Below are 105,604 nucleotides of genomic sequence, written 5' to 3' on the forward strand. Positions count from 1 at the left end.
TTTCATTTTTTAAAATGAAACCCTCTCAATTTCTTGCAAGGAAATATTAATCCATATTAAGTTATTCATGCAAAGGTAGAAAAGTTAAGATAATGGTGCAATGGACCTATTTACTTAGAAAAGTCTTATATAAAACAAAATACTTCTAAATTAATCGAATATCACTTTTTTACGTTTGAGATCGACATAACCTTTTTTATTAATAAAATTTGAAATCAAATAACTTGCAAGGGCAAAGCCATATAAAAAAAATGTAGATTGCCATATTATTTGTAAAAAAAACAAGCTTTGATATTAATGTACTTTAAAAAATGAAAATAGTACTATTATTTTTATTTAGAAAATACAGCATAATCTCTAGTATATAAAAAGTTGCTCTATAATTATTGTTGATATACAATAAAAAAAAAAGTTGAAAATATATTACACTCTCAAAGCAGGCTTAAAATCTTCAATTATATATAATTAATGAAAATATAAAATTGTATAGAAAAGGAGTAGAAAAATAGTATATAAAGCAAATAATGAAGGAAAAAAAAGGTATTAATTAATAAGTGTAACCGAAAGATATATAAAGGGAAAAAATATATAATTTAATTTGTCGGAAAGTAGAGAAATGTGCATCTCCACCCACATGAAACCATGCATTATAAAACTATTTCTAAAATATAAATATATATATATATTTATATATAATGTGTTCACACACGAAAATTAAAAGAAAGAAATAAAAACTTGTGATGATGATCTGTAGAGTTGCATGCAACAGCGCGTGGTTCAACTTAATTCCTTTACCTTCTTCTAATTCAACTTAATTCCTCCTAACACTTTAGCATTGTTATCTAATGTACGTAGGCTATAGTTTTTACAAAGTTCAACTATATTGAATATTGCTCCAAACAATTAAACATTGTAATCTAATTTTTGTTCAAATTTTATTGGTTTTTATTAAATATTTATATTGGATTTCTAACGTTAGAAAGTAGATGTGGTAACTCTTATAAACTTTTCATTTAATTTTGTTTCTAAAGCAAGTATTTGAATTATAAAAATGATGTCTCATTCAGTGAATGTGTTATTAAATGTATTTGTCTCAATCCACGTGTGTTCATACTTCACCATTCATAACATCTTCACCATTTACTCAAATAGCTATCAAGCACCTTTTAAATCTAAAAATTTGACGGAGGAATAAACTTAGTAGTTTTATTCAAATAGAGGAGTTGTTGGAATGCCAATTTTAAACTTTCAAATAAAACACACCATATCACCACTTTCTCTTGCTGTCCTCCTTGCCAAGAGTTGATATAATAAATATTTGAGATTGATATACATTATTTCACAAGAGTTGAATTGAAGAATGATAAGTATGCAATTTCAAAGAATAAAACTATGTTGAAGATGGATATAATACATAATTCTATTTTAATTGTTTTGACCCACGTAACATATATAGTTGAAAGACTCCCATGGAATAAATCCCCTCCCCACTAGGTAGGTGATGAAAATTGGAAAATTGGAAAGTTTGGTATTAAAAAGTGAGGTGTGGTTTTGATAATTAAGATTTAAAAAATGGTTTTCTTGAAGCTACTTCTTTTTAAGTCGTAAAAATCCCTCTTTTGGTATGCCATTGTTATGTGATCACACATGTATGAAAGAGGAAATAAGAAAAAGAAAACAAAGAACTTAAAAGTCAAACCCCAGCTCGATAACGAAGGGCATGCCTTTTTGTTTTCTTTTCGTACTACGTACAATTAATATCACAACTTTCTCTTGCTGTCCTCCTTGCCTTTTTCATATACTATATATATATATATATATATAAAGTTAAGCCTATATTATAATATTATATATATATATACACATTTTCAAACAACAAATAATATTATCAATAATAACACTATCATGACATAAATTACATTATTTGAATTGAATTAAAGTAATTAATGTGAGATGTCAAACAATAAACCAATATTTACTTTATTCCTCTACTATCATATATATATATATTAATAAGATGTTTAAATATATATTAATTAGAAGAATTGAGTTTAATTAATAGGCAGAATATAGAAGAATGAAGAGGTTGATTTTGTGTAGTCGTTGAATCAACCATGCCTTGCATTTTGAAGCTAGAGAAAGGTCAAGACGAGTAGCACAAGAATAAGCTAGCATGTGAAGAGAGAGAGTTGGCGATAGAAGTGTGAACATGATCATGACCTTGGTCAAACATAATCTAATGCAACCATGCTATAATTAGATTTCACTATTTATCAAAGTATTCCTTTTATTGATCAAATATATGGGGTATATGTATCATTCAGTCAAGATTCAAACCACAAATATTTTAGTCACTAACAAATTCTATGGATCTTCGAAATATTTATTTAGTAACACACGATAAATTATATTCATTGGATTAAAACAATTAAACAAAATAAAAGTAACTAGCTAGAGTACTATTAGATTTTTCTTTTACAACAAATACAAGTAGGAAGGTTTGAACTCTAACTTCAAATAAGGCAACTTATGTGAATCACGTAATTAAGTTTTGGACACTTTTACAAACTAGCTTCAACTGAATATTTAAAAAATATCACTTTGTTCACATGCATATAACATTTTCTAATGATACATAGGATGGATAAATTAACCTTATAACTTTCAAGATTAATAATATATAGTTTTATGTTAGTTGAACTATCCTCTCATTTTCTTAATCGATTATACATGTACTTAAGATTACTTTTGTATCACCAACTAACGAGGCATGAACATACCGTAAAATATATTAAATAATTAGCAGGAGATGCAATTTGTTACTTTAATATGAAGTGGGTATACAATAGAATAGGAAGAATTTTAATATTTGACATTTTCATAATTTATTTTTTTAGTTGAATAAGAAGTGGATTGAATAATCACTTTTACCTAGGCAACTACTAATAGGTCATATGAATTTAATGTTATCAAAATATTCAACAAAATATCAGTCTTTCGTATGCATTAAAAATCCAACAACTATTTCTTTCTTGTACCACAATTTTGACAAATCAATATTAAATATTGTACTACATAAACGTAACTTTCCTCTTTAAGAAATAGAAACTTCTACTACAATAATAACAATAATAAATTCTCAAATTATATTTATAAAATCGTAAAATTTTCAAATCCTAACTTCACCTACTTATTTAATTACCAAAAAGATAGTCAAAGATTCATAAAATAAATGATCCCCACACCTAATGGAATCAACACGATTTAATTAGTAAATACATAAAACTTTATTTTTCTTCTAAATGTCAAACTTATATTATTATTATTATTATTAGGGTTCCTTCATAAATGGGTACGTAAAAAAAAAATCTAACATTACTCAATTAAAATGTTCAATATTTACAAAATTTTTAAAATAAATTAATTAGTATTTTTTATATAACTCATCAATTACTACAATGTGATCTTCCAATATTTCTTCTCATATTAAAATTTTTAGATAATAAAAAAAGTTACTGAAACGATAAAAAAAAAAACCTTTTAATTAATATTTTTAATTAATATCCCCTAAAGTTAAGATCATTTCACACCATTTCTTTTATTTCTAAAGGAAATAAATAAATAACTTTAACAATTGTTTATTATTAAGGGAAATAAATAGATAATTTTAACATAAAATTCTTAATGATTTCAATTTTAGGAAACATAATTTTAATTTCATTAAATTGTACATTAGTTAATTAAAAAAGATGTTGCAATTATTTATGACCCTCTAATAAATAGTTGTACCAAATATCTTCAAAATATTCTTCATCTATGCGTTCATTTGATTAGCTTCAATATAAACATAAAGTTAATAATAATAAAAGAGTCAAAGTTAAGTTTTGTATTTATTATTGTTATTATGAAATCCATACATTTTGGTTGAAGTTATTGAAGATTATTATGTGCATTAATGAAGCTTATTTTACATTTGATTTTATCAAAACTATAAAATATTTACTTGGTTATGTGGATGAATTAGTGATTGAGTACTATAGTGAGATGAAGTTGAGCAAAAAATAAAGGTAGGTGAACTAAATACTTAATTCTATCCAACTTCAAAAAACGAATGAATTGAAAAAAGTATAAATAAAATATATACACGTGAGAAATTAAGAATCAAAATAGAACTTTGGTATTAAGAATAAATGAAAAATCAATTTACCACCGAAGTCCAAAAGGAGGGAGGGGGGGGGGGGGATACAACTGTCACCACGTGCTATCCCCATGCAAAAAAAGAAAAAGAAAAGAAAAAAATGAATGTACTTTTGTGTTATGAGACGTACGAAGCGAGTATGTATAGGGAATGGTGAAGCGGAGAGCCAGGTGTCAGGATATGACTGAGCACGTGTTAAGGTGTTGAATTACAAAAATGCGGAGAGAAAGAGAATCTGGTAGCCGCAGTATGGTGGAGCCTGGAGGTGTGATGAATAAAACCACGTAGATGGTGGGTGAGGGTCCAATGAGAGGGGGTTGGTTGAGAAACGTCAACGACGTCGTATGGTTTTTTTAGCATCGGGGGTTTCTTAGACAGAGTAACCGTCAGAGTGGTGCGAGTGACAGCCAGCTAACACTCCCATTGCACTATTCTTGAGGGAACGCGTTTGTTTTCTTCTTTATGCCTCTTTTTCGCAACGTCACCGACGCTTCTTTTTCCTCTCTCTCTTTTTTCGCTTTTTTTTTTCTTCTCTTTCTCCATCGTCGTGTTTATTAGAGTGTTTTGAATTTTCTTTACACCTTCTTACTTTCTCTCAATTTTGGTTCATGTTTTCATATAGATTTGCAAATTATTTAATTCATTTTTTATTATATTATATTCAAGTATTCAGGGGTGTGTATGCATATTTTAAAGAAAATGTTAAACTTCAAACGTTATGTCAACTAATTTATCACAAAAAATAAATGTGATTAGTACCATGCAATTTTAAGGGTCATACTGATTCTAAAGTTGTCCACATTGCACGTACATATTCCAAATAGGATGCAACAGAAGGTCTTATAAATATAGACTCATACACCACTAAATTCAAACTGTAAATAGTTCTTTTTCTATAATTAGTTGAATTAAACATTGTGCATGCTTACTAAAGCATCATATATACAGTGTGTTTAGTTCGATACCAAATTGATGTGAGTTTTCGTAAGTAATTAATTATCGAGTCCAAACTAGAGAAAGGTGTCAAAGAAGCGGTAGGACTTTAGTGAGCCGTCCCAACTTTAGAAAATAACAAAATCTAACTAAAATATTAAAATGTCATTAATGTTCTTTTGTTCAAAGGAAAAACTGTCCCCATTGAACAAATATTAATAATAAAAAAATATTATACCTACTTAAAAGATGAGTTTGTCATTCGTTAATTTCAACAATTTTTTATGAACTTTTGACGTTTGTAGTTTTGTAAAAAATATGGGTGGAAGTTGATATTTTATCTATAATTTCATTCTTAACTTTTTCAATACATTTAATAATATTTAAAACATAAGAGTTTTGAATTCAATTAAGAAAAAAATATTTTTCAAGAAATTCATGCTCGTTTAAATTTATTTTTTTTAAAATTGTTTAAATAAAATAATCGAAAGAAAATGATATAAATAGATTCAATTCATTAGTCCAAAGTTTTAATTGGATAGAATTCTAAAATTTTAATTTAAAGGGTATAAATGGATTGTATTTTTGTAAACTTTTATGGATTGCTGTGGTTGGTAGGTTCACTCTTTCAATAAATTTAAGGTTGAATTTAACAACCCAAAATTTGTTAATTAAAATTTGTTACTCTGCTTCACCTAAAATGATTTGGAGTGTGGTAGTTAAGATTATATTCATATTTGGTGACACATTTCTACCACACACACACATGCACTCCTGTTCTGCACTCCTATTCTATCCAAGGGTCATTATTAAAATTTAAACCTAAACTATTATAATTCAAAGACTCCATCCTAAACATAAACAAACTATTATAACCAACATATTATAGTACCTATCTAGATATTCTTTAAGTTTTAAATTTATGTTTGAAAGAGATATATAGTTATTGTTGTTCTATAAACAAATGTCAAATGAGAAACTAGATAAGCGTTAAATATATTGAAGCTCGATGAGATGTAGGAAAGGGAAGAGGGAGGTGATGGTAATTGATATGTAGATTAACAAAAACATTCGGAATATTTTAAATTTTTGAAAATTTACACCTATTTTTGCAATAATGTATGGATTTGTTTGGTTTATATATATAATATCAATAAGTGTATTTTTTATTTAAAATAGTTTCAGACGATAAAAAAATTTAAAAAAAAAAACAAACCATATGTAGTATCTTTTTTTCTGTATATTACAAATATGACAAGTAATTATATATATCATATGACTCTAAGAAAATTATTAGAGGGTTATCCACTTTTAAATTTGCTATTTTTATAATTTAGAAAATGTTGTCACATAGATTTTATTATTATTTTTTTACTATTTTTGCAAACTCACCTTATTTTCATTTTAAGTTCAAAAGTATATTTTTTGAAATACTTAGAAGTTGAAGGTATTTTAATAATAAAACACTATTATTTTTTTTATATAAAATTAAGTTATTAAATATCAATGATAGATATATTTTAATCTTTTAAAAAAATTTAGTTATTTTTTTTAAAACTTTTAAAAATTCAGACATATTTTTAACACAAAAACATTTTTTCAATAAATAATTTAGCCTAGTGATAAATCTCCCTTAATAGGAACCTAAGAAAAGGCACTTATATCCCAACATGTCTTGGATCGAAGGGACTAATTAATATATCTCATTCAATGTTCGGGTGTTTGAGTCCACAATAGTTGAAAATTTCAATTATTATTACCTAAATAAAACAACGTAAAAATCCTCATGGTATAAATGTTTACTATTTTGTAATAACCCTTTTTTCTTATTTGTAACTCATACCAAAACAACATGGACTCTAAACACAGAATATGAAAACTATGGAGTCTATTGTTTATAGATTGTGTTATATCTATAATTGTTTTACGTAATTAACTATTATGATTGCAATTACTATTCATTATAATTAGAACTAAGTGCGAGATCGTAGAGTCAAATATAGAAAAAGATGATAGTCGGAGTTTGAGAGTAGAGAGTTGATTAGAAAAAATTGTGAAAGAACTTGACTGACTAGAATTCATTTCATTGCCACCGACGGAAACGTTTGTGTTGGTCTTTGTAAAGCATTGGGAATGACTAATGATCAACTAAGAAGAAGAAGAAGATAAGAGGAGGGTAGAAGAATGGGAGAGTAAAAGAGACGAAACCATAGTGGAGAGACATTAGATGCGCTTTTTAATTTCAAATTTCGTATTACCATTTAAATTAATAATAAATTCAATAAAACTCATCAAATTATAAAGACTATAAAGAATATATATATTTTGAAATTAAGGATTAAAAAGATAATTTTTGTGAATTATTTTTGTAATTTGAGAAAAAGAAGAAAAGGAGAGAATTTTGATTTAGAAAAAGGGTAATATGTCCCATCAAGAAATCAGTGTCAAAAGAAAAGAAGGAAGACTTTTGAAGATGATCTGATCACAAAAGTGATTCATTTTTATAGGAATTAAATGTGAGACCAAATATTGTTGGGGTTGGAGTCAAAGGATGAAGAAAACTCAATATCTCCATTTATGTTTGGTGGGGGCAATCTCCACTCCCCAATTATCCATAAAATGACTATAAACCATTGAAATTTTGGGATGCTTTTTTACCTTTATTATTTATGGTTGGTGGGTGAAAAGTGCATATTGAGTTTCATTTATTCTATCAATACTACTGTGTGGGAAGTGGAATATCTTACTCAATCTCCAACTATACTGAAATTGTTAACTTCCCTTTCTTTTGCTTACTCTTCCAGATATGATCATGTAATTTATGGATTACCCATAACTGATATTTGTTACCCTAAATTTCCCTCTCTCATTGACCGTAGTCACCTCGTCATGGCAGTTTTGTTGAAAAATTGAGACTACATCCCATCAAATAAAATTCGGGTATGATCCGTGGACAAATTTTTTTAAAGATATAGACATGGGTTCTTCTATCCCATTGTTTCGTTTTTTCTTTGATTTGTTTAGAAGGAGAGATTCCCTATTTCATCAGGAATAGTTTATTCTATAAAAAAAGAAAAAAACTTTTTTTTTATTCTTTTGTAAACTTTATACTTTTAAAACATCCATATAAAAATGTTTGTTGTGTTCATCAACATTCAAAGTTAATTTTGAAATTTTCAACGCGTTAAATTTTGTCTATTGTTTATCATTGATCAAAAGTATACATTTTAGAATTTAGTGTCTTTCTTGGAAAATAATGCAAATAAAAATTGTTTCAAAATCATCCAACTATCTATTCCTAATCTTATCCTTAATTAAATATTTTATAATTAAGAAGTTCATATGTCAATTCAAATATACTTTAATTGATATAAGTTTTTTATTAAATCATCCAATAATTTTAGAGAATGATTAAAAGTGGCATATTTTTTGTTTTAATTTTAAAAAATATTACTTTTCTAAAATTCGTAAAATTGTATTTTTCCGTGAATCTTAGACGAGGTTGACAACAAATTTTTTTAAAATATTAAAAATTTTCAACTTATCGATTGTTTTGGATTTTGACGGTGCATCTCGCTAGACAATTAGATCGATATTTTATAAATTTTTAAATCTTTCCAAATCTTTTATTTATCTTTATTTATCTTTTCAAACAAATTATTCAAACATTTACAAATCTTTTACCAAATCTTAATTAGTTTTTGCTACTTTCGTCAATTTTTCCAACTATTTCTTGTAAATTAGCATTGTTTTTCCTTTTACTAATTCCTACCCTTTCTTTAATCAATTAACTATCTTATGGAACACCAAAAGAGAAAAAGAAGAAAGAAGTAGGAGAAACAATACTAAGAAAAAGTTGTAATTTACAAAAACGTAGTTCGAAAAATTGGCAAAAAATAAGAAAATTAGTCAAGATTTGGTGAAAGATTGTGAACGTTTGAATAATTTTTTTTGAAAAGATAAAAGAAATTTGGAGAATATATGAAAAATGGTCGAATTTCACTCTAATTATCTAGAGCACTAAGAAAACCCAAGGCAACAAATAAATTGAAATATTTTAATATTTTAGGAAAATCTCAATGGTCGATCTCAGCCGAGATTGACCAAGAAAAACAAAATTACGAGTTTTATCAAAATGTGCTACTTTTGAAATGTAAAAGCAAAAATGTGCTATTTCTAAAAATTTCTCAATAATTTTGGTTAAGTTTCTTCAAAGTGTAAATAATATTTTATAATTTTTTATAAAGCGTAAATATTTTATCAAATGTTATTTTGGACAATTTTTCGATAATTTGAAGCCAAATGACCCAAATTCATTCAGTTTTATGTAAACTAAAACTGTAAATAAATTTTGACTTTTTTTTTTTATTTTACACTGAAATAAGGATCAAACGATTGATCTTTGGATTACTAACACATATTTATATCTAGGTGAGTTATGCTTTAACAAAAAAGAAAAGCTATCCATTATTGAAAATATCAAAATTGCTAAACTATTTACGTTGACAGACACTCATAAATTTATTAAAAAAAATTATAGTTCACTGCTAATGTCTATCATTGGACAAAATTTAAAAATTTGTTATATTTTATAATTATTTTGATGGATTTTTCGATATTTGAAAATGCTCCTTTAATTATACCATAAATCGTGTTTTTTATTTCTAACCGACGTTATATTATATGTAATTTGTTTTGGAACAAATAAAAATACATCTAACAAAAGAGGTGGCTTAGTTAGACGCCATATAGGGCAAAGACCTATTCTAATTAATATAACACTCATAATAACATAAATCACATTCATGATAACATCAATTATTTGTTTCATCAATAAGTTAAAGGAGTGACGGCATGTACCTTTACAATCATATTCATCTTATTGCAAAGTAATGCACAATTATATCCATATCAATAATATCTTTTTAGTACCATAAATAATACTTTTTTTCCCTCTCTTATAGCCTACAATAACTAAGACAAAGTCAAGACTATATATAACATATCTCTCATTAAATGCAAATGAGATAGCTCATTAAATGCAAATGAGATAGATTTAAATTAAATAAACTTGGTCTATATCATTGTCTTTTTTTCGTCACAATCAATCGATTATTGCTAATGGTAACTTTGGGCGTGCTACCCGTTTTTTAGGGAAATATTGTGTGATAAGTAATGTTCAATTCAACTTTTGATCTACTTATATAATGTTTTACATGTAACCTTTTAAACAATAATATAAATGAAATTATAATTTGATATTATGTAGAAAACAAGGTGTAAATATTTTTGTGTTTTGTTCTATTTTTTAGAAAGATCAACTGTATATAATAATTTAAATATTGATGAAACTATTTTAAGTTAAATTTAAATTTTATGTTAATTTTATGTTTTTCATTTATTATTCTTTTGCAAATGAGGAATTTAGTGATTGAAAAAATGTATTATTGCGAAATTAGCCATATCTCAGCCATATATTAGAAGAAAAATATATGAATTTATAGCCGTTGTTGAACTTATGATTGTATCAATTTAAATTCTCAACTTTTGGGTGGTATCGATTTAAACTATAAACAATAATATAATAATTTAAACCCTAAACTTTCACAATTGTATCAATTCAAACCCTAAACTTTCATAAGTACATACATATTTAAATAAATATAATGGAGAGTTTATGTTGATACAATCATATAAGTTCAAATTGTAAATTGGTAGACTTATAAACCACAAAGTTTAAATTGATATAATTATTAGTTTACAACCTAAGTTAAAACAAGCACATAATTCATGGTATAAATTGATATATATTCAAAACTTACCAATTTTGTTTTTAAATTCTAAAAAACATATTTACAAATATATCAAAATATCATAATATATTTATCATAGATCACAATGGATCAAAATAAAATGCTATCTTTGTTGATCAAATGTTTACGAAGACATGACCCATAGTAGATAGACTGATATTTTCTTATATTTTGTAAATTTTTGTTTATTTTGCTATAATTAAAATTAATTCTAAAATATTCTTTTCAAGGGTGTTTTATATGAAATAGTGTTTTTGCACTAAGAAACAAACCACAGCTAATTTCTTTTTTAGTTTTTTGTGGAATATTTGATATATATATATATTAGAAATATTAGAATGGATATACATGGGATTTGTTAAGAACAGACCAATAATTTATGATTAAAAACTTGGTACGATCATATAAGAATAATGACAAGAAGAACATATATTTAACTATTTTTCTTTTTAAAATTATAAATTATTGTTTTTTCTAATACAATCATCAATAAATGATTGAGTGTAATTTACAATGGTTTATTCAAAACTGATCAACATGTTATGATAAAAAATAAATACTTCATACTTGCATTTGATGCTTAGTGATTTCTATGAAAAATAAATATGTTTCATCAAAATAATTAAACTTCTCATCTTCCAATAAATATTTAATTAATCATAATTTCCATAAGATTAACTAATTCTTCACAAATATCTCAAAATAATCCCCAAACTCCAATATAATTAACATAAACTCTAAGATAATTAAGCTTAAAAGTTCCCTTAATTTTTGGGTGTTACATGGTCGTTCTAGTCTTTTGTGTTGTGTTGAGTTGTAACGATATTCTGAGTTTCGAATATGGAACTTCGCGAGGGAGACTAATTTTAGAAGTTTCGCTTACTAGGTGTTCAACTCGTTATCTCACGAAGAGGTACGTGTTGGGTGTCTAGGTGGCACGCCTCCTTCTAGTCGCATGAAGTGGCCAGCGGGACGGGACGTGACATCACTTGATGTAACGATCAAACTTTTCAAACTAAGATAAAGGTAAATTCTTGAAAATAAATGACAAATTTTAAATTTCATGGAAAGAGGAAAAACTGGTTCTCTAATAAATAAAATGTAAAAATAATCGTTTGAAAATCATGGTTTGGGTAAAATGGTAAAGTACTATGAAATCATATTCCTAGTTTAGACCCTAACTAATTTCAAAGAAGCTAAAAATAAATAAATTAAAGAAAAAAATAATCATCAAGTTCAAATAAAATGTTTAAAATCAAAATACTTAAAATGAAAAATGAAAAGCGAAAGCAAAAGCTAAGTCCCCATATGGCATGCCATGGACTCTTCATGTCGCTTCCCGCTTTCCATTTTCTCTACCTCTATCTGAAACATTAGACAAAGAAAAAGGGTGAGTGTAAAAATATACCCAATAAGAAATCCAAAGGAACTCACATGATCTAATGATCCTGTAGGAACACTCATAACTCTGGTGATCTCAAAGAAGCATACAAAAGATTGGGTTATGAAGTGATCCTGTCTGACCACACATGAAACATGACATGACAGACTGGTGGTCCTGTCGAACGCACACAGTCATAAACCTAAAAGGTGGTGATCTCGAGGGACATCGTAGAGTAGGCACAAATCCTAATAATAAACACCAAAGTTCAAAAGCATGTAACAATCATCATAAACATGGCATGAAGCATCAATGATAATAGTCCAAAATCATGTAATCCATAAAACATATACATCATCACATATTGCTAGCCAACAACTAAACGTTATTAGCTACCATCAATGCATAATCAGTAAATACGTGCTTACCCTTAAATTTATGCTCGACGATCCAGTAGAAGAATCTGCTATCTTAAATTAGCTAAAAAATATATTCTTTTGCTGACAGTCAAATTATTCTAATTAAATAGATCCTAAACAATAAGAGGAAATTTCAATAACCTTAATTAATAAAATTACTAATGGCCAGTATCTAAATATTCTCCCAGTTTAGCTTACCAAGAACTAAAGTTGAAACCAATTCAATCTTAATGGAAAAATTCTACATATTAAATTCTCTAAAATCGCCAATTAAACTTGTCCCGACGTGATCACGATGTGGAGCCGCCGACCTCCATCGTTTATTTAATTTTAATAAATAAATAGTTTTGGAGTCATCACCAACCATATTAGGGTGTGATCGGTCACCCAAAGAAAAAAAAATAAAAAAGATGGTGTACGTAAATTCATGAGATTTAAGTTCGAGAGTCAGTTGTTTGTAGGGAAAATGTTAACACCTGCAACACCCATGAAATGGTTATCCAATTTTATCTTTTAAACTAAATTATACACCTTCACAAAACAAAGTTTTTTATTTAGGTTTTATTTAAATGTCTCATGTATATCAATAAGAAAATAAAACTTAAGCATGAATTGATAATTATGGGTGGCTTAAAAGCCATTAGAAAAATAAAGTTTAATTCAAAAGATTTTCTTTTTTTATATTCACCTCAATAATATTAAAATACCAAAACTTTGATATTTTAATCTCCATCATCGGTGACTAATGAGAAATTTGATGTATCTAAAAATTAATAATTTCAAATAGAGAAATTTCATGTATTCATGAAATATAAACTATAAAATCCATAAAAAAATAATATTTTTTCTCCAATTTATATTTTTATATTTAAATTGAAAAATGACTAATAATAATGATAAAACATTGTAAAATTTGAGAAATATTTTAAAGAAATATGTGGAGATAAAATAAATACATAGATAATATAAATAATATGCAAGATGATTAATTAATGCAAATTAATGCAGAAGGATGCAAGAGCAAAATAATTAATGAACTGAAATGGATGGCAAATAATTATATCAAAATGTACATAATGCAAATAATTTGAATGAGTAATTGACACAAGAGGCCAAATGAGTGCCAACAATTAACTCAAGATGCCAAAAATTAAAAACGTCAAATACATAATGTTAATTAATTTATCATGGATAATTATTAACATGGATTAATTATTAACGAAAGATGCTATATGGATACAAGTAAATAACAAAAATAGGTGTCAAAAATTAAAAAGATGGCCAACATGAGCTTAGCTCAACTGGCACTTGTATGTTTTTGTGGACGAGAGGTCCCGAGTTCACATCCTCATTCCAAATGGATGTCAAATAATTACTATTTGATGAGAATATCCAAAACACATAAAATTGAGATAATTAAACTAAAAATTATATAAAATTTGAGGGATTATACTTGAATTTTGGATCTTATTACTCAAAATAACTTTGAGATCTGTCCGTGATGGAGAATTTTTTCGAGGAGCAAAGAAAGAATTCATCATCAAATGACAGCTCGAATGACTCAACAACAAAATGGATTGGTAGAGAGAAAGAATTGAACGATCATGGAAATGGCAAGAAGTATGCTAAAAGAAAGAAAGATGTCAAATGAGTTCTAAGGAGACGTTGCATGCACTGGTTACATTTTGGATCGAGTTCCAATGAAGAATGTTCTAAGTATGACTTCTTATGAAGCATGGTGCGATGAGAAACCATATGTGAGTATCTGACAGTATAAACTTATTCTCACGTACCAAATTAGCTAAGAGGCAAACTTGATGATAAATCTGAAAAATGTATTATGGTAGCCTAATGTGAAAATGTTAAAGCTTATCAGTTATATAATCCTGTGTCAAGAAAGATTATTATTAGCAGAGATGTGATTTTCGATGAATATGAATCCTAAAACTAAAGTGAAGTTGGTGAACTAAAAGTCCATTTCTTGTTAATATGTATGAGAATAAATTTGCTCGACAATTAGAGCAAGCATAAATTTAAGCAGTGGCGACATCTTCATCTTCATCTTCAACGCCATCTTCCACAAGTGATGATGAAATCTCATCAAGGAGAATGAGGAATATTTAAGAAATTTGTAATGCTACAAATAGAATTGATGATGATTATTTTGCTAATTTTGTATTATTTACTGGGGTTGATCCTGTAACTTTTGATAAATGCCATACAAGATAAGAAATGGAAGATTGCAATTGATCAAGAAATTGATGCTACAAAAAGGAATGATACATGAGAGTTATGAAGATTTCTACAAACAAAACAGCTCTTGAGCTAAAATGGGTATACAAAACAAAGTTGAAGTCAAATGGTGAAATTGAAAAATACAAAGCAAGACTACGAGCAGGAATAGGGTGTGGATTATGAAGCAATATATATTTGCTCATGTGACAAGAATTGAGACCATTTTATTGATTTTATCTCTTGCGGTTCAAAATGGGTGGAAAGTTTAGACAAGAGCGTCTAGTGAGTGGAATCTTTTATCAAAGTTTTTGATAAATCAAAGTTGCCTTAACAACTATAAAAATTTCGTCAAGTCATACGGTAAATAATATAACAATTTAATCAGTATAATATTGAATTTAAATCAAATCATCTCACTTTTATCAACAACTTTCACAAATCATAATTTCATATGGAAATCGTCTCTTTTCAATTATTTCATCGTAATTTATGTCGCATGACATGCATCTCACATATATCATAAGCATCTCGCAAATCTAGTCTGTATGTTTAGTTACATATTTGTGTCCCTTTTCTCAGCTCAAGCGTTTACCACTCTTTTGCTCAGTTGCGACTAAACTCAACGCATTTAGCAAGTTTCATCAATTCCACTATGAATTATGCAGTCTTCTAATGCTAGATCACACAACAAGTATAATGCATCATATTCAAGATCACATAGCATGAATAAAGAATTCTATTCCAAATCACGCAACAACAATAAAACATTTTATCCCAAATCACACAACAAGGATAAGGCATCCTATACCATATCACATGACAAGTGTGAGACATTCTCATTGCATAGGGTACAAAAGATTATTTCGTTTTCAACTTTATCACATCTCATATACTCTCCCAAATACATCATTTCAACAATAAGTCCAATTCCTTTATAAGTTATATGCATTTTAAGGATTTGAAAAAATAAGAGAAATCATACAAATCATGGGCTAGGTAGAAATGGATTTAAAATACAATTTCAAAATCTTTTTCATTTTGGAAACATTCTGGAAACATTCTATAAGAGGAATCACTCACTGTTACAATCAATTTGCTCTTCCTCCTAGCTTCCCCGACCAAGAGTCTCCTTGCATCTCTTGAAATCCTGGTAGAAAATAAACTCGTTCTGCATCTTTGAAATCTCAAATACTTCTCTAATTCTTTTTTAACAAGCTCAAGGTACAAGCAACTTCAAACTAACCTAAATTTCCTTCCACGGTGAATTTTTCCATAATAGAATGATTACTCTTACTAGCGGCGAGAAGTTGTCCAATCTCAAAACACCACATGTCTCTACCTAACCCTTATCTTGAACTTTGATTAGGTGGCAGGGTCAAATCAAATACCAGCCTGACTCAGGGTCACATCATTGTTTCTTAGTGAAGTAGCGCAAATTGCTCTATCGTTCGCCATGTAACCCTTTTAGCATAAAGACCTTTCATCACACACTTCTTTCATGAAACCCGTTTTGCCTACACAAGTCTCTTCATGCATTATCCCTACTGCAGGGCCTTCCTCTCATTAGTGGTACGTGGTCAGGGCCTTACAACTCCTGATTTGACATTCTCGAGAGACGCAAAACCTTATTATCTCAGGAACCAAACTCTTCCTCGCCTTATCTTCTTGAGAAGCTAAACTCTTTTTTCCGCCTTCTTCTTTCTCCCGACAGACTACAACCGCCCACTTCTTTTTTTGAATTCTTGAATGCCTAACTGATCTTCTTGCTAGAACTCCTTCGCCGCATCAACTTTTCCTTTATTGTCTACTTTTAACGCGACTTCCTTCTCTTCAAATTTTATCTTTAGAATGATCAATCTTTTCATTTTAGAAGAATCATCCCACCCCTCAGCACCTTTCTTCTGCAACATGACTCATTTTCTCGAACCTGGACCTCACATAATGAATGCGTATTATGAACTTAATTATTATAACTTGTTTTGAGTGCTCTTGATACAAATTATATAAGTTTAAAATATTTTGTAAAAAGTACTTTAACGGAGTATTGCATTGTTGAAGATACTTTTTTTAAGAGTTTTTTTTTTTTTTTTTGTATGAAGAGTTTAAAATATTATTGAAACTTTTGAATGGTATTCATTCCAAACTAATCATAAGAATACTATTTATATTTCTTTTATTTATTGTTTTAAAAATTAGAAATATTATTGAAACTGATTTTAGGCTTTTATTATCATTGTTGTTGCCTCGTTTGTGTTGGTTTCTTTCGTTCTAAATATAACTTTTTGACTTAAAATTGAGATGGCTGAGTAGGAAAATTGGGTTCTACCTTGGAAGTACTAAATAATAATAAAAAAAAGTTGATATGAAAAAAGGAAGAGAAAAATAAAAGGTCATGGCTTGCAATGCCAAGTTGCAAAGAAGTCATACAATTATTTCTGCCGACTGTCCTTTCATAGACTTGGAGCTTATGAAATATATTCAAAGATTCCCATTCAACTCTTAGGATTAAAAAATCCAACCTTTCATAGACTTGTCTGGTAAAGGAAATTAAACGACTGGTAACCCATCTTTCTTCTAAAACTTGTAGGGTAGTCTCTTATCCTCAGGTTGGTTTGTTCTTGAATCAAACATTTGTTATAGGTTGAATGTTCGTTTGGCTTTCATGGGCTTCAATACCACAATGGATAAACGTGAAAATTTATCTTTTAACTCGAGCATTTTACAAAGATTGAAAAATCTCTATTTTTCTGGAGTTTTCTTTCGAATTATTGAAATGTAAGAAAAACTTCACTGTCCATTCAAAGGGGGTGTGGGTGACAAACATCTACAATTGGTACAAAGAAAATTTAGATGTTAGAATTGTCACTCCACATATTGTTGAAGAGAAAAACAAACAAGTGATGGCCTGATGGGTTTTGAACAATGCAAGTGCTACTTCGGATGCATTTTGAACAATGACTAAAATGAGGCATTCCTTTCAGAGACGAAAATGGTTATAGTGGACTGACCATTTTTCTTTTATTGACATCACAGATGACAAAATGATGATTTGGACCTATAGCTATTTCAGAGAAAGTAGAGATGGATTGGCCTAACTCATAAATAAATGAGAGACTAAACCATCGACACATATCGAATTAACAAACAAGCAAAGAGGCTAAGAACATTCTTCAAGTTACCGGAAAAAAGGCACATTCACAATTAAAAACTTCAAATTCCAACAGCTCATCGATCCAAGAACACAAAATGGAGGGCATTTAAACTTGTTTTACGAAAAAGAATCCTCATCAATATAAACTCAAACATAAGCTCACACATCTCAAGCAAAAAATGCCAATATCGTAAGACTAAACTTAATAAAAATACACATTCTAAAAAGGAGGCCATTTTATTTATTTAATTATGTCATGTAGCAAATGACAAACTACGAAGGAAGCTGAAGAGAATCTTGTGAATATAATCCTTTGAATTGGATGAAACATTTCCTGAAGGATAGAGGAAGAGCATATCAATAGTAAAATTGAAAGCTCAAGAGGGAAATTGTGGGAAAATCAGGGGAATGCTTCTCGTAATTGGGTGGGCAGATCAAGATCAGGCTCAGTTTCACTTAGTGGAGAGAAATATTGGTTCACCATATCTTCAGATACTTGGGCTAAGGTTGGAGGATTCCACTGCCACCAATAACAAAAGCAATTACATTTTTAGAATCCCCAAGAATCTAAAGTTTTTATTACTAAGAAAAGTAAGTAGCTCAAATAATAAAATTAGTTTATTGTATTTACTTGATCTCTAAATTTCAACTACATTCCTAAATTTTGAATGATGATATACTTTGTTAACAACTAAACACCATTGTGACACGCTCCTTATTCTATCCAACTGTCAGCCCCATGCCGCACTAATTCAACCCAAACATATCTAATCAGCATGCCAACTTCAATATTTAAACAGTTGTGCCAATGGTGTAAATTAAATAGCCAAATTTGCATAAATCATTGCTAAACTACAACCTTGTTACAACTACGTCTTCAAAGTCTTCAAATTCTTAATTTGATCGATCTCACCTTTAAACTTACAAAATTCTTACAATTAAACCTTTAAGTGTTCCAAAATGCACATACTGTTAATAAATTAAATTTTTTATTTTTAGATCAACCATCTAAATATAAAGAAACAAGAAAATTGTTGAAAAGTATTAGGGTAAATTGTCGACAAGTCTATAGTTTGTAAGTGTGATAGTAGCGAATAAACGCTTCTAGGTTAAGAATGGTTTGTGCATTCTGTAATATTTAAGAGTTTAATTGTAGTAATTTAGAAGTTTAAGGGGGTGATTAATCAACATGGAAGTTCGATTATATTGTAACAACCTATAGATCGAATGTGGTATTTTGGAACTTTTCCCTGGTAAATAAAAACAATTTTTAAAAAATGACTACATAGGATAGGAACATTATTGAAATTTCACAATACAATATACGAACTAAATTTATAATATAACCTATGAGAAAGATGTCGTTAAGCTATATTTACTCATTATTATCTCAAAGGTTGAATTTTATCAATTTCAAATTTAGGTTCTGAAATTTGTTTGACACACAGAAACCCAAGTACCATTTAATTACATACCTTCGGTGATAAATCTTTGTCCACCAATCGAGCCCGAACACCCTGATGAGAAAATTATTTTGTGAGATAAACTGATCAGGAGATTTTACAACTTACATTAAAAGGCCTAGTAGTGATTATTAGATTTATACCTCACAAAAATCACTCGAGATCTGCTTGGATATCCCTTGTAGGGACATTCTATATTCACGAATCAAGCACTGGTCGAGTGTTTGGTATCTTCCTTCTCGTATCTGAACAAATTCAATAATTATGGTAAGTTGAGTTGGAAATAAAAATGAAATAAAGATAAGACTTTCCTCCGCAAAGAAGAGTGGGAAGGAAGACAGAATGAGTTTGGACCTTCAGAAGTTCAAAGGGAAAATAAAACAAGAGTAGAGAAAGAAACAAGAGAGAGATAAACGTCATACAGATTTCAAAGACACCTTCAGGCTCAAAGGTGATGCTTCTTTCAATCGTTTTAGAGTGGAGATGCACCATGGATCTTTTGTTTTGGATGACTCGATTTCCTGAAAGTATGGTGGTTTTGCAAATAAAAGAATGCACAAACTTATTTCTTCTAGGAAATTTATAGCGAAAAGATATATAGACATCCTAATAAAAGTTCAAATATCACCTCGTGAACTCTAACTTTCATCAATCAAATATTAATCAGACATGTAGGAATATGAACTAACCAACGAATCAATGATTTCTTCAACAGTGTCATGGCTGAAACATTTATCAAGTATTTCGATTCTACAAAACAAATAAATAGATAAAGCAAACATATCAGGTAAAAAGTATGTATTTTCTTAGTAAGTAGGCACACTCTATTTTAAGCAGACTTTGATGAAACACACACTAGCCATAAGCATACTTGGACATTCCCTGAATTTGTAGATAACAAATTTAAAGTGTCCAATGCCAATAACTTTTTACTTTAATTTTACCCTTAAACGTCATATTATTAAGGAGAAGGAGAGAGAGAGGGGGAGAGAGAGGGGGAGAGAGGGAGAGGGAGAGGAAGAAAAAATAAAACTGATTGGTGGGGGAGACATAATAAGACAAACAAAAAGATAGGTTCATCCCACTAATGCTTCTAGAAAGAAAAACAATATACGCCTCATAATGCATCAAATCCTTCAAACATGTTGAGCTATTTATAATTTAAATATACATTATTTTTGTTCTACATTACTGCGTACTAGCCGAGCCTAGCAAAATGATGTGTCATTGTCTTATGATCCAGGGGCATATTTAAAAGGATTTACAAATAAAAACCAAGTTGAAAGCGATCAATTATGCATACCTGTGAAGTACACTTGTTTTATCCAGATGAACACGATCACCAAATTTATTTAATGAAGATTCAACAATAGATGCATCATCTGTAACCAAATTCCCTAGATGCTCTTCAATTAATGGAAGCCGCTGAAAATGGAAAGTAAAGTTAAAGGAGGCCAAAATCTAATAGAAACAGAAAAACTTGAATGCCAAAGATTTAAGAACTAACTGAACTATGAGAATAGTGCGTAGCAACCCCACAAGCAACCATTTCTTCTCCTTTAAGCTTTTCCCCTGTTAGACCCAAGTACTCTCCTGCAAAGTACAATTAGATCAAATCAAACTGATAAAGTCGTTGATTTCTCAATTCAACTCCAGAATCTAACTTCAAACTTATTTCACCATTCTGAGAAAATAATAATCTATTCTTTATCAGGTTCCAACCAGCTTACTGCCTCAAATATCTTATACTTCCAGTGGATGAACAAAAAATTTCATCAGCATTCTTGTAAAATTAAATTGAAGAGCATATGAGTAGGCAACTGCAACTTCAGATACAAAGCAGGTCCGTACAGTAACTTATTATTAGAAGTTTGGTATGATATGAATGCGCTTATCCAGATTTTAGCCCGCTTAAGAACACGCTTATTCTTCTTCAAAAAAAGAACACCCTTATTCATTTGTTTATTTCCCTCTTGATGAAGAGAACATTTAGTGAGAACAGACCAAAGACCAAAGATTACAGGAGAGAAATGGAAAAACAAAAACAATATAATAATGATAATGATTATTAAACCACCAATTCACCCAAAAGCTTAAGCTTGTGGTTGAAGGCAAATTTAATTATATATCACCAACACTCCCCCTCACTTGTGGGCTTGAAATATTTGAAAGGCCCAACAAGTGGAAACTAATTTTAATTGGGGAGGAAGCGACAATGCAGGGGCTTGAACGCAGGACCTCCCTGGACCACCTGCTCTGATACCATATTAAACCACCAATTCACCCAAAAGCTTAAGTTTGTGGTTGAAGGCAAATTTAATTATAAATTACCAACAATGATAACATTTATAAAATTTTACAAAATAAATAAAGAAAGCTGAAAATTCTTAGAAAAAACAATTATAGAAAAGAGCTCCAATTCAAAGGAGTGAATAATAAAGAATAATCACCAAAAGCCTTAGTAACGGAAGCCTAAAGGGAACATGGGACCTAGCAAAGGCCCAAACACACCCTTCCAAGAACTTTCCTCATCATTATAGATCCTCTATTTCTCTCTAGCAAAAAATTCCATATAATCATGAAATAAGCATTTTGCCAAAGAAACACCCTTCTATCATGAAAGGTGAATGAATAAGACCTCATCTGTCAAACCTACGAAAACAATTGGTAGCCATATGACTCCCAAGATTCCCAAAATACTATTCTAAATCCCTCAAGTTTGAAACAAACTAGCAGACCCACAGTACACAATCCAGACTTTCTGCGGCCTCTTTACACACCTCACCATTGCCCAACAGAACGAAAGATAGATTTGTAAATATGATTCATGATTGTCCTAGCGTATTAAGAACACCCTTGAAAAACCCAATCCTACATTTTGTAAGCACCTCCATTTTGTATTGTTGAAGTTGAGTTTTTACCATTCACCAGGACTGAGATAAAATCTTTTGGAAAGGTCCAAATACTTTCTAGTCAATAGATACTTACAAATGTAGTCCATTCATCGCATATAGTAGTCCCAACCTCATAGATTTTCCCTCGTTTATCTGTTGATCCCTAATTTGACTGCCAATCATGTGGTTCCCACAGATTTTTCTGTAGGTGTCATTTGCTTGGTGAGCCATCTCTTGACAGTGCTCATAACAAGGGTCCCTTTCGAGACTCCAGTTTTCAGTTCCACTGCAAAATTGAGGTGAATAATTTCCATTGGGATTTTCTACTGTCAGTACCAGAGTTGCGAGTATTTCAAATTTCTTAAACTCATGGAAAATTAAGTAGAATGAAAAGCTTGTACTACTAAGCTTATGATGGATGTAAATATATTCATTAGCTATAAAATCATCAATGATCTTATTTTATTTTTATCATGATTCTTTCCTTTGATGTATTAAGTCTTTCTCCTAATATAAGAAAGCTATTCACCTTACATTTGAAATATAACGTATTTTATTCCATTTAAAACTACAATGGTGGAGATCCTGTGCTCGCCCCTTTATTATCCATTTAATATTAATTTTCGCTTGTTGGGTTTCTACATATTTCAAACTCACAAATGAGGGGAGTGTTAAAATGTTGATATAATATTAAATTTGCCTTCACCCATAAACTCAGACTTTTGGGTTAATAGGTGATTTAATAGTTCATAAATTATATTCCCTATCAAATTTGCCCCATAATATAGTACAAGTTCGAAACCAATGGAGCTTGGTTGGAGATTAAGAAGATTTTAAGAATCAACACTTGAACTGTTAAACTAGAAGTTTTAGGAAATCTTTATAAAAAGTGTGTTTTACAAAAACAACTAAACAAAATAATGAAATGTACTGTAATGCAGATTGGGAGATTGGTTACAGGAACTTATCTCTTAATACGTCTGGTAACCTTTTTTGTATGTTAGTTTGTAGTTTTCCTTCGAGGAGTAATCTTAATGGGGCATATTTCAGCTGGAAGCTCTATAAGACAGCATCCGGTTGATGAGATTTAGATTCCTTCAGTTTAAAGGCTGGAAGGATCCTTCAATTTTTCTTTAATTTCAAATCCAAAACTGGAGCCTTGACCAGAACCATTACATTTCAGTTATTCTTATAAAAAGCTGACCGATTATATTCAGACCTTCTTTAAACATAAAATTAAATTCTTATCCTCTTCTATATGCGCACACTAGTCTCTAACTTGTTATCATCCCACATATGGCACACCAGACGCTTGGAGACCAAGTTATGTAACCAAATATACCCCCATACAATATTGGCATGCATCCTTTGTAATCCGAACAACAATAATCACTATTTTAGCTAAAATGTGAAAGCCAATGGAATCCATTTCCCGCCTCAAAATAACTGTCAATTCCCTCAAATATTCAAGACCAAAATCCAGAAGACATTCAGCATTCTTTACGAAACTGAAAGTAAATTTCACTTATGTCCTGACTCCTTGGTAACCAAGATGCAAAAGAAATTTTAATTTTACTTATGTGCACTTACCAACCTAATAATCCAAAAATAAAGAAACGAACACTTCCAAAAGAAGCAAAAAAGTAACTGTTAGGTACTTTAACACGTAGGAGAACTACACCCCAAAAGCTAGCTATTGAGGTGAAAGAGTCAAGCCACTTAAGTACCACATTGGTCATCCCATTCTAACCAATGTGGGACAAAGGTAGCTCATATTACCTTGGTTCCTAAAAGTAACACTTCTAACATATATATTACTATGTAGCGTACAAATCTGATTTTGCATCAGAGAATTAAAATGTTTACTCTTCCTAGTTCAGCACAACAAAAGAATAATAACTTCACCCCTTGATCAAAAAGCAGTCACATGCACTTGCAAACTCTATAAGCATGTCAGATGATCACTGTTATATAGCCTGAAATGAATAAACGCTATGCAGCACTGGAAAATTAAACAATAATAACTACCACCACCAGCTTCCCTAAAACTAACATTAACTGGATCCATCGTGCAAGATTTTGAAACTTGTCAAACAAGATAGAAAGTATTGAAGTTACCCATGCGACCAGGTAGATGTGAGAGGTGGAAAGATGCACCAGCATCAGGGTGGAAACCAATCAGGGTTTCAGGGGTAGCAAAAACCTGAAATTAGATACACAAATGTACTTGACAATCAATGCGAAAGCTTTTGAAATGAAATCATTAAGTGCTTATTTACACAATGAGAAACTATTGTATCCATTGCCTGTTAACTTCAGTAATCAAATCTCGGTAATGTGGAACAGAAATATTAAGATCATACAGAGACAGACATATTTCTATCCTAATAGGATCAAATAGCTTTAGATTGCATCGGTCACCATTGTATCTTGTATATACATTCCGAATATGATATTCTGATTCTCTCTCAAACCTAAGTGTTTTACAAGACCTAAGTGTTTTACAAGGAGCAACAAACCTTACACTATTCCTTCATCCACCTCATGCAAATCCAGCGGCCAGACTGTTTATAACTACAGCAAGCTTGCCTGACCAAAACTTCAATCTTGTGATCTATTAGAACAACTTCCAACCCCGACAAGGTTGCCACTTATGGATTACCAAAACAATTGTCAAGCTCTGTTTCATACATGGCCTTGATCTGATGTGTAGGGGGAAGAATCTGACTAAGCCAATGATCCAGCCTCCTACCCACCCCTGAAGCATTTGTTTCCAAGATAAACGGACTTGAAAACCCTGCCAGCCAAGCTTACTAAACTTGTCCCATTCCAATTAAAACTATCTTTCTCAGACAACTGACTCACCAATCATCACAAAATACCTATCAACACAATGCAACCATTCATTCAAGGGGAAACTCCAACTTTTGTAACCTCAAATAAAAAATTATAGCCAAGGTGCAATTCTTACGTGTCTCACAGTTGTTGGCACCTATTTCAATAATAATTGTCACCAGTAAGATTTCTTGCACTACCTATCCATGTTCACCTCATCCTTTTCCACAGCTGAAACCATCTTTGTCAATTTCCACATTCCCTCCAACTCCAACTCCTTGCCCAGTGTCCTTTTTAATAGATTTGTTTATCTCTCCCTAATCTGCCCAACCTCTTCCTCAACTTCCTATTCTTGACTTGCATTTAATTTAGTTTTCATGTTTTTTGGACTGATCCCATTTCCTAATTGTAACAGCTTTAATACCAAGATAACAGAATTTGATGTTACTAAGAACAAAAGGGTACAACTCAGAAAGATCAAAGTGCTAACTAAACTTTGCTTAATGAAAAACATGCTCCCTGAGAGTCTATCTTCGATTTATAATCTCTCCATCATGACTTCTCTCACTCACCCCTAAACCCCAGGCTGACTAATAATATACTCCCACTCTATGTCTAAGTTCCCCCACCCATTACATGTTTCCTTTGGCATACATTTATTATTTCTGGCCTATTAAAGATTCAATTTCAAATTTGACATTTTTGAAAAACAAGGATACCAAGAAAGTTTAAATTAATGGGCAAACAGAAAGTGATTCATCACTTCCATAAAACTACCACCTAGCAGAAATGGCCAAGCGTATTTAGTTACATACGAATACTATTACCTCATCTAATAACCGAAAATAAGGAATCTTTGACTTTAAAACAATAATATAATAATAAATAAAAGCTTCAAAGAAGTTAGGATGGTGGGGGAGGGAATTATGTGTGCCAGTGACTTACAGTTTTATCAGTTGCAACTCGAAAAGTCCCAGGAATTGAAATTCCAGTTCCACCACCCATGGTAATGCCATTTAGAATTGCCACCTGCATGAAGATTATCAACACAATGTTGGAGAAGTTAAGTGTTTACATGTAGTAAACTTGGAAGAACGCATAAAATCAGCTGAAACAAATTCAAGTTAATGATTAAGGAGAGGATTGTCACATTTGTTGTGATCTTTTCAAAGCCAAAAACAGTATGTGTGTGTGTATACACTACATATAGATAGAAGTTACATTGATCAAGATACACAATAGCAAACACATGATGATATAGTCACTGCTAGACCTCCCGCAAAAATTGATGCTTAAATTAAAGAAATCAAGAGGATGTTATCAGCCCGAGCATAGTGGTAAACCTTCCCTACACCCACCAAGGAAAATCAATCTATATACATCTTCATAAATTTCCTAAATGTACCTTCAAAAGTCATTTTTACATAATAACTTTACATACACATCTTAAATCAAAAGTAACTTTTATACCATAACTCTTCGTAGACAGCCTAATTTTTTTTACGAAAAGTCCTTGTAGACATTTCCAATGTGCACGTGCACACAAAGGTATATATATCTATTAGATGCCACACAAACAAGGATAATTCAAGAAAATTTTGTTCCTGATAAGTATATTACACAAAACACCATAATTTTATGCTCCCAGTATTAAGAAAGCGCCATATTTTGAAGAGAATGAAACAAACTGTTCAAGATAAAAAGCCAAGAACTAGGAACTCACATGAGGCTTCAGGTATGTACCAACCATATATATAAAAGCATACAATGTACTGAAAAACTTTTTACAATGTTCTATCTCCCCTGCAAAAGTCACCAAACACAAGGATGGCAATTTTAATCAAAACTGATGGATGAGTTAACCATAAGAGAGCTGATTCTAACTTTTAATCTAGTACAAGAAACCGAAGTTAACAAGTAAGCCTTAAGATCATCCAATACCTTTTCTCAATATAAATACACACAAATACAAACATTCACTCAAACACACACACACACACACACGCATGCATACATACATACATATATCATTCGTTGCCTTCTTAAATTATCAAGCAATAAAGAACAAAGACATCCCAAAAAAGTATTGTTTTCAATATAAAAGACGCGAGAATATAAATAGGTACCACAAAATTTAGAAGCTATAATGAAGTCCCATGTTTGAGTCCAAGAAGCTCAAATGGGTATCCGGTTAAAAAAAAGAATGAGATCCAACTCAAGGATGGTGACTCAAAGAGGCACTATCATCATAAGGCATTTTGACAATTCCATTTTGAAAAGATAGAGAGATCTCATAAGCTTTATAAGTTATATGGAATACTACTCTCATTGTCATTTGGTTTTGAGATAGAACCTCATATTTATCCAACAGGTTATAGGTGAAACGGTCTTCTGTAGATTTCAGTTCATAGACCTGCACCTAAAAATGTCTATAAACATTAAAGACCCAAACATCCATCAATAGACTCTTATAGTTGAGTACAAAAAGGTACAAGACAAGAAACCATTTAATGTACTGATCGTCATAGAGGATGATATCAATATTTTGTGCTTCATCATCAGATTTACAGTTCTTTGGTCCTCAGCTTTCTCAGAAACATAAATTATTATAACACTTGGAAACATCTTTTGTACAAAATAGTTCAACTTTTGTTTTCTTACACGAGACCATTGATCTAGCGCAGGACAACAGTTTGGCCCTCCTTAGTGATATATTCAACAAAGTGTTAATATAACAGAGCATATCAGACTCTTACCTTCATTGATCATATGATAAAGCGAAACAATATCTCCACCAGCACAAAAAGCCCTGCCACTGCCCTTCGATAATCCAAAAATTAAAAATTAAATAAAGAAGTGTGAGCTGCAAGTGAAAATGTACGATTACATCCGAATGAAAAATCATCCTAGAAAAAAACTCAACAGATGCAGAACAAGATTACAAGAACAAGAAAAAGAAAATACCTTCAAGACAACAAAACCAACATCAGGGTTTTCTTCCCATGAATTGTACAATTCATGCAGTCTGGCCCCCTAAGCACCAAGTACATTTAAGAGTAAGAAATTACCATGAAATGTAACCATCTGAGTAATTTTTCCAAAATAAACTAACAGACTATTATATAGAGCTAAGAAAAATTCTGGTGAACAATAGCTGAAACACACATGAAGCTGAAAAAAGATAATGCACCATATTAGTATTAAGAGCATTGAGAATTGATGGTCTGTTAAGAATGGCGGTTCTGGACCAAGCCCTGCCTTCAACAAGCACCTGCAAAAGAGACACATTAACAAATTATCTAAACTAAGGTCAAGGAAATAATGTAATTAGAAAACTGACTTCTTGTTCGTGATCATGGTCAGAGGAATGGTCGAGAAGAGAGCATTGGTTTCTGGTTTGAGTGAGGAGACGAATAGTTTGAAGGCTTCGCCTAGTGAATAACGCAACCTTCAAACTCTGAACCATCTTCTTCTGACGATTTACCTACCGGTGTGAAAAATTAAAAGTTTAGAAATGATTGTGCAAGAATAGGTTGGTTTGTGATCTCTTCTGCGACTTGGAATCGGTAATTTGTAGAAGAAAAAGGAGGGAGAAAAAGTTTGTCCAGAAGAATCTTGAGGTGGACATAGACTGGTTGATTGGAAGTTAGAGAAGAATATTGGCTATTCATTACCGGGCACCATTGCAGTTATACCTTCTACAGCTTCGTTGAGAAGAAGAGTGCTTATCAAACAATTGGGGCTATTTTGCACAATTTGAGGGGGGGAAAGCATAATAATTACAAAAAAGGGGAAAAACTATTATTTTATTTGTTTTAATTTAACAAATATTGGCATCCACTTTTGATAAGCTCCACATTTTTCCCCTACTCTTAAACAACACGTGCAACAATTATAGTTTTAATTTTATATTTATATCTTTTTTATATTCACAGATTGTATTTTTGAATTTGATTTGTTTACACAATTCAAATTTCATTTATTAACATCTTAAACATAATCATCTAATCTATATATATCTAAACAAAGTGGAAGATAGAAAGATTGTTAGTTGTGTAATAACATATAACGTTATGTAATATCAATGATGGAATATAGAAAAGTTACTCTAGTGTTTTAATAACACAAAACATTAACTAATATCGGTTATGTAATCAAAACTTTTTATAATAAAGAGATGAAAAAGTTAAGTGTAACTTCTCTCTTTAAATGTGAAAATGGCCACAAATATTAAATTTATGCGAATGATAAAATTGCCACTAAACCAAGACTAAAAAAATTATAATGGAAGGGTAAAACATCCACCAAAATCATATTTATTTTGAAATTATAAATGTAAAAATTATAGTTTTTTTAATGATTTTGTAGGTAAAAAACTAAAGAAAAAACTTCAATATTTCTTTACACATTTTATTACCTTTGTTTATACTTAATAAATTCCAACAATATTTACATTGTTTTAACAAAATCAAAGGATAAGTTACTCAATCATTTCATTAGTAAAATAGCTTTAATAAGAAAATGAATAAAAAAAAACATAAGCAAGATTCTCATGATTACATTAAAAAAGATTATCAATATTATATGATTTAAACATAAATAGCATAGACATACGTACATGTCAACCATGAAATTGGTGATTCAAGTTTTCTCAACTTATGTTGTGTACTAAAAAGAAACCTATAATGAAGGAATAAACACAAGCATATTTCTATATAATTATATATATATATATAAATAGACAACAAAATTTAAAAAAAAAAAAAGAGAGAATAAAAAAGCATGACTTTATTTTTTTTCTTCCATTTTGTTGGGATTTGTGAACCTGAATGAAAAAAATAATAATAAGATATTTATAACTAAGATTTTAAAAGGAAGAATTTGAAAGGTTGAAAGATATAGAGAATGTGAATAGTTGGGAGATAGAAGATTAAGAAAGAGAGAAATGTGAATGGATCTCGATAAATTTAAATGACATAATTAATTGGAGTGAACATTTTTTAATTTTTGAGAAAAGTTATAACAAGGAGATGAAAAGTTCAAAAAATCATTCCACTAAAATAATCATTAAAAGTAATAATGAAAATGACACAAACATTAAATCTACGTGAATGATAAAATTGTCACTAAAGCGAAACTAAAAAATGTTATAATGAAAGGGTAAAATGGGGCTAAAAAATTTCTCCACTTCCATCCGTTTATATATACTATAGATAGATGTATTTTTTTGGGTCTAAAACATAACGTTGTATTTGGAACCTCGAGACTTTTTAAATTCATACCAAATTTCAAATGTATGTTACAAGGAAAGAGAATGATTTTTAAAATTCAAAATAATTTATAATTTTGTATGGCAAGAATGGTTAGATTTCTTAAAATTTGAAAGTACATCATTTACCTCGTAATTTTTTAATTTTCAATTAACATATTCGTAGATAAAAACCTACATTAGTAAATTCTTAACTTTCTTTTATTTTTCAATTACTACAAGAAATAGTAGGCTTGGGTTATGTTGAAAGTCCAAGGGTAATTGTATTTTGTTCTAATTTTTATTCTTTTATTGAGGCTCGTGTTGCCTATAAATATTTCTCTCTTTGTATTTTTTTCTCCTTACACTAGGATTTTCACATAAATATTGTGTTCATTCTTTATTGTTACTTTCAATCTGGTACCAGAACAAGGTGGCGAACCCTAAAAAGAACCTTGATGGAACCCAAATTGAACCTTGATGGAACCCAAATTGAGGAGCAACCAGTTGAGCATTAGACCGTCGACGAGCCTACTACAATTGTCAACGTCGCTATCCAAGTCATCGTGGATAACATCATTGCCACCGTCGTGACAAATTGCTCTAGAAACTTCAGATCAGTTTAACCAGCATGGTTTCCCAATCACACTTGCCACTTGTCCAACCACATCTAACCGCACAGGAACAACACATGCCACCCGTTTCGTTGCACCTACCGTACATACCACCGCTCACCCTACAGCCAAGCATCCACTCAAATCCTCTTGCACGAGTAATTTCCTTGTACGTGCCACCTTCTAGTTTTTCCTGATCAATGCATGTGTTGCTGCTCAATCTTGACCAAGTTTGATATAGTCCACTAATTCAGCAATGAACCCTAATTGTTGTCCTAAGGTTGAGAATCCTCAAGCCCACTTAACTTTTAAGATGGGTTAGTTGTCAACACAATCAAAACCTCATGTGTAGGGTTCACCTCCTAATGTCGCTCAACGACAACTTAATGTACTTCGATTTGCAAATCGCAGCGATTGAGGTGACACTAGGGGCCTCTTCCAACAACCTGGACATGGCCTACATACGACCTCACCAATGTATTTTAAGAATTCGGTAACCTCGTTCCCAACTTTGTTCTCTTCCTTTGTGTCATCTAATACAATGACATAATCTACAATATATTTTTTAGGGGAGAAGCTAAATAGCCAAAACTATTATTTGTGGTCCCAAATATCAAAATGATTCTTGAAAAGCGCCACAAGTTTGGCTTTCTGACAGGTGAGATACCTAGTCCTCCACCAGGAGACCCACAAGAACAGTACTGAAAAGGGGAAGATTCTCTTATTTGGTTCACATTGATCAACATTATGGAACCCAAATTGGCAAGCCCTTATTGTATCTTACAACTGCTAAGGATATTTTATGAGACCCGTGCCTCGAAAAGAAAGGAATTAAGAAGTGTTCTCGGGTCATTTTGAGCCTGTGGCTGACCAAGATGAAGGACAAAAGGGTTTAATTTAAAGTTGAATCTCGAACAGTCAAGTGGAATCTCAGGTAAGATTTAGGACAGAAGGGTAATCCTAAGGTAATCTTGCTTGCTAGACCGGGATTTAAAGGAAAAAGAGAGTTATAGTGAGTTCTTGGGGAAATCTCAGTGCTTATTTGACCAAGATTAGAAGAAGAGAAATGAAATTAAGGAGATCTTAGGCATTCTCGGGCAGGAATCCAACAAAGATTGAAGGATCTTGGGGTAAACTCGAGGTTGTGTTAGTCGTGACTAGTTCAAAAAATGTTTAAATGGTGATCTTGGACTATTCCTAACTGGGATCACTAAGAAATTAATTGTTAGATGAGTTGGATTCCATGTGTCATGACATGAAAATATTTAGAATTTTGGGAAGCATGAGCTGGCGAGTTACTAAGAGTTCAAGAAATGGCTAATCTATTTTGAGATTAGTATTAATATGAGGTAAAGATATAAGAAAAAGGTTGTTATATGAGATATTATTGAAAGAAAGGGTTAAGTGTTGTGCTTCGGAGAAAATATGCAAGTTTTGGAGCTTTCCAACGAGAAGAGTGTTTGGGCAAGCTTTTTTAGCAAAAAGGGAAACCTAATTAAGTACAATAAGTGATTTTTCCAAAATTAAGATTGATTAAGCTTCCTTCCACCGTTTCTAGTGTCATGTGACTTATGTGTTTCATGTTTACATTTATGGAAGCATGTTTTACGTTGTTAAGGATTTACAGAAAGCGTGATGTTGTGTTGAACACATTTACGTTGAACTTTGGTTTCTATAAAGCATGGTTTATAAAAAAGATTTAATGTTATGTTTTAATGAAAGTTCATGTTTATTGATTGTATTGTATGCTATGATTGAGAGTCAACCATTAGTCACATTTTTATCGATGAGCTAGCGCACATAATAAGTAAATGCAACCATGTAGAAAAGTCTTTGCATGTCAGAATGAATCTGGTTAATGCCTAAAAGATGTGTATCGTGCTTAACGGTCTAAGTAACTAAAACGAATCATAAAATTTCTCATATGTTGTTGGTGAACAGGGCATCACAGTAGTCTAAACGCAAGATGTCGAGTCGTAGCGTAGAGAATGGTTCATGTTCCTGGCGAAAGGAATAAGGAAAGACTAATGTGTGTTTTATGTTTTATTGAAATAATGACGTTGAGCCTGTATTTGTGAAACGAAATGACTATTGATATGAATTTTATTCCCAAAATGATTTTTAAAATCTATCACTCACTGAGTCATCGACTTACGTTTTATGTTTTTTCTTTCCCAGGTTGTAAAGAATTGAGGCCGAGGTTGGGTTAAAGAAGGCAAGCAAACTAGGTTGTGAAGGCATTATGATTTCCTGTGTTTAAATTACACGCTTTGATCATAAATTTAAAGGCACAACAATTCATTAGCATTACGAAATGCATGTAAACAACAACAAAAACGTAACTGAGTAAATCCTACTTTTCAAATTATCAATGATTCATCATGATTCCTCTCACATAAATGTGATCAATAGTTTTTTAATTATTCAACTTTAGTTATATTATAAATTTTAAAATAAATAAATTATTAAGTTTGTTTAAAAGATAAAAGGTTGACACATATATTGAGTCTATTTATTTTTAATTCGACTAATAAACTATCAATAATCTTTACCATGCATTATATTTTAAATCATGCAACTTTTTATGTAAAGGTACTATCAATAATTTACTTTTTTTCTTATGTAATTTGATAAGATTAGCAATCACCTTTTATTACAAAATTTATATCTAATGTATTATTATTATATTATTAATTATTAAAATGGAATAAATATGTGAAACTTGAGGATAAATGATTAAGTTAAACAATTATAAATACGAATCTATATAAATAACAAATATAATAAATAACATTTAGAATTTTAAGTACATCTTTGTTATTTGTAACCACACCTTTACTACTTATAACTTTTTTTTTCCCCAAATTTTGTAGGATAGTGCGATGGAAAATTGACTTTATATTTAGTAAATGAATAATAGTTAAGACACGTAGGAGAACTTGAAACTATCTTAAAAACAAAATACTATTTTCTACCTAGGATACCTAAGATATTAAACAATAAAATACGATTATACTTTTATGAAAAAAATCAATAAATATAATTATATACGACAAACAAAGCAAACTTTTTAAAATATAACAAAGCTGACAAAATATTTACACTATACTGAACAATTTAAAAAACGAAAAAAGTTCAAAGGCCCACAATGAAAAATACCAAAAATTGTTGTGATTAATTGACATTCGTAATATATTTGAGAAATGATTGTTTAAATTTGGATATTCTAAATGATTTTTTAAATATTTTTTTGGTACATGTTTGATGATTAATTTGGGTAGCCAAATCTAGACGGATTTATATATATGTATATATATATAATATATATATATATATATATATATAATTTAAAATCTACAACCATCTCAAACTACACTTTAATTATATTCTAGACTGTAGTTTTACTTTAGGGATCTTTTCAAAAATTAATAAAACGTCAAAATATTTATACCATCCTATATAACAATTTCGAAAACGAAAAAAAGTTCACAGGTCCACAATAAAAAATATAAAAACTGTCTTGTGATTAATGGACATCCAACACGTAATATATTTGAAAAACAATCATTTAGATTTGGTTCTTCTTTCTTATAAGATCGTTTAAATTTGACTACTAAAATCTAAATGATTCTTTGTACACGATTATTTAGATTTGACAAATGATCGTTTAAATTTGGTACCCAAATTTGAATGAATTTTTTCAAGATTATTTGTCACACGATCATTTAGATTTGATAGTTTAAATTTGGATAGTCAAATCTCAACGTTTTTTTTTTCAAAATTTTTTGTTTACTATCATTTAGATTTGGTATACGATCGTTTATATTTGGCTATTTTTTTATCGGTGATCGTTTACAATCCAATATCCCAATGATTTTTTCACGATCTTTTATATTTGACACACAATTTTAACAACCAAATAAAAATTTGAAATAGAATAAATAAAAAATTGTAAAGAAAAGAAAATTATAGAAGAAAAAATATGGAAATGAAGGACAACTAGAAATGTTTTTAAAAAAATGCAGAAAAAGAAAAAATGACGATGAAAAAAATTGGAGAAGAAAAGAAAAGCACAACGAAAAAAAGAGAAAAGCAAGATGGAAAGAAAAAAATTGTAGAAAAAAAAAATTATACCAAAGAAGAGAAGAAAGACGATAATAAAGAATGACAAACCTGAAATGTTTAAAAGAATAATAAATTTCATGAACATTTTCAATTTGTCAAGCAACCGGAAGTTTATCAAATTTATGAAAAATTTCCCCTACTTTAGTTATGAACTTCAAAACTTGTTCCAAAACAATTAATTAATTTTTTTTTGCTAAAGTAAATTATGAAAATTAACATGGCATTTGAGGTCTAATAATTAGATGGTATGGTTATCACTTATTTTTATTACAAAGCACATCCTTAAACGCAATTACATAGCCCATATTTACACATTATCTATCCACGTGGGAAACAAAACAATTTAAGTAAATAATGTCATAAATGACATCCCGTACCCTTTTCGATTTCACATATTAGTTTTTGTATTCATCTCCATTTTACTCTCAAATCATATTCTTTAAATACATTTCAGCCCTCAAAATGGTAAAAATGAAACTTTCCAAATGGTTGGATAGTAATTGTAACATATTCTAAATTTCATGAATATTTTGCATAATTTAGCCAAACTTTTATATATACAAATTCATCTTGTTGGCTTTTAATTCAATTTAACTTTAAATTAAAATTTCAACTTTCCAACATTCACCATCGTGGGTCAATTGTCAACCAATTTTTTTTATGCTTTGTTAAAGCTTAGAATTAACACATGTACTCTAATGATATGAAAGAAGAATATTGTGAATTGTCAAAACTTTAAGCTTTATTAAAGGTTAAGAATGCATTTGGGGAGGGAAAAAGTTACGGGAGAAAATGATTATCATAATCCTATATTATGATAATACATTATATTATGATAATATATGTATGTGGGAAGGTTTATTATTGGTAGTGTTATGATAATATGTGTTCGGGAGAAAGATTATGAATGATAGTGTTATGATAGTATGTGTTTAAAAAAAGAAACATAATAGGTAGTGTTATGAAAATTATTATTATTATTAAGGTAGGGTTGGAAAAGGGTTATGATAACCCTTCCTCCAAACAAGAAAAGAGTTATAAAAGTTAACACGTGCATTCTAAGTCCTAATAACATGAAAGGGTGAAAAATCCAACATTCTAACCTTTTAGGATAGTCCACTTATGTGAATTCGAGAATAATTTAATGGGTCAAATATCGACATTCTTCAACCAAAAACACAGTGGAAATCATATATATAAATTTTATACAATACATAAATAATTGGACAATAAACTAAATTATATGGATTCTCCTACTTTACATTAGAGGTTGAAAGCAAATAAGTTAATGAACGAATAATAACAAATAATAAAAAGAATGGAAAAAGGGAAAATCTTGCAACATCTAGATCTACTGTAGTGGACAATATCACAAAAATTATCTTAAATTTATGCTATAAAACTCTATTAAAATCTAACACAAACTATTTGATTCTCGACATTAGAACCATTTTGTAGTAGAAGTAATTTAACAAAATCATTAAACTTAAATTTAATTTAGATTTAAAAAAAAAGTAGTAAATTAAGAAAATTACAAAAATTAAATTACTCTAACCTAAAACCAAAGCATGCTTTCAAAAAATAATTAGATAAAAAAAATAGACATACAGAGAAATTGAGACTTACTCTTGTTTTCAACTTTGTATTTACTAAAAGTAAAAAATGGGATCATCACCGCTTGGAAACCTCCTTATACTCTTACTAATAATAGTTTTGGTACGTGGGAACCAAAAAGAAGATTTTTGGGGAAAGAGAGAATTTTTTTCACTAAGAGTTTACGTACAACACTTTTAGTTTGATAGAGGAGCTGTCATACATACTTACGTACCCTCCTTCCTCTTCTTCAAGGAACATGGAGAGATCTTGAGATACGTGGAAAAACATCGTGTTCTCTCAAATAGCTCCCTTAAGTAAGGGAGTTCTTAATTTAATTTTAATGAATTAATTGATTAAATTAAATTAAATAAGTAATTAAATAAAATTATATTTTGATTAATATTTTATTTAAATCATATTTAAACGAACATCTCTAACATACTTTTAATGTAATTAATTTAATTATATAAAATAAAATAAATTAATTGCTAAACATAAATATGAATGATATTCATATATAAATATCTCTCGTAAACTATAATTTTAATATGAATGTAATCCATATTAAAATAATATTTGAATTCATTCAAATGTTTTATTCTTTTATAAATTAATTTTGAATCATATCCAAAAATTAAATTTATATTATAAAGTTTAATTTAAAATATTGTAATGTGTCTCCAGCGGAGTCGCCATGCTGTCGCCACATGCCCGAGACGACGCGGAGCGGCCGACGTCCTCAAAAGAGCTAGTTTTAAAATAAAATAGGAGTCACCACCAATCTTTTTTACGGTGTAATTGGACACTGAAATAAAATAAACAATTTAAAAAAAATGGTCTGCGAAAAATAGAATTGAGTTCGGGAGTCATTTGTGTGTGGGGAAGGTATTAGCACCCCACAACACCCATTTAGAAAAACGGTGGCCAAATTTAAAATCTTGAATTTGAAAATATTTTTAAGTTTATTTTAAAACTAATGTTTTATTTCATCCCCCGTTGCTCCAACATTTGAAGCAATGATCTCATAAAATAAGTGGAATTATATTCCATTAATTAGACTATATATTGAAGGAAAGTTTCTCACCTTAAGAAAATGAGAAATTATTACAATTTCTCAAAATCTATCATAGGCTACTCTTTGAATAAATATTTTTTAAAAAACATTGATTAAATTCATTTTTTCTTGGGATCAAGTTTCGGACTTCCAAAGATATTGAACCCTCACCTCAAGAATCTAGAAATAACAGACTTCCAAGAAGTTCTAGATTCCATCGTAGGATTTTTTTAAGGAAAACGGTATAAGTTTTTAGAAAAGATTGGTTTAGGAAATCTTATGAAATCATATGTTAAATTTTGAAGGTTTTGAAAAAAAAACATAAAACATTTATAGCATTAGAGACAAATTTGCTAAATGATTTTTTCTTTTTTTAAAAAAAGTCTTTTATTTAAAACATAAAGAATTTTAAATTGGAAGGATTGCAAAACATTAAAAAATTTAAATACAAAGAGTTGCATTTAAGTGCATATAACAATAATTATGATATAGCAATGTGAATGGTAAAAGAAAGAAAACATAATAGCAATAAAAAAATAAGGAAAGAAACGAAAAAAAAAGAATAAACAAAGAAAGAAATAATAATAAGAAGAATAAGTAGAGGAAGAAAAACAAGTAAAAAGAAAAAGAACCCTAATAGTAATATAATATAATAATAAATGGTGACGATAATAATAATAATGATAAAAAAATTTCTACGTTCTTTATCTTTATATTTTAGAGAAAAGAAAATAATGATTCAGAGTTGAGATTAAAAAGGGTAATAAAATACGGATACATAAAAAAAGCACATTTGTTTTATGTCATTTTCTTTCTCCCTATTTTCTTAGAGAGAAGAAAAAGACTAAAGATTTTTTTAAAAAACATGATGATAAAAGAAAACAAAAGTAGTACAAATATACTAAAATGTTCCTACATTTTCTTTCCGTTCTCTTTATCTTGTAACAAGAGAAGAAAAGAAAAATAAGAATTCAAATCCCATAGAAATTACTTGTTGTATGAGGTGCGGATCATTGAGATTAAATCCCTACCAAATGCAATCTCCAACTAAGTTTAGTTAGCAATGAGGTTTAATTTGCTTAAGATAAAATTTTAAAAAAATATAGAGACAATAGGGTAATGAAAAGAATAATAGAAACGCGAGTTTTTTTTTTTTTTTTTTTTTTTTTGCAGAAATTCACTCTAAAACTTTCTCTAAACACTATTTTAAAAAATTTCTCTAAGAAACTTTCTCCAAAGAATTTTTGTAAGAAATTCTCCTCTAAAGAATTCTTTGTTTAAGAAACTCTTCATTCTTTTTTCAAATGACAATGGTCCCTATTTATAGACCTCGAGTGTACCACAAATTAGGAAAAAATAATAAGAATAAAATCAAATTTTAATATTATATTAATAAAACAAATTTTCATTTTCCTAAAATAAATTAAATGAGATATTTTGAAATTTTGTGAAAAATAAATTAATACATCAAATGAATATTAAAATACTTGTAATTAAAATTGATTTTCTTTTTTCCTAAAATGATTTAAGTAAGTCTTGATATTAGAAGATTTTATTTAAAACAAATTCATTTCTTTTTTCCTAAAATAGTACAAATATAATATTAAAAGATTTTTAAAAAACAAATTAATTTATTTTTGTTTCCTAAAATGATAAAAATGAAATATTATAAGATATTATATTATTATTAATTTTTTTACCTTTTTTAAAAGTAAGTAAATAAATAATTTAGCAATTATTATTAATATTAGTATTAAAAAAAAGATATATATGTGTAGGATAAAAATAGGTGGCTACACATACATTATATTAATTCTTAAAGTAAATGTGAACATTTCAAATTACAATCAATATAGATATATAGATTAACCTTATAACCTTTTACGAGCTAAGAAGATGACCTAATAGACCTACAGATCAGAAGCTACAATGTCTCATACTTCATGTGTGATCTGGTATGGGATGCCTTTTGCTTGGTGTGTGACGTGACATTGGAAGACGCATTATGCTTAGTGAAATTGATGAAACTTGTTAAATGCGTTAAGTTTACTCCGCATAGCTGCAACTTGACAAAAGAGTGTGATAATCGCTTGAGTTGAGGAGAGAGGTACAAAGATGTAATTAAACATGCAGACTGGTTCTTTGGACATCTCAATGAAAACAAAATTTGGACTAGTAGAGTTCCTTTGATTTTTTTATTTTTTTTTGTAGCAGAGTGGCACTTGCCCAATCGTGTGATGTGTGTCAGTTTGGTTGGGTTCAACAAATCAGTCAATAACGTGGATTAGCTTGTTGGCTCCTCAAATAGAATTATGGAAAATAGGCCCAATTCTGTTATTCATGGAAACCAAATCGTAGGAGGTGCATATGTCAACTTGGTTTGCTAACATTAGTAGAAAATATATTACACAATTAGGAGCATCATAATGTGCTATGGTAAGAGTTGTTCTTATATTTATGATTACTTGGTATATGAAATCCTTTTTTTTTTTTTTTCTAAAGTGGTATTCCAAAATCTAAGTGAAAGTCACAAAATGAACTTAGAAGCAATGTCACTTCTATACTAACCCAAACATCTAGACAAAGAAATTTCAGCTTAACATAATGATCATCATGTTTAATAAAAAGATGACCATGTTCATGATTCCAACGTCTTAGATGATCATGTCGTTCAACATGAAACTCCACATCCACAATACACACTTAGTTCATGCAATCTTTGATGACGTTTACTCCGTACACAACATTTCCTTCATTTGACAACCCAAGAATAAACATTATAGATAGAGGTCAATTATCCCATAATTTATATGAGCTTGATGATCAATATGTGACCTATAAATCCCATAATGAGGGTATTGATGAAGGTCAAACATCCACTATCTAGGGTCATGGTAATGTTGTTGTTCTAGGCATGATCAAAGTTGTCTACTTCCATTAGTGAATGAAATCCTTTGGCTTGTAACGTTAAGTTGACTGAACTCGTTTTAAAAGAATAGTTTGAGTATGAAAACTTAATTCATACGACATAGAGTCGAAGAGGTTTTATGATTTTTTAGAATAAGTATAATATAGATTTTAAAAAAAAGTAATCTATAGTATATATAAAAGCATGAATGTGTAGAAATTTTTTCCCCATTATACCCTTAAGTTTAATTTTGTGTTTCAATTTCCTTTTTGGTTTGATGGTAATTTCATTTTTTATTTTTTATTTTTGTAATATAATTAATTATGAAATATTAATGGTTTTTAATTACATTTTAGAAATTAATTAAAAATTAAATATCTTTTCATTTTTTGTTTTTTTATAATCTAATTAGTTATGGAAGACTAATGGTTTTTCATTTACATTTCTTCAACTTTCATTACTATATAAAGGGCTTTCTTGATTTCTTTCTACCAACATTATTGAGTATTTTATTCTATTAGTTTGTTTTTCTTTCCTTCTCAATTTTTTCTCCAAAAGTTCAATATTTAGCATATGAAGATGGAAATTCATTTGAAGAAGATCGAGCATATAAAGAGAGGGTAAAGAGGCAAAGATGCAGTAAGATTATGGAGGGTTGAAGATGGATTGAGAAGGAAGACGAGAGGGAAGATGAGTTATGATAAACCTAACACAAGGGTTATGATAACCCTTCCCCAAACAAGGGTTGAGTTACCATAACCCTAACCCAATAGTGATAATCCTTATCCCAAACGGCCCCTTAAATTTAAGAAAAGAAAGGGAAATGGGCCCATTAATAAAGTGAGGAAACGACGTCGCTAAGTTAGGCGCTTTTTTATATTTTGTTGTATTTATTTATGTGAAGCGGAAATCGGATGCCCTGAAACTTACAAATCTGAAGCAACGCCGTCTGTTTCTCCATCGAATATTTCAATTTCATCTTCTGAGCCCTAATTTCTGCTTTCTCTGCCGCCGATTCACTCTCTCTTCAGAGGTCTCTTTCTCCTTCTTCCAAGCATTCACATTCACACAATTTCTTCACTTCTTTTACCGATCTATTCCCGCTTCACCACTTTGAGCTATATTTTTCCCATTTCTTAACCTGTACTTTCGTATGTCATATGGGTTTCATGTTATGCTTCGCTTTATATGTTCGATTTCAGTTTAAAAGAAACGATCTCCAATCAATTCTGCTGCCTTGAGAACTTCTCATTACATGTTGCAATGCTTTTCAATGGTTAACTTTTCTTTTTTGTTTGCACAGCTCCAGCGAGATTCTTAGACAGCGGGCCTTTGTCTTTAGTTGCTGTACTAATGAGGGGCAGGAGTTATACTCCATCGCCGCCAAGGGGTTATGGAAGAAGGGGTCGGAGCCCCAGCCCTAGGGGGCGCTATGTGGGACGTGGAAGAGACCTTCCCACCAGCCTTCTAGTTCGTAATCTTAGCCATGACTGCAGGTTTGTTCTTAATCAGTTTGTTCTATAGTTATGCTTATGTTTCTTTTTGCTCTTAAAGATTTTTCCGTTTGGTGTGACCAATTTTCTTGCCATAGAAAGTCTGTAGGAGAAAAAGGGGTCTTTGTGTAACAAAGGTGCATGAATAGGGGAATAAAGAATCACATAGTCCAAGGCAGTTAGAAAGGGCTCTCCCTCAAACCATTGGGATTTTACAATCATAATGAAATGTCCTATTCCAAGAGCTATTAAAGAAACAAAATGCAATGGGTCGAAGAACTATTGATAGTCCCTTTCATCATGTAGTCTTCTATTTCTTTATAACCTACAAAGTATGTTAAGGCCGCTCCCTTCACTTGGGGCAGGGCACTCACCCCTCACTAGTTCTTTGTTGGGCTCTGTGTCGGGATTATTGCACCTGCTTTCACCGTTTTGTTGTCTCCTTCGGGAAGACATTGTTTTTTCTTTCAAGAATCTTGTGAAACAGCTTCTAAGTTCTTAACTTTTTAATTTAAATTACTTTCCATAATTGTGTTTGATTTTTATTTGAAATTTCTGTTCTGGACATTTGCAATCTTGGATTTTCATAAGCTCATGCTTAAGCCCTGGAGATTTGTTGCAATGATAGTCAGCATGCCCGACAGTGTAAAAATGCTGTAGGACCCTAATATGTAGTCCGTATTCCATCACATTACTCTGCCTTTTATTTTGTAATATCAATTCAGTGGTTTTTCATTCAATTTTCTTATCCATTGCGGTCCATCAGTGATTCAGTTTTGACCTGCATCCAGGAAATGAGAGAAGACCTTTGGTGTCTGAATATGAGAATTTAAACCGGTTGCATTCTTGCAACATCTTGTTCTGAGTTGCAAGTTTCTTTGAGTTTCTGTATAGTTTGTGATTTGTAATAGATCTATGTCACTGACTGTGTTCTGGTACTAATTCTTTTTAACTGCCTACTGTTTTCTTAAAACACATGTACTGACTACTGCACACTTCTGTTCTTCCTAGTTTACTGATGTCAATATATTGAGTGCTGTTTATAATCGATTTAGAGTTAGAATATGATGATTCCTGGTCTTCTACTAATTTGAATTTATTTTTTGTCACAGGCCTGAGGATCTTCGTAGACCATTTGGACAGTTTGGTGCTATTAAGGACATATACCTACCGAAGGATTATTATACTGGGTGAGCATGTCTGAGCTGTATGTAGGACTTGCGGATTCTTTGGTACTGATGTTCATTTTAATTAGCAAAATGGCAAATTTATAATTTGTGGTTATATGGCTTTTGATTAATTCTGTAAAATTTATACCACATTTTAGTTTTAGTATCTGATAAATGTTTAATATATATTATATTTCTTTGCTGTTTTCTCAAATTGGTTTAGAATTAATGGTATTAGTGAAAGCACATTTTCATTAACTTTCTTGCTTCTTTTGATCAAAATGTTTTTGGCACAATCCTTGGTAGAAGTCATTGCTGAAGTTTCTGAAGTAGACCCATAGTGTTTCATCTTTCAAATTATGCATCTGATTATAGGGGCGTTTCTTTCTGTTTCTTCTATTCTTTTTTTGTTTTTCCTTATCACGTATTAGGTCTGTTTTTTGAATGTTGAAGATTTTAACAGTGAAAGTAATGTTTTGAAGAAGACATCAAGTAATTAGAGTTCTATTGAAGATGATGTTAATGGTAGTGAAGATTGGAAGGAAGTTGGGTTTGAATACATAGAAGATGTTCTCAAGTCTTGAAGAATTTCAAGTCATCTTAAATCTGACACATGCAAGGTCAGCAGCCAAGTGCTTGCTTTATTATAACAGACCTTCCATATATTGCAAGGGATATGGTGGACAGTTTTATTAGAGAAGGTTTACGGCAGGCCAAATACCTGACCTGATTCTGTGGCTTTACTTACTTCTATTTTACAACATTTTCCCTTTTGCTTCTTTTGTGCAACAATTTTGCAGAGAACCACGCGGTTTTGGTTTTGTTCAATATGTAGATCCTGCTGATGCTGCAGATGCTAAACACCATATGGACGGCTGTGTTCTTCTCGGTCGGGAGTTGACTGTGGTATTTGCTGAAGAAAACAGGAAGAAACCATCTGATATGAGGGCCAGAGAAAGAGGAAGGTATGAAGCTTCCTTGTATCATTTATGAGATACTTTATAGACATGGATGCTTGTAATTAACTGTCAAATAATCTGGTGCATTTGCATAAGCCAATGTTTTCCGATCGGGTGTGCGTCTTTAGTTATTCTGCTTTCTTATTTTATTATTCATATGCGAGAAAACTAAGATAGAATTAGTAGGGCGCGGGGAAGAGTACGAAGTCTCACCTCTAACTCTTATCCTTTTAGTTCTAGATTGGGAGACCGGTATGTAATGAAAGAGATCAACTTACCGAAACCGTTAAGCATATCTTTTCTTCTCTTAAATCAAGGTGCAAAGATCTATGGCCCACGTAGCGGGATATTGTAGGCGAAACTTAGAGGAGAGGATAGGCGTAATTGAGGAGACTAAGAAAAGACATTTATACCGCCCCGTGGGTTCATTCCCCCCTTCAGTCTACCCTTTTCAACGAAAAAAGATGGCATTGATTCAATGAACAAAGGCGAGGGCCCCTCTCTGATAAGGAAGGAAAGGAAAGAAGAAGAATTTGACGATCAATCTGGTCCGATGGCTGTTCTCCACTAACCACAAGGATATAGGGACTCTCTATTTCATCTTCGGTGCCATTGCTGGAGTGATGGGCACATGCTGAGAATTTTGCCTGTCTTCGCCTCCAACCCAAAGTAGGGTAGAAGGTAAGGGCTTGGCCCGCCTGAATAGAATGAATATCTCCTTCGTCCTGTGGCTGCTGAAGCAGTAGCAGTCAGTCGCTGCGTAACATAAATAAAGAGGAAAAAGCAGTTGAACTGGAAAGGGTAGGAGGAGATAATACGCTTTATGAATATGAGAAGAATATTGCGGAGAAGAATCTTGCGAGAATGTTCACTCTTTTATTAAGGAGAAGGACGACTTCTTAATGGAACTGATTGTAGTAGGCGTCAGACTCTCAAGAAGTAAAGAGTTCTTGATAGTTGATAGGCTTTCTCGTTTTAAGTAGGTTTAGGAGGAAACTTCAGCATTACTAGTAAGCCTCATAATATAGAAGATGAAAGTCGCGGCATAATAATAGAATATGATCTTCTTGTTCTCCAACACTTCTCACGGTAAAAAAAACTCTTACTGCTTGGAAAAGCACTTTTAATATATATATAATATATATTCTTTTTTGGATATTTTGTAATATTTGGAAAGTGCTTTTATTAGGCTGAAAAGCACTATCCAATAGTTGGTTTACAGTTCACAAGTGTTTGTGCTAGCACATTCGCCGACAAAAAGACGGTCGCTTGATTGAAGCAAGGCACAGTTAGTAAAATAATAAATAATAATAATATAAATAAAAAAAAACATAAGATTAGAAAGGAATTAACTCAAATAATCTTGAGCAAAAACATATTTGAAATATAGAAATAAAAATGATTTTGTTTCTCCTTTGAGTCTTTTTCTTCTTCAATTTTCCTTCATTTCTTTGGTTTTCTTTAATTCTACCTTCACAAACTTTGATTTTTCATTTTAGGCCTATTGGATAAGAATGTTTTTTTTTCCTAAAAAAAAGTGACCAATTGAATAAGGAGAGCGCAAAAGGCAAGTGCCTTACTGAAGGTGCTCAACTTGGGTACTTGCAAGGCATTAAGGCCTTGCCTCGCCTCACCTCTCCTCTCGCCTCAGGCAAGTGCCTGGCCGCGCCTTAACAACACTGCAGTTCACATTGAAGTTCAGTATTGTATATGAAATTAATATTTTAGTCATACAAACAGTGGGCGATATCATGATCGAAGAAGATCCCCTCCACGTTCGCCTCGATATTCACGTTCCCCAGCTCAACGACGTGGGAGGTATTCTCGTTCACCAGCACCACGCCATGCAAGGTCTAGGTCCCGTAGCTATGATTATGCATCCCAACCACCAAAACAAAGGGCTTACTCAAGGTATTTTTAAAATCTATTGCTGTTTGATATCTAGTTCTTATTATGTTTCTGAACCCTTGTTTGAGCCTCAAATTTTTTCTGTATCTCAATGCAGATCACTTTCCCCTCGTGACAGACCAGACAGTCGAGAGAGGTCTTTCCCACGACAGGAGAGCCGTGGAAGGTCATACTCCCGATCTCCACGTCTCGATGGTTCAAGGAGTAGGAGTCAAAGTCCAACACAACCTGGAAGTCGAAGTCCAAGCCCTGTAAGAGGACGAAGTCTAAGTAGGAGCAGGAGTAGGAGCAAAAGTGTTGGCCGGAGCCGGAGCCGAAGCCGTAGTCCCCGACGTAGCCCAAGACATGAAGAAGAGTATAGAAGTGAACCGAATGGTGATAGGAGCCCAAGTCAATAGGCAAACAGTTTGAAACTTGGGAAGAACTACAATGTACTATTGCCATTGTTTAGTTTGATGTTTTCGTTATAGACATCATTTCCTTAGTATTGTTGGCTAGCGTTTGTTGTTCTTGGGATTTTGTGCTTGATCAAAAATTGATTGCCGAGTACTTTCATTTTAATGCTGTCTCTGGTGGTGCGATTGACACTTCCCTATATATTTTTTGAGCTCGTTTTTGATATAGTTTGCTTTTGTATGCCACATATGTTACAACATCGGGCCGGAGATTTAAACTTCTGACCTCTAGATAAAACAGACAGTTGTAGTTTCTCAAGTTTCAAGTGATATCTGAGTGGTTGGTCCTACTTCTAATGTCTATTGTGGCTATTATACCTAACTTATATGTCTGTGTTGTTTGGAAAAATGCGTAGTTTCTTTTTTCTTTAAAATTAGAATTAGTACATATTTCTTCATTCAATTGATTCATTTTTCTTCTTCTTCACTATTTTCTTCTCTCTAACATCACGGTTCGCCTTTTGGATGATCTTTCTTGTTTGCTGTTTGTCATATGCCATTGTTTGTTGGAAGATCCAGTTACAGATATCCAAAGAACCCACCGAATTGGGCTACACGGAGATCTGCCTCGAAAGGATTGGAAAGTCCTCGAATACATGGTGAATAGAGGAGGGAGTTGAGAAATTTTAATCTATAATATAAAATAAAAATTCTACTTCCTTTCTACTGTAGTTCCACATTTGTCTCCTCCCACCTCTGTCTATCATCTCTGTACATACAGTAGAAGGAATTTCTTTTCTTTTTTTTTTTTACATTTTCTGAATTAATTTCAATGAAAGAGTAAAACACTTGGAGTTGGAGAACAACTTTGCGTTTATGAAATGAATTGAAAAACATTTTATATGAGGGAAGGAGAAGGCAAAAATGCAAAGGGAGAGGTGTCCAAATGTCTAATCTTTGGGATTCAATATGTTCTCTTATTTATATTTTATTACGCATTCATCGTACTGATTTTATTACAGTCAGTTCTCCATTTTTCTTTAACCACACTTCACTTCCACTTTGAAATCTTTTGAACATTACCACATTACTATTCTCTATTTATTCATACTGAAATTTTATCTTCACTTCAAATTAGCAAATCTCACTTTATTTTCAAAAGCATTTCACACAACCAACCAACAATAATTGAAGAAACAATAGAAATTTTCCAATACTTATATATATATTTATATATTTTAAATAATAAGAATTTATCGTTTTAATATTTTTTCTAAAATTCCTTGTGTATGGTTGTTTTTAGTAGAAAATTGTGATAATATTTTACTGAAATGGAATTGTATTATATTGGAAATAGAAAAATTAAGGAATTGTTTTAAAAAATAATTAAGAGTGGGAAAAATTTCTCCTTTTGAGGGATGGAGGCAAGGACGGGGAGGGAGAAGACTGTAGTCCACTGGTGGACATTTCTAGATCGTAAAAGATTGTTGAATTATTATTTCTAGTTGAGAAATTTTGCATTTTAGATTTAAGGTTTTGCTTCCTTTGTCAAGTGAACACTCTCTTATTTTTCCTTCCCCTTCCCTGCCTTATTTTTAGAATGAAAGTTTAAACTTCCTTCACGAGTTCCTTTTTTAAAAACCTATTCATGTGTTCTCAAAAGCAGGAACATTGAAATAGGGATGAAATTCTAAGATCAAAAGAAATTCAATTTGAAATAGAAGATAATTAAAAATTTTCAAGTGTTGTGAGTGTTTTGTTTGAAAATATATAATATTAAAAGTTTTCCTCAGTAGTTCTTTGATGTTCGAGATAATGATTTCAATTCAAATGATTTCTAAAAGAGATTTATATGAAAAGCTTATGCGTATTTCAAAGTATGTTTATTGAGGTCTTGAAAGTTTATGAATGGTGTTCAAACTTTTAGTTACGTCTTTTAACGAACTAACTGTTATATGCACATAAGGAGTAAAGGTCACCATGGGGTGAAAGGGACTACATGGTGAATTTAGGCAGGACAATGTATAAAAAATGTGCATTGTCTCTCGTCGTGAGCAACAAAAACGAATCTGTATATTCTCGGATGCTATATTAACAATAGTCTAAATGCAAAGTATTGAGAAGTGTAGAGAATGATTGGGGATCCTTGGCAAAATGAATGTTTAGTAACTAATGTGTGTTTATGTGAGATGAAGCATTTATGCGAAATGATATGTTTATATGAATTGATATATTTCTATCTTATGTTGATGAAGCAAAGGTATTACGAAAAAGATTTCTTAAAACTTCACTGAGTCTGTTAGACTTACGTTTTTTTAAAATTCCATCTTCCAAAAATCAGGCGTTAAGGCCAAGTAAGAAGGATTGAAGGGTTTCCCAAGCGAAAAGGCTGTCAAGACATTTTAGCTTAAGTTTTAAAGGTTGTTTTTATATTTATGATTGTAAAGTTTATTGTAAAAAGCTTAGCTAAAAGTTAATAAAGGAATTGTTTGTTAAGTATATCGCCTAATTAAAGAATTGTTTAAGTTTCAAGTTAAAATAAGGAAAAACTACTAGGCGATTAAGTTAAGCTTAAGGATCTCAAGATTGAGTGTCTTTGGTGTTAACACGTCAGAGCTACTTAAGTCACGTCGTGTCTCACATGGCAAGCAAGGAGGTATGCAGGATGGGGTGTGACATTTTTGGTATTTTTCATTGTCGGTTTTTTTCGTATTTAAAATTATTGTATACAATGTAAATATTTTGCCAGTTTGTTATATTTTTAAAAAACCCCATAATATTAAACTAAACTAATAATTAATTGAGGAATTTTGAAAAATAGTAGATTTTACAAAATAATTACAATCTATAGCAAATTCTATCATCAATAGTCATTGATATGCTACAATGGTAGAAGACTATGAGTGATAGAATCCAAAATTTTGCTATAGCTTGTAAATATTTTAATTTATTTTGTTATTTGTAAAATTGACCCTAATTTATTCTCCAATTAATTAATTGCTAAGTTAAATATCTTACATTTAATTTAATCCAAATTTGAATCATATTCAAATATAAATTCCTCTCATAACCTATAACCTATCATTTTTAATGTGTATTATATAGACATTAAGTTTTAACATATAGTTTTAATATGAATCTTATTTACATTGATTAATATTTGAACCAATTCAAACATTTTATTCTCTAATAAATTAATTTAGAATCATATCCAAAATTAAATTTATATAATGAAGTTTATTTAAAATATAGACTTTATTTTGTAATGTATCACTATATATTATATTAATTCCCAAGGTAAATTTGAACATTTCAAATTACAACCAATATAAATAAATTTCATTATCTTTTACGAGATAGGAAGTGGACCTGATGGACTTACAAATCAGAAGCTATAACGATATGAGATTAATTGATTAAACTCATTAATCACGTCAATATTCGTTAACTATGTGTACACTCTACTAAAAACTCATAATTAAACTTTTTTCACTGTAGATATATTTCTGGGTCTACGGATATAAAGCAATAACAATAAGTTAGTCATTCACAAGTGTTCGTAAAACCAACTGGGTCAAATTACCGTTTACCCGCGGGTTACTTCTAATCCTCAAGTATCAGTGCTTCTCTAATGAACAACTTGTTTATAGTCCAACCAATAAATAGAAACCTCTTTCGTGCCATAGAGTGGGTAAAACCCTTTGTTTAAGTCCCAGAGACACCATTTAAGAAAACACTTATCTACTTATCCTAAAAAGTCAAGAATGAGTGAATTTTATCTTGTGTGATTATGTCTCCATCTCCCCACTCGATCTTGTCCCCAAAATGATAACCAAATTGAGTTGATAATCTGACCACTCTCACTTGTAGAAATCAAAGGAAAATTCCTCGTGAACATGAGTTCATAATACACACTCAAAATTAAGACTAAGTTACCTAGGTCATCCTAATTAAATAGGAGCCTAACTAGTAAATGGAGTTATATTTAATGAATACTATTTTGTAGTTCAGTCTTATGCAAACTTATTGCATAGAACACCCTTACTCGCATGTCACCTATATGAATGTGTTGGATCATTGCGTTTTTATCAAATACAAAGTGAGTCGTATCCATAGTGTTACTAGGATAAAGTACACAATCTTATCCCTATATTATAGACATTTTAAACTATCTCTCGAATATTGATCCCTAGGTTATTAAGAAAAAATAAATAATATAATCAATAATACTCATTAAAATTGTAATAATAATACTTTATTAATAACTGATCAACAAATTACATTTACTATCTATGAGTTTTAGAGTTTTAGGACATAAAATCCAATCAGTATATAATCGCTTAGAAAAATATTGCTCGCACGTGCATGTGGTCGATTAATCACGTGTAGACTAGAGTGTTTTTGGCATTTTTTAATTTCCATTATGAGCCTATATTGAGTTTTTTTTTTTTTTTTTCATTTCTGAATTGTTCTATATAATGTAAATACTTTACTAGTTTATTATATTTTTTAAAAAACTCTTCTTTTTATATGATATGTTATATTAAGATATATTTTTGTATATTATTTAGGTTCATAAATATAACAATTTTTGTATGATATGTTATATTAAGATTTGTGTAACAAAATATTAACGATTTGTGTAACAAAATTAAAAAACCAATGAAGTCGACCATTTTCTTTAAATATTTCAGGTTTGTCTTTGCTCCTTTTGAATTTCTGATTTCTTCATTCTTCCACTTTTCTTCTGCAATTTTTCATTTTCTTTCATTTTGCATTAATTTTTTTAAAGTCTTATTTGGTTCATGATCGTGTACCAAATATAGCAAAATCTAAACGATCGTGTACCACGTACGAAAAAAATCTACCAAATATAAATCTTTTTATATTTTGGTACATCATTGTTTAAAAGAAAAATTACGTGCACGTGTGACCAAGGTTGAATGAGAGCATTTTTGGTATTTTTCATTATAGGTCTATAAACTCTTTTTTTCGTTTTCAAAAATTTTCTATATAGTGTAAATATTTTGTCTATTTATTATATTTATGAAAAAACACCTATTATTTAATTAGAATTGAAATTAGTAAGGATAAACTTAATTAATTGTAAATATAATTAAGTATTATATTATAATTAACATTAAGTTGCTTACATATATGAATGAGTTAATTTTAGTTATGAATTCCTTAAAAAATTAATTAGTTAAAGATTATTATTGATTCCAAATTAATTAAAAAAATTATGGTTATATTTTAAATGAATGAATCTACAAATTTATATACTTAGTTTCATAAATAAATTTTTTATCCAGAAAATTGAAATAGTATTTTGAATGTAGAGGGAAACAATGTTAAAGCAAAGAAAGTGTGGATTTATATAAGTATTGAACCCATGAAAAGTAAAATGAATGCATAATAATTGGATGAAGGATTTATATGTATTTTTCCCATATCACTTTGATTTCTCCCAACGAAAGAAAATATAAATAAGGAAGGGGATAGATAGTCGGTTACAGCTAAGCGGGTGGGGGCACGTGAAGCATTTTCTCACATGTGTGAATTGGGGTCCACCTTCTCGTCCACGAATATTTCTTGGATTCTTATGTTTGTAGGGCCCTTTTTCTTTCTTTCTTCCTTCCTTCCTTCTTCTTCCTCTCATTCTTTCAAATAATTCTACAATAACTATGCTACCAATTATCCAATTCAAGAACCCACACTCATCAACTAAACATAATTTTCATCTTTTTCTCCTCTTTTTGGATATTCCCTTTTACATTCCTCTACTTCAATTAACCCTTTTTCCAATTATTGTTTATTATATATATCAAATCCTATCATTCCATTTTAAACTATACTCAACTGTACTTCTATTAATCAAATTCCAATACTAGATTTCATCTTCACATTTTTACTACTTTTTTTTTTTTTTTTTAAATAAGAAAACCATTTTTAGTCCAAATAAGAGGAGATTGTGTATTTCATTCATGGTTTAATTTAATTGAGAATAATAAATATAAACAAAAACTCAATTTTTTTAAAAAACATTCCACCAAAGTTTTGAAAATTGATTGAGGTGACATAAATAAAAAATAAGTAAGATAGTTGGGACAATTTTCCATTATTCAAATTTCCCAAATATTTTCTGACGAAACTTCAAAACCTTGTCCATAAAATTCAATGGTCGAAATCCTCACCTCCACTTTCAACTCAAAAAAAAAAAAAAAAGTTCAAACAATGACGAACCATGTGGAAAAAAGATTCATAGACTATAAACGAAAGGACAAAGGAAATTTCTTTCAAACTGAAAGATCAAAGCTCGAACCAGAAAAAGTCACGTTGGGCATTAATAGCTATTCTTCACAGAAATCAGCTTCCATTTGATAGCATTAGCATTATTATTATTCCCTCACGGCGCTACTATTCCGTAGCTTCTTTTTCCCAATCGAATCTCCTCAAAATGACTTTTGGGTTAAAATTAAAGAAAAACGAACAATTTTCCAGTCCCCACTCGCTCACTCTTGACTCTTCTCTTGCTCAAATTTATTATCTTTTTTCCCTGTTCAAACCCCATCAAACCAAAATGAACGGCGATGATCATCACCCCCTTCTGCACGAGAATCCATGCTCTCTTTGTTGTCTCAAAAAGAGAAAAAAAAAAGGCAAACAAATAAAGTTTCAAACTCTGTGGGGTATGACATTTCTTTGCATTTCCTATCTGTTTTTACACCTTCTTTTCTATGTCACAACCTTTATTTCTGTTTACTATACGTTGGGATATTGTGGGCTTCTTTTGTTTTGGACTTAATTTTTAATTTCTTACTATTTGGGGAGTTTGGTTTTTTGCTTCTTCTGTCTTTTTCTTGAGTTTTCTGAGGCTTTTTTACTGCCCATTTCTGTCTCTTCTTCCCTCTCTCAACTTCCATTAATCTTTGTGCGTTTAGGGTTTTGGTTCTGTTTTGAAGCTGACTGAAGATTCTTGGAATTGCAGTGGGTTACTGTCAGATTGTTCAGATCAGGTACTTGCCCACTTCTTGTTTTTTTGCTTTCCCAGCTGGGTTCTTTGTTGTTTCGTAGTTTATGGCTTAATTTTTGGTGTTCAAGATTTCTCTACTTTGGGTTTCCAGTAGTGTCATAGCAATGTTGAAGTAGAATAAGAAATGGGTTCCTGTTTTTGATATTCTGTTGAAGCTAAGCTACAGTTTGTTTGAAGTTCTCCAATCTTTCTCTTAGATGGGGATTGAAAGATAGTGTCTCATTTGTAAGCTAAGCTACACTGGGTGTGTGTTTTGGTCAATGTTTGATCTGCATGTTTATGATGACTCTATTGCATCTATCTTCTGTTTGAGGATCTGCTGAGAGAGCTATATTTGTAATGTTTTTGGGTTTTGGTTTTCTTTTTTCTTCCCTTGAACTCTCAACATTTCAAAACCAGAGATGGGAGCATTTCCATTTCATTTCTCTTGAAGTTCAACACAAAAATGGGTTTGATGTTTGCTAATTAGGAAGTAATTTGTCATCTTGCAATCTTATCCTTACATTCGTCTTTAATTGAATCATGTTTTCTATCACTCTACTATAATTGCATTTTTCTCTTCACGCATTCAATTACTTTTACGTGTTTCTGTTCAACTGTTCTGTTGTGGGTTCTTACTTATCTTTTCCTTTTCCCATGAATCGTTGCAGATTGTCTGTAATTGCTTCTTTGAGTTTTGGGAGTTTGATTCTTGCAACGTAGAGGAAATAGCTGGAATCTAAAATTTTACCAATCTGAGAAGTTGAAGTTTTGGTTGATTGGAAAATGCGAGAAAGGTGGCGCGGAATTGTGATCTTGCTTCTATTTGGGATGTGTATCAATGCGTTAGGTAACTTAGATATCAAACTTTTTTTTTTTTCGAACATCCTTCATAGTTTTTGTTTTAAATTTGGATTGCTTGGAATATTCTGAAAATGGTCACGAGCTTTGTTTCCATGATCTCAATGGTGGTTGTCAGTATAAGCAGCAGAAGCATTGGCTTTATAAATGTTAATCACACGGCCTCTTCAATCCTTTTTTGAAACCAACCTCCATTAGTTTTTTCCTGATGAAGAATGAATTGTTTAAATATAGCAAACTATCTATTTGTTACTGAGCTTTGTTCTTGACATTAATAGGTGCGTTTGTGGGGGTTAACCTTGGGACCGGTGTCTCCAATCTTCCATCAGCTTCCGATATAGTTGCAATTCTTAAATCCCATCAAATCACTCACCTCCGCCTTTACAATGCTGATTTTCAGCTGCTAAAGGCCCTAACAAACAGTAGCATTGAAGTAATTGTTGGTGTGACCAATGAGGAAGTTCTCAGGATTGGTGAATCTCCGGCAGCTGCTGCAGCTTGGGTTAATAAAAATGTTGCGGCTCACTTGCCAGGAACAAATATTACAGCTATTGCTGTTGGCAGTGAGGTTCTAACAACAATTCCTCACGTTGGTCCAGTCTTAGTTCCAGCCATGTATTCACTACACAAAGCCTTGGTTGCTGCTAATCTAAACTATCTGATCAAGGTTTCCACTCCCCAATCAATGGACATAATACCTCGGGCTTTCCCTCCGTCCACTGCTTCCTTTGACGCTTCATGGAACTCTACGATCTATCAGCTCCTCCAGTTTTTAAAGAACACAAAGTCCTTCTACATGTTGAATGCCTATCCTTATTATGGCTACACTAGTGGGAATGGAAGTTTTCCACTTGATTATGCACTTTTCCGATCACTTCCCACAATTAAGCAGATTGTTGACCCAAACACTCTTTTCCATTATAATAGTATGTTTGATGCTTTGGTTGATGCGACCTACTACTCAATCGAGGCTTTCAACTTTTCTGGGATTCCCGTTGTAGTTACTGAGACTGGCTGGCCATCGTTTGGTGGAGCAAATGAACCTGATGCTACAATTCAAAATGCTGGCACCTACATTAGCAATCTGATCAGGAGAGTTTCAAATGATTCAGGTCCACCTAGTCAGCCAACTATTCCAATCAACACATACATTTATGAGTTGTTTAATGAAGACAAGAGGCCAGGCCCGATCTCGGAAAAAAATTGGGGTATACTTTTCCCCAATGGATCTGCTGTTTATCCTTTGAGTTCAATGTCTGGCCGTGCAACAGCAAATTCTTCTGTAGTTTATTGTGTGGCTAAAGATGGTGCAGATGAAGATAAGTTGCAAGACGGCTTGAACTGGGCTTGTGGACAAGGAGGGGCAAACTGTGCAGCAATTCAGCAAGGGAGGCCATGCTTTCTCCCGAATAACATTACTGACCATGCTTCTTATGCATATAATGATTACTATCAGAAAATGCGTGGTGCTGGTGGAACGTGCGACTTCGATAGCACAGCTATGCTCACGACGGTTGATCCTAGTAAGTTGTTTTAACAATTTTTCTCTTTGTTCCTCATATTTAGTTAGCAGATGTAGTTGTCCTACTTCATAAAATTTAGACGAGTTTTTGAATTCAAACATCTTTTGAATTAAAAATGTATTTTAAATATAGAATTTTACCTATTAATCGTTTAAAATTCTGCAAAAGGATGCTCATGCACATTCCTATTACTAACCCACTTTTTCTTTAACATTAAAGAAATAACTTTTGTTCGTTTTTTCTCAATCAAAGTAGTTGTTTCTATGAAAAAAAAGGAACAAGAACTTAGAATCATTTGTGTGGTAAAGATATAAGACATTTTTCCTTGATAAAACAAAACTTACTGCACTAAAGTATTTTTTGTTCTTACATGGTCATTACTAATTACTTTAGAAATCTTTGTTTAATCATAGTTTGTTTTCCTCCTCCTTTGAAACAGAAACAAAGCTTGCTTTTGACCGTTTTAGAAATTAGACCATAACGAGTGAGACTGACTTTAAATGACCAATCAATATCCGAATAACATTTTCTTTATCCTCACAAATGCCTACTGAATATTAAAAATGGAGACAACTGTCCCTAACGGCTACTTGAAAATCTGCAATAAATGCTGAAGATCTTCCCCATTCTTCATACAAAGAGGACAAATAGGGTGCAGTAAACTATGAGATGGAAGCTTTCTTTGAAGAGTGAATGAACAATTAAAGTTTCCAAATATCATTATCCAAATGAGGATATTAACTTGCCCAGGGGTCTTACATTTTCACAGAGCTTTAAAAACGAATTTATCCAAAGGAATAGAAACCACCAAATGCTTGGAAAGAGATTTTACTGTAAAAAGTCTCAAAGACTCCAATACTTCAAATACCGAATACGATGATGAGGTTGATCAATCTCTTCTTTTAGCTAACAGACTCAGCATAATCTGAAAATTAATAATCTCTTATTCTTTTAACCTTGGCGGAAAGAGAGAGACCAAGATAAAGTACCTCCATCCCAAAGATCAGTTGCAACATAATTCTAATATAATTTTGGGAACCTTATTTTAAAGGCATTTGTTCATTGGGCTCGATTCCAAGGTGCTTTATATTATAAAGATCTATAATTCCATTAAGCACACACCAAGTGGATTTTAGTTTCTCCGCTACATTACCGTAGTTCTCTGAGTCAGGGTCTGCAATGTTTTCAGCAGATCATTTTATCCATAAGCTAAACTCTGTTATATTTCTCCTTATTCCTTTTCTAGCTTTCTGTTTATCCTTTTCTTTTGGTATTAAGAATCTGATATCTTTGCTCGATTTGATTTATTCAACCTGTATTCACGGATATGTCACTTGAATATATCGTACATAAGTTTCATACACCCTTCTGTTTTGCCATTTGAAAAGAAGTGTCTGACACGTGTACGCGCCTGCCATCCTCAACTAGTCAAGTTCGATTCTCCCATACATTATATAAGTAGCAGTTTTTTTCTAATATTCTTAATATCGTTTGTAATGCTGTTTGAACGACACCATTTGTTACTGACTATTTGGGTTTGTATGGGATTCAACTTTAACAAAAACTTTTATCTTTTAATCTCTCATTTTCTTTCCCCTACGTTTTGCAGGTCATGGGTCTTGCATATTCACGGGAAGGTAAGTGGAATCAGTCTGTTTATGCATAACTAAATTACAAAAAAGAAAATACCTACAAACTCTGCCCTTTCACATATGTTCCAAAACGTTGAGAGTAAAAATTTGTCAACATGTTGGATGAAAATTTGGACTTAGAATTTTGTGCATTGGCCTAGAAAGGAGGAAATTAAGACCCCATGCTGTTCCAAGTCATTGCCACCCCTTATACATGTCTCAATTTTCATCCAAAATTTTAATGGATTTCTACTCCAATGAGAGTTTTCATAAGATTTATGAAAAGTCTTAGGCCATTGCCGAAAGAATGAAACAAAGGGCAAAGTCGAGGATTTTTCTTCTTCTTTTTTAATTAACTTATTTATACATCAATAATTGAGTTGTAAACTGATTCAAAATATTGAAAAACAGTTCAAATTCAAGTGGTGGAGGTGGATTTTCTCCTCCAGCATCGGGGCCTTCAGGTCTGCTTCCTGGTGCAAGTTCAAAGTTGCAGATATCTTCATTTCAGCTCTTCATTTTGGTAATTTTTTCTTGGGCTTTGATGTTTATTTTTACATGAAAAGTAGATTGTTCTTCAACTTCAATAGCCAATACCATTCTTCAGATTCCTAATTTATTGAGCACAAATGAAGAGAGCATGATCTCTTCAACACCACCTGGTTTAAAATGTTCATCACATGTAGGTGTTTTGTTTATTATTGTTCATTGTAGTTTGTAACTTACTCTTCTGAGCTGGTAGTAACTGGGTTTAGTTTATGATTAATTTATATTATTTTTGGAATTAATACTTTCCATTTTTGGTTATGGAGGGAAAGTCTATGGAAAAACCAATCCATGATCTTTGTTTACCATCTAGAATTTTGGAATTGATATGTCATATTTGTTAAGACTTTAGTTTATTTAGATCAACTTTATGTTTATTCAAATGATTAAAAAGTTTTTAAGTTTTTGGCTTCTCATGGCTTAACATGGACTCTCTGAGGTCATTGGTCACATGCTCAAGCTCTATGGTATTGAGTTTATCCATTTTTTTACCATGTGGAGTGATAAAATGGAAGTTGTGACATTAAGGTAGATCATAAAAACTTTGTGCTAATCGAGTTGTTCTCATGCAATGTCCGCTCTACAGAATAAGCAAAAACTTGAACTTAAAAGAATTTCCAATCTCAGTGGGTCAAAAATTTGATTTTATTAGCTACTAATAAAGTACCTATTCACCACTGATTAAGATTTTAATGATTCAAAACTAATTAACTAATCTTCATTTAGTAACTTGACATTGATCCCCTAACAATAGGTTGTACTGATCTTATCACTAACGATCATCAAGTTATACGATCCATCATGTCCTAAGATATCCATGGGACCTCCAAGGGACCTTCATGTGTAGTGTAAGAAAATGGTACTTCACCAAATTTATGTCATTATACTTTATGATCATGAACACATAAGCGAAAGGGTGCTGTCAAAGAAAGTTCAATAACATGACAAAATCAACAAGAAATTAAAAAAAAACAATGGCTTTCTGGAGACCTTTTAGCTATTTGATCAATTCAATATTTAGTTGAAAACAAAGAACCTAACACGATGAGTTCTAATGATATTAAACTAATCAATATCCTCAAAACAAGAGGTACCACAATTATGCTCTAAACTCTGTCAAAAATGATTTTCAAACGTTATGGTTCTCTTTAGGTAAATATTAAAATTGTAAATGTTGTACGTTAAGTTCTCTGTAGTCTTGAGGTCAAGACAAAAGTAAAACACATTGAGAAAATCTAAAATCAAGTAAAAAAGAACGACCAAACCCACTGAAGAAATTACAAGACACCATCAGGAATCCTCAAAATCGAAGCCTGGAGCCACCTTGAACAACAAACCAACCACTTGGTGAGATGATAAAATAGACATTAGATGCATAGTTAAATCAAAGAACGTAAAACTTTTGCCATCAAATTAGATAGTTGGATGTTCAAATGTAAGGAAAATGATTGAAACACTACAGATTACAATAGGTTGCGTATAATATAGAACTTTCATAAACCACCCAAAGGGTTTGAATGCTCTAAAAGAGAATAAAATGATCACAAAAGTAGAAGCAAGAAAGAATGAAATAAGATTTGAAATGTATCGAAGTTGTTAATTACCACTTCCTAAATTTCTTCCATGGTGGGGAGTGTTGAATAAGAAAATTTAGTCCCATTACAAGTGATAAAATAACACATTAAATTTATGATCGATTACAAAATTTAAGAAAATAAAATCGAAATATTACAGAAGCAGAATTCTATGATAAAAACACCAAAAGAAAATTGGAGTGTATGGCCAAAAATCCACAACATACTGAAAAATAACAAAACTAAAGAACTTTTGATGTTTAGCCAAAATGAAGTCAATTTCATTCATCTTTCATTATTCATTTTTAATTAATGCAGAACTCTTCAATTTTAAAATTTAAAAACAATTTTAGAGAAAAACAAAGCATTTAGCGAGAGTTTTTAAAACACTTCTAAATTTTATTTTAAATAGTTTATATATATAAAAAAATTAAATAAACAAGTATACCTTATGTGAAAACAAACTCTAAATCATTCTCAATTTTACTGATTGGTTTATCTGATTTACGTTGTTTTCACATATAGAAGGTAAGTTGGATTGTGTTGAACAACAAATTTTAGTCAATTAAATCCCGTCACTTTATCATAACAAAAATAGTGATAAATATATTTTGATTAGGTTTGGTTAATTAAGTTTTCTTATATCGAACCTAGTTTAAGGTACATATAGAAAATTTAGGTCAATGAAGGTAATAGGCACCCGCCCAAACCCAATAAGCAAATGAGTCCAAGCCCAAGTTTATAAAATAAATAGGCCCAAGCCTAAGTCTAAACCCACCTAAAGCCCGTGAAAATTTTCTATAAATAGAAACCCTACCATTTATTTGAGGATCTTTGGTTGAAGGAAAGAATTAAAACTCTAAAGAATGGAAGATTCGAACTTCTAAAAGATCTCAAGGTGAAATTTCTTATCAACCTCGAGATTACCTTCCTCAGAAAGATTGAAGGTTGATTACCTTCCTCATAAAGATTGAAGGCTTGGAAGATTAAACTTTTCTTGAATTTTATAAGATTGAAACTTAAATTAATTTGCAACCACAACTTCCTGAAAATCGAGGAACAAGTAGTTCTAGATTTCTATTTATATTAAAGAGAAAACATCAAATGAATAAATATTTGAGGTTGTATTCACTAATTATAAATCAATATACAAAGTTCAAATTCCATGAATTACATTTATCCGAAAATCTCGTGTGAACAGTTTGGCACGCCCAGTGGAACGAGTCTCTATCTTTCATCTCTTTCTCTTTTTGCAAAGAATATCTTAAGAAATCATGACATCCAAAGCTCTAAACGACATTAACAAGAGGCCAAATATACTCACAGCCGCTCAAAGGAGTATAAATCATTTGAGGACATGTAGTTGCAAAAAACATTTGGGAACAACTGACAAAGCTACTAAAAGGTGGAATCATAATCAAGGAAAATATTGTAATAGACAAAACTCATTTTGTCCTTGAAACACTCAAGTGAGAAGATGCCACATCCAAATATAATGTCAATTATGGTGGCTGACGTGGATACAAGTGAAGATAGAATGGTAGAGCTCGAAAATAATGTTAACATGCTTATGAAGGCAATTGAAGAAATGGATTATGAGATTGCATCTCTAAAAAATCACATAGAGAGTTGTGACGCTGCTGGATCAGGCCATACACATACCATCATGAATAATGATAGAGGGAAAACAGTTTTGGAAGAAAGTCAACCATAAAATTCAAGCTAAATTGCATTATCACTGTTTGTTCAACAATTGTAGAAGATGATTACAGACTCCATCAAAACTCAATATGGCGGACCTACTCAAACTTTTCATTTGTATTCTAAAACCATATACAAAGATGATTGACAATCTAAGAATGTTAAATAGATGCCAGCCACCCAAGTTCTAACAATTTGATTAAAAGGACCACCTAAAACCACATGTTGCTCACTTCATCGAAACATGTGAAACTATTGATAAGCAAGCAGATTTGTTGATCGAACAGTTCGTTCGAACTCTCAAAGGAAACACATTCGACTGGTACATCGACCTTGAACCTGAAATCATTAATAGTCGAGAACAACTTGAGGAGGACTTTCTCACTCGCTTCTACAACACTCAGTGTATTGTTAGCATGATAAAAGTAATTGCCACCAAGCAGCGAAAAGACGAGTCAGTCAATGACTATATTAATCGCTAGAGAGCATTAAGCCTTGATTGCAAAGATTAACACTAAAGTTGATAAAGTTTACTGATGGACAATTCAAAATGGTTAACTCTAAAATTAACACAAAACATATCGTTTTTCTAGCTATTCCTTTTCATGGATTTAAGCTCTTTAGGAAACGAACTACACGTTTTCCAAAAATTTAACGTCAATAAAATGATTACATTTCATAGACTATGCTTGTATTTTATTATTTTTGGAAAAGTAATAGATTTGAGGTATGAGCTTAATTTGTAAAACTTATTTTGCAAAATTTGCATCAACCTATAATTATTAATTATTATTTGTGAAATGTTGTATGAACATGGGTGGTTATCAGATTTTATATTTTAGATTAATGGCAGTGGAATATTGGTTGTGATATAATTAATTATGATTTGATACAAGTCTTGTTTTCCTAAATATTCTTGGCATTTGAAACTGAATATGAACCATATGTTTAGCTTTTGTATTTGGTCAGAATGAGAATGAGAATGAAAAAAAAAAAGAAAAAGAGAGAGAAAATGGTAATGGAATATAAACACATTGGAAAAGTGTGGAATCACAGAATAAAATTTCATTAATAACAACTTTAACGATACGTTAACCTTTCCATATTAAGTTTGATTACTCCAACACCACATATTACCTCTCTCTCTATCTCTCTACCATCATTTTCTATATTATCAATTTATACTTCTAAAATTTTAAGTCGGTATTAATTATTATTATTATTTTGTAAATAAAGTTAATCTTTGTCAACTTTAGGATAGAAAGCATAAAACACATTTCAAGTGTTTTGGAGAGGAGCAGACGTACAATACACAAAAGAGAAAGAAATTCTTTTTTTGAGTGTAGGATTCCGTTCAGCGGTGTATATATGTTGCTCATGTGGGTCTCATGAACAACGAATTTTGTTCCAAATCGACCTTCTTCCATTGTATATATCAAAACTATATCATAATTAAGAATGAGATATTTTTTAAAATAACAAAATAAATTAAAATATTTATAAACTATAGCAAAATTTTGGATTCTACTAATTATAGTCTTCTATCGCTATAGCATATGATAGAATTTGTTATAAGTTGTAAATATTTTATAAAATCTACTATTTTAAAAAAATATATATTTAAGAAACTTGTTAAAAATAAAAGTTTAGGGCACATTTTTATTTTCAAAGATCAAATAAATAAAACGATTAAGTTTAAGGACTAATAAACTTGTAATTTATTAAGTTTAGGGATGAAATGAGTTGTTAAAAGTCTTACAATTTTAAAGAGGAAGGGGATAACTTGCATTGAAAAGTGAAATTTTATATTCTAAAAAAAATAATTTGACAGAAAGTGTTTTAGTTTATAGTTTGAATCCATTTCATGTCATGTACTGTATTAAAAAGAATTGTGAATTCAGTTGAAGAAGAAAAAGAAGAAAGAAAGAGAGTCAAATACAAGTAAAAGATAGCAAAAAACAGATGAGAACTTGCGGTGGCAACAAAATAATGGTCAATTTCTAGGGACAAACAAACTCAAAGTTTCAAATCAAAGTGGGAAGATTCCATGAGTCTTTCCTGTATACATATCCATTGCCTTCCATTCTCTCCCCCTCTCCTTTTTTCTTCTTCAACACCCTCCATAGGTTCTATCAAAACATTGAAATAAAATTATAATCAAATATTTTGGACATATGTTTGTAGATATGATAGTTTTAAATTATGATAAAACATTGACATTGCATTATTGTTGTTTAGAAAAAGGGATTGCTAACAAAAACGTTGATTGTGCATCATACTTTCCTTATCGGTGCTTCCCTTTTCTTTCTTCCATCGACGTCTTCTTTTATTTAGTATGCCGTTTGCTCATTATAATTTCACCATGCATCTTTAAAGGACTCTTACTTCTCTAATTAGGGTTGGTTGTTCAACTTATCTTAAGATCTTAGGAAAACATTTTTATTATCTTGTTCTAGCTATTTCATCCTAGTTAGAAGAAGGAAACTTTACATGTATCGAAGACATACTACATTTTCCTCACCACTACTCATTAATTGTGATTGAAAAGAAGGGGTCCCTAAGCTTAAGAGGAGTCTAAGTCATTCGAACTAATGATGTTTTGTTTAATGGAAAGATATCACTGTGAGAGGGAGTCCCACAAACTTGAGGAGAGCTCAAGTTCTTTAGAAAGGGAGTCTATGTCTTAGACGGAGCCTAAGACCATCTTCACCAAAAAGTAGATAACAAACAAAGAAATTTAGAGGGAAAAGTAGGTAGACCTATAGGCTTAATTAAAAATAATACACAAAAAAAATTGTATGTCGTCACCAAATGAGGCTAATATAATTTATTTTAAAATTTATTCTTTTACTCGAGATAACTTAAAAAAAAATATCACTAACTAGCGACAAAATATTCTTAATTTAGAGTTATTTTTTTAATGAAATATTAACAGTTTCAGTTCATATACTATTTGTGTGCATGATTTTTAATACATTTTTTAAGTTTTTGATTTTTTTTCAATAGTTCAAAAGTATATTTTTAAAACAAAACTTTAACGGTTTTCATCCAAAACGTACCAATAGGGATATTTATGAACTATTTTTGAAAGATTGAGGGTATTTTTGGAACTTTTGAAAATTTAGAGATATTTTTTACACACGATGTAACTTCGATGGCTACTTTTTATGTTTTAGTTTTTTTTTTTTTTTTTTTGTCGACGATAGACATGCTGGTACTTTTAATATAAATCTATGCTTTTAATTAAGTTGTAGAAAAGTCTACCAAATATAAAATATAAGCAACAAAATGTTACTAAAATAATGAATAGACAAGTTAAATTGTTTAAAAATTAAAATAGTTTTTTATTTTTTATTTTAATATTTTTAAGTATTATTAATCGACATCGACGTTTAATCAATATTTTTATTGATATTTATGTGAACGTCAACCTTTCAAACACTACTGGATATATTATAAATTAGAGTTAATATCTTTATTTTAATAATATACATTAAAAAATATATAATCTATTAGTTCCAATATCAATGTTTAATATTCTAAAAAAAGAATTGTATACCGATAATAAGATTTATAACTTAATTTGAAAGTACTAATTATGAAATTATTATATTATCGATGCCAAAATTTGGATGATGAAAATGCACGCAACCTTCGTACGACAACAACGCTAAATTTGTAATCTAGGAAAGAATAAATTATTCATGATCAAAATATTTGTACATCGATATCATGCTTACCACACAGGCTTTAATGCTTTATTAGAAAGTGTATATATGTAGCAAGTTAATTAGAGAGTTTAAGTAATAAAATGAAGCTACTTTTCTTACGGTTATCTTGATATATTTATAGGCGGTAATTTATTTGGAAACCCTCTCCCTTGGGTTTTTTTAGTTGTTTTAGGTTTATTCTTTATTTATTAGGCTAAAGTGGGCAAGAAATAGTTTGCATCGACTTTTAATTACGTTTATTATCTAAACATTTTGAGACAAAAACTCCAATAAGTTTCCATTTGGACTAAACTTTAGTCAAAAATGGTAATTGTATAAGTATATATTACATAAAACGTACAAATATAAATACAATAAACTAGAGCATCCTCATACACATTACACATCTTTGACTTGCTCTAGATTATTTTATATATCTTACCGAACCTAGACTCTCTAGATGACCCTCGAACACTTTAGCCATGAGAGCCTTTGTAAATGAATCAATAATGTTATGCTCTGAAGTGACCTTTGTAACGATCATGTGTCTCCTTGTTGAACAATCTCCCTTATTAGATTATACTTCCTCTCTATGTGATTTTCTCGTTTGTAGCTGTGGGATGTTTTAGAATTGACTACTATCCCACTGTTGTCATAGTATAAAGTACGATAAATAAGTTTATGTTTGGAAAAACTTCCAAAACATGCAGGGATTTGCTGAGCCAAACTGCTTCTTTTGCTATTTTGCAAACAACGACGTACTTAGCCTCCATAATGGAGTCTAAAATGCATCTTTTTCTAAACTCTAATCGATGTCAACAATGATATATAGTAGATCATTTTTTACGTGTTTTCAGCTATTCTTCAACAATTTTAGGCATTAGGAGAGTACCTTTTTCTTCTAGTAATTTGAGAATGATACTTTATCTTATGGAGAGCCTCATATATCATTACTCACAAAGGAGTATACTCAAATGTACATAAGCCTAAGTTCTTATATTGAAGAGTCTTTCACAAGTTGGAGGAAAGATAACATCAAAAGAGAGAGAGTCTCATACACTAAAAAAAGTCAAAGTGTATCGTTATTAACATCCACATAGGAGGAGTTTAAGTTCCATTAAGAAGAAGTGTCACACCTAGAAGGAGCCCATATAATAAATAAGTTAGGCTCTACATGTGTCATAGTTAAACATCACCACTTTAATTATTTCAAATAAGTATTACATTGTAAGCACTTGACTTTTTATATTAGTGAATTCATCGTCCTTTCCAGAGTATAGCATTCCATCGACGTATGATCGCATATCACCAAAATGGGTCACTAAAGGATCTGAGTGTTTTTCTTGCTTCGTTGTTTCTATGCTATATTTTTGTATTTGTGATAGCTTGAACATCTTATTTACCAATGTAATATATAGAAATTAAAAGTAGACCCTTATGCATGATGGCGTGCAAGTTAAGTGAGGTGATAAATGATCATTAAAGGTAAAGACCTTAGAGTTGTTTGGTACAACAAAAGTCAATATGAGAAGGTGTAAAGAGTTTTATATGATGTTAAGATTAGTTCACTACATTTTTATTTTCTTCTCAAGAAGTGATATGTTAGTTTAACAATATTAGATATAACCTTTTTAGAGGTTGAAAAGTTTCATCCCCATGAATTTCAAAACAATTTCTTTTGGGGTATTTTTCTGTTATTTATGAATTTTGTTTTCTATAATCAATTCTTCTTCCAATCAAATCTACAAATATTTATAATATATGGTCAAACTCAGTAAGAGAGTAAATTAAATTTAGTGATTCCATCATCAGGTTTTTCAACATAAAATCTATAAACACTTTCTTAGTTTTTCTTATATTATTGATTCAGACAATTTGATCTCAAAATATTCCAAAACGTTATACTATTTTGTAACTATTTCTCCATCTTTTTTAAAATTTTTTTGCTCTCATATTCACATTTACACTAATATCTAAACTATACTAGAAATAATTAAAAATGAAAATTTCCATAAATTTTCAATAAATTCATAAAATTATAATGAAAAAAGAGGTTAGAAATTACCCTTCATTGGTTCACCTTTGACAGCTAAGATATTTATAAAAAATAGAAAAACAAAACTGATTGAAATAGTTTTCTCAAACCCAACTCTAAGATTCCATTAAACAAAATTGACTTTGAATACAGAATCTTTATCTACTCTTTAATCTTTTCAAATTTCAAAGAATAATCTAATAATAACGTTGTAAATATGACATTTGAACTTACATCTAAAAGGTACTAATTTGACAGTTTTACCAACAATCTAAATATTCATTCTCCTACTTTTTGTTATATATATTATATCAAAAGTATAAAGTTAAAGGAGTTTGAAATTTTTGATAAATAAGTCTTCTCTATATTATTTTATAAATTAAATATTTAAGATAGAATAAAATTTATCAATAAAAAATACCTATAGCCTTGGCCTTGGACTTAGGGCTGAGATTCACAAAATTTCTCTCTTCATTTTGTTCTTAAAGTTTTCATTTTTTTTTTCTCAACCATATAAAATTGTTTAAATTTTTCTATATTAAACGTGTCATTTTTTTTTCTTTCTTGTCTTCAGACAATTAAACATGTCATTTTCAATACATTTTTATTCAAACTAAATCAGTATAAATTTGTCCAAAAAGAAAATGAATATTTTAAAGAACATTTTTAAATATATAAAAATCTCTCGATATTTAATGTGTAAAGATATAATTCAAGTTTTTAATATATATTTTGAGAATATAGTAATTGATATTTATATAAAATGAGAGATTTGTAAGTTTTATTTTGAAGGTGAGATTTGTTTAGGGAACGGGGAGCCCTCACCCATTGGTCCATTCTCCATCTGATCGGACAATCAGTGCCGGAACCGAGATGGGTCTCCACAGGACCCTGCCCCTAGAGAAAATGGAGATGTCTACGTAGAGGTAGATGTGGAATGTGGGCTATTTATGACCACACCTACCTTATGGAACAACGTGAACAAAGAAATTAAAAGAGTTTCATTCATTACCTTCAAAGTATCTACATATTTAAAAGCTGTAAAAATTAAACTACAAAATATCTTAACTAAGAACTGTATCATTAAAAATTTAAAAGCAGAGAAAAACCATAAACATTCTTGTTTCTCTCACAATAATTCAACAATGGCTTCAGGTTCAGGATTAAACTCCAATATCTTCTTCTTCTTACAAATCTTCATCAATCCAAACCACAAAATCCCACCCACCGTCATTCCACCACTCACCAACAACACATTCTTATGGGTAAAAACCATCACAACCACCAGAAACCCAGACGGAATCAAACACATCATAATCAAACCTGGCAGTTTCAATGGAACTTTGAACGGCCTCTTTATCCCTGGATGCCTCCATCTCAACCAAACAAACGATGAAAATTCCAACAACATTCCTAAACTGTATATGAAATTCGCCGACGCTACAATGTCCGTGAAATCCATGTACGAAACCGCCAGAGAAATCGCCGTGCAGATCACAATCCCAATCCATGGCGTCTTGAACCATTTCGCTCTACTCCCGAAGAATTTGGGTAAAACCCCAATCTCCGCCATACCCAGAATTTGATACGCGCTGCTGCTTAATTGGGCTTCGAAAAGCCCAATTGCTGATAACGTTGAACCGATTTCCAGGAGGAATTTCAGCCATTTTCCGGCGATTATTCCTGCGGCTTGTGCGTGGAATCCAGATCCCCAAGCGGATTGTTCAACATCTACGGCGCCGATTACGGCTAAGAGTGGGATTAAGTAAGAAAGACAAGTGAATATTACAGAGACGAACAGAGCCTTGGGGAACGTTTTTTGGGGGTTTTCAACTTCTCCGGCGAGTGTGCTTACATTATCCCAGAAATTGAGGTTCCAAAACAGAGTGTTGAGATACAGATTCCAATCCCTTTCCTTATCGCCCAAAATCAGCCATCGATGGGGCTTGATTTTGGGGATTGCAATGAAGGTCATTAAAATGAAGGGTAAGAGAGATAAGAAGGCTAAAACGACGGCAACGTATCCGACGATGGTGAGACCGATGTAGTTGAGGGCGGCGAGGATGAGGGTGGAAGCGAGGACGGCGATGCGGCGGGGCCAGCCGGATTCAAGCGGCGGAGCAATTTTCTTGATGTAATCGATACAGAGGACAGGGAAGGCGGCGATGTTGATGACGCCGCTGAGGAGTTTCCATGTACCCATGAGAGAACCCCAGAAGGGTCCGAAGGCTCTTTCGGCCCAAATGACGAAGCCGCCGTTGCCGGGGAAAGCGGTGGAGAGCTCTGCCGTGATTAGAGCCTCCGGGACACTCCATATGAAAGGAAAGACGATGAAGCCGATGATGGCGAGGAGAGGTCCGGCGGCTTGGACGGTTGGCTCTTCGCCGTAAGGGCCGCCGGCGACTTCGAAGTAGATGAGGAAGATGAGGGGGATTAGAGTGAGTTTTTTTCTGACTGAGGGAGGGGTGGAGGGAGTGGTTGTGGGGAGGATTTGAGAAGAGGAATCGGTGGTGGCCGGTTGGTTGGAGTTGGACTGTTGTTTGTCATCTGCCATGATTGATTGGGAGAAGCTAACAAACAAACAAAACCAAACAACTAAAAATAGAGCCTTGTAAGATTATAAAAGACAAATAAAAAGAGGAAAATAGAAAAATATATCAACAAGTTTGTTATTAATATTATTAATTCAAAAAAGATATATACCATTTTAGTCTTAAATTTTGAAAAAGAATGGGTTTGGTCTACAATGTTTAGAACACATCTCTTTAGTCTTTAGTCTTTGGGTTTGTAAGAATATATTCATTTGGTGTCAAGCTTTTTAATAAAAATACTTCCATGACCTTTGTTTTGAAGTCCATTTTTAAAAATTAAAAAGTAAAGAAAAGGAACCTTTTGAAAAATAATGATAAAAGGAGTCAATTATCCAATACATTTTGAAAACCCACATTTTTGTTTTATAGGTAATAAATGAGTTGAGGAGGAGAGGGCCATATTGTTGGATGCTAAATGCTAAAACTGCATGATTGATTGATTTATTATTTAAGGGCAATTTCTCCATTCAACTATCCATAAATCCACAAATCCTTTTAAATATTCTATAAACAATCAATTTTCAATCTAAAAATCAAATCTTAACTATTAATTGACAATTTTTCATAAACATAAAACAACCCTCCCTATTTTTTCAAGAAAAGTATTCAACTTTTGCTCTCCCTTTCCATTTCTTTCATATGCAATTTCTTGTTTACTTTTTCTTTTTTTTTTCCATTTCCTAGATTAAGCATTTAGTTTTTAAAAATTTATACTTATTTCTTCTCAATTTGATTTTCATTTTTTCAATTAAAACATTTAAACTCCTGAACAAAAAATTATATTTACCAAATTTGTTATATGAAAAAAAAAAAAAGTGTTGTGAACTGTTTTTTTAATTTTTTTATCTAATGCAATTTTCCTATAACAAAACACCAAAATATCTAATGCAATTTCCCCTCTCCACCGTCTTTCTTCTCTTCTTCTACATTTTTTTTATAATTTTTTGAAATCATCGTCTTTGTTTTCAATCAATCATAAATTTTATACCAAATATATCAAATATAAAATATTTTGAAAAAAAATCGTTAGGATATTGGTACATGATCATGTAGATTTGAAACGTTACAAAAAAATTATTAAATATATTACACCAGTGAGTGACCAATTAATTGTGTGTTAACCGAACATATTTGGTTTTCTATTTGTGGGTAATGTAAACTTTTTTTTTTCTTTTTGAAATGGTTAAATATTCAGTGGATTTGTTATATTTTTTTAAAAGACCTACTTTTAAAAACTATATTAATATATATATATATATATATATATATATAATATATATATATATATAATATATATATATAATATATATATATATTTAGTTTTCAAAACATAACTTAGTTTTATTTAAAACGCTAGCCCGAAATAGATAACATTACAAAGGAACTTAGAAATAGGACTAGTTTTTAAAAACAAAAAATAAACTATTTGATTTTTAGTTTTTTTTTTTTGTTTTTGTAAATTAAGTCTATAAATATTCATTCTACTCCTAATTTTTTGGATTTTTATTATTCAGATACTAAAAAAAAATGTAGTGATTATCAAACATGACCTTAATAATTCAATTTTAGCATGTAACAGTTCATATGTACATTTTCAAATTGGTAAAATTATCTAATTATATTTTTAAAATAATACAAAAATATAATCAAATTTTTATTAATGAAGTTTAGTGGGATGAAGGTGGTGATATAAAAAAGGAAAAGAAATAAAAATTTGGAAAACGTAATTGAAATGAGTGGTTTTGGATGTGAGCTAATAAATGTATATCTAAAATAGCATTATTTGAAAATTCCATTAGTTTCTTTACCTTTTCTTTTCTTTTCTTTTGGGGATTCTCGACTTGTATCTTTACGCTACAATATGAGAAAATTAGAATAGCCTTCAACATTAAAATAGGATTCCATATGATGCCTTCTAATTCATTTATTATTTCCTTTTAAAGCAAACCACAACACAATCTTACCCCATCCAATCAAAACTAATCTTTTTCCACTCCTTTCCTCCTTTTATTTTCACCTCTCTTCCATTACATGCTTCTTATGAAAAATCTTATAAAGTCCCTCATCCCACATAATTGAATCATCGAAAAGGAAGATACACATTGTTGGTATAGGTAGTAGTTTCCACTTCTTATAAATCTTTTCTAATCGTATTAAATAAAACTTCTCTTCGGTGTCCCTAATATAGTATTAATTTAATACATTTTATGTCACATCTTATCATATCATTTTATTGTTAGTTAACTAACGGTCACAATGGTCTTATGAATCATTTAGAATCATTTTCTAAACTTTTTCAAGGCTCAAATGTTCATTTTAAAACTTAACGGACCAAATAGATATCGATTTTAAACATCAACAAATAATTAAATATAAAGAGAATTATAAAAGTAATAACTACTCATTTCTCCAACTCAGCGTTTGTAGTCCAACGGTTAGGATAATTGCCTTCCAAGCAATAGACCCGGGTTCGACTCCCGGCAAACGCATTTTGCTATTCAAAACCAAACCAAGAAAACTTATGAAATCTTTGTCAATTTTATTCTAGTATATATATAAGAAGATTTATATAAATAGATGTCACACTCTTCTCAAAGAAGTGAGGTGTGACGATGTCAATTTTTGTTACGATGTTTCACCTATTTTTTTTATAAGTGTGTGGTCGTGTGATATTGGCGTGGTTGAAGACAAAGTGTGAAAAAACGTGCAACAAAATTATGTGTTGAGAAAAGTCTTTTACGAAGTACTCAGTCTGTGTGATGTGTGGTATTGAACATTTTGTTTATGACATTGTGACTGATTTGTTTGAGAAGATCCGTGCAAGTTAGGGGAGCCTAAACATTGAAGATTGTTTTGAGGAGTCTCTCACAGGGGGAGACTGCATATTAAGACGAAAGGTAGAAGCGGAATTGATTGTTAACCTTTCTGCTAAGTTTAATGATTCTAGTGCCATAGAATTTCAGAAGGTCGTGCATGTGCATGGGGTTTGCTTTACAATCTCTTCATCTCTCCTCAATTAGTTTATGGAATTATCTGTGTATGAAGATCTTGCTGTTACTTATCAATCTTTTGAGTAATTGGTAGTGGAACTCACTAGTGGCATAGTTCACTCTTGGCCTACAAATGGTCAACTACCTTCTGTTCGGTTGAGCATCAAATATGTTATTTTTCATAAAATAGCATCCTATCATTCTATCTACTATTGATGTGGCTGGTCCAGCTTCTAAGACTATGAACTTGAGTTTTCGACTGTTTCAAGAAGCACGAATCACATGTTTATGATCTACGTCTTTAGATTTCTGTCTTGCTCCTGGTGGTTCTCGCTCCTCTTTCTTCATTCTTCCCGCCTCCTTCTGTTGGGTTGTTGCTTTTTGCTCCCATGATGTCTCAAGTTCTTCAAGTACTTTTTGAGGAGTCGAGTAGAGTATTATGCGGGTTTTATTTGCTCATTGCTCTATGGTGGAGTCATTACTGACAAGATCTTCAAAGGATGATGTTTTCAGTTACTGTTCCTGCTTCTTAACTTTATTTTGTCAGCAAGCAAAGGGGAGTGTATATGGGTGTTATGTGATGTGATCTTCTTCAACACTCTATGAATGAATATGAATTTGCTATTTTGTTTTGTTGATGATTAGCTGGTTTAGATCTGCTTTGGTCCTCTACGAACAGATATGGATTTGATGTTTTGCTTTGTTGATGATTAGCTTATTCAGATCTGGGTATGATATTTTTTTTTGTGACTAAAGTGTTGTGTGGCTAGCTATTTTTGGTTTGCTTCTCAATATAACTTCTGGGTTGTTTCTAGTTTCTCTGTGTTTGGTTCTGCTAGTGATTAGGTTGTTGGTTTGTTTTGTGCTTGTCTGCTCAAATAAAGGAAGCTGGTCTCAAGGGGGAGTTTGTTATTGTTGTGGTCTCACTTCCTTTATTGTATTTATTTATTATGTTATTCTGAATTTGGTTATTGAGATTGGTTGGTTGGTTGTGCTATCCCTTCATTCTCGAGTTGTTTGGATCCCTTCCCATAGTTACTTCATATTATTATGTGAATGTTTTGTTATGATTTGTAGAAAAAAAAAATAATTTCTTGAAAAGGTGTGGTTGGTGATATATTTCGATTGATGAGACGTTTCGATGTGTCCCTTCTTGACTTATGAATTACGATATTGCACATAGAAGATAGAAAATTACTGAAAAGTCCAGAATACTTGATGAGAAGATTGCAAGTGGTCTTTGATATATAATCTCTTACCATAGATCTAAAGCCCATCAGATGTAGATAGTGTGTCATTGAACTGGGTAACAAAAGTTTGATGTGTTCTATGTGATTTTACGTGACTCCGTAACTAATTCTTATTTAGTCACATTGGTAAACAAACAAGAAAGAAATACACATAAATTTATGAAATGTTGGTTTAATTCCATGGCTTGTCAGCACAGTTGTAAGGTCGGCAATATTAAGCAGCAATGTCTTTGATTTGAATTTCAGTGTCATAAATCTTTCCATTTCGATCACCAAGCAGTAGGAAGAACATAATGTGCATAAATCCATCTTTTATTATATATCCTGAACTTACCATCATCCATATTTGTAATGCTCCTCTAGTGCTTTTTCATTGGACTCCCTCTTGGAAAACCAAATCTATATATCAAATAATAATTCAATTCACATATGAACAACAATATTTAGTATTTTACAAAAAACAAAAAACAAAAACTAATTAATTAGCTGATCGTTTTGTATTGATTTTGAACTGACCTGAGCTATATTAACTGCTTGAATATCAGTTTGACCACCTTGGTATAGGAATTTGATGGCCAAATACTATGGTTTGCTACTCCATTCTACAACTTGCACCATCAAATTTTTGTTTTTGTAATCACATGGTATCCTTCAAAATAAAAACAATCCCCAAAATTTATATGAGTTCATTTAATTTTGAACTAACTTAAATAAGGGCCTTCATATATCAAATGTTATTTATATATAATATTTATACCTCTTCTATTTTACATCCAACGTATCAATTTTCAAAAGCCTTCTTCACCAGAAGAAATTCTGTTTTATTTTCATAATTTTGATCTGTCAAAACTAATTTTGTTTTCAATAAGTTGCTCAATCTCTTGTTCTTGCATCTTACCTACGTAAAAGGCAAACATACTTGTCATCCTCTAAATTTTAAAGAGTATATAATGACGTGCATAAGAGTGATGTATAGATGATATGATGTACAACCACACAACTTTGAGTCAAACTGATTACAAAAGTAAATGATTTATAATTTCATACATGATAGTGATCTATAAATATAGACGATAGGTACGAATATCATAGTCAAATGTGGAAATGTGTGCTTAAAATAGATAGATGTTGCTACAACTATATATTTGAGTAAAAGTAGCTATACAAGAAAGGAATGGTGTATTTTTGCATGGAAGGGTTTGATCTAGACCATATATTTAAATCACCATGATATGTAGACATATGTTTGGATAGAAAGTCTTTTGTATTATCAGATTGTGGAAGCAAAGAGAGGATAAAAAATAAAAAAAAGAGACAATATAAATATATATATATACCTGATAGCATGCACCACAGGCAATTCCTTGTTTATAAAGGGAAGGCCCAACAGCTACATTAAATCCTTTAGAAATATCAAACTCCAAGCTTTCATATCCACATCATATACCATTCAATATATTTCAATTTAATTTAATAAAGTTTTTTTTTGTTTATGCAAAAAGTTTTTTTTGTTATGAATGACAAAATTATTAAAAATATATCAATTAAGAAATTTAAAACTTTATTATATTTTGTAAATATGACACAGGGACCAAAGTTTTTAAATAAACAAGAGAATAGTATGGAACATTTTAAATAGAATATGATCAATGTTGCAAAACGTTGTTCTCTCCGCATTTTCTTACTTGCTTCCTATATTTCTCTTTGTTATTATTATTCGTAAGAAACAACTTTAGACAATATCAATTTTCATATTTTGCAATTTTGTTTTTGTTTTAAAATATTTTAGGCCCATATTTTGCAAAGAATCCCAAAACCATTATTATTTTGACACGAGTTATATAATCTTTGTAAGTTCCTTTTTTTGTTAGCATTTCGAGACACTTGATGCATAGGTTTAAAATGTTAAGCTTGGAGGTGAGGTCGAGAGATTTAATTTAGATAGTATGAATTTAAGAAAACTAAGTTTGAAGTGCAAATTTGAAGGTTTGAATACGTAGTGACATGCTTAGAATACCGAACAATGTAATGCAAACTTATAAGTGTTGAGTTTGTGAAATATTTTATTATATTTAATTAATGGTTCTATTTATGAATCATTTGAATTAATTTAAGAAGAAAACATATATATATATATATATATATATATATATATATATATATATATATATATATATATATATATATATATATATATATATAAATACTCAATTTTATTTAAATACTTTTAGTAAAAGGGAGAAACTAATTTAGTTTAATTTTTTCTAAAATTTTTCAATAGAGTATAAGAATTTGAACTTGGATAATACATGCCAGTTAGTAAAGTGTTATGCTTACATTAATAAAAAATAATACTACATAAAAATTTCTGCAAGATCATTAAATGGAATAAAAGCTAAATAATTCTTTGGTTAAAAATATCATAGGTTGACATCGATATTAATTCTTTGATTTTTCATCTTTTTAGTCCTATACATTTAATTGTCTAAATTTAACATCAAATCATAAATTTAATTAGTCTTTATGCCAAAGACTTAAAATAAAGCTAATTTATGTTCATTTTTATTAAAAAAAATTGTTACATGTAAGAATAATAAAGATTTTTTTAAAAAACCAGAACAAAGCGTAAAACTATTTACACTGTATAGAACATTTGTTAAAAAGGAAAAAGTCCACAAGCTCACAACATGGAAAAAAAAAAGTTCGAAATTAATCGATCACACACGTGAAAAAACAATTTTGTACCTAGTCTAAACAATCTTGTATTTAGTCTAAATGATTTTGTATCCAGTCTAAACGATATTATACTTGTGTATCCAGTTTAAACGATGTTGGTGAACGAAGAGATGAGAGATGATGAAAAAAGAAGAAGAAGAAGGACACAAGTATCAAGAGAAAAATATTGACTTTGTGAAAAAAGATGACATCCAAGATGAAAGATGATGAAAAAGGAATAAATTATAGACGAAGAGATGAAGAAATTATGGAAGGAAAAATCTAGAATTTATGAAAAAATTAACGTGTAATAATAATAATGGTTTGATTTTAATTTAAGAAATGATATAAGATAGTATGTGAATATATTTTGGAAAAATAGGAAGGGACTACTATTACATTTTAAAGCTTTTTAAAAATTTGATAAATCCATAATTTACGACTAATAGTTCCTTGCATATTCAGCGTTTGTAGTCCAACGGTTAGGATAATTGCCTTCCAAGCAATAGACCCGGGTTCGACTCCCGGCAAACGCATTTTTGACAACTTTGCTTTTTTAGTCCATTTAATGTTGAAATAACTAAATTTGTAAGGTTAATTTTCATAAATACAACCAAACACCAAAATATTTAACTGTTGAATAAAATAAAAAAAATCCAAATTTTGTAATACATATATCTTTCCTTTTTATTTACTTATGAGTGCTATTTAAATGTTATATATATTTAAAAATGTGAAATGAAAAAAATGCGTGCGTTTGCCGGGAGTCGAACCCGGGTCTATTGCTAGGAAGGCAATTATCCTAACCGTTGGACTACAAACGCCGTTGGTTAGAATATTTACAGTGCAATTGTTTTTTAAGTGTATTACCGAAGCAATACAGTGCAATTTATATGTATAAGGATTTTTTAAACCCTAAATAATTGGAAGAGAAAAAAAAAAGAGAAGAGTTTACGTATGGAAATACACGATTGATTTGACCATAAAAAAACAGTTCTTTTCTAACCTTGCTGGTAAGGTGTTTGAATCTCTGCTGACATGATTTTTTAAGCAAACATTTTTTGGGTAATATTGTTAAAACCAATAAACACAAACGAGCAAAGATGATGTGCTTCTACGTCCGGATGGAATATTTTACTTTAATAATGTTGTTTAGAAAAATAAGACGGTTTTCAAACTCAATACAGTCACTCCCAAACAACTTAATCACCCAATCTTTTCTTAGGCTCATCCCAAGGAATGGAGACTCTCTTTCATGTTAACTTAGACTCTCGCTAGGTTGTTGTATTTGGTAAAGGATGTCTTAGACTCCTCTTAAGACAAAGATACTCCCTATCAAGAAAACATGAGTTCCTCTTAAGTGGTGTGACAGCTTCTTCTCACTTCAACTGCATCTTTCCTTCTTAGAACCAAGTCACTTTGTTCAATTTGCATAGGCACCTCCTTCACTTGAAAATCCCTTCTTGGTTAAAATGCAATATAATTTTAGTGTGATGAATATCTTGGAGTATATCTCTTAACAATATTGCAAAATAGCTTTCTTCTTTCCAATGCTTATCTCCAATGGCAACCAAATACACAACACGATGATGGAACATACAATAATCTTCTTCAAACTAAAAGGCGAACCCTAGACAATTATAGGACTACATATCTTTTAAATAAACAAAGTGGATAGACAAAGGAGCAATAACCCTAACTTTCAAAGCAGTCATGCATGCATAGAAAATGAAAGAAATCTGCATAGAATACTACTGATAAGAAAGGAAAGTATTTTTCAAAAGTCAACATTTTTAATTAGAAAGCATCCACTTGTCAGAAAACCACCAATGCAGAGACATCTCACATAGTATCTATAAAACTTAAAACAAATTATATTGTCAAACATAAGTTTTAACAACGCTAATTCTGTAAGACCCATCCTTGGAAAAGTTGGTGCCAAGGATGAGAACGATGCAATACAGGAAGCTAGGTGTCCAAGTGGGGAGTTGTTTAAGTTAGGTGTGAAGGGTTAGACGTTCAAAAGCAATAAATAGTTTTGTAGAATTGGTCGGACGGATTTTGTCTTCCAAATTCGTGCCAAATAATAAACCGAATCACACACCAAAATTTAGTTTTAATGAGAAGTTTGGATTGATCACAGTAAGCACACTGATTCCTCAAACAAATGAATTTTGAACCACGTAACGGGGTTGAGTAGAGATTGATTGCATGAAAGTAAATATCAATTAGGAAAGTAAACTTGTGAAAATTCAACGACAAAAGGATCTAACTTGCATTATAGCGATTTCCCCCTTATTTAAAGAATTTATGCATTGAACTAACTTAATTTTTGTCCCACTTCCTCGTCTCCCAGCCACGCCAAATTATGGATTACATATCACAAAAGGATAATATTATTGAAAGAAACATTAGGTAAACATGTGAGAATATTTATGATATATAGATATAGACGAACATGTAGGAAAAAGATTCAAAATGAACACCGTAGGTTTATGACATAAAAACAAAGATTACATTATTCTTCTTGCAAAGACCAACATGCTTCTCTCTGCACCCGATGAAAAGGATAAACGTTTTGGAAAGCTATTATTTCCACCTGCAAAGGACAAACATATTAATATCAGCTCTAAGACAGTACCAAGTATTTTTAGGATGGTTATTATTTACAGTTAAATCAATACATGACAAGACAACAATATCTTGAAACAAAATTAAAGCTGTCTTGCTAAACAATCAAGGAAACAAAATTAACAACCTTCTAATAATGAAGTACCCAAAAATAGGAGGAGCTTCTTTATATCTTAAAAGGTCACCTTCGTCTCTAACCTTCAAATATAATCTTCCAAATAGCCTATTTTGTTCCTTAAACTTTTAAACATTTTGTTAAGTCCATAATCTTGTATTTCACATTCATTTTTCACCAGTCATCAACAAAATTAGAAATCTTTTAAGAACTCAAAACCTAACCTACTATACGTTGCTTCAAGTACTTGTCTGCTACAAATATTCATAGATTAGACAAATATAGTGATAGCGATTTTCTTAAACAATTTATCCAAAAGTAAGGACAAGGAATCAAATGGCCTTTCAAACCAAGTTTAGGGACTAAAATATAGAGTAAACATAAAAAGTTTGGGGGATAAAAGAAGATTTAAACCATTTTAGAGGTATTGAATCAACATTAAAAAGAGTTCATGTTCCCCAATATCCTCAAATCCGTAGTACTATATCTTCTAACAAAAGAGAAGTTAGAGACAAACACCTCATAAGTAAACTGTATAAGCCATGTCTATGGTACTAACCTTCCAAAGAACTCCCTTTCCTTTTGAACTCAAGGAGTCTTGTTAATGAGGAAGCATTAGAATGAGATGACAGAATTAGAAGAACAGTTTTCTCTAGCAGCAAAACTGAAGGGATGGAAAGGTAGCCGATAAACAGGTACCCAATAATTCTATAAAAGCACCCCTCTTAAAAACAAGCTACTTTGGAGGAGAAAAAAAGAAAGAAAAGAGATAAGAAAACTAATTGTCCATGATTTACAGTTAATCTGTTTTTTTTTTTTTTACATGAAAATGTGTCCTAAAGTGTATTATAATCACTCCACTGATCAGATTGCAACCTCAGCAGAGTCCCATCTACTCTGTAGCTGAATCACTTACTTCATATCCAATTCCATCATTCACTTGATGAATGAGACATTGTGAAATCAGGAGTTTGATTCTAGATAAATATTGTCATAGTCCTATTCTGAGCTTGGTTAAGCCTTAACTTTATTTTCTGGTTTTTAAAGATTAAGTTTGCTTGCCGATAAATTGTTGTTTTAAAAAGCCATCGGAAAGTGAGAAAACAACACAGTGAAGTAATAATAGGCAATAAGCATTAACAAAATTAGAGATCACAAGAAGTTAAATTTTTCTAAAACTGAAAAGTTATCTATTGAAGCAATAAGCATTCACTTAACTTCCTGAATAAAAACTACCTCGTCTGATCTCTGACTAGGAACTGCAATTAACAATGAAATTCAATGTACAAAAGACAATCATTCTCAATCAACTCCTTTACAAATTCCAGCAGATCTGATAGTTCACAATGAAAGAGTTGGCATCCCATTGGATCTAGTGGAGAAATTTCATATTGTCCAACATCTCAGGAACAAAACATCTCTTGGTGAAAAAACAATTCTCCCTTTCAGCCACCATAGCTTTATCTATTGAAATACATTGATATATTGGGTCCGAAAATTGGAGAGTTTGACATACATATTAAAGATTCATTAACCATTAATTCATGGACCTATCTAACATCTTTTATAACTACTTGTCAGAAGAAATACCATTGATTCATCTATTAATTTTAGAAGTAAAAACAAGTTAATTATTAATTTAAATAATCCTAATAATTCTTTTTATTTACTTACAGAAATAAATAATCGTCAACAAATTCATAAAATCAATATCGATAATTTGATTTTGATAATTTTGGATATAGATATCAATACTGATAATTTGGAGAAGCTTTAGGTGACGTCATTAGATGGGACATTCTCATCGATCATAGGACAATTATTTTAGTCAACCAAAACTCAAATCACATCACAGAACCCAAATCTCAGAACAAGCATACTACTAGTACTGACTGTCACTATTTCATATTTCAGATCCATGAATCACAAACAGACTGATAAACAGAAATAAAACTGGAAATTCAAAATCAAGAGTTTGCATCTAAAACAGAACAAGCAAATAATCAGTCTCCAAAACAGTAAATTTCAAGAAGATGAGATCAAAACTACCTCACATTGCCTCTGTTTTCCCTTCTAGGCAAGCTTTCCTTCTGCATGTAGGAATGGACTCAAACATGCTGACCGGCAAAATCTCAGACAAGAACCCAACCGCAAACTCGATGGATTTAGAGTCTGGAGTAACCTTGATTCCAGTAATAGGAAGCCAGGCGAAGAGCTTCTTGACTTCAATCCCAGAAACATCGCTCAATGACCTATTGCTCAATTTCCCCTTGATATTCTTTCCGTAATAGACCAGATCAGAGAAATGGACATAGCAACTGCTTTGGAGTTGGATTTCGAAGGTACCATCGTCTGAGAGAGTGTAGGAGTTGACATTGTCGGGTAAGAGACCGACTGGAAAACCGTAAAGGGGAAGAAGATCGTGGATATCAGATGACCTGAGGGGAAAATCCCTTGCGGAAAAGGAGAGGTGGGTTTGAGTGGAAAAGAGGAGAATCAGAAGAAAGAGAGAGAATGGGGAGAGGATTGTGGAGAAGGAAGCCATTGATGGAGTCTTGAGGAAGAAAATGGGGAGAAAATTGGTTGCCGCTTACTTGGTTGAAACATGTTTAAATAGATGCCAACAGGTGATAAAATATTTCTTCCTATTGTCTCTCAATAATTCATTACATTGAATGAGTTTTTAATTGATGAAGATTATCTCGTAACTAAGTCGTAATAAAATAACAAAAACGATCTTCTTACAAGAGCCCATGTGAGAACCAATCACTCTGTGCCCCCAAATATCAACTCTTCCATTTCCACCCATTACCTCTTTTAATTATCTAATCTTGTTTAAGCCATTGACTTGGGTACGCTTTCTATTTTAAATGCTATTTCTCACTCCCTCCTTTCTCACATCTCACCATTCCTCACTCCCCATCTCTCATTCCCTCTGCTTTCTTTGTGTTTCCTTCTCCAAATACCTCGTCTCTCTCTCTTCTTCCTTCTACTTTCTCTTCCCATTCTCTCTTCCCCATTGTTTTAATATAATATATAGGTTAAAATATATTATAATAAGATATACTATAATAGTCTGCACTCCAAACACCGACTATAATATTTCATACTATAACATTCTGCACCCCCAAACGCAAATTATTATAATACCCACAATTTACGCATTCCATTTTTCCTGTTTTTGAACTCTTTTTTCTACTTTATAATAGTTCTATTAGCATGTGACTAACATTTGTTTCCTCATAAAATATCTTATACCAATTTTTAAATATACTTAATATGTAATATATATGTCCATACTCTTAGAAAGATCTAGGAAGATGCAAAATATTAGAGAAAAGTTTTTCCTCAAATCATGTTACAATAGAGTGGGGGGAAACAATTTTTGAAAGCTCCAAAGCAACCCAAAGGGGATTGTGATCCATATTAATATACATTACACAAATTACAATTCATATATAAACCCTTCTAGTGGAATTTAAGGCTGGTCAAAACATTGTTGTTGACAGGGTCAGACAAATGATCCAAAAGGTTTTGGTAAGGTCCAACACCAGTAACAAGACCTTGTATAAAGTAACCCAAAATTGCCAACATTGCAAGCCTTCCATTCTTAATTTCCTTCAACTTCAATTCCTTCATTGACTTCTCATCTTTCCCAAACCCTAGTGGGTTGAACAATGGCCCGCCAGGGTAAGCTGGGTCCCCTGATCCACCCAAGAACTTCTCCAGGCCCAAAAAGTATTGTTTTCCCATGGATCCTGGCTTGGCCCAATCTTGAAATCTTCTGTGTTCAGCAAAGCCCATCAGAGCCATTTCAAATACAAAGAGTGTGTAAGGGTCTGCCCAATAGTTGTAGGTCCCTGCTGGTGGGATGACCCCTGTTTTGAACCATGGGAGGGCTGTTTCTGGTGGGATTAACCCCAGTGATCCAAAGATTTCTGGGGCTATGGCTCCTGCTGCTCCCAACATTGCAAACCTTCCGTTGATCACTTCGCCGTATGCCAACCATCTTGGCTCGATGAACCCTCCTGTGCCTTCGGGATCAGATAGCCCCAGTGGGTCAAACCCGAAATCGCCTGGCAGACTAAATCAAAACCACCAAAGTAATTCAAATTATCACCCAGTAACTTAGTTTAAATTTGTAGAAAAGCTTTTTGACTTTAAGAAGATGGTTTATTTTAAACCTTTATTTGATAAGATTATTGTTACTTAGAATATGAAAAATAATAAGAAGTGATAGAACTTTTTGTAATACCTTCCATCCAAGTAAGAAAGACTTTGTTTTGAAGCGAACCAGAGTTGCCTGTCTGCTCCTTGCTGCAATAATAACAATAATAAATCTCACAAGTTGCAACTAAACTACTTAACCCGAATACGATTTGAACTAGGAGAAAGTAGAAAGAAGTTATTTCTCCCTTCTTCAATAATGAGCCCCTGCTCAATCACTACTCAAAAACTAAATTAAGACTCTGGTGACGATTAGTTTTTTAGTTTTAAAATTATAATTTATAACTACTACTTCACCTGTACGTCTCTTGGTTTTGTTGTCCATTTTCTATAAATGTTTTAAAATACCAAACTGAAATTCAAAAATTAAAAAGACAGTAGCTCTCAAATGTTTTTGTTGTTAGGATGGATGGAAGTAAGAGGTCAAGTCTTTCACCAACAAACGTCAGAACCATAGTATAGATTTAGAACAAAAGAAACATAAATTTACATTCTAAACACTCTTTCAGATGCAGAGCTTGAAAAGTAGAAAAACTCATTGAACACAAGATCTTTCCACTATAATAACCATATTAAACTTGGTGAGTCAACAACCCACCCGCAAGACAATAGATAAAAAAGAAAGAAAGGAAAAGAAAAGCAACCTTAACAGGAGGAGTGGCTTCAGCTCTAACAACAAAAGAAGCTGATTTCCTGGAAGATCCAAAAGAAGGCCTTGCCCCTAATCTCTGTCTGGCAGCACCCACTGAAGAGGTTAAAGAAGAAGAAACAAGAGCCTGAGTGGCCATATTAGGCTTTGTATTTGGAGAGAGGGTTGGTGAAGTGGTGATGTGAGAGCTGAGAATTAGAAATAGGAATCATAAAATGGAAATGGGAAAGAATAAGATAAGCTAAGAGGTTGAAGAGAGGGAGATTTTAGAATCCAAATTATGGTTGAGATTTGGAGTGTCCCATGTTTTAGATTGGGTTGGGATCTTACAATCCAACTACAACTCTCCACGTGGATATCATGGCTTTCAGATAAGAGATATTCTCATCCACTTCTTTTTTCACTTATTAGTTTCCACGTGCCACCTCTACGTTTTTACTTACCCTACCTCATTTTTCATAAATCTTTAAATCTTAATCTTCCTAAATATAACCATGGTAAGGGGTCAGGCCACGTGCCTCCTTCACATTCTCATTTTGTACGTGCCTCCCTCATACTCTCAGTTTTTATATTTTAATATTAGTTTTGAAATGTCAAATTATAATATATCTTAAATTATACATATTTTTACTATATTTTGTCTTTGGTATAATCTCTGTGTCTCGTCTTTATAATCCCAAGGTCTTGGGTTTAAATCCTATCTACAATAGAGCCCTATATATGATTTCTGAAAAATATTTACGATCCGTATAACAAAATGAAAGTATCCATGAAACTTGATTTTTTTTTGAAATATTTCAAATCTGCGATCTTTTTCGCAGTTTCTTTTTTCTTCAAACTGTTATTTGGTTCAAGATAATGTACCAAATATAAAAGATTTATTTTTAAAGCTTTTTTTCAAACTGTTATTTGGTTGTTCAAAATATAAAAGTTTGTAAAAAAAGATCGTTGAGATATTTGATAGTCAAATCTAAACGATCGTGTACAAAAAAATCTTTAAAAAATTATTTAGATTTTGGTAGCCAAATTTAAACGATCAAATCTAAACGATTGTATTCCAAATATAAACGATTATATACCAAATCTAAACGGTCGTTTGACAAATATAAACGATTGTTTTTCAAATATAACGATCTTGTACAAAAAAAATTGATTTTTTTTTTTGAAATTTTGTTACCCAAATTTAAACGATCAAATCTAAACGACCGTGTACCCAAATATCTTGAAAAAAATCATTTAGATTTGATTACCCAATCGTTTAGATTTCGCTACCCAATTTTAAATGATCAAATGTAAATGATAGTGTATCAAAAAATTGCAACCTATAATTGTCTAGTAGGAAGATAAGTTTCAACCTATAGTAATGTTTGTCCTTGATCCCTTATTAATGGTTGTCGTAAAATTTGAGTTGCAGTAAAATTTATAAAATAAAACAAAATTAATAAATCACACAAACTCAAATTTAAGTCTAACTTACGATGTTGTGAAATCAATACTAAGCATTAAAATGGATAAAACTCTATAAGATTTTCTAAACTAAAGTTTGGATTTTGTATATATATATATATATTGATTATTAATAGAGTAAAGGATTTGAGGAAAAATTATTGTATTGATGATAACATTTTACGTAAATTTATTAAATTATAAAAAATAAACAAATATGAAATGTATGGTCAAATACTCTACAACTTCTCCATTTTTGTTTCATATTTTTCAACTTCCTTTCAAATGCGAGTGTTTTGAAAAGGTTTCAAATCTTAACGTTCACCATCAAACCTGCAAATTTATCAAAACTTAATGTTCACGATCAAACCCGTAAACATCTTCAATTACAAAAAAAAAAAAAAAAAATGGAATCCAATATAATCATAGATGAAAGACGATCATGTTTCTCTACTTCTTAAGCCCCAACTATTCCCTCACAAAATCCCTTCCATTTCAATTTCGGTAGGTTCATCAAATTATTGATTATAAAATTATTTTTTCAATTTTATAATTTTTAATAATGTTTACGTAAGGTTAATTTAGTCTTTTTACAATGTTGTAGGGTTATAATATTGAGAGGGTTATTTAAGCCTTGTCTATAGCATTTTTAAAGTAGTTTTGGACGATGAATCAAACTTAGCCTTTGTACTTGTTTTGAGAGCTTCGTGAATTTGCAATTTATGTTTGAGTTGCATCCCAGAACATTATTCAAATAAGTCTGATCATATTATATCGTGGAGTGTTCGAATCTTGGGTGAGAAATTTGTTCTTGTACTGCTACCAACAAGCTGCCTAAAATAAGTACATTGGAACCAAAATTTTGCTACCAACCATACAAAAAGTCTTATATTAATCAATTGCTCCAATATATATAGTTTCACTGCTTCAATGGATTCCTCCAAACTTAGTCAAAAAATAAAATCTCATTTTAGAGTATGACTAAAGAACATTTCTAAAGCAAATCAATTCACAAGTAAACAAAAACAGAAAGTTTGTACCTAAATCAATTCACTAGTCATCCCACAAAACTTCCTACGAGACAATCCCACGAGTGAGTGATGCTAATCTTTCACATGTCATAGTGGATCTAAAATACTTCCTACCAAACAATGAACAAGGGATCGTAATGAACCAAATAATGTAACAATTTAATACATATAAACAATATATATAGAAAATAAACATAAAGCACTAAACTTTGACATGCTATAATGGTTCTAAAATACTTCATTCGAGTTTGAAATAATTTACAAGTAAATAAAAAACATGAAGTATTTACACTTAAAACGCTGTCATAAAGCACTCAATTCCCCCTTCCCCCAATCCCTCCGGCCCTTAATTCCCCTCATCCCTTAATTTAATTCCTCTATGTAAACTGTCCAATAAACAGAAAGAAAATCAACAAAGAAAATCGAAAATGAAAGAAACATAAACTACAGTCCAATGATCTCATTTAGCAAATTATATAATAGGGGAGCATAAACTACTTCTAGCATGTCAACACAAACTATATGACGTTCTTTAACATGAAGTGGAAAATTCAAGAAAGAAAAATGGTAGAATGATTATCTAGTTTAATTAACCAGTCAAAACTAGAAAGAACCTCAAATTGAACCAAATTAATTTTATTTAACCCAAACAATTATAATGAAAACACGTGACATCATAAGGATTAATTTGTTGATTTATGTCTTCAATTTTGATTTGAAACACATGTCAACTTTTAATTTAGTTTCAAGTTGAATTATTTGTATTTTTTCATTAATTAATCGATAAATGATGTGACAATTTGTAAATGATATGAAATTTATGATTCAATAACACGATTATCCACTTACAATGAAGTAATACAATGTTAATCCAAGAAAGACCAAATGACCAACCCTAGCCAGTCCGAGGACTAAGTGTTCTTCAAATAAGCAGACGGAAATCATGAAAAAAGCACCCTACTTTCCAAAACGTGCATTCACACACTGAATATGGAAGGAAATCAGCAAATAACACTGCTGATAGAAAATCCCGATGATGAGGAAATATTATGCGGAATCCACATTTTCTATACAAACACTTTGCTATAAAAATATCACTGATATGCAAAGACATCTCAGAAAATAAGAAGTCAAATCTTAAACAAATATTACCAACTCCACGTTATCTAGCGGGAGTTTTGGTGTATGTGTTTGGACCTTTTTGAAATATTTATAAATTTGAAAATGATCAAGTGTTTGACAATCCATTGAAATAGCTTTGAAAAAACAAGTTTATAAAATAAGTTGCGATTGGTAGAGACAGGTTTTTCTCGACTCTAATTTCTTGCTTTGTGCTTGTTATGAAATACTTGTTAGTTAGAATGGTTAGTTTTCTCAATGGATTGTTTTTTTACAATAGGTGAGGTAGAGGGATCGAACCTTAGGTCTCAATGTTGACAGTACAAGTTCAAAATAGTTGAGCTATATGGGAAACTCAGCTAGAGGTCGATAGTACTAGTTCAAGATAGTTGAGCTGTATTGGAGATTTATATTCACAGTTTATGTTAACTTTTGGTTACCTAATTAGTGTATTTATGTTAGAAATCAGGTAACCTAAATTTATAAAAAACAGAAATTTCTCTTCTCAATCTTCGTATTTAAAAACAAAGGGTGAAAAACAACACAAGCCTCCATACGTTAACCTCTCTATTAAGTTCTCACATTTCCTACTCTGCAATTTGAATATGAGTAATGATAATGTTATGAGGAGCCTTTTGCTCTGTCGACATTACACCAGCCTGCTTCGGAGGATGTGTGGTTTTAGGCCGAGCAAGCGAAACCAAGTCATGGACAGAATCAACAATCTTCTCGACACAAGATAAACAATCAATGAGCAGATAAATCAAAGTTGTAGTTGATACCATCTTCATGTCACCATTAAAATGGCTACTCTTTAGCAAAGACATGAGTGCTTCAGCCTTCTCCTTTGCTTTTTCCGTGTGGGACTTGGCCATGGCAGGTGGAATTATATCTCTTATTGCCATTGCTATGGAGTTTAAAGCTTTTCCTGATTCAATGCATAGTTGCAAGCAGTGCTCTTGGTATTGCCTCTGAATTTCCAAGGGTGACTGTTGAAATAAAGGTGAATTTGTTAAGCTATATTATATAACAAACACATATTTACTGATCTCACAGTAAGTCTGAAAGAAAAAGTATATATAAGCCACACTATCTACTAAACAATGCCGAACTTACTTGGATTGTATGAGCTTTGAGAGAGTTGAGGATTTCAAAGCGGTAGGCACATTCCCTTGATAAGCTTCCAATCTTGTTATACTCCTTCCATGGATGCCATATTCTAAACATTCCATGAGGAGGCTCCCATCTAGCTTGGAAACACTACAACCAATTTTATTTGAGTTAAAAAAATTGATTTATATTTTTAATTTGTTCAACAACGATCGTTTTGTTAGACTCATGTCATTTGAATTATATTTAAATCTGATTTGAACTTGTGTTCACATGTATAGTAAGATATGATGTTTCAAAGCATAATCAATTATCGTGTAAAAATCTTAACGCCTTATGGTTAGTTATTTGAAAAAAGGAATATATTTAAAAAAGAATTAATTAGTTATTTGAAAAAAAAGGAATATATTTAAAAAGAATTAAGAAAAATGAGTGATATGAAAAGTATTTAGAGAAATGGGGTGACAATTTTGGCCTAATGTATCTCTTCAAGCAATTTTTTTTTTTTTTAATTTCACCTTGTTCTCTTTCCCCATTAATTGCATTTTTTCTTTTCTTTTATATCTTTCCATTATTACTCACTAACTTTTATTTTATTTTATTTATTTTCTTTAAATAAATTCAGTCTTGTCTTTTCTATTTTTTTTTCATTATTACTTAATAAATTATTAATTTTTTTTGTTCTTTTGAATGCTTTAATTAAATTTAAATTTTATATATTTGAATCATTTTTTTAAAACGGTAACAATTTAAGAATAGTAGTATGATATTAATCCAAAATAATAAAAGAAAAAAGAAAAAAGAAAAATAAAAATTAATTACGTCAATTTTAGAAAGATCATTCCTTAAACCCTAAATTATTACAAAATTATCAAATTATCATGAACATGGTTGTTAAATCAATTTTGAAGGAAAACATGCTACTAAATTTTTTTAAAAAAAATTGTCAAATAGATTACAAAAAATATGGAAGTGAAATAATAAATTATTAAAAAATTATATTAAAATGAAAAATTTAAAAATATAAAGTAATAAATAATAATGGTGAAAAATTAAACAATTAAAAGTACATTAACCAAAGTCGAACAAAGATCAAATTACAAATACCAAATGATATTTTAACCTAAAATAAGATAGAATGATTTCAATGTAAAAAAATTTAAATGGATGTATTTAACGGTAATTTAAGAAAAATAAATAATACAAAAAAGAACAATTAAAAATTTATTAAGTAATATGAGAAAATTATAAAAAAGAAAAGAAAAGAAAATGTGAATTTATTTAAAACAAAAAATAACAATTAAGTAATAATGGGAAAACTAAAAAAAGAGAAAAAAAAAGTAATTGAGTAATAATGGAAAGATATATATATATATAAAAGGAGAAAGAAAAAACACAATTAATGGGGAGAGAGAGAACAGGGTGAAATTATATATATATATAAAAAAGTATTTTTCTAAATACTTTCCATATCACCCCTTTTTTCTAATTTTTTTTAAAATATAACATTTTTTTAAAATAACCCACCTATGCTAATTGATAAAAATAATTATTTATTAATTTAATTAAAATAACTTTTTAAATTTATTCTATGACTTGAAAAGATGAAAGATGTTAGATTTTAGATTTAACTTTTTTTTTTAATTTTTTATTTTCTAAGCGTCCACCCAATATCAAATTTATTATTTCATTAATATATACTTTGGTTATAGGTTTTTTTTTCCAAAAAAGAAAAAATACAAAATATTTACACGGAATAAAACAATTTTGAGAAAAGAATAAGTCCATAAACCTACAACGTGAAATAACAAAAATACCTGATATTAATCGACCACACACGAGTTCAAAAAAACTTCTAATTTAAACAATTGTATATAATATAGTCTAAAAGATTGATTTAGATATTGCTACACGGATCGTTTAGATCGTGGTAAATGATCGTTTGAATCTATTATTTATCTATATGAGATAGACAATGATAGTGACCAATCTCTATCAATTTGGAATAGACGACTGTGTAACAATATCTAAACGATCTATGTACATGATCTTGTACAAAATTTAACGATCTTGTACCAAATCTAAATTATCTTTAGTACACGATCTTGTATCAAGATTATTTAGATATTGATAAACGATAATTTAGATCTTGGTAAACGATTGTTTAAATCTATCACTTATCTATTTGGGATAGATAGTGATAGTGATCTATCTCTGTCTATCTGAGATAGACGATCATCGTTTATATTTTGGCATACATGATCATGTAGTGAAAAAAACAAAGAAGATGAGAGATGACAAAGAAGAAAGAAATTCTGAAAGAAGAAAGGAAGAAATAGTGAAAAAGGGGAATATGAAAAAGATGTGCATGAATTCGAGAATGATCATCCTAAAAAATTCAAAACTAACAAAGGCAAAAATATGAAACTTATGAAAGAACAATGGTGAGTTGATGAGTTTTTTTTCATTGTACGAGCTATAAATTTTTTCGCATTTTGTTCTAAAATTTACATAACCTTGGTTATACTTATTTGTTTATTATTATTATTATTATTATTATTTTATTTAGAGAATTGATCACACCAAAATCTTAAAATAAATTTTAAAATTATTCTTCTTAACATTTTAATTATGAAATGATGATTGGGAAGCCATTTAAATGGTATAAAATATAAATAATTATATTATAATAAATAAAAATTAATAATACAAATATTATGTTACTTGAATTAGGCTTATTTTGAAAATAATATTATGTTTAGTATAACTAAATTATACTAATTTAGTGTTAATGAGTATTAATTAAGTATTAAATATATTGATATGAGAATAAATGAATTTTGGATACAAATAATTGTTGAAGGGGTGCGACAATTCAAGACTTTTCTTCCTACAACTCTCTTTATTACAAAAACCTAACCTCAATCCCTCTCTTTTTTTCTACCCTAATCATAACCTATAACATTAATCTCAAGTCAACTTGTTTTAGAACAATTAAGTTAGTTGACTTGTTAACTCATACTCAAACACACGTATTACACATTCAACAAGTCCATCTTCATCATATACCTTTATTACATTTTTCTTTGTTGATTTTAAACAATATAACAAATCGACAAAATATTTATACTGTATAGAACAATTTCGAAAACAGAAAAAGTTCACAGACCCACATTAGAAAATAACAAAAATGTCACGGTCAACACACAATTAATTGGCCACTCAAGTGCGTAATATATTTAATTGGTACACGGTGGTTTAGATTTGGCTACCCAAATCTAAAATCGTGTACCAATATCCCAACATTTTTTTTTCAAGATATTTTATTTTTAGTACACGATCTTGAATTTAAATAACACTTAATAAATATTGTATTAATAAAAAATAATCCCAACCGTGTACCAATATTGTATTAATAAAAAATAATACAATATTTATGATTGATTGATAACAAAAATTATAATTTCAATAATTTATAAAAAAAAATTGCAGAAGAAGAGAAGAAAGACAATTGAAGAAAAAAGAAAAATTGCAGAAGAAGAAGAAAAAAAGAAGATGGAAAAGAATGACAAACCTAGAATATTTTTTAAAAAATTAGTCGATTTCATGGATTTTTTGATTTTGTTACAGAGTCGTAAACATTTTGGTATTTTGTTATATTTATAAAATTTAATATATATTTTTATATTTACTAAACCAATTCATTAAGATTTACAATACAATAGGGAGCGTTTGGATAAGAAGTTTGTATCTAGAGGGTAAGTTATTTTAGTTTGAATTATAATAATATGTGTTTGAGGGATAAATTATTTTAATTTGGAAAGGAAATAATAAACACTCCAGTAAAGAATAAAGAAAAAAGATTAGTATAAAATAGAAAAAACGGTAGCAAGTAAATATTGTTGTGAATGAAAGAGTTTTGAAATAGAGCTAACTATTATACGGATGGATAATACTTATCCCAAACACGTGTTGATTGTTAAAATATTGTTTTAGTAGTTGTAATTACTTTAAATAAACAAAAAATTTAATTATATATTTTTAATAAATGTTAGATTTAGTTATTAAAACTTAAATTTTGTCCTAAAATGATATTTAGAATAGAGAAAAGTGGAATGAAAGTGAATTATTATGGGTTATCACTAAAATAGTAATATATAGATGTATATAGTACTTACCAAAGCTTCCTCATTTTGTTTAGAAGAAAGGAGAGCCCTATAGCTGAGTACATCTTCTCCCCAAATAGACTCTCCTTCCAATCCACCAAAATATTCATACCCAAAACCTGCCATTTCACACGTATATAAATATCAAATAATTACACTTATGCTCCATGTTTGACTTAACTTGTTTTTTTATTTCCTTTCTTTAACTTTCAATTACATATAGTTCACCCAACTATCAAAGGGAGAGAGGTATGTAAAGAAAGTTTCTTATTATTACTCCCCCTTAATTGTAAATGACATTTAAAGCAAACTATATATATAAACATTATCATAAATAATAATAATGGTACATATAACACCAAAATTTAATAAGAGATAAAAAAAAAACTTGCGTCCATCCACCGTTTTGGATTTCTCCTTTCTAAATTTCTCAAATTCAAAGTTACGACTGATAGCATCTATCACTTATAGATGTTTACTATCAGTGATTGTTTTTAATTTGAGAAATGACTGTTTGACACAATTTCTTTTTTATTTTCTCATGTTGAGAGCTATCACCAATAGCCACAATTAGTGAATAGCATTGATAGTTGCTATCAGTCGTTATCATTGATTGTTGCTATAATTGTTGATACTCATAACTGCTATTAGTTGTTAACTTTCTCTATTTGTTATTGTTATGGAGAGCTTTTTTTCGGTTTTCTGAAATGGAAAGCTATCACTGATACTAATTGTCAATAGCAATTTATAGCTACTATATACAACTTGCTCTTGCTAATAGATGCTATGAGTGGTAGCTTAATTTCTATTTGAGAAATGGGCTATTAGTGATGCTTTTATCAATAACCGCCACTGAAGGATAGATTCGATATTTTAAAAAACTTTATTTGCTATTTTTGTTTGTGATATATTTTTCGTTCCTAATTTTGTGCTATTTTATATAACTTTCCTAAAAAATAAAATAGCCTTTTTTATTATTCTTAGTTGTTGATACGATAAATGAGACAAAAGATGAAATAAGAAGGGAAAAGGCGACAATGATAAGACAATGAATGCAATCACCATAGATCTTGGCTAAAAATGTTAACCGTAGAGATGAAAAACAAAGTTTTCCTAAACCGCAGAGGCTAAACTATCGAGTTTGAAATTTCAAAGATCTAAATAAGCAAAATTTTAGGGTCTAAAAGCCCAAGTGACCTTATCTAAAATTTTCAGTTTTTCTTTCATAGATCGATATGACTGTGTATAGCGTGATTATAGTCCTACGTAATAATCTCTTCCATAAGATAAAATAATGTCAAGACATTGTATTTTCTTTTAAAGTAAAGATGAAGATTCACCTTCAAAGAATATCCCAAGGTTACGAATATTGGTAGAAACCAATTGATGAAGATCAGCACCAGCCCAAACAGGTCTAACAAAGATACAAACAACCACAGCAATAAAGCCACCCATGAGAATGTTAGCAATCCTATGCCAAGCCAATTTCAAGATCTCATCATCTCTATAACCAGACACTGCGACCATATCAAATGTCAATATGAATATCAAAAGCCCATAATCATATTTCGCCTTCAACTTGGGGAAGAATCGAAGATATGTTGCTGTTCCACCTGAATAACAACACAGTAAATATATTGAACTTTTTCATTTGTTTAAATTGTTGAATCTAATTGAGGTTGAAACAATTAGTATAATTATATAAATTGATTACTTACTCATTATGGATATAAAGATCCCTAGCAATATGGGATGTCCAATCTTTCCACTAATACTTGCAATGTAATGAGCTACAAATCCTAGACCTCCCGCTACTAACGTGGCTGTCGTTCTATTCAACCCTTTTCCAAGCGTTGCTCCTGTTTATTCCAAAACAACCCATCAATACGTGGGATGTAACATCTGTTTAGTAATTAACTATACTTTGTTTTCCAAAATTATTAAAAAATTATATTTTAAACATGTTGCTTTTAGTTATTAAAATTTTAAAAGTTGACATAGTTCTTAGCATGTAGGTAATAAATGATAAAATTGTAGGTAGAATAACTAAAAAAAGTATGTTTTCCTTTTCAAAAAAAAGAAAAACATGTTTATAAATTATATATATATTTCCTCACTCTTTGCTTTTGTCCATATTAATTTCTATTTAATCTCCCTACATATTTACTTTTCCGAAGAGTCGACCAATACTTTATAGATCAATTAAGTCATGGGTTGTGTTTCTATACTAGCATTTTATAATATTTGTTTCAATAAAAAAAATAATTAATAAGACCTTGGATTTTAAATTATATTATAGGACTACAATGTGTAAACTAAAATTCACTGGTTAATGATATATACTTATTAAATTCCCAAAACATGACATATTTATTATACATACATATACTATATATATATATATATATAGTATAACTGTTGTATAAATATATACCCAACCGTTTCGTAGCATAGTTTAAGAGTTTGGATTGAAATTTGATCCAACTGCTTAAGTTATGGGTTCAAAACCTTGTAGGTGGAGAAGAAGATGAAAAGTGTTGGATAAATATTGAAATATTGAAACATCGAATATTTATATGTAGGTGGATTTTAAATTTGGTTGATTATGTAATTCTTCTATTTTGAAAGACATTCGATCGATATAGTTGGACTTCTAACTATTTGAGATGGATTTTGGATGTTATTCTTTTGACTTGTTGCTTTCTTTGTCGATCGGCTTCTATGTATGGATGTCATTTTTCTAAAACAAAACACTATGCAAATATAATTTTGAAAACTGTAAATTTCTATGCACTAACTATTTCAAATTTTTCCGTATTTGCTCATCGTTTCTTTGGAAGGGACATGAAATTTTCAAGTAAACACTTCAAATATTAACAAATTTTTATAACATAACAAGTTATAGAAGTCATTATTTTAAAATATTGGTAGAAAGTAGATAGCAAAAGCAGAATGGTTGGGATTAGTAATGTTCTATAATAAATTTATTTTAAAGTTGAAAAAGTAATTGAACTACTTAAATTTTTTTGAAAATTTAGAAATTCAGCCTTTTTTTCCCCCACCTTTTAGTAGAGTTCTAGAATATAGGAAGAAAACAAAGGAATCAGAGGAGAAAATAATGGGAAAGCAGTTCAAGGAAGAAAAAGGCAAAGGTAAAGAGGAAGAATCATAGAAGACTACTAGTATGCCTTGGGAGGCCTTCATAGTCCTCTGAACCAAAACTCTCAACAAAATGAAGATTGAACAACTGTGTGCATTATATGCTAACTTACCAACAGAAAACTCGAAGACGACAATAACGGTGATGATGGCCCATATCGAAGATGCGCCGAAGCTATCGTAGAGAGGTTCGAAATAGTAAAATGATGACACCATTGTGGCAGCTAATCCAAGCTTTAAAGAGTGAACTATTCTTCTCGGGTCGTCTTTGCCCACCTTCTTTGTATTGTTTACTAATTCAACCACTTTTTCTTCCACGTTACAAGCTTTGCCTTTGAAGCAACCATGGTGATCACTTGTTAATACCTCTTCAGATCCCTTCACCATTATAATCTTAGAAGGATATAGATAGGGAGATTTTGGAGTTTTAGTGGTTTGGAAGTGGGTTTTATGGTTACGTTTTCATTCTTTGGTTTTATAGGTAAATGTTTTTGATGTGTGTTAATTCTAATAACCCTTTGACTTAGGTTTAAAATTTTATTGCCTTTTGATAGTTTAATTTCACTAACGCTCATGTGATGGTATGAATTTAACAATCACATTTGTTTCAACTCTCTTTAATAATTGTGACAACATCATTTGTTTCAACACTTTTTGTTAGATTTTTTGTGGGCCCTTATTCAAAAATCGATAAAATATTTGTTCAGAGTAATTTTGTCCGTGTTTGAAGTTAATATTTTATTAAGAGAATATATTTTATATAAAATATATTCTTTTAATCTATGTAGAGCAGATCTAATTATATTAGTGTCTATAATTGATTTCCTCTACATAATACTAATCCATAGAGCCTCATTGGTTTAATTATCTTATCTCAAGATATTATAAAGGAACGACTTTATGAATCTTATTTGCTTTTATTTGTGGAACAAGAGAGGATATTGGAATGATATATAATCATCTTTATTTGATTTTTTTGTATGTGCAAAGAAAGAAAATCTTCAATTTTGTTATGGTGGAAAACTTGTGAAGCAAGAAAAGAAGAAGTATTAAGTATGTAATCAAAATTTATTGAAATAAATCAACTGTGTTCTTTGAAGAACACCTATCTCAACGTTAGCATGAAGATCGAAAAATTGATTGTGTTGAAGAAGTATTAATGCTTAATCAGATAATTAATGAGATGCTTGATTAAGAAGGAGATCTTCCCGGCAATAATTCCTTAATTAGATGATTGATGAGATATATTATTGAGGGGAAATTTTTATCTAATTAAACTATCCTTGAATTATAGTAGTGATAAATTTACTTTCAATAGAACTGTATCACTTAAAGTATAGAGTGAAGAATTGAATGTGTAAACTCTTTACTTAATATCATAAGACTGCACTAATGATTTATATCTCAAAGTAATAAAATCTCTGATCTCGGGTCAAAGACCTCCAAGACGTAGATGCTACGTCATTGAATTGGGTTAACAATGTCTCGTGTTCCTATTGTCTCTACTTATTTGCACTTTTCGCTGTTCCTACTCTTGATTAGCTGAAGGTTCATTTATATATTAATCACTATGGTTGACGCTTTCCTTATTTTATCACTTTTTAATAACTTAACTATTCATCTCATTGACAAATAATGGTATTAGAGACTATATAAATCTCAACACGAACTTCCGTGTGTTAAATAAAAAGTTGAGTAAGCAAATATTTATTATTCTTTTAATCTAAACATGCATTCCTACATTGTTTAGATAGAAATGTGGAAGTCTCCTTTATAAACTCATATATTCATTCATAGGTTTGGACCCTAAAGACACCTAACTTTTGGAAGAGGTGAGAAGATAGGCAAATGTAAGTTTGCCGATATCTCCACACGCGTGCTGCCGTCCGTCAGTTGGGCGGGCGTGGTGAGGAGAGGAGAGCAATAATAATTTATTTTTGCTAAACCATTTTCTTATATTAGAAACGTTTTTGATAACTTAAACTTTCCAAAATCGAAACCAAATTAAATGGTAATTACCAATCTGTTTTTCTAATATTATGACCGTTGGAGTCTCTCCCTACTCACTATATATTCATTTCAATCTTCTCTTTTATAAAAGATAAAAAAATAACACAACGATTTTGTTCTCTCCCAAAAATTCTCCTTGTCGTATATCGAGCATTATAGTGTCTATTTGAGTGTTGAGAAATCCGATCAGTTTTTGTGCAATCCTAATTGAAAAATGAGACTGTTTTATCCAGGGCGTGGTGATGATAGTTATACTTTCAGTAGAATTGTATCACTTAAAATATAGAGTGAAGAATTGAATATAATGTGTAAACTCTATACTTAATATCTTAAGACTGCACTTATGATTTGTATCTCAAAGTAATAAAATCTCTGATCTTGGGTCAAAGACCATCCAAACGTAGATGCTATGTCATCCAACTAGGTTAACAATGTCTTATGTTTCTATTGTCTTTACTTATCTATACTGTTAGCCGTTCCTATTGTTGATTAACTGAAGGTTCATCTCAATTTACTGTTGTTGACACTTTACTTATTTTATCATTTGGTATCAAAGCAAGGTTTTCTGCATTCAATGGATTATGTGCGTGAAGGAACTTCAACAACAAGATCCATTGTTTTCGATGGGGCAAACTATGCCTACTGAAAAGCTCGGATGATTGTGTTTAAGAAATCTATTGACAATTAGTGTTGGAAAGTTATGATTGCTTGATTGGAATATCCATCTACTAAGGATGTTGTTGGGAAAGTCAATCTTAAACCAGAGATATCCTGGTCTAAAGAAGAGGATGAAGCATCTTTTGGAAACTCTTGGACTTTAAATGCAATATTCAATGATGTAGATCATAATGTCTTCAAACTTATAAATATGTGCTCCTCTGTAAAAAAAAATGCGTAAAATGTGTTCCTACTGTCTCTACTTATTTGTATTATTAGTTGTTCCTACTATTGATTAACCGAAGGTTCATCTCAATTTATTGCTATTGATGCTTTCCTTTTTATCACTTTTTAATAACTTTAACAATTCATCTCATTGACAAATAATGGTATTAGAAACTATAAATCTCAATGAAATATTCCTTGTGTTAAATGAAAATTTTGACTAAGCAAATATTTATTATTATTTTATTCTAAACATGCATTCCCACGTTGCTATTTGAAAGTCTCTTTTATAAACTCATATATTGATTTATGGGTTTGGACCCTAAGGACATCAAAGTATTAGAAGATGGGAGGAGATAGACAAATGTAGGTTTGCTGATATCTCCACACGTGTGCTGTCATTTGTCCATCGGGTGGGTGTGGCAAGGAGAGGAGAAGAATAAAAATATATTTTTTACTAAACCATTTTCTTATATTATAAATTTTTTTGGTAACTTAAACTTTCCAAAACCGAAACCAAATTAAATTGTAATTACCAATCGGTTTTTCTAATATTATGACTGTTATAGTTTCTCCCCGCTCACTATATATTCGTTACAAGTTTATAGTGTCTATTTGAGTATTGAGAATTCTGATTAGTTTCAATGCAATCCTGATTGAAGAACGAAGTTGTTTTATCCTATGGATAATAGAATGATCAAATATGTTTGCACAAAAGAGCAGAGCCGCGAAACGTCTTAAAGAGAGTGAGATTTGCAACTCAGCCACTTTCTAATTTGTTTCTATTTTGCAGTACACATTTTAACAAAACATTTTCATCATTAGCCTTTCTAACCAGGCGACAAGCAATGCGATCACTAGGCATTTTGATCAGTACGCGAGATTGAACATTTAGTGAATTGATCCTTTGGCGTTCTGACCCGTTGGTGATTTAACTATTATGGGAATGGACTAGAGAAGGCATTCTGACCATGCGAGATAGCAGCACATTACGCGAGATACAAGGCAAAAAAGCACGCGTTCTATCTAAGCATTAAGGCTTCTCAACGAATCATTCCTTTTAGGCGATTTACAACAACACTTAGTTTTAACACAAAATGAACCATATGGAGAGATTCCAACTAAAATGAACCATATGGAGAGATTCCGTATTGAGTAAAGGACTTCTCATTAACACATGAATTACTCTTCTTATTGTCCAATAGTGTTTTGAGACAAAATACATGTTATCAAATAATCAATTAATGGATCTGAACTAAATGCTTTTCTAGGTCTGCTGTAGATAGTTTTTGTCTTGTTTCGGACGTCATGATGATTTTGACTTTTTTTTTTTTTTTTTTGTCAACGATGATTTTTGTCCTAAGATCCTTAATTTAAAATCAATGCATGCGTCCTCTTACAACAACATGAAATGGAAAAATGCTTGTAATCTCTCTAGCAGAGTCTTTACACATTTTGAACAAATTTATACATTTGAGACATATTTTGTAAGTTTGATACAAAAGCTGCACAAATTAATCCATATATAAAATACTTCCTATCTTTTTCAATTGTTGAGTCTCTTACTTTGAAGCACTTAATTTTGTTTCATTGGTCAAATGAACTCAAGTGATTAGTTTTTCAAATTTTAGAGATTGAAATTAGAATTGTGCAGAATAAGACAAGATGAAATAAACGTAAACTATTCATAGGTTTTATAATAATATATTTTCTATTCAGACGTCTAGAGAATATGACGTGGATGAGCAAGACAAATTGAATACCATGAAGATGATATAGAGAGTAAAGGAATAGACAAGTTGTATCTATCTAACTAATATATGCAAGAATTCCAAAGTTAATTAATAGAAATATAGAATAGAGTTTGGAAGTAGATATAATAAAAGCTAATATAGTGGAGATAACGCGTTTTTTTTTTGGTTAGATATGTGTTTTCTTTGATCTTAATCTTGCAAGTGGTCGATAACTTCGGAAGTGATAAGTAGTATGGTAGCTGGATGTCTAAAGTATTATCTCCACAAGAATGCTTAATTTGCTAATCCAAGCTAAATAAATTCAACTAGTAATGGAGGGGGTACGAGTGTATTAAAGAAAGCAATAAACTACATAATTAAAACCCATTTTAAAAGAACTGACTTTGAATTTCAGGGTTAATTGTCATCATCGGTATCATTTTTTAGGGTTAATAATTGACTGTTTAACCACATTTAAATAATTATTGCGAATAGAATGAAGATTGGTGATGAAGATTGGTGATGAAGATAAGGCTTTCAAACTTTATATTGTTCACTTCCCCCTTCTATGTCCTTATTAACACATGAAAAGCCAATCTTGATTTACTTGAAGAAAACATTATATTTTGCTGAGGCTACTAGTAAAATGTTTTCAGAGGAAATAAGTGACCGAATGGTGAAGGGATTAATTTCATATGAGGATTCAATACTAATAGATAGCATCTGGAAGAAGAAAAAAGAGTTTGTCTTCAAAAAGGGTGGTCGGGAATGTAGAAAATATGGACACATGAAAAGGAATATTCTAATAGTGTAGGTTCATTTAAAGGGCTACAAATTAGATCCTAACGTTGTTTCCATGTCATGATGTTGCATATCTTTTCTTTTAAAGAAAAATATGAATTTAATCCTTGTAGTGTGTTTGCTTTATCATGATAAAGGATGTGATAATACCGATTTCTCAAGTTTAATTAACACATGACATTGACTTGACAGTTATGAAAGTTAATGTGTGAATCAGGAAGTAGTGTCGATGACTGAAAAACTTTCAAGCGATTCATGTAGGTAAAAGTTTGCACCATAAATTTCAACAAAGTTTATCCGTTTGTGATGAAAAAGAGAAAATTCTTGAAAAGTAGTATTATTCCAAGTGGTATACTGATCAGGATGGTGGAGTGAGCTACAATTCTCTAAGGTGTGAATGTTATAATTTGTTGATAAAGATAGTAGATGTTGTCATAGGGTGCAAGTACAATAAATAGAGTTTATATCCTTTGGTTCCAAATAGTCTCAATTTAAAACACTTTAACTTTAGATGTTCTAAGTTTAGTTAAATTTTCTTTTGTATTCTCTAGTTTGACAGTGAGAAAATGATGTGAGAATAGTTTCAAGCATGTTTTCATGTGTATTACACAATCCTATCATTAGCTTGGGTTCACCCAAAATTGGTAGAAGTCCCTTATCTCAAATTACATCCAAATCAAAAAAATATTTAAGCCATCCACCTCCTAGAGTGTGTTAAGAACTAACTCTTACTAAAAAATATAAAATAATATTAAATTCATTTTTTTATTGAAAATAATTTCGATTTAAAATCAAGGATAATTATAGTGGATATCAAATTTATGAATAATAATCAAGTACATAGCAACACTTTGAAAAAATTGCAAATATAACAAATTAAAGTCTATGAGTGATATACTTCTATCGCTCATAGACACTAAAGGCTTATCAATGACATACCAATATTTGCAATATGGTCTATCAATGATATAGATTTGGATAGATTTTGTTATATTTATAATTTTTTTAAATTGTTGGTATGTACTTAATTATTTTGAATCTATAGCTATATTATTTATCGCATAAAATCAATTGAATACCCACTCTCAATAAGGGACAAATAGACATTCAACTTAAGGGGTAGGAATATCAAACAAAAACTTAAGGGAAGAAGCATTGTTCGATAGAGTTGCACAGAGGATGGTACATAAATTAGCACGCAATTCATAAAAAAAATTTAGCATTGAAAGATTGAAAGCATTGGGAGTAACAACTTTTGAAGGATCAACGCATAAAAAGGTGGTTGAATTTTGGAGAAAAATGTTTTGGGGTGCTGGAGTGGTACGAAGAAAGAAAAGTGAAATTGGCAACAATTTTGTTGCAAGGTAGTGCTGAAGATTGGTGGATTCTCTATGTCGCACGAGCAAGAGAAGTAGACTTTGTTCTTTGGGGAGGATTTAGGAGAAGTTTTAGGAAAAATTTTATCCCTATTTGTTTGTTGATGCCAAGAGGTAGAATTTTTTTAGCTTGATGCAAGGTGATATGACTATCCCAGAGTATGAGAAGAAATTTACTGAGTTGGCAAAGTATGCGGTAACCTTTATAATGGATGAGGAAGATAAGTATAAGCGTTTTGAGGGAGGTTTGAGGACAAAAATTCAGACTCCAACGACAGGGAGTGTGGATTGGTCAGACTTTTCTAAGCTTGTTGAGGCGACCATTCAAGTTGAAAGGTGCTTGGCTGAAGAAGAAGAAAAGAGTTTGAAAGAAGAGAAGTCCATTTGGATGGCGAGTAGAGAAGAAGAAAAGAAGAGTTGTGAAGAAATAAGTAAGTGGGTCAAATCTTCTTTTAGTTAGGGGTCGCATTGGTTTGGTGATCGACATCTAAGATGTATAGAGTGTGGTAAGAAAAACTCAGAAGTTTATAAGCGAAAAATTCATATTTGTTTTAATTGTGGACCAGTTGGACATTACCAAAGTGAATGCCAAGAGAAGGCCAAAGTTAGTGAGGAACCAACACAAATAGGAGTGGCTGCTTAGTCATCCCAGCAAGTTACGCGAGGAGGTTCAGTGTTAGACAAGGGAAAAAGGGTTGTGGAGTAGAATTTCAGGGACAAAACTTCAAAAATGGGGAAAAGTTGTGAGGTCGAGGTTTGGAATTAAAGAGTCTTGTTGAGGAAGAGTTTTGTTTAAAAGTATTTTGGAACTAAATATTTTGAAGAAGGTGTTCTATGTAGTAGTTGGAGTTGAAGCTTGACGGTGCGGTAAGAAGAAGTACGCATCCAACGCTAAGAGTTAGGCGTTTTGACGTTGTAGTGTGAGGTGCTAATAGGCGAAGAAGAGTTTAGAATTTCAAGGAAATGTCTTATCTTGAGTTGACAGGCGGCTACATGTTAAGTTTAAGTTAGATGCATGTCTTAGTGGGTTATGAGATAACACGTGCAAAGAGTAAGTAGGAGGTGGCAAGCTAAGAGAAGCTTGGTGATGAATAGTCAGATTAAAGAACTAGTATAAATAAGATTGAGAGATATTAAAGGAAGTATTGTTATTCTGAGAATTTTACTATGTATGGAGTTGCTAAGGAAGGGCTAGGTGAGAAGGAGTTGAAGTTAGGTATTCTGAAAGGAAGGAAACTTAAATGTTTTTGTGAGTGATTTTTCTAAAAGAAAAAAATATTTTGAAAGCACTCTTTCTCAGTTTTATATTGTACGTGTGTACTGTATTATATGTTATTGTTATTGATGTTTATGTTGTTAATTGAAAAGAGAGCTTATGAACTAATGTTTTTTTTTATTGATGATTGTGATGCTTGTATACAAGTAAGCCATTAGCTTTATTTCTATCAATGAGCTAACTATTATGTGTATTCATAATGAGTAAAGGAAACCATGTAGAAAAGGATTGCATGGCGAGCTGAAGCCGTCCAATGTGTAAAAGGAGTGTATTGAGCTTGGCGGCCTAACCAACGGGAATGAACTAAGGAAATTCCTCATGGGATGCTGATAAATTGAATTCTAGGTCTATGCGTGGGAATGATTCATGTTCTTGGTGGAAATGAATAAGCAAAGACCAATGTGTGATTGATATGTTTGTAGAAAAGAGGTGTTATGAACTGTTTATGAAATAAAATGTATTTACCCAAAAGGATTTCCAAAAGCATCACTCACTAAGTATTTGACTTATGGTTTAAGTTTTCCTTCGCTAGGTTTAAGGCGTTGAGACCACGTAAAGATGAGTAAGGCGAGTTGCTAGGGGTTTAAGTGAAGCGTAGTTGTGCTACGTGTTGAAGGCCTTTGTTTATGTTTTAAGCTTTGTTGTAAAGAGACCATGTTCATTGTATTATAGAACGCATATTGTTAAGTTAGTAAAGAGAAGCTATTTGTTATATTTTATTGCATTGAATTAAGTGTTAAAGTTAAACTTTAAATTGAATTTGAGATTGGTTGTTGAGGTAATTTTACTTCATAAGTGTTTATCTTCCTATCTCGTGGGGAGATACGCGTTGAGTTTCTATTTGGGTCTCCACATTGTCGCATAAAGTGACATTAGGGACGAGACGTGACATATGAGAATCAATATCATTTAAACATGAAAATTTATTATATTTACACTACAA

General features: G+C 30.9%; 7 protein-coding genes, 3 non-coding genes and 1 pseudogene across 16 annotated transcripts; 4 read left to right on the forward strand and 7 right to left on the reverse strand.

The window, feature by feature from the left end:
- Window positions 1-18,154: 18,154 nt before the first annotated feature.
- On the reverse strand, window positions 18,155-29,105 carry LOC101222552 (3-hydroxyisobutyryl-CoA hydrolase-like protein 1, mitochondrial). 2 transcript variants are annotated; one of them, XM_004139023.3, is made up of 15 exons: window positions 29,018-29,105; window positions 28,663-28,806; window positions 28,513-28,593; window positions 28,287-28,355; window positions 28,079-28,142; window positions 27,046-27,125; window positions 26,268-26,351; window positions 24,606-24,690; window positions 21,101-21,186; window positions 20,897-21,018; window positions 20,283-20,343; window positions 20,016-20,114; window positions 19,737-19,838; window positions 19,606-19,647; window positions 18,155-18,650 (listed from the first exon to the last, which is right to left on the reverse strand). In XM_004139023.3, the coding sequence occupies exons 2-15, from the start codon at window positions 28,786-28,788 to the stop codon at window positions 18,531-18,533; spliced, it is 1,221 nt and encodes a 406-aa protein (XP_004139071.1). In that variant the 5' UTR covers window positions 28,789-28,806; window positions 29,018-29,105; the 3' UTR covers window positions 18,155-18,530. The 2 variants fall into 2 exon arrangements, with proteins under 2 accessions (XP_004139071.1, XP_011660178.1); XM_011661876.2 differs by having other exon boundaries at window positions 28,663-29,078.
- A 12,642-nt stretch (window positions 29,106-41,747) lies between these two features.
- LOC101222791 (serine/arginine-rich SC35-like splicing factor SCL30A) lies at window positions 41,748-47,141 on the forward strand. 4 transcript variants are annotated; one of them, XM_011661877.2, is made up of 7 exons: window positions 41,748-41,900; window positions 42,171-42,363; window positions 43,473-43,550; window positions 44,330-44,494; window positions 46,027-46,139; window positions 46,229-46,399; window positions 46,494-47,141. In XM_011661877.2, the coding sequence occupies exons 2-7, from the start codon at window positions 42,221-42,223 to the stop codon at window positions 46,649-46,651; spliced, it is 828 nt and encodes a 275-aa protein (XP_011660179.1). In that variant the 5' UTR covers window positions 41,748-41,900; window positions 42,171-42,220; the 3' UTR covers window positions 46,652-47,141. The 4 variants fall into 4 exon arrangements, with proteins under 4 accessions (XP_011660179.1, XP_004139072.1, XP_031742929.1 ...); XM_004139024.3 differs by lacking the exon at window positions 46,027-46,139; XM_031887069.1 differs by lacking the exons at window positions 41,748-41,900; window positions 46,027-46,139 and adding an exon at window positions 43,993-44,149.
- A 6,453-nt stretch (window positions 47,142-53,594) lies between these two features.
- Window positions 53,595-58,708, forward strand: LOC101223026 (glucan endo-1,3-beta-glucosidase 4). 3 transcript variants are annotated; one of them, XM_004139025.3, is made up of 5 exons: window positions 53,595-53,807; window positions 54,475-54,653; window positions 54,943-56,187; window positions 57,797-57,824; window positions 58,230-58,708. In XM_004139025.3, exons 2-5 carry the CDS (start codon window positions 54,590-54,592, stop codon window positions 58,378-58,380), a joined length of 1,488 nt encoding a protein of 495 aa, XP_004139073.1. In that variant the 5' UTR covers window positions 53,595-53,807; window positions 54,475-54,589; the 3' UTR covers window positions 58,381-58,708. The 3 variants fall into 3 exon arrangements, with proteins under 3 accessions (XP_004139073.1, XP_031742901.1, XP_031742904.1); XM_031887041.1 differs by lacking the exon at window positions 53,595-53,807 and adding an exon at window positions 53,892-54,049; XM_031887044.1 differs by lacking the exon at window positions 53,595-53,807 and adding an exon at window positions 53,903-54,068.
- Window positions 58,709-68,362: 9,654 nt separating this feature from the next.
- Window positions 68,363-70,009, reverse strand: LOC101219238 (probable polyamine transporter At3g13620). The gene has a single exon (XM_004139088.3). It carries the CDS (start codon window positions 69,936-69,938, stop codon window positions 68,514-68,516), a length of 1,425 nt encoding a protein of 474 aa, XP_004139136.2. The 5' UTR covers window positions 69,939-70,009; the 3' UTR covers window positions 68,363-68,513.
- Window positions 70,010-72,392: 2,383 nt separating this feature from the next.
- On the forward strand, window positions 72,393-72,464 carry TRNAG-UCC. The gene has a single exon. It is a non-coding gene; the product is annotated as a tRNA-Gly (tRNA).
- Window positions 72,465-74,429: 1,965 nt separating this feature from the next.
- LOC116404418 lies at window positions 74,430-75,654 on the reverse strand (annotated as a pseudogene).
- Window positions 75,655-77,394: 1,740 nt separating this feature from the next.
- Window positions 77,395-77,466, forward strand: TRNAG-UCC. The gene has a single exon. It is a non-coding gene; the product is annotated as a tRNA-Gly (tRNA).
- Window positions 77,467-77,682: 216 nt separating this feature from the next.
- Window positions 77,683-77,754, reverse strand: TRNAG-UCC. Its single transcript has one exon. It is a non-coding gene; the product is annotated as a tRNA-Gly (tRNA).
- Window positions 77,755-79,181: 1,427 nt separating this feature from the next.
- LOC101202755 lies at window positions 79,182-82,282 on the reverse strand. The gene is made up of 2 exons (XM_004139026.3): window positions 81,726-82,282; window positions 79,182-79,529 (listed from the first exon to the last, which is right to left on the reverse strand). Exon 1 carries the CDS (start codon window positions 82,219-82,221, stop codon window positions 81,727-81,729), a length of 495 nt encoding a protein of 164 aa, XP_004139074.1. The 5' UTR covers window positions 82,222-82,282; the 3' UTR covers window positions 79,182-79,529; window position 81,726.
- Window positions 82,283-82,994: 712 nt separating this feature from the next.
- Window positions 82,995-84,851, reverse strand: LOC101202993 (chlorophyll a-b binding protein 8, chloroplastic). The gene is made up of 3 exons (XM_004139027.3): window positions 84,548-84,851; window positions 83,932-83,993; window positions 82,995-83,760 (listed from the first exon to the last, which is right to left on the reverse strand). The coding sequence occupies exons 1-3, from the start codon at window positions 84,689-84,691 to the stop codon at window positions 83,145-83,147; spliced, it is 822 nt and encodes a 273-aa protein (XP_004139075.1). The 5' UTR covers window positions 84,692-84,851; the 3' UTR covers window positions 82,995-83,144.
- A 3,829-nt stretch (window positions 84,852-88,680) lies between these two features.
- LOC101219474 (aluminum-activated malate transporter 2) lies at window positions 88,681-97,010 on the reverse strand. Its single transcript, XM_004139089.2, has 6 exons — window positions 96,697-97,010; window positions 95,143-95,283; window positions 94,765-95,037; window positions 93,437-93,543; window positions 89,265-89,408; window positions 88,681-89,137 (listed from the first exon to the last, which is right to left on the reverse strand). The coding sequence occupies exons 1-6, from the start codon at window positions 96,968-96,970 to the stop codon at window positions 88,736-88,738; spliced, it is 1,341 nt and encodes a 446-aa protein (XP_004139137.1). The 5' UTR covers window positions 96,971-97,010; the 3' UTR covers window positions 88,681-88,735.
- Between the last annotated feature and the right edge of the window lie 8,594 nt (window positions 97,011-105,604).

This window comes from Cucumis sativus, chromosome 1, assembly GCF_000004075.3.
Source record: "Cucumis sativus cultivar 9930 chromosome 1, Cucumber_9930_V3, whole genome shotgun sequence".
Classification (NCBI taxonomy): domain Eukaryota; kingdom Viridiplantae; phylum Streptophyta; class Magnoliopsida; order Cucurbitales; family Cucurbitaceae; genus Cucumis; species Cucumis sativus.

Excerpts from the sequence above, each read along its gene's own strand:
- LOC101222552 (XM_004139023.3), bottom strand. The coding sequence starts at position 28,788 with ATGGTTCAGAGTTTGAAGGTTGCGTTATTCACTAGGCGAAGCCTTCAA. Across the intron at positions 28,594-28,662 it reads ACCATGATCACGAACAAGAA|GTGCTTGTTGAAGGCAGGGC; the intron begins GTCAGTTTTCTA and ends TCTCTTTTGCAG. Across the intron at positions 24,691-26,267 it reads GAGTTGCAACTGATAAAACT|GTTTTTGCTACCCCTGAAAC; the intron begins GTAAGTCACTGG and ends ATCTAATTTCAG.
- LOC101222791 (XM_004139024.3), top strand. The coding sequence starts at position 42,221 with ATGAGGGGCAGGAGTTATACTCCATCGCCGCCAAGGGGTTATGGAAGA. Across the intron at positions 43,551-44,329 it reads CCGAAGGATTATTATACTGG|AGAACCACGCGGTTTTGGTT; the intron begins GTGAGCATGTCT and ends ACAATTTTGCAG. Across the intron at positions 44,495-46,228 it reads AGGGCCAGAGAAAGAGGAAG|TGGGCGATATCATGATCGAA; the intron begins GTATGAAGCTTC and ends TCATACAAACAG.
- LOC101223026 (XM_004139025.3), top strand. The coding sequence starts at position 54,590 with ATGCGAGAAAGGTGGCGCGGAATTGTGATCTTGCTTCTATTTGGGATG. Across the intron at positions 54,654-54,942 it reads GATGTGTATCAATGCGTTAG|GTGCGTTTGTGGGGGTTAAC; the intron begins GTAACTTAGATA and ends TGACATTAATAG. Across the intron at positions 56,188-57,796 it reads GCTCACGACGGTTGATCCTA|GTCATGGGTCTTGCATATTC; the intron begins GTAAGTTGTTTT and ends TACGTTTTGCAG.
- LOC101219238 (XM_004139088.3), bottom strand. The coding sequence starts at position 69,938 with ATGGCAGATGACAAACAACAGTCCAACTCCAACCAACCGGCCACCACC.
- LOC101202755 (XM_004139026.3), bottom strand. The coding sequence starts at position 82,221 with ATGGCTTCCTTCTCCACAATCCTCTCCCCATTCTCTCTCTTTCTTCTG.
- LOC101202993 (XM_004139027.3), bottom strand. The coding sequence starts at position 84,691 with ATGGCCACTCAGGCTCTTGTTTCTTCTTCTTTAACCTCTTCAGTGGGT. Across the intron at positions 83,994-84,547 it reads AAGCCACTCCTCCTGTTAAG|CAAGGAGCAGACAGGCAACT; the intron begins GTTGCTTTTCTT and ends TTATTATTGCAG. Across the intron at positions 83,761-83,931 it reads CTTTCTTACTTGGATGGAAG|TCTGCCAGGCGATTTCGGGT; the intron begins GTATTACAAAAA and ends GTTTTGATTTAG.
- LOC101219474 (XM_004139089.2), bottom strand. The coding sequence starts at position 96,970 with ATGGTGAAGGGATCTGAAGAGGTATTAACAAGTGATCACCATGGTTGC. Across the intron at positions 95,038-95,142 it reads GATCTTTATATCCATAATGA|GTGGAACAGCAACATATCTT; the intron begins GTAAGTAATCAA and ends GTTGTTATTCAG. Across the intron at positions 93,544-94,764 it reads CCTTGGGATATTCTTTGAAG|GTTTTGGGTATGAATATTTT; the intron begins GTGAATCTTCAT and ends GTGAAATGGCAG.